This window comes from Triturus cristatus, chromosome 8, assembly GCF_964204655.1.
Source record: "Triturus cristatus chromosome 8, aTriCri1.1, whole genome shotgun sequence".
Lineage (NCBI taxonomy): Eukaryota > Metazoa > Chordata > Amphibia > Caudata > Salamandridae > Triturus > Triturus cristatus.
The window spans coordinates 1,203,598,528-1,203,742,706 of record NC_140591.1 but is presented as its reverse complement, the minus strand read 5'-3'; positions in this window follow the sequence as shown (position 1 = coordinate 1,203,742,706).

Here is a 144,179-nt window from a genome sequence, read left to right as displayed (position 1 = left end):
GTTGAGTGCGTTGAGGGTGGCGGCGTCATACGTCCGGCGGGTGGGCTGGGGTCTGCGGGGGCCAGGGGTCCTGGCGCTGGGCGCGGTCCAGGCGCGGACGGGCGTAGACGGGCTTACCTTTGGCGCACCTTCGGTGCTCAATCGGTGCTCCCGCTGCGCGCGTCCGCTGCGCGGTCGCTCTGGGGACGTCATAAGAACAGGCACAGGAGCGTGGGGGTGACCAGGCCGGAAGGTGCAGTGGTCACTCCCTGGTTCTGGTCAGGCTCCCCTTAAGAAGGGAGCCGGTCGGGAGGGTCTGCGGGGAGGCGGGAGCGCGAGCCAATCGGCTGGCGGGGGGGGCGGGGCCACGGGCTGGGGCGGTGGGAAAGCTGGAGCGGGCTTGGCGGCCCTCGGGTGGCTGGGGCTGCGGGAGGCTGGTGTGGGCTCGGCGGCCCTCGGGTGGCTGGGGCTGCGGGAGCAGGCACAGGCACAGGAGCGTGGGGGTGACCAGGCCGGAAGGCGCAGTGATCATATTGTATGGTTTAAGAAACAACAGACCTAAAGTGCATTGTGTCGGATCGTTTTTACTTCAATAATAGTCTCCTAACCATGCTTAATGAATGGCATAAAAATTACATTACCTGTTGTTTCTCATGGTTCACCTGTTTCCCACACTATTAAAAACTGTCTATTTAGCCTCTAATCAAAATTGGTTCATTAGCATTCAAGAATTGACAAGTTGGCCCATCCCTCAGGAGGTCTAGCAGTTTGAACATGGTCAATTTATAGTGCAGTGCACTGTACTGATTAATTAATGGTTGTATAAACTCTGAAACATCACTTGCAAAATGCCTAAAACACTATAGGTACTAAAATGGCCATTATTACGCAATTTCAACCTAATTCTGCAACCAAACACATGCAAAAATAAATCCACCTACATGGCTTCTGAGCCACCCAATTCCATTGATAATTGAGCAGAATCACCTCCATCAACCCCTTGTGAAACTAGTACATCCACCCTTTTAGTTTCAGTTGTATCTACTATGTACAGTCCCTGATACAATACTGGATCAATGATTTACAGAGCCTGTTATTATTTCATTCCTGGCATACATGGTTCCTCAAAGGTCTATATAGAGTTCAGAGTCTGTGTTAAACCCCATGGGTTTTCAGTACCCATCGATAAGATCCACCTTGATTCTGCCCTTCGCAAATTTAGTTCCCTGTTGCCTATTCTTGGCTTCAAAGTAACTTGTTGGATTCCATAATGAACACATTTTTTAATGTCTCCATTATTTTGTTCACCTGCATTCTAGTGCATATAATACATGAGAACTTTCACAGTATATATGTTCCTTGATCTTTTTCATCCTCCAGTTCACTAATTTGACTACTGTCCTATTTTCAACCCATGGTTTGCATTTGCCACATTTGTGAAAGCCTGGTTGATTAAACAGTTGCCAATTACCCGATTGATCTTTATTAGGCAGAAAACTTTGAACTAAGAGGTCACCTAGTGAGTACATCTTCCGATAAGTCATATTCAGGTGATCCTGTACATGGCCTTTCAGATCCTCATCCTGTTCCAAAATTCTCCAGTTATTCCTCATTATTGTTTTTACTACCTCTTCGGACGTACTGAAGTCCATAATATATCCGATTTTGCCTACCTCCATTTTCTTATTTTTTTCTTTTTGGGCAGTAAGAGATCATTCATATTTTTCTCTTTAGTTCTTTTCAATGCGTCCGTCAGAACTGAAATTGGATATCCACAACTTAAAAATCTGTGTTTTTTCTAATGTCTGTTAATCAAAATATTTTTCTTCAAGGCAATTTCTTTTAACCCTCAGATACTAGCAAAATGGATGCTTCATTTCAAAGCTGCCAAAAGTGCACTATTCACAAGGAGAAGATCATTGCCACTTGTGTGTTTTCTGAAAACATTTTGCAGATCCTCCCTTGGGATGCATATAGTTGGATATCCAAGAACCACAATTCTGTTTTGCTTATTGTGTAAGTGAATTTGAATTTTTGAGGATTGTCATTCAGCGACCTCAAGAAATTTTCCAACTTCAATTGTTCACCCTTGCAGAGTAGAAAAAGATCATCAATAAATCGTAGCCACAAGACCACTTTTTTCAGACTTTCTGAGTTTTTTCGGTTCAAATTGTTTTGGTTTCCCAGAAACCCATGGTCAAATTAGCGTATGTTGGAGCAAAAGAAGTCCCCATTGCTGTCCCCTGTCCTTGTTTGTAATATTTTCCATCAAAGATGAAGATGTTATTCATGAGGCAGAACTTCATTATATCAAGCAGCATCTCCGTATGGTTTAACAGGCTTAATGATCTTGATCTTAAATAATGCTTGCTTGCTGCCAAGACATCCTCATGCCTTATAGATGTATACAGGGAGACAACATCCAATGTTGCCATGATGTAGATTCGTTTCCAAAGGATATAACTTATTATACTTATAAAGTCCTTAGGGTCTCTGATATATGATGGAAGGCTTTACAGATATGGGAAGAGGAATATATCCACGAATCTTGAAGCATTCTCCAACAAGGAGTCACAAGAACTGACAATGGGTTGTCCTGATAGATTCTCAGTGTTTTTTATGGATTTTTGGAAGAAAATAGATAGTTGGAAGTATTGGGTGTTCTTTCTTTAAATAAAAGTATTCATTGTCATCCAGTAGTTCCTGATCATGCAAGTCCTTTAGTTTATTATGAAAACCTTTCATCAATTCCTGCGTTAGATCCCCAGGTAATTTTTCATAATGATCACGATTATTTAGTTGCCTATTTACTTCCAATATTTATTTGTGTCTGTCCATAATCACAATATTCCCACGTTTGTCTGAGGGTTTTAATATTATGTTTTTATTCTCCTGTATTTCCTTCAGGGCTGACCAGTCATCCTTTGTCATATTCTCCCTTTATTTGCTAGGATGTCCTTTGGTGGCTTTTATAGCTATTCTCCTCTACCCATCAGCGACCAACTCTTGGATGAGATCCACTTTATCTACTGTTGGTGGCATTTGGGGGCAGAATTTTGAATCATTCTTGCTGCCGCTGCTCACTGAGCCATCAGTGTCAATATTCAATTCTTGGCACAATTCTCTATCACTTAATCCACTTCCTTCGGTTGTTGATACATTTTCGAAGTCCATGGGGGTTTTCAAGTGTGGTAAATCCTTTTTTGTCAATATGGACAAAATTTGTAAGGTTTCTCCTACAGGTATTTGATATTTTATTTTTTTAAAATATTTTTTTATTGAAGTTCTTGTATCAAGATTACAATCAGCAATAACATAAATTGGCTACCACAAAATAAGGATTCAAAATAGGGAAAATTATTTACGGACTGCAAAAGTCCACCATTATTAAAATAGGAACACCAAATTCTGTTAAACTTCCGAATCCCTCCAATTCGCTGTGCGTATCGCGTTTCACTCTTTCAAACAATCCTAATTTTCAGAAACCAGGCATTAAACGAAGGAGCTTGAATTGACTTCCAGTTCTGGAGCACCAGAGATCTTGCTACTGCCATTGCAATAAATAAGATTTTGGCCATCTGTTCTGTCAGACCGAGATCAGAATCATATCCGTACAATACTAATTTAATATTATAAGTGATCTGGATCCCACAATACTTTTGTAAATATTCGAAAATCTCATTCCAAAAAGGAATAATTTTAACACAGTCAGCTATAATGTGAGACCAGTTAGTGGGAGTATATTGCTGACATCTAAAACAGGTGGCACTAGTATTAACATACATTTTAGCAATGGCGGCTGGAGTGCGATACAGGAGCCACTTACTGAAGAATAACATTCTTCTCCAATTAGATCCTCGAAGAACACTAAAATTCAGCTTATTTATGGTTTTCCAAGTGTTGATAGTAAGTACGTGATTCTCCTGTTCTTGTCATTTTTTAATAGCTTTCTGGCTCAGATCTACCTCAATATGTTTAGCTAAACAACGCTTCCATGCCCCTGGCTTCCTCATCCGAGAGGTCATAAACAAGTCATCCTATAACTGATTAGAAGAACCAATAATTCTTGGCTCCACTTGTTCCAGCATTTTAAAAATCGAAACATAGGAGCCTAGTAACATAAAATTCCCTGAAATTATAAGCTGCATCTCGCCCGGTGACAGCCATGCCCCCTCTCTTAAAAAATCTGCAAGAGAATAGAACCCAACACGTGCCCATTGTAGTACAATATCAACTCCAATTGTCAAACCAATAAACATGAGAGCATTTCTTAAGGGAGTTCTAATATTAAACTGCGGGAGAGAGTATCTTTTAAGAAAAACGTCACGACGCTTGAAAAACCAAAGCATCGTCTTGTATCGACTAAGTTTCGGTGACTTAGGAATGTGTAACGGAAATGGAATCTAGGCCTCGTAACAAATTCTATCAAGAAAAAAATTAATAAGGACATTTGGTCTGTGCATTCCAGATTTAAACCGCTCTAAATATTGGGCGAAATATGCGCTATAATAGTCTCTAACATTAGGTACGGCTAAACCTCCTAATTCGGTTTCAGCATAAAGAGTCCCTACTGCTATCCTGGGACTTTTTTTTGCCCATATAAACGCAGAAAATAATGATTCTACTTTTGAAAAAAAACCACTGGGCAAAAAGCAACGAATGGCAGAGAATAAAAAATTAAAAAGCGGAAGTATAGACATTTTTATAAGTGCCACCCGCCCCAAGATGGAAAATGGTAACGAGTCCCATATGATAAACAAGGATTGGACCTTACGTAGTAGAGGATCAAAATTCAGATTAGCTAATTCGGAAACCAAAGTGGAAAACTTAACCCCCAAATACCTCTTCGGTCTTAAATTGATACAGCCAACTAAGTCAGCGTGTAAATCCACCTCCCCCCCACCACAAACTAATATTTCCGTTTTTTTTATTTATTCAATAGCCGCCCAACTCTTCAAATTCTTCAAAAAGCTGAAGAGCAGCAGTTTGAGATTGAATATCCGTCTTAATCAATAACATGATATCATCGGCATATAATTTCATTTTTGCCATGGAAGGGATCGGAGGAGGAATATTCGCAGATTCACGATTCAATGAAGAAAGCAAAAAGAATAGGGGACAAGGGGCAACCCTGCCTAGTACCTCGTTGAACCGATATTGTGCCGACCATAGCTGAACTAATAATTATATTGGCTTTGGCACCCGTGTACAAATTCTGAATTAAACTAATAATTTGTGGAGGAATTCCAAAGTGCTTTAAAATAGCAAAAAAAGTTGTCCATACCACCAAATCAAAAGCTTTTTCCGCGTCTAATAATAAAATTAAAGCAGAGATTTTGTTTGTCTGAAAATAATCTAAAGCCTCAGTAAGAAAATGTGTATTTGTAACTAATTGCCAACCTGCCACAAAGCCGTTCTGATCCAGATGAATAAGGTCCTTTGCAATATAATTAAAGCGTATTGATAATAATTTAGTGAGGATCTTATAATCAGTGTTGAGTAATGTGATAGGCCAATATGAGTTGGGATCTGTAGGATCTTTTCCTTTTTTCGGGAAGCTAACCACTGTCCCCTCCCCAAAAGAATCTGGAACTTGCCCACCCACTAACATATAATTAACTAATTGTAATAATAAATCGGAAAAGGCACTAAAAAAAACCTTAAAGAATTCGGCGGGGAGTCCATCCGGACCACATGCCTTACCAATTGGTAAGTTCTTAACCACTAATTCTAATTCTGACTGAGAAAATAAGCGCATCATTACTCCACTGTCTGCCTGAGATAGAGAGGGCATATCATATCTAGCTAAAAAATTGGAGAGCCTAAAAAAATCTATCTCCTGATGTTGACTGTATATCTGTTTATAGTGAGAGAACATTATAGTGCCAATAACATCAGACTGTGATGTTTCTATCCGGGTGGCAGGACACTTTAAAATACGAATCAGATTTGCGGCGGCTTGCTCCTTAGCCTGCCATGCAAGGAGTTTACCAGAAAAATTACTCTCCTCATAAATCCTCTGAGATTGTGTAAGAAATTGCTGTTCACCCTGTATAGAAAAAAGCGTACTGAGTTCACGTTTGACCTTGTTTAATTTATTTTGCGCAATACTGGAGGAGTTGGATTGTCGAAGCAGAGTAAGCGTACAAATTTTTTCATAGAGTAAAGTCCTAGTTTGTTTAATAACGCGCCACTCTTCTGCGTCTTTACCGATGATGATACCACGAATACAAGCTTTTAATGAGTCCCAAATGATGTGCAGTGGAGCCGTATCCGAGTTACGAGCAATAAATTCGGCAATCTCCAATTTTAAAAAGAGACCCAGTTGCTATCTTGTAGATACTTTTTATTAAATATCCATCTCTTAGGGGGCCTAATTTCTTCCCCTACTTTAAATTCAATTACCAACATTGCGTGGTCTGAGAAGCCATTATGTAAGAATTTTTGATGAGAAAATTTTAATAAGTGAGAGGCCAAAAAAAAATCGATGCGAGAGGAAGATCTATGTCTTCCTGAACAATCAGTAAATTCTTGTTTTTGTGGGAATTCTAATCGCCATGGATCGCAAAGATCCAGTAAAACTATATTCTTCATAATTGACCTTATTGACTTTGGTTTAGATTGTTTCTTCGAGGCACCAGTGGAATCTAGTTTTATATCCATAAGAATATTAAAATCCCCACCTATAACTATATCCCCCCTGACCGTTAGTAGTGATTGAAATAACTCCTCATAGTTGGGGGCACGATCTTCCACTGGGGCATAAAAACTAACAAAAGTAATTGGCCTATTCCTGTCTTTTATAACACAAGTGGCCCAACACCACCGCCCTGCACACCCATCTTCAAACTGGATAATTTCTACATCTAAGTTACGATTGATGAAAAGTGCGACCCCCCTTTGAGATTCTTTAGCACTAGAAAACCCACGATATAAGGACCAAGTTTTAAACATAGGAAAAGAATTAATTTTATCCACGGAAATATGAGTTTCTTGCAGCATCACAACTGCTGGACACTCTGTTTTAATCCATAACTCGATGGCGCGCATTTTTTTTCTATTATTCAGCCCATTAACATTAAAAGAGATCACTCTAATCCCCCCAATAGGCATATATCTGAATCATTAAAAAATAACTTCTTGCCAGCATATTTACCATCACAGACAACAAGAACTTCCATTTTCCATTTTCGCCCACCACCCACCCCAACCCCCCACCCAAGTGCTCCCCGCCTACACTTAGCCTACACCTAGCCCGGTGACCCTGTACTACACCTTCACCTTCCTCCCACGCTGGCCACATGGCACTAACCCCTCTCTTGAAGGCGCCTTGGTGTTGCGCCCCTGTTCCCATGACCCCCCCAGTTCCTCGCCTGATATTTTCTTGAGGCGAATTCTCCCTCGTAATTTTTTATTCATTAGTCCCTTTGATTTTTCTTTTTCTCTCCTCCTCTGCCACGTTTTCCATTTTCTGTTCTTTTTGATTTGTTTGATTGGTCACTCCTCTACCTCCCCCCTTGTTGTTATTTGGAGGAGGTGCAGTTCCCTGGAAAAATCCAGCTTTGGTAAATTTGCAGACGCTCCCTCATCTCCAGAGCTCACTTCCAAGTTCTCTACACTGGATGGCAGTTCTATTCTTCCTCTCATTTGATCCTTTCTTTGTCTGCTGTATAAAGCGGCGTATCATCTGGCAAATGTATAGAACCTTCCCATTGCATAATCTGATTTGCCTCTATTGAATTTTTCAACTTCTACATTTGAACTTCCTTCTCATGTTTGTCCATTTTTCTTTCTAGTTCCTCATGCGATTTTTTGCCTTCTTCTGTGTCCATATATTTTTTCAGATCTTTTCGCAAACCCTTCACTTTCTCAGACATAATTGACAATTCCCTTTTTGCATGAATGATGAGAATCTTCATGAGTTTCATTGAGCACTCTGTCATATTTGATTGCTGCTTTGTAAGTAGGTCTGGTCCATATCTTTTAAAGTGGGTAATACTAAAATTCGCAAACCTCTGGGGATTCATTGACATACATATATGTACATATATATATATATCCAAAACAAAAGGTAGCCCCAAAGGAAGAAGCCTCGAGGTAAGTAAAATGATCCATACTTTATTGAAGGCAGCTGCATACAGGGAACAGGCAGGTAACTGTCATCAGAATCACGTCAGCCAGACCAGTTTCGGGAATCCTTTCCCTTCTTCAATGGCGTTCTGTTGATAGTAGGCAGATTTCTCTCGTGCACTTTTATTATTGAAGAGCCCGCCCCAGTGGGCGTGGCCGTATTCACAGCCTTCTGGTTCTCGTAGTGTCACGATAATCTTCTCAAGTGAGTCTGTCTATCTCAATCAGCAGAGAAATAAAACGACATAACACCCCTGTGGGTTGATGTTCAGTCCTGCTAGAAACACCTAATGTCTTATTCAGTTGCCTTTGGAGATTACCTCCCGTATGCACATGGCACCATTGTGGCGTCATCACGGGTCCGCGCTCTACTACGGCGGGCTTCCTCCGTGGCTGGGCTCAGCCGCTAATATCCAAAACACAAGGTAGCCCCAAAGGAAGAAGCCTTGAGGTAAGTAAAATGCTCCATACTTTATTGAAGGCAGCTGCATACAGGGAACAGGCAGGTAACTGTCATCAGAATCACGTCAGCCAGACTGGTTTCGGGAATCCTTTCCCTTCTTCAATGGCGCTCTGTTGATAGTAGGCAGATTTCTCTTGTGCACTTTTATTATTGAAGAGCCCGCCCCAGTGGGCGTGGCCGTATTCACAGCCTTCTGGTTCTCGTAGTGTTACGATAATCTTCTCAAGTGAGTCTGTCTAACTCAATCAGCAGAGAAATAAAATGACATAACACCCCTGTGGGTTGATGTTCAGTCCTGCTAGAAACACCTAATGTCTTATTCAGTTGCCTTTGGAGATTACCTCCCGTATGCACATGGCACCATTGTGGCGTCATCACGGGTCCGTGCTCTACTACGGCGGGCTTTGAATATGGCCACGCCCACTGGGGCGGGCTCTTCAATAATAAAAGTGCACGAGAGAAATCTGCCTACTATCAACAGAATGCCATTGAAGAAGGGAAAGGGTTCCCGAAACCGGTCTGGCTGACGTGATTCTGATGACAGTTACCTGCCTGTATGCAGCTGCCTTCAATAAAGTATGGAGCATTTTACTTACCTCGAGGCTTCTTCCTTTGGGGCTAACTTGTGTTTTGGATATATATATATATATATATATATATATATATATATATATATATATATATATATATATATATATATATATATATATATATATATATATATTAGATTTCTATACCTATCGTTGTGCAATACCATTTTTTATGAAATGTCTGATAAATGTAAAATTGCCTGTGAGAAACCACGCTTTTATATATTGATAAATCACAGTCCTATGTCTATACTCATTTGAAAACTTTATTGACAATTTTGTAAGCGGTTCTCTGATTGGGCACCTTATATATAGCCACTGATTGGTCCTGCGCGTCATGTGATCAAGACTGCCGTGGGGCAGTCGAAACGCGTCAGGCTGAGCACTTGCGAATTATTTTGCACTATGCATTTTAATCTGCACACCAAATAAAGAAAATTCAATTTCCGCGCTGTGGTCCGTACCTGCTTTTTGGGTTCTATCTGGAACCGTTTCAGGATACTTGGTTATCGTGTAATTCGGACGAAGTACGGCTGTCTTCGTCATTTCGGACCCTCTCTCCATTTCGTGGCTGGCGGGATTGCAGTCGGCATCACGGAAGTGAATTTGGTATATAACCCGGAACGGGTATTTGCAGACCAGCCCCCTGCACTTTTCAAGCAAACCGGATCTGAACTTGGCTGCCGTGAGGATGTGTACGTAAGGACCCGAGGCGTCGGAGGACACTTAAGGTACCGGACTGTCTAATCCCTACGGTAAGCTGCTCAGAGGTTGACCAGGAAGCATTGCAGGTGGAGGAGATAGTGGAAACAACTGTGTTCACGTAACGAAAAGCAACGTTTTGAACAATTGGTTTTTGCATGCAGATTAGCGAGCTATGTTATCGTCAGCGGATGCGCTGAAGGACCGAGAAACAGCAGCAGACGCTCTGTTTTCAAATGTTTCAAGATTAGAAAATACAAGTACCGTTCAAGACACCAATTTAAGTCATGGCAACGATGTCAAATCTATGTTAAAGAAGCTAGAAAAACTCCATCGTACCGAAATGGCTAAGTGGTGGGAGAGAAAATCACTGGAAAAGTATAAAGAGGTTGGGAGAGTCCCGCGAGGATTAAGAATAATGATTGCACCCTCATTTGAAAATCCCAATCCAATGATGTTGAAGGAGTGGGCAACTAATAACCTTGATGCCTCTATGAATATGGTATTAATTTTGATAAAATACGCGGAAATTGACAGAGAAATAATACTAAAAGAAATAGAGGAAGTCAACGCTTTATTGGAAAAAAATGAGAACAAAGAACAAATAAAGAAAGGTCGTGAAGAAATACAATCTAGATTGAATAAACATGAGGAATCTATAAAAGAAAGAAAAATCTATACATTTGCAAGGGACAAGAAAGATTACGAGACTGGACACGTGTTCACTTTCTCGAAAAAATTCGATAATATAAAACGCCGAGCTTTAACAAATGTTGAAAGTGACATTATTGGAGCATCGATTTCTCCCGTGCAAATGGATGACAACCTTTCCTCAGTAGAATCAAGTAGTGTGGAGAGCAGCATTGGATCAGACGATAATATGGGACGTAAAACAACTCAAATAGCCACTAATTTTGCACCAGGGGAAGAGCTATCTTTTTTAGTGGAAGACCGCCGACAAACCCTGAGACCACGGAACCTAACAATGGGTCAAGAAGCAGAAAGAACAATGGAGGAAACAGAGGCGGAAAATCAAATTACAGAGGAAGAGGCAAGAAAAATTACAGCAACCGGAAATAAATAAGGTAAATGACGATGTTGTTGATAATACTGTGATCAACTTATCAGAAATAACCCTATCAATTGCTGAACAACAACTGTTAGCTTTAGGTTTGTCATTGTGTCCACCTACTCGTTTTAAATATACTCAAACGAGAGTGGATGTATTCAAATTCATCCGCAAATTAAAGCTAAAAAAACATTTTCAACTCAAAAATGCAGCGAATATTGCAGTACAGATTAGACCACCACATGGATCATATCCAAATCTGCAAGCCTCTGATGTAGGCACGATATTAGCAGTGCATTCTTTGGCTAATGAGACTAACCTCACAGGGAATTCAACACAGGAAGACCTCTGTGAAACAGGCATTTTGTGTAATACTCCAGCTAACAGTCCATTCAAACCTCCCTCAACATTTATCCCAATGATGCCACGGGATGCGATCGATGTATTCAGTGATTGCATGATTGAAGATCTCAAGAAATTGAATAGCAATGCTCTCAAACAAAAAAGACGCTACAAGTATTCTGAGTTACAATATACTAAACTCATTCACAAACTTCAGAAACACACAGACGTTATTATCAATAAAGCAGACAAGGGCGGTAATATCGTTATATAGCCCAGCTCTCTCTATCTGGAAGAAGCTTGGCATCACCTCAATGATGCCAGTTGTTACAGGAAAGCTAACTTCCAGGAATTGCGCCAAATCAAAGACAATGTATTTGCCGAGTTATTGCAGTGGAAACGAGTGGGATTATTGACTAAAAATGAATACAACTTTTTAAAGAATGACCATCCTATGACTTCCATTCTATACTTTATCCCTAAAGTACATAAAAACATAACACCAGTTCCAGGCAGACCTATTATATCTGCACGAAAGAGTCTACTAGAAGCTATGTCAAAATACGTAGACTACTTCTTACATGAATTTGTGGAAAATCTGCCTTCTTATATAAAGGACACTGGACACTTTTTAACCAAATTGAAAAATGTTAAATGGGAGGATGACTGCTACTTTATAGTGATGGACATTTGTTCATTGTATACCAGCATTAACCACTGTGATGGTACAAGTGCAGTCCAATTTTATTTGGACAAAAGAAGTATACATATGTACGAACACAACAAAATGATTGTAAAAATGATTACCACTTGTTTGACAAATAACTACTTCTTATTTAATAAGGAAGTTTTCCAGCAGCTTTGCGGCGTGGCGATGGGAGCATGCTTCTCCCCCAGCTACGCATGTTTACACGTGGGCTGGTGGGAGGAGCATGTTCTAAAGGTTGTCCACAGGGTTTTGTTTGAACAACATGTCCTCCACTGGTGGAGATTTATAGATGATGTTTGTTTAATTTGGAAAGGTACCATCGAATCAGCCAAAAACTTTGTGGAAGAAATCAACAAAAATACATTGAATCTTAAATTTACTTCAGACATTAGCAATACTAAAGTGCAATTCCTGGACGTTGAAATTTTCATTAGGGAGGGCACAATACATACCAAATTGCACAGAAAAGTAACAGCTGGGAACTCAGTATTACATGCTAGAAGTTCCCATCCTCGCCACCTTATTCGCAGTATCCCCTTTGGGGAATTTTTAAGAATGAAACGAATCTGTAGTCATGAAGACGATCTCATAACTTGCCAAAAAGAAACGTTTGAAAGATTCCTAAATAGGGGTTATGTGGCTTCTGATCTGAATGCAGCTCGAGAAAAAGCGAACAACACAATTCCAGTTGCCCAGCAACACATTGATCATGAGGCCCAAGATTCATTAAGGCAGAGTACTAATGATACCGATTCCACTATTGTGGAATCTATAAGTAACATCAGGTTAATAACAAACTATAGTACACAAGAGAGACAGATTCATAGAATTTTATATAAAAATTGGCCCATAATTCGGACAGACATCACTATGTCACAAATTCTGACGGAACTCCCTCTGCTGACATTTAGAAGGTAAAAAATAGTCCTGAGGTATTGATTTCAACACATGGTTAACAGCTAGACATGGTTTTTTTAAGTGCAGCTCTTGTCGCGCGTGCAAATTTGGGAAAAATGTTTCTGAATATGTCACAGCTTTTAGTTCTAATCCAGTTAAAATAAAAGGACATTTCACTTGCAGAACAGAGCATGCAATCTATATTTTAGAATGCACCTGCTAGTTATTATATGTCGGCAGCACTAAGTTGCAAGTCTTTAACAGGATATTACAACACCTTAGAGCAGTGGTCAATTCCGATCCCACTTATCCTGTAGCGAGACATTTAAAATTGGTGCACAACAACAACCTCAATGACCTCAGTTATTATGTCATCAGTGCAATACCCAAAAACATCAGAGGGGGTAATAGGGAAAAAAGGCTAAGACAAGTGGAGTCTGAATTTATCATGTTATTAGACACCAAAATGCCAAATGGGCTGAATAACAATGAAGATTTGCACAACTTTTTATAATGAATTAATTCAACTATATATTCATGGGGTTGTTGATGGTGGGTGAAGTCCTGGTTTGCTTTTAGACTGGCGCTTTTATCCCTACGTTTGCCAGGTTTTTATCTAGGTCTCTAGATTTTATCTGGTTTTATGGGGGATTGGGTGTTGTTTTTGGGCTCCTGGATTTGGCTCATTTTAGACATCATTTTATTAAAATTTGTGCAACTGTGTCATTTTGGGGCTGTTATTTATTGGTTTTACTTAGACCTATATGTTATTACTTGTCAGAATAGTAATACAAACTTTTTAAGGTCTAGATTTTATTGTAATCCATTAAAATTGATTTCCTTGTCTCATCAGATGCTTCTTGTGAGAAAGAATCTTGAAGAAGATGACATGTATAACTGCATAAACATCATATTCTCAACTCATTGAAACATGGGAGAACTTGTGTAACGTCTATCATAAGCTGCTATGTATTTTATACTCATTATTTTGTGTATATATAAGTTTACGATGAAGATGCACTTTAACATTAGCACTTTATTTGCACTATTTTGCACTTTTTTGAGAGATACCGCAGAACATGATAAATATTTCAATGGACTTGTGTAATTAACAATATCTTATAATTATAACTATGTAACAGCAATTTTGCAAAGCTACAATATTTCGATATAGATGCACTATGCTGGAATATAGGGGCAATGACACTAGATAGGTGTTTTTTTATTTATGTGATGTCTTGAAGTTGTGAATTATTATTAACGAACACTATGTTCTAATTTAATATTTTGATTTTCACAACCCATTACATATAATAATATATGGTATGACAAATGCTTAATGACATGTTCCAAATATGGGAAAAAAGCGTAAAGGAACACTATGTTCTTATTTTGCATTATTTAGATTTAGATAGTGAGAAACCACGCTTTTATATATTGTTAAATCACAGTCCTATGTCTATACTCATTTGAAAACTTTATTGACAATTTTGTAAGCGGTTCTCTGATTGGGCACCTTATGTATAGCCACTGATTGGTCCTGCGCGTCATGTGATCAAGACTGCCGTGGGGCAGTCGAAACGCGTCAGGCTGAGCACTTGCGAATTATTTTGCACTATGCATTTTAATCTGCACACCAAATAAAGAAAATTCAATTTCCACGCTGTGGTCCGTACCTGCTTTTTGGGTTCTATCTGGAACCGTTTCAGGATACTTGTTTATCATATATATATATATATATATATAAATTCACTGAAAAAACCATAGGTTTCAGGGGTGTTATAGTTAGCTGGACTTTTCACTTGTACAAAACCATTGAAATTCCCCCGTTATAGTTAGTTCAGCTAACTATAACTCGCGCGCCCGCAATGCACTGCTGATGACGTCACATATTACATCACTCATGACATGGTCAGTGACATCACTCATGACATCACTGATGACATCTCAAATGACATCACTGATGACATCACTGATGACATCATCCAGTGAATGTGTGTTTTTCTGAAAATTAAATATGTTTTATATATGTATATCTCAAGGTCGATGGAAGAATAAATGGGTATATAAGTGTCTAAATGGATGATTTGTTTTTGAAAAATTGATTGTGTAACTGACTGATTAAGTGTATCATAGTGAATACATGGCTTAGTGAGTAATGTTTAAATATGTAAATATCTGTATCAGTCTCTCACTTTGTGTATAAGTGGCTGCATGGGTTGGTGAGTAGCTACATGGGTGTCTATATAGGTTATTAGTTGGTTTTTTGAGTATCAGTCTGAGTGTCTGCATGGTTCGGTGGGGGGTATTACGTAGTGCATAGGTGCATGAATGAGTGACTCACTGTTTGTATGTGTTGAACACAGCATGTGTGCAGGACTGTATGGGTGGATGAGTGTGTGTATGGGTGTGTTAGTGAGTGAATGACTGTCTCAATAGTGTCTTTATGAGTAACTACATATGTTTTAAACTAGTATATGTGACTATTGGTGTATATATGTGAGTATATGTGAGAGTGAGAGATTGAAAGAGTTCCTGTATGAATAAGTATGTGTTTCTATAAGTGATTGTTTAAAAGACTAAGCATGTGTAAGTTTCCGTAGAAGTAAGTATGGTGGTGTGTGTATAACTGTATATGCAAGTAAATGTATGTTTGATTCTTTATTAGCATGAGTGACTATGTGTGTGAGTAACTCTATGGATGAGTGGCATTGTGTAACAGGATGTATAGGTGTATGAGTACATATGATGAGTGAGTACATGTATGAGTGACTGTATAGGACTGTTGGTGAATGAGTGGATGTGTATGTGGATCTTACAATTACTGAAGAGGTTGTTGTAACTGGTATTGGTATGTCCATTGTTTTGAAAATTTTAGTCTCTATTTTTGAATGTGTGTATCAAAGGTTATATTAGGGTGAGAGGAGGTCTGCCACTCTATCACAAGGATGATGTCATCAGTGATGTCATCAGTGATGTCATTTGAGATGTCATCAGTGATGTCATGAGTGATGTCACTGACCATGTCATGAGTGATGTAATATGTGACGTCATCAGCAGTGCATTGCGGGCGCGCGAGTTATAGTTAGCTGAACTAACTATAACGGGGGAATTTCAATGGTTTTGTACAAGTGAAAAGTCCAGCTAACTATAACACCCCTGAAACCTATGGTTTTTTCAGTGAATTTCTGAGGTTTTTTAAATGCTAATTCCTAACTATAACGTGCCTGAAACCTATGGTTTTTTCTGTGAATTTCAAAGGTTTTTTAAATGCTAATTTCTAACTATGCCTACAGAGATAGGACATGTGAAGAAAGAAGAAAAAATGCACAGAAAGAAACAAAAGAAGTGCAGAAAGAAGCAACAGAAGTCCTCAAATACGAAGATAAGTGCAGGAAGAGGGATAACGTGCAGAAAGAACAAAAAGAAGAGCAGAAAGAAGCCTTGTTGCAAAATCATCCTGTACCCTCAACTTTTTCAGACGGATACTGGTGGTAACTGAGTCTGACTAACCAGTCCTAGAGCCAGTGCTATGTTAAAAGACACTTAGAATACAGTGAAAACACCTACATACACTAGGGAACATTATGCGTTGGGGTCCCCCTGTGATTAGCATGACCTCCTCTGTAAGCCCCTAGTGTATAATAGGGCATGGGGATTAAAACTACCTCTTAAAACAGGCCACAGGGCGTTTTTGCACACGTTAACTCAGGCCCCGTCCCCTCCCTTCACCACTGTATAAACACGCCCTGTGTCCATTTTTAGTTGGGAGATTAAGTTCATTTGAATCCTGAGGGTCCCTAGGGTCCAACTAGCCCACTAGGTACCTCCAGTAAGTGCCACAGAGCTGCGTTGCAGAGAGGTGTAAAAAGTGGCACGGCCTGGACCACCTCTCTGCAATGCAGCTCAGTGGCGCTTACTGGAAGCACTTGGTGGGCTAGTTAGCCCCCAGGGGCCCTCAGTATTGAAGGGAAATTATATCCCCAATTTAAAACGTGCCATAGTGCGTGTTTGCACACGTCACCTCAGGCCCCGTCCCCTCCCTTCACCACTGTGTAAACGCGCCCTGTGGCTGTTCTAAGTTGAGAGATTAAGTCCCCCTGAATCCTAAGGGTCCCTAGGGTCAAACTAGACCACTATGTACCTCCAGTAAGCGCCACAGAGCTGCGTTGCAGAGAGGTGTAAAAAGGGGCTTGGCCTCAGAACACCTGGCTGCAGCGCAGCTCCCTGGCGCATACTGGAGATGCCTGTTGGGGGCGCGTTTGCAGAGTGCTGCACGGAGGGGGCATGGCCTCCGGCACGATGCCAGTCTTTTATTTATTTTAGTTTTTTAAGAAGGGGGGCTGTTTGGTTCCCCTTCTTATTCTAATTTATTGGCCCTGATGACCCCATCCCCCAGGGCCAGTCTCCTAATTATATTTTTTTGACCCCAATCCCCAGGGCCGGCCACTGTTTTTTATTATTTTTAAAAAATATATATTTATAGACACACCTAGGACATGCTGGACAAACCGTACGTACCTATCACCATGACGATTTGCGTGATATTCATTAAAAGGCGACTATGCATGCAATGAATCCACGTGGAATGTATTTACACCACTAGTGAAGCTCTGACATGTCTGATGCCCTACCGTGCCTAATCCTGGTAGACACCCTTGTCGTTTATTTATACAAACATGGGTAGCTATTGACGGGCACATTTAATACACATGCACACCAAGCCATTCAAAGGGGATTCGACAAAAATTCGACCAAAACTATGCAAGAAACCCCCCTCACGGTTAATAAAACACACATCCACTGCCGGATGTGTAATACTTTTTATTTTACTCTCTGGAAAGGGGACGAACATCACTTGAGAGTCACAGCGTGCTCCTGACAGAGCCCAATGCTGTGTTACACCCACCATTGCCTGCCGAGTGCCACACACCTCTGTGTTGTATTCCACTAGCTAGTGCATATGCTATGACACTCTCTAGCCCATGTGCACTGTAACACCACCCCGTGAATATGTCATGCCACACTTGTCTTCGCACGGGTTATATTGCCCCATCTAACGTGCCTTTCTCGATGCCTATGTTATAACGCACAGTGCTATGCCATACATATTACAATCTGGGATCCATATCTTTGTCACAGTGCATATGCAACGTTACACTCCCCAGCACATATTTTATATTACAACTTTAGAGACTAGTTAGGTTACACAACACTGCCCTGTGCATATTACACTCCAAGGCGCATATCGCATAGCACGCGCTAGTGCCTGTGCTATCTCGCGCTCTCCAATGAATCTGTCATTGCGCACAATGTATTGCATATTATATTTCACGCCCGGTTCATCTTATATCACACTTTTTGGTGCATAGTTTATACCATACACTATATCTAGTTTTCATTTTTAATCGTGCTCTCGGGACTATGTTCTATATAACACTGTGTTCACCTACCCTTTTCACGGGCATTACATTTTGCGATAGGGGGTGGAGGGTCAGGGGGTGTTTCTGCCAAGTGAGCCCGGAGTCACAGTCACAAACGTCCTCTTCTTCCTGAATAAAAGTGAGATTATGCTGCATACTTGTTCATATTTTAAGTAGTTCGCACAGACACAATGTTTTAAAAACAATAAAGTTCCTAATACCCGCCTTCTCTGAACAGTTAGCTTGCTGCCCCATCCCCTTCCTCCCTATCCTCTGTTGTGTGAATCCATGGACTAGCCTCCTCCCTCCTGCCATGCATGGTCTGATGTGCTGCCACTGCCCTCAATTTAGTATAATGTACCAGTCCACTCCTCCTGCCCTCCATTGCCCAATTCTATGCCCCATCATTGACCTCCTGCTTAAACTCTGTGCTTAGCTTGCTGCCCCTATTCTCCTTCCCCCTGCCCTCCGATGTCTTTGTGCATGCCCCTGCTCCATCCTTTTTGCCCACCATGTCCCATGGACCTGCCACTCCTATCTACTCTGAGTGTTCTGTTGAGCTGCCACTCCCCTCCCACCTGCCTAGCATTGTCAGATGACTGTAACCTGTCCCTGCCACCTCCACCCTGCCTGTCCACATGCCATGCCCCTATCCTCTTCCTCCTGTCCTACATGGTCCATTGTACTGCCACACCCTTCTGCCCTCCCTGGTCTGTTGTGCTGCAACTGCTCCTCCTGCCTGCCCGTGTGGTCTGTTGTGAGGTCCCTTCCCCTGAACTTTCTTGTCTGTGCACAGGTCCTGACCCTTCCTTCTATCCTCCATCGTCCTTTGTGCATGCCCCTCCACCCTCCTTCTTGCCCATCATAGCCATTGTGCTGCCACTAACCCTCCCACTTGCCATGCATGGTCTTCTGTGCTGCCATGGCCCCTCCCACCTTCCCTGTGTGGTCAGTTAGCTGCCCCTGACCCCTCCCACCTTCCCTCCATGGTCTGTGTGTATGCCATCACAGTCTCACTGTTGCTCTTCATGGTGTGTCTTGCTTCTAGTGCCCATCCTGCCTGACCTCCATGGCTATCTTGCTGCTCCTGCCCTGCCCCCTTGCCCCCAGCCCTACTCCCTCCCTCCTGGCTTGTCTGTTCCATTGTAATGCCCCTGATCCGTCCCTCCTGCCCTTTATGGTCTGTTATACTGCAGCTTTCTCTCCTGTCTGTCCATTATGGTCAGCTAGCTACCATTGCCTCTTGCCCCTCTGTTCTCTGTTGTCCATGTGCATGGTCCTGTCCCCTCCCTCTTGCTTTCTATGGATTGTTGTGCTGCACTCCCGTCCTGCATGCCCTGTGTGGTGTATTGTGCTGCTGCAAACCCTGATGCCTGCCCTGCAGGGTCAGTTTGGTGCACCTCTCCATGTCCCTCCTGTCCTCTGTTATCCAAGTCCATGTCCCTATCCCATTTCCTTCCATGATCCAATGTACCATACTTGCGAACATTTTGAACTTGGTAAGAGGGAGATTTTGAAAAAAAACTGGGGTATTGATTTTCCCCTTTGAGTTACATTGAAAAAGAGGATATTGTAGACAGGAGACAGATCAAATAAAGCCCATTTGAGCTTAAAAACATTGGACGTTTCCTGGCTGAATCGGGTCTGTTGGCATGTATGGTTGTACTACCATTGCCTCTTCCTTCTGCCCACAATGGTCTATTACATTGCCACAGCCTTGAAGGAGGGTAGATTTTGTATCACAGGGGGCCCCTGGCCCGTTCTGTCCACACCTGAAGTATGAGACCCTTGTCCTTGCCCTGCCAGCTGCATTTGTAGGCCGTATTAAATTGACCAGCGGGTCCTATGTTGCTATATAATTATCCTGAGACATCCTTACCACTCAGCCAGCATAAAACCCCTGTGTAGGCCCTTCTGTTCAATATGTAGGCCTCTTTGTTAAATTGACCATAGCTCTGCAATTTTAGTGTATAGCAGTCTGAAGGCAGGTCTGCGAGGCCTTCTGATCCAAACTAGTAGCCCCCACCCTACCCGAGTGCTCCGTGCTCGGTATCAAAGTTCAACATCCCCCTGAAGCTGTCGACATACAGTAGGCTGCATCCTGGACTGGTACTTGCTTCCTGGGCAGGTTTCCCGCTTTTAAGGAAGTGGCAACCGCAGAGCGTCAAGTTAGGAGAACTGAGGAGATTTTATACATGAATATATTGAATTCCCGTACAATACCCATTATTTTCTGCTTGCTCTATGGAACTTACGATAAGCGATTGGCCTGAGAGACTGACCTTTTCACCCAGTCCATTGTCAGCATTAAGTGGGTAAATGACGAAATGTCTGGTAAAATCTGCAGACGAAGCTTTTGGGTAGCATACGTAGGTAGATGTAGCGTGCAAAGGAGCCCACAAAATGATATAAAAAGGGAGCACCCACAGATATCGACGGACTACCTCGCCGTCTGTATGTAGGTTAACAGGCAGTGCAGGTTTTCCCCAAGAGCTGGGAGCTCTTGTCTTCCTTTGCTTAAAATGTCTTGCTCTGCTTTGCTTGAAGTATCTTATTCTATTTTACCTATATGAAATGTCATGTTATGTTTAACCATTGTTCTCTTTACTTTTGCATTTAAAAGATTTTGTATTGTAATTGCAGGAATGCTTGCTCTAAGAGTAAACGTGAGTGTTCCTAGGTAACATTTTCCTTGGTGTAACTTGTTTCTCATGATGCATTTATAGATGTGTTTTCTCTCTCTCTCTGTCAGTACATTAATTGAGATACAGAGAATATTATGACAGCTGTATGATTATCTGGATTCTGTATTTTGTACTTTATGTCTCTATTCTGCGGTTTCTTTGAAGTTGCATCTTCTCATTAAACTGCCATTGTATTCTGCCTCCAATTCCATGTCTCATATGTCTGTTTTCTTCATTTTTGGAGCGAGCGTTCCTAGGCACCCCGGCTCAAATTAAGGTGCCCCTTTAGTCCCTGACTCACTCTCCTGCTCAGTTCTGTGGTGGCTCCCGGGGATCTGGGGACCGCCCCTAGCTTCCTTGACCCGTAATAGATCTTCCCTCCAACAGCCTCTCTTGCAAGTCCTGTATTGTTGGTTTGTTGCCCCTGCCCCCCTTTCCACTGCCCTCCATAGTCTGTTGTGCTTCCACGGCCCTTCCTGCCTGCTCAGTGTGGTTAAATTGTTGCCTTTGCACCCTCCTACCTGCCTTCAATTTTCAGAGTCCGTGCCCCTGGCCTCTGCCTCTCAACAGTATCCTAATGAACAACTAGATTGCTAACATTCTATATTTATTACAAAAGTGTGGAACGCCTGACATCATCTTGATGTAATCAAAACTGTAATACCTAGAGCATTTCCTTTAGAAATTACATATATGAGAGGGTCTTATTGGCATCAAAATTATGGTTAGTGCTCTAAAAGACTAAAATAAGGACATATTTTCAGAGTTTTCAAATAGCGACAAAGCACTTTTAAATTATTTGTTATCTTTATGTTTTTTCATCCAGTTGACCACTTGATTAAATGTTGCACTTAGGGGAGAGGATGTGGTGTTACTTCCAGAACTGCAGACTTTGCAACTGGGGAACCAGGTTGAAGTTTCTGCTTCAGCTCGACATTCTGTGATTCTGGTCAAATCACTTAGTCTCCCCATGTCTACAACCAAAATGAATTTGTTCTTGTGTGATGTAACCAATGCTCATGTAAAGCACTCCAATACCTGACAAGTCTGCACTATATAACACTGCAAAAACACAAAATAATAAGTGTTTTGCACACTTCTGTCATTGGGCTATATTTGGGCTACATCTGGGTGATTTTGGGCTACATTTGGGCTCTTTTGTCTCCGGTGGCCATCTTGGGAGATTTATTTGTTATGAAGTTTCCTAATTTCCTCATGTACTGCAGTCTCCTCAGTAGGAAATGCTTTCAGTTTTTTACTTTGATTCCATCATGAAGGTATTCAGATATGTCACACATTTGCCATAAATTCTGAATGTTAGCACTCTAGTTGCTCATTAGATCACTGTAGTAAAACTACTGCACCATGGAACTCTGCTCCTGGTATTAAAAGTGCATGTTTCAGTCTGCATGTCAGAATTTTTTAATGAAATAGAAGAGGATTTGAGAAGTCACTCAAAATGTGCCCCCATTTTCTTTCTTCAGCATTAGTCATAATGTCTATGGCAAAATGAACCTCCTCATTGTGTTCCTTTTTAAATTAAATGTTTTAAGTGTTACCAGTTTATTCCAATCAAGATGGCTTCAGGTGTGCCTTACTTTTGTCATAATGAAGACAGTAAGCGCTCTAGTTGTTTTTAAGAACATTCTGGGACATTCTGTCATTGGGCTATACTTGGGCTACATCTGGGTGATATTTGGGCTACATTTGGGCTCTTTTGTCTCTGGTGGCCATCTTGGGAGACTTATTTGTTATGAAATTTCCTAATTTCCTCATTTACTGCAGTCTCCTCAGTAGGAAATACTTTCAGTTTTTTACTTTGATTCCATCAAGAAGGCATTCAGATGTGTCACACATTTGCCATAAATTCAGAATGTTAGCACTCTTTTTGCTCATTAGATCACTGTAGTAAAGCTACTGCTCACCAGGGAAAACTGCTGCTGGTATTGAAAGTGCATGTTTCAGTCTGCATGTCAGAATGTTTTAATGAAATAGAAGAGGATTTGAGAAGTCACTCAAAATGTGCCCTAATTTTTCTTTCTGCAGCACTAATCATACTTTTTATGGAAAAATGAACCCCCTCATTTTGTTCCTTTTTAAATTAAATGTTTTAAGAGTTACCACTTTAATCCAAGCAAGATGGCTTCAGGTGTGCCATACGTTTATCATAAGTAGGACTGTTAGCGCTCTAGCAGTTCTTTGGAACACTCTGGGAAGCTGCAGTAGAACACAAAGGAATCAACTGACAGTCTCTGCCCTTGTTGGATGTACATGTTTTACTGAGAATGTCAGACTTCATTCTCACATGACTGAGAAAGATAATGTGAATTTACAGAAAATAAGCTCTCAGTTTAGCCTATAGATCACCTTCCAAACCTCTGTGGTAAAAGCATGAGAAAATATTTTTCTCTCAATCATGATATCCCAGCAGAAGGCTTTTTCACATGGTGAAATCACCTTAGAACATACCACAATTCCTAAAATGAGTATGGTACCATCAACAAATGATTTATAATGTAACTAAAGTCTTAAAACCTTCTATTAACTGCAATGCTTTTTAATGAGGTGCTATCATGTATATTGGTCCCAAGATGGCTGCCAACACTTCTTGGATGAAGTGCTGACAGCCAATCAGATCTCAGGATGAGATGTGTGGTTAGGCTCCGCCCACATATATATATGCTTTTAAATGCTATTTTCTCAGGAAATACTGAACAGATTTACACCAGACCTACAAAAGGCACTTCCTTGACCTTATGGCTACATCTCTGCCAAATTTCAAGTAATTCTGTTCAGCCGTTCGGGCTGTAGCTGTGTCTAAAGGTCCTATGGAAAAATGCATGGGGAAAACGCGTTTTGGGACCCCCCTTTTTTCTCGGCCCCTGCTTGACGAATCCCCCCGAGACTTTCAGGGTAGGAGCGGAGCGTAGCGCCCCACCTATTTTGAAAATGTCGCGAGGATTCGTCGACCGGCGCCAAAGTTATTCCAAATAGAATGTTGCGGATTTCCTATGGAAACAGGGTCCTAACTATAACTACCTACTGGCGACCGCCAGTAGGTAATATATATATATATATATATATATATATATATATATATATATATATATATATATATATATATATATATATATATATATATATATATATATATATATATCTATATATATATTCCGCTCTCCGTCGGTGCTCGGATTCTCCTCCAAACCACGGTCACGGACTACAGAGTACGTTTTTTTAGTGATTTATTGGGATGTCGCCATAACGCGTTTCAGCTCACAAGGAGCCTTGATCATATGACTTGTTGCGGAGATTTTTTTCTTTTTTAAAGTGACATTGTGTTTATGTGTGCAGAAGTAAAATCCGGTATGACATGGGAAGAAATACTTAAATTGTAGTTTTACATAGTACAATCGTAATATTATGGTTAAAATCCATGACAATTGGATTTGTTGCCTATTCTCAGCATACATCAAACAGTTACATTAAGTTAATACAGTTAAATGTGTAAATACATAAATAAATATATAAATGTGTAAATATTCTATTTGCCGTATTTTTGTTAAAAAGCTGCTGACTTAAAATCATGTTTACCTTATAACAAATATATATATATATATATTTTTTTTCCTCATATTTTGGTTATTGACATCATCATAATAATCTGTTAAACACATTGTTTAAAATACTGAAGTGCAAAATTAGGCAATGTTCAAAATATTTATGTACCATGGAGTTGATGGTTCATCAGATCTATCTTCATCATTGTGATACCAGTTTGAAAGTGCTATTAGTGCTTGTGAGTGTAGGTGCTAAGTGCAGTGCTAATAATTAACAATGGATGACGAGATATTATCTCTCTTACAACACCATCCGCTTATTGATTGTGTCTACTAATGTCGACATGTCATCCTATGATGTTAGTTTGTGTGTCGATGACTTTTAGGTTACCTAACCGGTGGCGCTGCCATATATCTTGGTTTAAATACCGTGAGATCCCTGTGTCAGTATTTCTTGTTACATTAATATCATAAGTTGCATGAATCAAACCTCATAGCTCTGTGTGATTGTTTTTAGCTTGAGAATAGTGTGATATAATATTAGCATCTATTCTGTATCTGCAATGGAGACGACACATATGTTTGAATATTAAATATTGAATAATATACATATAAATACATAAATATATAAATATATCAATATCAGAAAACATCCAATATAACATTTAAAACCCTGTTGTATTCGTGTTAGCCAGTGATATTTTTTACATATGTATATCTAGAGGCAGGTGTGTAAGTTCTCAGTAAGATTGTGCTCCCTTGTATGTTTTTAATCCATTTCCAAGATATGTCTGGTTTCTAACTTGCGTAGCTTTGCTTCCCTGTTGCCCCCTCTTCTACTTGCAGGAACCGAATCTATAAGAAAGTATTTGAATTCCTGACTCTTTGAGTTGTGGTGTTCCTTAAAGTGTCTGGCAACAGGGTATGTATTGTCCTGGTTGTTAATGGCTCTGATATGTTGTAATACTTGCTTGTGAGCTTGGAGTTTCGTGCTCCCTACGGACAGACTAGTACATAAATTACAAATTCAGTTTTGCAATTCAGAAGTTTGGTAATCTTGTATTTTTGGGGGCTGCAAGGGATTGTGTAAGTTGTTGTATTGATCCCCTGTTGGCAGGCTTTGCATACTTTGTATTTGAAAAACCCCATATGTATTTTTAGCCAGCTGCAGCTTTCAATTACCTCTGGGCTTGTTTTTACCAGTTTGTCTCGCATCGAGGGTGCCCTGTTGTAGGTAATCGAGACATTCTTGGGCAAAGTGATTCCGATTACTGGGTCATCTACTATCAATGGCCAATTGCGTGTGAAGATCTTGCGTATTTCCTTATCTTGTTTACTGAATTCCATGATTATCCTAAACTCTTGTTGTTTGGTTATTTTGGAGGTATCATAATGTTCTTGCTCCTTTGTTTCTTTTTTGTATTTATCTTCAATCACATCTAGTCTATTGGGAATCATGGATTTGCTATGGCACCCTCTATGGTCCTGAGTGAGTAGACCCTCTCTCAGAACTTGGCTTTGCTTTCTTCTTGTGCCTGTTTGAGAGTTATTTGATCACTGTTGACTCTTCTAAGTCTTAGCATTTCCCCATAGGGGATGCTATTTATCAAGTGTCTCGGGTGGGCACTGCTGGCATGTAGGGTCGCGTTGCCTGCTGGTTTTTTTTTATAAAGCTTGGTTTCTATCTTATTGTTTTTAATGTACACCTGCATGTCTAGGAAACTGATTGGGTCTGCGCTGATTGTAGCTTTACAGTGTAAGTTCAATGTGTTGTCATTAATTGAATTTAGAAACTCTTGCGCTTCTTGTCGTGTGCCCTTCCATACTACAATGAGGTCGTCGATATAACAAAGCCATACCATGATGTTGATTCGCATGTAGTCTTTGTGTTTGACTTTAAGTACGAGCTCCTCCCACCAGCCCATGTGTAAGAATGCATAGCTTGGGGAGAAGCTGGCACCCATGGCTACACCTCTAGTCTGTTTTATATAGCATGTTATTAAACATAAAGACATTGTTGTCTAGGCAGTATGCAACCATTTCAATTAGCATTTGGCTGTGCTGTATCAAATGCTCTGATCTTTTAGACAAATAATATTTTAGTGCATTTAAGCCGTCACTATGTCTGATACTTGTATATAATGATGTAACATCAAGTGCAATTAAAAGATAGTCTCCTTGCCAGATGCAGTCTTATAATTTGTTTAAAAAGTCACTGGTATCACGAACATATGAAGGTAAAACTTGGACGTATCCTTGTAAAAAATAGTCTACATATTGTGATGTGTTTGTAAGGTTTCTCCTACAGGTCTTTGATATTTTCTTGAGGTGAATTCTCCCTCGTAATTTTTTTTCATTAGTCCCTTTGATTTTTCTTTTTCTCTCCTCCTCTGCCACGTTTTCCTTTTCCTGCTTCTTCTTGTTCTTTTTGATTTGTTTGATTGGTCCCTCCTCTACCTCCCCCTCTTGTTGTCATTTGGAGGAGGCACAGTTCCCCGGAAAAATCCACCTTTGGTAAATTTGCAGGCGCTCCCTCATCTCCAGAGCTCACTTCCAAGCTCTTTACACTGGATGGCAGTTCTATTCTTCCTCTCATTTGATCCTTTCTTTGTCTGATGTGTAAAGCGGCATATCGTCTGGCAAATGTATGGATCCTTCTCATTGCATAATCTGATTTGTCTCTATTGAATTTCTTCAACTTCTACATTTGAACTTCTTTCTCATGTTTGCCCATTTTTATTTCTAGTTCCTCATGCAATCTTTTTTCCTTCTTCTGTGTCCATATATTTTTTCAGATCTTTTCCCTAACCCTTCACTTTCTCAGACATAATTGACAATTCCCTTTCTGCATGAATGATGAGAGTCTTCATGAGTTTCATTGAGCATTCTGGCGTATCTAATTGCCACTTAGTAAGTAGGTCTGGTCCATATCTTTTAAAGTGGGTAATACTAATATCCACAAACCTCTGGGTATTCGTTGACATACATATATGTACATAGATATATATATATATATATATATATATATATATATATATATATATATATATATATATATATATATATTACCTACTGGCGGTCGCCAGTAGGTAGTTATAGTTAGGACCCTGTTTCCATAGGAAATCCGCAACATTCTATTTGGAATAACTTTGGCGCCGGTCGACGAATCCTCGCGAAATTTTCAAAATAGGTGGGGCGCTACGCTCCGCTCCTACCCTGAAAGTCTCGGGGGGATTCGTAAAGCAGGGGCCGAGAAAAAAGGGGGGTCCCAAAACGCGTTTTCCCCATGCATTTTTCCATAGGACCTTTAGACACAGCTACAGCCCGAACGGCTGAACAGAATTACTTGAAATTTGGCAGAGAGGTAGCCATAAGGTCAAGGAAGTGCCTTTTGCAGGTCTGGTGTAAATCTGTTCAGTATTTCCTGAGAAAATAGCATTTAAAAGCATATATATATGTGGGCGGAGCCTAACCACACATCTCATCCTGAGATCTGATTGGCTGTCAGCACTTCATCCAAGAAGTGTTGGCAGCCATCTTGGGACCAATATACATGATAGCACCTCATTAAAAAGCATTGCAGTTAATAGAAGGTTTTAAGACTTTAGTTACATTATAAATCATTTGTTGATGGTACCATACTCATTTTAGGAATTGTGGTATGTTCTAAGGTGATTTCACCATGTGAAAAAGCCTTCTGCTGGGATATCATGATTGAGAGAAAAATATTTTCTCATGCTTTTACCACAGAGGTTTGGAAGGTGATCTATAGGCTAAACTGAGAGCTTATTTTCTGTAAATTCACATTATCTTTCTCAGTCATGTGAGAATGAAGTCTGACATTCTCAGTAAAACATGTACATCCAACAAGGGCAGAGACTGTCAGTTGATTCCTTTGTGTTCTACTGCAGCTTCCCAGAGTGTTCCAAAGAACTACTAGAGCGCTAACAGTCCTACTTATGATAAACGTATGGCACACCTGAAGCCATCTTGCTTGGATTAAAGTGGTAACTCTTAAAACATTTAATTTAAAAAGGAACAAAATGAGGGGGTTCATTTTTCCATAAAAAGTATGATTAGTGCTGCAGAAAGAAAATTAGGGCACATTTTGAGTGACTTCTCAAATCCTCTTCTATTTCATAAAAAAATTCTGACATGCAGACTGAAACATGCACTTTCAATACCAGCAGCAGTTTTCCCTGGTGAGCAGTAGCTTTACTACAGTGATCTAATGAGCAAAAAGAGTGCTAACATTCTGAATTTATGGCAAATGTGTGACACATCTGAATGCCTTCTTGATGGAATCAAAGTAAAAAACTGAAAGTATTTCCTACTGAGGAGACTGCAGTAAATGAGGAAATTAGGAAACTTCATAACAAATAAGTCTCCCAAGATGGCCACCAGAGACAAAAGAGCCCAAATGTAGCCCAAATATCACCCAGATGTAGCCCAAGTATAGCCCAATGACAGAATGTCCCAGAATGTTCTTAAAAACAACTAGAGCGCTTACTGTCTTCATTATGACAAAAGTATGGCACACCTGAAGCCATCTTGATTGGAATAAACTGGTAACACTTAAGACATTTAATTTAAAAAGGAACCCAATGAGGAAGTTCATTTTGCCATAGAAATTATGATTAATGCTGAAGAAAGAAAATGAGGGCACATTTTGAGTGACTTCTCAAATCCTCTTCTATTTCATTAAAAAATTCTGACATGCAGACTGAAACATGCACTTTTAATACCAGGAGCAGACTTCCATGGTGCAGTAGTTTTACTACAGTGATCTAATGAGCAACTAGAGTGCTAACATTCAGAATTTATGGCAAATGTGTGACATATCTGAATACCTTCATGATGGAATCAAAGTAAAAAACTGACAGCATTTCCTACTGAGGAGACTGCAGTACATGAGGAAATTAGGAAACTTCATAACAAATAAATCTCCCAAGATGGCCACCGGAGACAAAAGAGCCCAAATGTAGCCCAAAATCACCCAGATGTAGCCCAAATATAGCCCAATGACAGAAGTGTGCAAAACACTTATTATTTTGTGTTTTTGCAGTGTTATATAGTGCAGACTTGTCAGGTATTGGAGTGCTTTACATGAGCATTGGTTACATCACACAAGAACAAATTCATTTTGGTTGTAGACATGGGGAGACTAAGTGATTTGACCAGAATCACAGAATGTCGAGCTGAAGCAGAAACTTCAACCTGGTTCCCCAGTTGCAAAGTCTGCAGTTCTGGAAGTAACACCACATCCTCTCCCCTAAGTGCAACATTTAATCAAGTGGTCAACTGGATAAAAAAACATAAAGATAACAAATAATTTAAAAGTGCTTTGTCGCTATTTGAAAACTCAGAAAATATGTCCTTATTTTAGTCTTTTAGAGCACTAACCATAATTTTGATGCCAATAAGACCCTCTCATATATGTAATTTCTAAAGGAAATGCTCTAGGTATTACAGTTTTGATTACATCAAGATGATGTCAGGCGTTCCACACTTTTGTAATAAATATAGAATGTTAGCAATCTAGTTGTTCATTAGGATACTGTTGAGAGGCAGAGGCCAGGGGCACGGACTCTGAAAATTGAAGGCAGGTAGGAGGGTGCAAAGGCAACAATTTAACCACACTGAGCAGGCAGGAAGGGCCGTGGAAGCACAACAGACTATGGAGGGCAGTGGAAAGGGGGGCAGGGGCAACAAACCAACAATACAGGACTTGCAAGAGAGGCTGTTGGAGGGAAGATCTATTACGGGTCAAGGAAGCTAGGGGCGGTCCCCAGATCCCCGGGAGCCACCACAGAACTGAGCAGAAGAGTGAGTCAGGGACAAAAGGGGCACCTTAATTTGAGCCGGGGTGCCTAGGAACGCTTGCTCCAAAAATGAAGAAAACAGACATATGAGACATGGAATTGGAGGCAGAATACAATGGCAGTTTAATGAGAAGATGCAACTTCAAAGAAACCGCAGAATAGAGACATAAAGTACAAAATACAGAATCCAGCTGTCATAATATTCTCTGTATCTCAATTAATGTACTGACAGAGAGAGAGAGAAAACACATCTATAAATGCATCATGAGAAACAAGTTACACCAAGGAAAATGTTACCTAGGAACACTCACGTTTACTCTTAGAGCAAGCATTCCTGCAATTACAATACAAAATCTTTTAAATGCAAAAGTAAAGAGAACAATGGTTAAACATAACATGACATTTCATATAGGTAAAATAGAATAAGATACTTCAAGCAAAGCAGAGCAAGACATTTTAAGCAAAGGAAGACAAGAGCTCCCAGCTCTTGGGGAAAACCTGCACTGCCTGTTAACCTACATACAGACGGCGAGGTAGTCCGTCGATATCTGTGGGTGCTCCCTTTTTATATCATTTTGTGGGCTCCTTTGCACGCTACATCTACCTACGTATGCTACCCAAAAGCTTCGTCTGCAGATTTTACCAGACATTTCGTCATTTACCCACTTAATGCTGACAATGGACTGGGTGAAAAGGTCAGTCTCTCAGGCCAATCGCTTATCGTAAGTTCAATAGAGGAAGCAGAAAATAATGGGTATTGTACGGGAATTCAATATATTCATGTATAAAATCTCCTCAGTTCTCCTAACTTGACGCTCTGCGGTTGCCACTTCCTTAAAAGCGGGAAACCTGCCCAGGAAGCAAGTACCAGTCCAGGATGCAGCCTACTGTATGTCGACAGCTTCAGGGGGATGTTGAACTTTGATACCGAGCACGGAGCACTCGGGTAGGGTGGGGGCTACTAGTTTGGATCAGAAGGCCTCGCAGACCTGCCTTCAGACTGCTATACACTAAAATTGCAGAGCTATGGTCAATTTAACAAAGAGGCCTACATATTGAACAGAAGGGCCTACACAGGGGTTTTATGCTGGCTGAGTGGTAAGGATGTCTCAGGATAATTATATAGCAACACAGGACCCGCTGGTCAATTTAATACGGCCTACAAATGCAGCTGGCAGGGCAAGGACAAGGGTCTCATACTTCAGGTGTGGACAGAACGGGTCAGGGCCCCCCTGTGATACAAAATCTACCCTCCTTCAAGGCTGTGGCAATGTAATAGACCATTGTGGGCAGAAGGAAGAGGCAATGGTAGTACAACCATACATGCCAACAGACCCGATTCAGCCAGGAAACGTCCAATGTTTTTAAGCTCAAATGGGCTTTATTTGATCTGTCTCCTGTCTACAATATCCTCTTTTTCAATGTAACTCAAAGGGGAAAATCAATACCCCAGTTTTTTTTCAAAATCTCCCTCTTACCAAGTTCAAAATGTTCGCAAGTATGGTACATTGGATCATGGAAGGAAATGGGATAGGGACATGGACTTGGATAACAGAGGACAGGAGGGACATGGAGAGGTGCACCAAACTGACCCTGCAGGGCAGGCATCAGGGTTTGCAGCAGCACAATACACCACACAGGGCATGCAGGACGGGAGTGCAGCACAACAATCCATAGAAAGCAAGAGGGAGGGGACAGGACCATGCACATGGACAACAGAGAACAGAGGGGCAAGAGGCAATGGTAGCTAGCTGACCATAATAGACAGACAGGAGAGAAAGCTGCAGCATAACAGACCATAAAGGGCAGGAGGGACGGATCAGGGGCATTACAATGGAACAGACAAGCCAGGAGGGAGGGAGTAGGGCTGGGGGCAAGGGGGCAGGGCAGGAGCAGCAAGATAGCCATGGAGGTCAGGCAGGATGGGCACTAGAAGCAAGACACACCATGAAGAGCAACAGTGAGACTGTGATGGCATACACACAGACCATGGAGGGAAGGTGGGAGGGGGTCAGGGGCAGCTAACTGACCACACAGGGAAGGTGGGAGGGGCCATGGCAGCACAGAAGACCATGCATGGCAAGTGGGAGGGTTAGTGGCAGCACAATGGCTATGATGGGCAAGAAGGAGGGTGTAGGGGCATGCACAAAGGACGATGGAGGATAGAAGGGAGGGTCAGGACCTGTGCACAGACAAGAAAGTTCAGGGGAAGGGACCTCACAACAGACCACACGGGGCAGGCAGGAGGAGCAGTTGCAGCACAACAGACCAGGGAGGGCAGAAGGGTGTGGCAGTACAATGGACCATGTAGGACAGGAGGAAGAGGATAGGGGCATGGCATGTGGACAGGCAGGGTGGAGGTGGCAGGGACAGGTTACAGTCATCTGACAATGCTAGGCAGGTGGGAGGGGAGTGGCAGCTCAACAGAACACTCAGAGTAGATAGGAGTGGCAGGTCCATGGGACATGGTGGGCAAAAAGGATGGAGCAGGGGCATGCACAAAGACATCGGAGGGCAGGGGGAAGGAGAATAGGGGCAGCAAGCTAAGCACAGAGTTTAAGCAGGAGGTCAATGATGGGGCATAGAATTGGGCAATGGAGGGCAGGAGGAGTGGACTGGTACATTATACTAAATTGAGGGCAGTGGCAGCACATCAGACCATGCATGGCAGGAGGGAGGAGGCTAGTCCATGGATTCACACAACAGAGGATAGGGAGGAAGGGGATGGGGCAGCAAGCTAACTGTTCAGAGAAGGCGGGTATTAGGAACTTTATTGTTTTTAAAACATTGTGTCTGTGCGAACTACTTAAAATATGAACAAGTATGCAGCATAATCTCACTTTTATTCAGGAAGAAGAGGACGTTTGTGACTGTGACTCAGGGCTCACTTGGCAGAAACACCCCCTGACCCTCCACCCCCTATCGCAAAATGTAATGCCCGTGAAAAGGGTAGGTGAACACAGTGTTATATAGAACATAGTCCTGAGAGCACGATTGAAAATGAAAACTAGATATAGTGTATGGTATAAACTATGCACCAAAAAGTGTGATATAAGATGAACCAGGCGTGAAATATAATATGCAATACATTGTGCGCAATGACAGATTTATTGGAGAGCGCGAGATAGCACAGGCACTAGCGCGTGCTATGCGATATGCGCCTTGGAGTGTAATATGCACAGGGCAGTGTTGTGTAACCTAACTAGTCTCTAAAGTTGTAATATAAAATATGTGCTGGGGAGTGTAACGTTGCATATGCACTGTGACAAAGATATGGATCCCAGATTGTAATATGTATGGCATAGCACTGTGCGTTATAACATAGGCATCGAGAAAGGCACGTTAGATGGGGCAATATAACCCGTGCGAAGACAAGTGTGGCATGACATATTCACGGGGTGGTGTTACAGTGCACATGGGCTAGAGAGTGTCATAGCATATGCACTAGCTAGTGGAATACAACACAGAGGTGTGTGGCACTCTTGCATAGTTTTGGTCGAATTTTTGTCGAATCCCCTTTGAATGGCTTGGTGTGCATGTGTATTATATGTGCCCGTCAATAGCTACCCATGTTTGTATAAATAAACGACAAGGGTGTCTACCAGGATTAGGCACGGTAGGGCATCCGACATGTCAGAGCTTCACTAGTGGTGTAAATACATTCCACGTGGATTCATTGCATGCATAGTCGCCTTTTAATGAATATCACGCAAATCGTCATGGTGATAGGTAAGTACGGTTTGTCCAGCATGTCCTAGGTGTGTCTATAAATATATATTTTTTTAAAATAATAAAAAACAGTGGCCGGCCCTGGGGATTGGGGTCAAAAAAATATAATTAGGAGACTGGCCCTGGGGGATGGGGTCATCAGGGCCAATAAATTAGAATAAGAAGGGGAACCAAACAGCCCCCCTTCTTAAAAAACTAAAATAAATAAAAGACTGGCATCGTGCCGGAGGCCATGCCCCTCCGTGCAGCACTCTGCAAACGCGCCCCCAACAGGCATCTCCAGTATGCGCCAGGGAGCTGCGCTGCAGCCAGGTGTTCTGAGGCCAAGCCCCTTTTTACACCTCTCTGCAACGCAGCTCTGTGGTGCTTACTGGAGGTACCTAGTGGTCTAGTTTGACCCTAGGGACCCTTAGGATTCAGGGGGACTTAATCTCTCAACTTAGAACAGCCACAGGGCGCGTTTACACAGTGGTGAAGGGAGGGGACGGGGCCTGAGGTGACGTGTGCAAACACACACTATGGCACGTTCTAAATTGGGGATATAATTTCCCTTCAATACTGAGGGCCCCTGGGGGCTAACTAGCCCACCAAGTGCTTCCAGTAAGTGCCACTGAGCTGCATTGCAGAGAGGTGGTCCAGGCCGTGCCACTTTTTACACCTCTCTGCAACGCAGCTCTGTGGCACTTACTGGAGGTACCTAGTGGGCTAGTTGGACCCTAGGGACCCTCAGGATTCAAATGAACTTATTCTCCCAACTAAAAATGGACACAGGGCGTGTTTACACAGTGGTGAAGGGAGGGGACGGGGCCTGAGTTAACGTGTGCAAAAACGCCCTGTGGCCTGTTTTAAGAGGTAGTTTTAATCCCCATGCCCTATTATACACTAGGGGCTTACAGAGGAGGTCATGCTAATCACAGGGGGACCCCAACGCATAATGTTCCCTAGTGTATGTAGGTGTTTTCACTGTATTCTAAGTGTCTTTTAACATAGCACTGGCTCTAGGACTGGTTAGTCAGACTCAGTTACCACCAGTATCCGTCTGAAAAAGTTGAGGGTACAGGATGATTTTGCAACAAGGCTTCTTTCTGCTCTTCTTTTTGTTCTTTCTGCACGTTATCCTTCTTCCTGCACTTTTCTTCGTATTTGAGGACTTCTGTTGCTTCTTTCTGCACTTCTTTTGTTTCTTTCTGTGCATTTTTTCTTCTTTCTTCACATGTCCTATCTCTGTAGGCATAGTTAGAAATTATCATTTAAAAAACCTTTGAAATTCACAGAAAAAACCATAGGTTTCAGGCACGTTATAGTTAGGAATTAGCATTTAAAAAACCTCAGAAATTCACTGAAAAAACCATAGGTTTCAGGGGTGTTATAGTTAGCTGGACTTTTCACTTGTACAAAACCATTGAAATTCCCCCGTTATAGTTAGTTCAGCTAACTATAACTCGCGCGCCCGCAATGCACTGCTGATGACGTCACATATTACATCACTCATGACATGGTCAGTGACATCACTCATGACATCACTGATGACATCTCAAATGACATCACTGATGACATCACTGATGACATCATCCAGTGAATGTGTGTTTTTCTGAAAATTAAATATGTTTTATATATGTATATCTCAAGGTCGATGGAAGAATAAATGGGTATATAAGTGTCTAAATGGCTGATTTGTTTTTGAAAAATTGATTGTGTAACTGACTGATTAAGTGTATCATAGTGAATACATGGCTTAGTGAGTAATGTTTAAATATGTAAATATCTGTATCAGTCTCTCACTATAAGTGGCTGCATGGGTTGGTGAGTAGCTACATGGGTGTCTATATAGGTTATTAGTTGGTTTTTTGAGTATCAGTCTGAGTGTCTGCATGGTTCGGTGGGGGGTATTACGTAGTGCATAGGTGCATGAATGAGTGACTCACTGTTTGTATGTGTTGAACACAGCATGTGTGCAGGACTGTATGGGTGGATGAGTGTGTGTATGGGTGTGTTAGTGAGTGAATGACTGTCTCAATAGTGTCTTTATGAGTAACTACATATGTTTTAAACTAGTATATGTGACTATTGGTGTATATATGTGAGTATATGTGAGAGTGAGAGATTGAAAGAGTTCCTGTATGAATAAGTATGTGTTTCTATAAGTGATTGTTTAAAAGACTAAGTATGTGTAAGTTTCCGTAGAAGTAAGTATGGTGGTGTGTGTATAACTGTATATGCAAGTAAATGTATGTTTGATTCTTTATTAGCATGAGTGACTATGTGTGTGAGTAACTCTATGGATGAGTGGCATTGTGTAACAGGATGTATAGGTGTATGAGTACATATGATGAGTGAGTACATGTATGAGTGACTGTATAGGACTGTTGGTGAATGAGTGGATGTGTATGTGGATCTTAGAATTACTGAAGAGGTTGTTGTAACTGGTATTGGTATGTCCATTGTTTTGAAAATTTTAGTCTCTATTTTTGAATGTGTGTATCAAAGGTTATATTAGGGTGAGAGGAGGTCTGCCACTCTATCACAAGGATGATGTCATCAGTGATGTCATCAGTGATGTCATTTGAGATGTCATCAGTGATGTCATGAGTGATGTCACTGACCATGTCATGAGTGATGTAATATGTGACGTCATCAGCAGTGCATTGCGGGCGCGCGAGTTATAGTTAGCTGAACTAACTATAACGGGGGAATTTCAATGGTTTTGTACAAGTGAAAAGTCCAGCTAACTATAACACCCCTGAAACCTATGGTTTTCTCAGTGAATTTCTGAGGTTTTTTAAATGCTAATTCCTAACTATAACGTGCCTGAAACCTATGGTTTTTTCTGTGAATATATATATATATATAAATATATATATATATATATATATATATATATATATTACCTACTGGCAGTCGCCAGTAGGTAGTTATAGTTAGGACCCTGTTTCCATAGGAAATCCGCAACATTCTATTTGGAATAACTTTGGCGCCGGTCGACGAATCCTCGCGAAATTTTCAAAATAGGTGGGGCGCTACGCTCCGCTCCTACCCTGAAAGTCTCGGGGGGATTCGTAAAGCAGGGGCCGAGAAAAAAGGGGGGTCCCAAAACGCGTTTTCCCCATGCATTTTTCCATAGGACCTTTAGACACAGCTACAGCCCGAACGGCTGAACAGAATTACTTGAAATTTGGCAGAGAGGTAGCCATAAGGTCAAGGAAGTGCCTTTTGCAGGTCTGGTGTAAATCTGTTCAGTATTTCCTGAGAAAATAGCATTTAAAAGCATATATATATGTGGGCGGAGCCTAACCACACATCTCATCCTGAGATCTGATTGGCTGTCAGCACTTCATCCAAGAAGTGTTGGCAGCCATCTTGGGACCAATATACATGATAGCACCTCATTAAAAAGCATTGCAGTTAATAGAAGGTTTTAAGACTTTAGTTACATTATAAATCATTTGTTGATGGTACCATACTCATTTTAGGAATTGTGGTATGTTCTAAGGTGATTTCACCATGTGAAAAAGCCTTCTGCTGGGATATCATGATTGAGAGAAAAATATTTTCTCATGCTTTTACCACAGAGGTTTGGAAGGTGATCTATAGGCTAAACTGAGAGCTTATTTTCTGTAAATTCACATTATCTTTCTCAGTCATGTGAGAATGAAGTCTGACATTCTCAGTAAAACATGTACATCCAACAAGGGCAGAGACTGTCAGTTGATTCCTTTGTGTTCTACTGCAGCTTCCCAGAGTGTTCCAAAGAACTACTAGAGCGCTAACAGTCCTACTTATGATAAACGTATGGCACACCTGAAGCCATCTTGCTTGGATTAAAGTGGTAACTCTTAAAACATTTAATTTAAAAAGGAACAAAATGAGGGGGTTCATTTTTCCATAAAAAGTATGATTAGTGCTGCAGAAAGAAAATTAGGGCACATTTTGAGTGACTTCTCAAATCCTCTTCTAGTTCATAAAAAAATTCTGACATGCAGACTGAAACATGCACTTTCAATACCAGCAGCAGTTTTCCCTGGTGAGCAGTAGCTTTACTACAGTGATCTAATGAGCAAAAAGAGTGCTAACATTCTGAATTTATGGCAAATGTGTGACACATCTGAATGCCTTCTTGATGGAATCAAAGTAAAAAACTGAAAGTATTTCCTACTGAGGAGACTGCAGTAAATGAGGAAATTAGGAAACTTCATAACAAATAAGTCTCCCAAGATGGCCACCAGAGACAAAAGAGCCCAAATGTAGCCCAAATATCACCCAGATGTAGCCCAAGTATAGCCCAATGACAGAATGTCCCAGAATGTTCTTAAAAACAACTAGAGCGCTTACTGTCTTCATTATGACAAAAGTATGGCACACCTGAAGCCATCTTGATTGGAATAAACTGGTAACACTTAAGACATTTAATTTAAAAAGGAACCCAATGAGGAAGTTCATTTTGCCATAGAAATTATGATTAATGCTGAAGAAAGAAAATGAGGGCACATTTTGAGTGACTTCTCAAATCCTCTTCTATTTCATTAAAAAATTCTGACATGCAGACTGAAACATGCACTTTTAATACCAGGAGCAGACTTCCATGGTGCAGTAGTTTTACTACAGTGATCTAATGAGCAACTAGAGTGCTAACATTCAGAATTTATGGCAAATGTGTGACATATCTGAATACCTTCATGATGGAATCAAAGTAAAAAACTGACAGCATTTCCTACTGAGGAGACTGCAGTACATGAGGAAATTAGGAAACTTCATAACAAATAAATCTCCCAAGATGGCCACCGGAGACAAAAGAGCCCAAATGTAGCCCAAAATCACCCAGATGTAGCCCAAATATAGCCCAATGACAGAAGTGTGCAAAACACTTATTATTTTGTGTTTTTGCAGTGTTATATAGTGCAGACTTGTCAGGTATTGGAGTGCTTTACATGAGCATTGGTTACATCACACAAGAACAAATTCATTTTGGTTGTAGACATGGGGAGACTAAGTGATTTGACCAGAATCACAGAATGTCGAGCTGAAGCAGAAACTTCAACCTGGTTCCCCAGTTGCAAAGTCTGCAGTTCTGGAAGTAACACCACATCCTCTCCCCTAAGTGCAACATTTAATCAAGTGGTCAACTGGATAAAAAAACATAAAGATAACAAATAATTTAAAAGTGCTTTGTCGCTATTTGAAAACTCAGAAAATATGTCCTTATTTTAGTCTTTTAGAGCACTAACCATAATTTTGATGCCAATAAGACCCTCTCATATATGTAATTTCTAAAGGAAATGCTCTAGGTATTACAGTTTTGATTACATCAAGATGATGTCAGGCGTTCCACACTTTTGTAATAAATATAGAATGTTAGCAATCTAGTTGTTCATTAGGATACTGTTGAGAGGCAGAGGCCAGGGGCACGGACTCTGAAAATTGAAGGCAGGTAGGAGGGTGCAAAGGCAACAATTTAACCACACTGAGCAGGCAGGAAGGGCCGTGGAAGCACAACAGACTATGGAGGGCAGTGGAAAGGGGGGCAGGGGCAACAAACCAACAATACAGGACTTGCAAGAGAGGCTGTTGGAGGGAAGATCTATTACGGGTCAAGGAAGCTAGGGGCGGTCCCCAGATCCCCGGGAGCCACCACAGAACTGAGCAGAAGAGTGAGTCAGGGACAAAAGGGGCACCTTAATTTGAGCCGGGGTGCCTAGGAACGCTTGCTCCAAAAATGAAGAAAACAGACATATGAGACATGGAATTGGAGGCAGAATACAATGGCAGTTTAATGAGAAGATGCAACTTCAAAGAAACCGCAGAATAGAGACATAAAGTACAAAATACAGAATCCAGATAATCATACAGCTGTCATAATATTCTCTGTATCTCAATTAATGTACTGACAGAGAGAGAGAGAAAACACATCTATAAATGCATCATGAGAAACAAGTTACACCAAGGAAAATGTTACCTAGGAACACTCACGTTTACTCTTAGAGCAAGCATTCCTGCAATTACAATACAAAATCTTTTAAATGCAAAAGTAAAGAGAACAATGGTTAAACATAACATGACATTTCATATAGGTAAAATAGAATAAGATACTTCAAGCAAAGCAGAGCAAGACATTTTAAGCAAAGGAAGACAAGAGCTCCCAGCTCTTGGGGAAAACCTGCACTGCCTGTTAACCTACATACAGACGGCGAGGTAGTCCGTCGATATCTGTGGGTGCTCCCTTTTTATATCATTTTGTGGGCTCCTTTGCACGCTACATCTACCTACGTATGCTACCCAAAAGCTTCGTCTGCAGATTTTACCAGACATTTCGTCATTTACCCACTTAATGCTGACAATGGACTGGGTGAAAAGGTCAGTCTCTCAGGCCAATCGCTTATCGTAAGTTCAATAGAGGAAGCAGAAAATAATGGGTATTGTACGGGAATTCAATATATTCATGTATAAAATCTCCTCAGTTCTCCTAACTTGACGCTCTGCGGTTGCCACTTCCTTAAAAGCGGGAAACCTGCCCAGGAAGCAAGTACCAGTCCAGGATGCAGCCTACTGTATGTCGACAGCTTCAGGGGGATGTTGAACTTTGATACCGAGCACGGAGCACTCGGGTAGGGTGGGGGCTACTAGTTTGGATCAGAAGGCCTCGCAGACCTGCCTTCAGACTGCTATACACTAAAATTGCAGAGCTATGGTCAATTTAACAAAGAGGCCTACATATTGAACAGAAGGGCCTACACAGGGGTTTTATGCTGGCTGAGTGGTAAGGATGTCTCAGGATAATTATATAGCAACACAGGACCCGCTGGTCAATTTAATACGGCCTACAAATGCAGCTGGCAGGGCAAGGACAAGGGTCTCATACTTCAGGTGTGGACAGAACGGGTCAGGGCCCCCCTGTGATACAAAATCTACCCTCCTTCAAGGCTGTGGCAATGTAATAGACCATTGTGGGCAGAAGGAAGAGGCAATGGTAGTACAACCATACATGCCAACAGACCCGATTCAGCCAGGAAACGTCCAATGTTTTTAAGCTCAAATGGGCTTTATTTGATCTGTCTCCTGTCTACAATATCCTCTTTTTCAATGTAACTCAAAGGGGAAAATCAATACCCCAGTTTTTTTTCAAAATCTCCCTCTTACCAAGTTCAAAATGTTCGCAAGTATGGTACATTGGATCATGGAAGGAAATGGGATAGGGACATGGACTTGGATAACAGAGGACAGGAGGGACATGGAGAGGTGCACCAAACTGACCCTGCAGGGCAGGCATCAGGGTTTGCAGCAGCACAATACACCACACAGGGCATGCAGGACGGGAGTGCAGCACAACAATCCATAGAAAGCAAGAGGGAGGGGACAGGACCATGCACATGGACAACAGAGAACAGAGGGGCAAGAGGCAATGGTAGCTAGCTGACCATAATAGACAGACAGGAGAGAAAGCTGCAGCATAACAGACCATAAAGGGCAGGAGGGACGGATCAGGGGCATTACAATGGAACAGACAAGCCAGGAGGGAGGGAGTAGGGCTGGGGGCAAGGGGGCAGGGCAGGAGCAGCAAGATAGCCATGGAGGTCAGGCAGGATGGGCACTAGAAGCAAGACACACCATGAAGAGCAACAGTGAGACTGTGATGGCATACACACAGACCATGGAGGGAAGGTGGGAGGGGGTCAGGGGCAGCTAACTGACCACACAGGGAAGGTGGGAGGGGCCATGGCAGCACAGAAGACCATGCATGGCAAGTGGGAGGGTTAGTGGCAGCACAATGGCTATGATGGGCAAGAAGGAGGGTGTAGGGGCATGCACAAAGGACGATGGAGGATAGAAGGGAGGGTCAGGACCTGTGCACAGACAAGAAAGTTCAGGGGAAGGGACCTCACAACAGACCACACGGGGCAGGCAGGAGGAGCAGTTGCAGCACAACAGACCAGGGAGGGCAGAAGGGTGTGGCAGTACAATGGACCATGTAGGACAGGAGGAAGAGGATAGGGGCATGGCATGTGGACAGGCAGGGTGGAGGTGGCAGGGACAGGTTACAGTCATCTGACAATGCTAGGCAGGTGGGAGGGGAGTGGCAGCTCAACAGAACACTCAGAGTAGATAGGAGTGGCAGGTCCATGGGACATGGTGGGCAAAAAGGATGGAGCAGGGGCATGCACAAAGACATCGGAGGGCAGGGGGAAGGAGAATAGGGGCAGCAAGCTAAGCACAGAGTTTAAGCAGGAGGTCAATGATGGGGCATAGAATTGGGCAATGGAGGGCAGGAGGAGTGGACTGGTACATTATACTAAATTGAGGGCAGTGGCAGCACATCAGACCATGCATGGCAGGAGGGAGGAGGCTAGTCCATGGATTCACACAACAGAGGATAGGGAGGAAGGGGATGGGGCAGCAAGCTAACTGTTCAGAGAAGGCGGGTATTAGGAACTTTATTGTTTTTAAAACATTGTGTCTGTGCGAACTACTTAAAATATGAACAAGTATGCAGCATAATCTCACTTTTATTCAGGAAGAAGAGGACGTTTGTGACTGTGACTCAGGGCTCACTTGGCAGAAACACCCCCTGACCCTCCACCCCCTATCGCAAAATGTAATGCCCGTGAAAAGGGTAGGTGAACACAGTGTTATATAGAACATAGTCCTGAGAGCACGATTGAAAATGAAAACTAGATATAGTGTATGGTATAAACTATGCACCAAAAAGTGTGATATAAGATGAACCAGGCGTGAAATATAATATGCAATACATTGTGCGCAATGACAGATTTATTGGAGAGCGCGAGATAGCACAGGCACTAGCGCGTGCTATGCGATATGCGCCTTGGAGTGTAATATGCACAGGGCAGTGTTGTGTAACCTAACTAGTCTCTAAAGTTGTAATATAAAATATGTGCTGGGGAGTGTAACGTTGCATATGCACTGTGACAAAGATATGGATCCCAGATTGTAATATGTATGGCATAGCACTGTGCGTTATAACATAGGCATCGAGAAAGGCACGTTAGATGGGGCAATATAACCCGTGCGAAGACAAGTGTGGCATGACATATTCACGGGGTGGTGTTACAGTGCACATGGGCTAGAGAGTGTCATAGCATATGCACTAGCTAGTGGAATACAACACAGAGGTGTGTGGCACTCTTGCATAGTTTTGGTCGAATTTTTGTCGAATCCCCTTTGAATGGCTTGGTGTGCATGTGTATTATATGTGCCCGTCAATAGCTACCCATGTTTGTATAAATAAACGACAAGGGTGTCTACCAGGATTAGGCACGGTAGGGCATCCGACATGTCAGAGCTTCACTAGTGGTGTAAATACATTCCACGTGGATTCATTGCATGCATAGTCGCCTTTTAATGAATATCACGCAAATCGTCATGGTGATAGGTAAGTACGGTTTGTCCAGCATGTCCTAGGTGTGTCTATAAATATATATTTTTTAAAAATAATAAAAAACAGTGGCCGGCCCTGGGGATTGGGGTCAAAAAAATATAATTAGGAGACTGGCCCTGGGGGATGGGGTCATCAGGGCCAATAAATTAGAATAAGAAGGGGAACCAAACAGCCCCCCTTCTTAAAAAACTAAAATAAATAAAAGACTGGCATCGTGCCGGAGGCCATGCCCCTCCGTGCAGCACTCTGCAAACGCGCCCCCAACAGGCATCTCCAGTATGCGCCAGGGAGCTGCGCTGCAGCCAGGTGTTCTGAGGCCAAGCCCCTTTTTACACCTCTCTGCAACGCAGCTCTGTGGTGCTTACTGGAGGTACCTAGTGGTCTAGTTTGACCCTAGGGACCCTTAGGATTCAGGGGGACTTAATCTCTCAACTTAGAACAGCCACACGGCGCGTTTACACAGTGGTGAAGGGAGGGGACGGGGCCTGAGGTGACGTGTGCAAACACACACTATGGCACGTTTTAAATTGGGGATATAATTTCCCTTCAATACTGAGGGCCCCTGGGGGCTAACTAGCCCACCAAGTGCTTCCAGTAAGTGCCACTGAGCTGCATTGCAGAGAGGTGGTCCAGGCCGTGCCACTTTTTACACCTCTCTGCAACGCAGCTCTGTGGCACTTACTGGAGGTACCTAGTGGGCTAGTTGGACCCTAGGGACCCTCAGGATTCAAATGAACTTATTCTCCCAACTAAAAATGGACACAGGGCGTGTTTACACAGTGGTGAAGGGAGGGGACGGGGCCTGAGTTAACGTGTGCAAAAACGCCCTGTGGCCTGTTTTAAGAGGTAGTTTTAATCCCCATGCCCTATTATACACTAGGGGCTTACAGAGGAGGTCATGCTAATCACAGGGGGACCCCAACGCATAATGTTCCCTAGTGTATGTAGGTGTTTTCACTGTATTCTAAGTGTCTTTTAACATAGCACTGGCTCTAGGACTGGTTAGTCAGACTCAGTTACCACCAGTATCCGTCTGAAAAAGTTGAGGGTACAGGATGATTTTGCAACAAGGCTTCTTTCTGCTCTTCTTTTTGTTCTTTCTGCACGTTATCCTTCTTCCTGCACTTTTCTTCGTATTTGAGGACTTCTGTTGCTTCTTTCTGCACTTCTTTTGTTTCTTTCTGTGCATTTTTTCTTCTTTCTTCACATGTCCTATCTCTGTAGGCATAGTTAGAAATTATCATTTAAAAAACCTTTGAAATTCACAGAAAAAACCATAGGTTTCAGGCACGTTATAGTTAGGAATTAGCATTTAAAAAACCTCAGAAATTCACTGAAAAAACCATAGGTTTCAGGGGTGTTATAGTTAGCTGGACTTTTCACTTGTACAAAACCATTGAAATTCCCCCGTTATAGTTAGTTCAGCTAACTATAACTCGCGCGCCCGCAATGCACTGCTGATGACGTCACATATTACATCACTCATGACATGGTCAGTGACATCACTCATGACATCACTGATGACATCTCAAATGACATCACTGATGACATCACTGATGACATCATCCAGTGAATGTGTGTTTTTCTGAAAATTAAATATGTTTTATATATGTATATCTCAAGGTCGATGGAAGAATAAATGGGTATATAAGTGTCTAAATGGCTGATTTGTTTTTGAAAAATTGATTGTGTAACTGACTGATTAAGTGTATCATAGTGAATACATGGCTTAGTGAGTAATGTTTAAATATGTAAATATCTGTATCAGTCTCTCACTATAAGTGGCTGCATGGGTTGGTGAGTAGCTACATGGGTGTCTATATAGGTTATTAGTTGGTTTTTTGAGTATCAGTCTGAGTGTCTGCATGGTTCGGTGGGGGGTATTACGTAGTGCATAGGTGCATGAATGAGTGACTCACTGTTTGTATGTGTTGAACACAGCATGTGTGCAGGACTGTATGGGTGGATGAGTGTGTGTATGGGTGTGTTAGTGAGTGAATGACTGTCTCAATAGTGTCTTTATGAGTAACTACATATGTTTTAAACTAGTATATGTGACTATTGGTGTATATATGTGAGTATATGTGAGAGTGAGAGATTGAAAGAGTTCCTGTATGAATAAGTATGTGTTTCTATAAGTGATTGTTTAAAAGACTAAGTATGTGTAAGTTTCCGTAGAAGTAAGTATGGTGGTGTGTGTATAACTGTATATGCAAGTAAATGTATGTTTGATTCTTTATTAGCATGAGTGACTATGTGTGTGAGTAACTCTATGGATGAGTGGCATTGTGTAACAGGATGTATAGGTGTATGAGTACATATGATGAGTGAGTACATGTATGAGTGACTGTATAGGACTGTTGGTGAATGAGTGGATGTGTATGTGGATCTTAGAATTACTGAAGAGGTTGTTGTAACTGGTATTGGTATGTCCATTGTTTTGAAAATTTTAGTCTCTATTTTTGAATGTGTGTATCAAAGGTTATATTAGGGTGAGAGGAGGTCTGCCACTCTATCACAAGGATGATGTCATCAGTGATGTCATCAGTGATGTCATTTGAGATGTCATCAGTGATGTCATGAGTGATGTCACTGACCATGTCATGAGTGATGTAATATGTGACGTCATCAGCAGTGCATTGCGGGCGCGCGAGTTATAGTTAGCTGAACTAACTATAACGGGGGAATTTCAATGGTTTTGTACAAGTGAAAAGTCCAGCTAACTATAACACCCCTGAAACCTATGGTTTTTTCAGTGAATATATACATACTATATATATATATATATATATATACACGCTCACTCCCTTCTCCCTTCCAGTGTAAGGAAAGCACTCGCAGGGTTTTTCTCTTTTTAGAGTTTATTTTTAATTCATCCGCTTATCTGTTAACATGACGCGTTTCGGCTGACGCCTTAGTCTAATGTTTACAAATTGCGCGCCGAAAAGCGGCAGACATTTAAAAATACGTAAACGGTCACATGATGCATTTCTCATTGGAAATTGAAGAAGGACCACTTAAATTTCATGTTCAGGCACCATATTGGGGTGTATAACCTTCCAATCAGTCCCGATAACCAACAACAATAAATATAAACATTGCTAAATTGTTTACAACAAAGAGTATGTAACTTTACCAAAAAACGTGTTGATCACATTATTTGAAAACAAAATTCAAATTCATTACATGCAATTGTCAATTTTTGTCGGGATCAAACTAATCACGCCGTATATCGGCTGCGGATCCTGAAGTGTTGTCTCTCACATTATGCCGTGTATCGGCTTAGACAATACATTTCCCAGATTGAATCCAGTAAAAGTCGTTGGTGTCGGTATCCTTTCTTTTGTGGAAGATAGGACTTGGTGGTTGATTTGGAGCTGCTCGTGACTGGAAAGCAGCAACGCCGACACACCCTCGATCGGGTGTTTTCGTGGAGTTCCCAGTCTTGTTTGGTTGTGATGCTGAAAGCATAACAGGAAGCCCCCCCGGAGCATTTAGAGAAGCTGCCGATTTGTATCCACGGTACAGCAGGATCCTGTGCGGTGACGGAGTTTCGGAGGACGCTTCTGTCAACACGCATCGGCTTGCTTAGTGGAACGGTAACGTATTTACAAGACACCGGGGAGAGGGAGACAGGGCAGGCTTGCCCGAACAAGCGACTTTTTACTGCACAGAACGTAATTTAATGTTTCACCCATCGTGAAAGCCTTTTGAAACGCCTGGGTGAATTTACGAACATAATGGATCAAGTACTTAAGGAGAGAGAGAATGCTGCCGGACAAATGTTTTGTGAAGGGCCGCTTTCAATTAACTTGCAGAGTAATGAAAAGCCGACGGAGAGTTCGACTGCAGCTGAGCTTATGAAGAAACTAGAAAAGTTGAAACGTACAGAAGTCTCAAAGTGGTGGGAGATAAAATCACTCACACAATATTTAGATGTGAAACGAGTCCCACGAGGACTCAGAATTTTGACTGCACCAACGTACGAGAATCCCGACCCGGAAATGCTACGGGAGTGGGATGCAAACAACGCTCAATCATCAGCTAACATGATAAAAATATTGGTGAAGTATGCGACCTCGGATCGGGAAAAGATACTAATTGAGATTTGTGAGTTGGAGGAAAAGTTGAGAGCAGCGTGTGACTCGGCGGCAATTTCAAGCTTTGAGGCTGACCTTCAAACCCGTTTAATCAAACACGAGAAAGGGATACGAGAACGCAAGGCAACCAAATTCCAACGTGACATGCTGGATTATGCGAGAGGTCAGATTTATACATTTGCCAAAAGATTTGATAGCATACGTAAACAGAGGCTTTCCAAAGCATCGGCGGCACAACCGAATAGGAAAACAATGATTAATGAGCAAGATGGATTAATGGACATGAGCTCTGAAGCAAGCTCGGTTGTCAGTTCAGAAAGTGAATCAGGAGCTGAGGCCACCAATCACAACCAGGATGTAGCACCGACAATTGTGGAAGAGTTTGGTTTTTTATTAGTGGACAGGACAAAAAGTGTAAGACCGAAATATCAAAAGGGACTGAGAAACAAAGACCAGCGAGAAAACGGAAAAACAGGCGCCATGGCAATGGAACTGAGGTCTGGAACACGGAAGAAAGATTCCTTTCAACGCAAATAGGTATGGAACCACTAACTGTCATTAATTTAACTAATTTAATCCTAACTGGAGAAGAAATCAGGATTCTAGCTTTAGGCTTGACATTTTGCATAAGAACTAATTTTAATTATACTGAAAGTAGGATAGATCTTTTTAGATTTATCAGAAAATTAAAATTAAAAAAGTTCTTTGCGCACAAGAAAACATCATCACAACTATCAGAGATTGATGAATCTGAAAATCTTCAAATTAGAGATCTAGAAACTCTTTGTATTTTACATCAATTACATAATGAAGAGGCAGGAGCGTGTAATGATTCAAATGATGGTTTCAATATGGGTGAATTAACGGGTTTAAACTTGTTTGATACAGCAGAGACTGATTTTAGGCCCAAATCAACATTCATCCCCAACACTCCAAGAGATGCCATTGATCTCTTTTCTGACCATGTGATCAAAGATTTTAAAGATATTTCCTTGAAATCTAGTACCAATTTCCCCAAAAATTGTAGTAATTTTGAAAGGAAATATCACATGATTATGACTAAAATCAAAGGAAGATCTGATGTGGTAATTCGTCAGGCTGACAAGGGTGGGAACTTGGTACTCTGGTCATTAGAGGCATACAACAAGGAGGCAAAATCACAATTAAGAGATACCAACAGCTATCTCAAGGTTCCTGCCAGCAATCTGGATGAGGTGAAAGTAAAATATCACAAAGACCTCTTCAGATGGCGTGGAATGGGCCTTATATCTCAAAAAGAATTTTTATTTTTGAAGGTTGACAATCCAGTCAGTCCTGTACTATACCTAATCCCCAAGGTCCACAAAAATCAAGAAAGCCCGCCTGGGAGACCGATTATTTCCGCAATTGGTAGCTTATTTGAATCTACTTCAAAGTATCTAGATTCGTTTCTGCAACCAGTTGTCAAATCACTTCCTGCGTATATTCAGGACACAGGACACTTCTTGAGGAAGATTGCAGATATTGAGTGGAAGGAAACTTACATCCTGGCAACAATGGATGTGGTGAGTCTGTACACCAGTATCGCTCACACAGATGGCCTGAAAGCCACTGGGCACTTTTTGAAAACTAGACCAATACAATTCTATCAACATTCTATGATGCTTTTAGAAATGTGCAGATTGTGTCTTACAAATAATTTTTTCCTTTTTGGAGCCGACATGAACAAGCAACAACAGGGCACGGCGATGGGCACCTGCTTCGCCCCCAGCTATGCAAATTTGCATATGGGCTGGTGGGAGGAGCAGGTGCTCAAAGTCATGTACAAAACGACCTGGGATAATAACATCATCTTCTGGGTCAGATTTATTGATGATTTGTTTCTGGTGTGGGATGGGACCATTGCTGAAGTAAAAGAATTCATTGATTGTATCAACAGCAATGATCTGAACCTTAAATTTACAGAAACCATAAGTAAATCATCGGTAACCTTCTTAGACCTGGAAATTTACATTACGAATGGAAGCATACATACGAGAACGTATAGGAAAACCACTGCAGGAAACTCGATTCTTCATGCAGGGAGTTTCCATCCCCAGTGTTTAAAAAAAAGCATCCCTTACGGAGAACACATCAGAATCAAAAGGAACTGCAGTGAGGGTACTGAATTGTTGAAAGCACAAACTGAACTTAATTCAAGATTTACACAAAGGGGCTTCGAGACCACGACCTTAAATCAGGTTTTAAAAAAAGTTGAAGTCTTGCGTAGGGATCAACTCCTCACTACACCCAGTCAACAAACTGCTAAGATCAAACAAGATAAGGGCAATGCAACAAGATTGATAACTGGGTTTTCAGCATATCAATCAGATGTTAGACATAGCCTTACTAGGCATTGGCATCTACTAAAAGGAGACCCTATTTTAAATGACCTCATTCCCAATAGACCACTGGTGACGTTCAGAAAGGCTAAATCGATGAGAGACGAACTGGTGGTAACAAGCCCAGAATTAAAATGTAAACAAACTTGGCTCAAGCCCAGCCCAGGTTTTCATCGGTGTTTTAAATGCAAAGCCTGTAAATTTGGGAAGAATGAAACACAGGTCATATCGACTTTGATAAAAAATCCATGGAAGATCAGGCAATCACTTAACTGCAGAAGTGAGTTTGTGGTCTACGTTCTAAAATGTACGTGTCCTAAGCTATATGTTGGTAGCACAATCCATATGGTGCATATTCGAATCTTGCAACATTTAAGGGCCATTAACAATAAAGATCCGAATTATGCAGTTGCCCGACATATACATGAAATTCATAATGGTAATGTAAATGAGTTGTGTTACTTTGCCATTGATCAGGCTCCAAAGTCCCGGAGGGGAGGAAATAGGGAGCGTAAATTGAGGCAATTGGAATCAAAATATATTATGTTGTTCAACACCAAAATGCCAAATGGTCTTAACTCAGAGGAAGATCTATATGTCCATCTATAATCCGTCTTCTTTTAACCAGATCCTGACATTGTTTGTTTTTTTAAACTGTATTTTGTAAACAAATAATATCTCTTAAGGTCAATACTTTAGTACACAAATGTTGCCAATCTAGTAGAGGATCAGAAAAATTTGGGGGCTTGGACATTCAGTAACAAATCACCGGCAAATTATTTTAGCCGTGAAGAACCAACACCACAGAAATTAGATTTTGTATATAGAAGCACTTGCACTTTATGTATATAGTAAATTATTTAATCCAGAAATTTTTGTGGTAACTCAATGCCATGACGTAATAGAGAAGATAAACTCAATTGAGTTTGGAAAACGCTAATATCTGTATACGCAAAAGTAATAGGTCTTGTTTATATTAACAGATAGTTGTCATGTTGCTTTGCTTTATTCTAATCCTACAAATTGGTTTACTTTCTAGATATTATTCACAATAAGAAAACATTAAGAGAGAAATTATAATAATGAAGAACAGTCTGAAAAGCGAAGTCAACAATATGACAAACATCAATAAAGTTTTCTACTAAGGATCTTAATTGAAAAGGCCATGCTGACGCTAATAGAAATTGATTAAATTAGTGGTTACTCTCTGAAATTCTGAAATTCTGTATGTCCATAAAGGGCAATAGCAAAAAATGATGTAACTTATTAAGTGGCAAGACACTTTTCTGAGAAACATGAAGGCAACAGGGAGCTGTTGCGATATTATGGGCTAGACCAGATCCTTATGAACATAAGGGGAGGGGACAGGATTAAGCAGTTGCGCAGACTAGAATCAAGATACATCATTGATCTGGGAACTAAGATACCTCAAGGAATGAATGTAGGGGAAGAATTAGCAGTTCATCTAGGTGATTAAATTCATTTGGAATAAATAGCTCTATGATTGCCCAATATAATTATGAAGTCAGAATTATGTACCTTTTATGGCCTTTTGTATGGTATGGTCCACAGTGCAATCTGGGAAATGTATTGTCTAATCCGATTCACGGCATAATGTGAGAGACTACACTTCAGGATCCGCAGCCGATATACGGCGTGATTAGTTTGATCCCGACAAAAATTGACAATTGCATGTAATGGATTTCAATTTTGTTTTCAAATAATGTGATCAACACGTTTTTTCGTAAAGTTACATACTCTTTGTTGTAAACAATTTAGCAATGTTTACATTTATTGCTTTTGGTTATCGGGACTGATTGGAAGGTTATACACCCCAATATGGCGCCTGAACTTGAAATTTAAGTGGTCCTTCTTCAATTTCCAATGAGAAATGCATCATGTGACCGTTTACGTATTTTTAAATGTCTGCCGCTTTTCGGCGTGCAATTTGTAAACATTAGACTAAGGCGTCAGCCGAAACACATCATGTTAACAGATAAGCGGATGAATTAAAAAGAAACTCTAAAAAGAGAAAAACCCTGCGAGTGCTTTCCTTACACCGGAAGGGAGAAGGGAGTGAGCGCGTATATTTAAACGCGGATGCACCTCCGCGTTACGAAGCACCCGTCCGAGAGTGCGCTGGTCTGAGGTGCAGTTGGAGCCATTATATATATATATATAAACACACACACACACACACATATAAACATATATATGAACAGAGTCACAAGAAAAAGGTTACAAATGAAGAAATTGGGGCAGGGTAGAAACACACTGACCCCTAGGTATGCTCAGGGGGTCCCACAGGGACCCCAGGGCCAAAAAAAGCATCTTTGTAAATATAGTTTGGTGGGATTTGCGAACCCAGAGTTAATCCTGCCAAAAATGTTTTTAAAAATGAAGCACGGGCTCCTGTGCTTTGTTTTCTTTAAGCCCCCGGGTGGGCCAAACCCCGGGGGCAATGCACAATTATTGTGCGGGGGCCCGCAGCCCAGGGGACCACCACCTCCCTTGGGGTGATCCTTTTTTATGGGCGGGGTGGCCTCGCGGGCCCCCCCAAGCCCCAAGGAATGCCACCTGCCCGGGGCTTCAATTTAAATGAAGAAGTGTGAGGTGGCTCCTGCCCCTACCTACACTGCCCTGGGGACTACCACCACCCCGTGGCACACTGAAATTATGGGCCCCCCAAGCCCTGGGGACTGCCTCCTCCCCGGGTTTCAATTTAATTAAAGAAGTGTGGGGGGGCTCCTGACCCTCCACACACTGCCCTGGGGACCACCACCTCCCCAGGGCACACTGTATGCAAATACGGGGTCCGTTGGGGACCACCACCTCCCCAAGGCTATGTGTACGTAGGGAGGGGGGCACGTGGCCCCCCTCCTGGAGCCCTCCATGGCCCTGGGGACCACCACCCCCCAGGGCTGACTCCAGCAATGTCCCTGGGTCCCCAGCCCCAGGACATTGCAGTTTGCAATGACAGGGCGGGAGCACTGCTCCCGCCTTGTCATTGAAAACTCTGCTTTTCTTCGTGGAAGTGAGAGCAGAAAACCTGCTCTTGCATCCATGAAGCAAAGTAAATTGCTTTTGGACAAGGGGAGCTGCATGTTAGCAATACCGGCTCCCGCAGGAGGCAGGGAGCCGGTAGGGACCGCGGGAACATTGGAGCTCCCACCGTGGTCCCCAACGTGAGGCCAGGCCCTTTGGGATGGAGTGCACGGGGCCATAAGGTGGCATCAGGAGGGGGGCCTTATTTAAAAATAAAAGAAAGGCTGGCCAGGCCTCGGGGGATGTGGTCCCTGAAGCCATAATTGGTGGCCCAGGGAAGGGCCGTAAACTTAAAAAACAAAGAGGCAAAGTCCCGGGGGATGGGGTCACCAAGGCCAATAAAGGCCTCAGGAGGGGTCTGCGTGGCCCCCCTCATTTAAATGTAGATTTGTTTTTGCCAAGTAGCGCACCAGGTACCTCCAGTAAACCCCACACAATGGGATTGCTGAGAAGTGGTTCGAGGCCACTTCCCTTTTTACACCACTCTGCAAACGTGCCTTTTGGTGCACTGCTGGTGGGGCGATGAGGTACCCTTCTGTTCTGAGGACCTCAGGAATGAAGTGGACTTTATCCCTCGAGCAGCAGTGCACCAGGCAGCACGTTTGCAGAGTGGTGAAAAAGGAGGCGTTGTCTCTGACCTCTCTCAGCAATCTAGCTGTTTGGGGCTTACTAAAGATAACAGGAGGACTAGTTGGCTCCCAGGGACCCTCAGGATGCAAGGGGACTTCATCCCCCAACCAAGAGCATGCCAGGAGGCACATTTGCAGAGTGGTGGACAAAGGGGGCGTGGCATGTGCCCATCTCTCAGCAATCCCACTGTGTGGGGTGAAGTGTCATGAATAGTAAGTAAAACTAACGAAATTGTTAGACTTGAATTAATATATTTATTTCCTAAATATAAGACCCGCCACAGCTGGAGGAAGAACGGAACCCACAGGAACCCCGTCACCGGCAGAATGTCGGAGTCAGTGGGTGACGTAGATTAAGTAACCAACCAACATTCGAAATGACGTGAGTCGGTAACAACCAATAGGATAACAGTAAAGCCCCCGGTGCACGAGGAAGAAACTTATTACAATATACAACATCTCCCTTTTTTCAGAAAACAAACTCAATACATAATGAAGTCTCTAAATCTGTTGGGAATGCTAGTTACTCTACCAGAACTGGTACAAGACCCTTCTACGAGATTAGAAGCATACACTTCATTGTTCTCACTACGGGTTACATTTTTTGCTGCTTCCCTTGGCTCTTGCTTCTCTTGATCAGCTGATGTACCCATAGTTACACTGTGTTGAATTGTTTCTTTTCCAACCATCTCTTGCATAGGTAAACCTGAAGTCTCTTTTGAAATAAAGTTATCACTGGTAGATTCTCTTACGACTGATGGAGAATTGTCTTTTTCGTTTATATTAAAGTCAAACCAATTATCACATTGATCCGAATCTACACCCTCATTAAAGGGACATGACATGAGTTCTTTCTGTCCATCCTTGAGCTTGATGACATCACTTTTGTTTCTCCATCCAAATTTATGGAGTCGAACAGAACCACTAGAGACATCAATAACTTCACTAGGTTCATAATACTTGGACTCTCCCTTATGCCTGACAAAAGGTTTCTTGACAATGACCCAATCACCCTTGCAAATCTCTTTTACAACAGCTCTATGAATCTTGTCATGGTATTCTTTAGATTTAATCTGTTGCTTTACAATCTTGTCTCTCACTTGGAGGCTGGAGTCATCTAACCTTGTCACTTCCTGCATACGATCTTGAATAATAGCAAACTTAGGTGAAATAGCAGAGTTGCCCTGCCGTCCTCTCATTAGGAAAAAAGGCGAATAACCTGTTACACTATTAATAGTATTGTTGTACATATAAACTCTTTCACGAGTGAATTCAACTACTGGAAATCCAGCCGAAATTGCCATCTGAATACCATCTTTAAGAAAACGATTGACTCTCTCCACTTGACCATTGGATTTAGGCGAGTAACAAGGAGTCTTTTCTTGACATATACCGTTTCTCTTCAAAAATGTGACCATTAACTCCAAGGTAAGCTGTTTTCCATTGTCTGAGACCAAAACCTGCGGAAAACCTTCCAAAGAAAAACATGACTCCAAGAATTCTATTACACATTTGGAGTCTATAGTTGATACAAATTTGACATATATCCATTTGCTATAATAATCACACAATACGATTACAAATCTAGAACTTTGCTCTAGTACACTGAAAGGACCTGCAAAATCAATAGCAAGCTTAACCCACGATGAACAAGGAATATCGACTAATTGCATTTCTTGAACTCTAGGCTTCCAATGCTTATCTGACCTCAAACAAATGGAACATTTTTCCACAAATTCATTTACATCAGAGTCCAATCCAGGCCACCAATAATATTGCTTCAAAAATTTTTTTGTCATGGTTGAGCCTAAATGGGAGTTATGAGCTAACTCAATTAGATGTTTTCTTAGTTTTGTGGGTGGAATCAATAAATCTCCCCGCAACACAAAACCTCTCTCAATGCTCAACTCTTCAGCTACTTGTACATACGTTTTTAATGCATCATGTACATTTCTGATAGGCGGCCATTTGCTTAATATATACTCCTTTACCTTGTTTAACACTGGATCTTCATCCATGAGACTTAACCATTCCGATTCTTTACATATCTGTTCCGATTTGTTAAAACTGTGAACAAATGACACTACACATTCAGTTTCTTCTTCCATTTTGGACTCTACGTTGTTCAATGGAAGACGTGAAAGGAAGTCTGCACTTACATTTTTCTTACCTGCAATATGTTTAATAGTAAAATTGTATTCCTGAAGTTTAGATAACAACCTTACTAACCTTGCGGAAACTTTACCATTTCCCCTACCGCAACCATCCATTAAGAAAGTCAAAGTTTTGTGATCTGTGATCAACTCAAAACGTTTACCCCATAAGTACATTTTGAGTTTATCAACGGCCCAAACACAAGCAAGGGCTTCTCTCTCTATGGTACTGTAGTTACACTCTGCATCCAATAAACGTCTTGAAATGAATGCGATGGTATGCACATTACCTGCAACTTTTTGGGAATAAACAGCACCTACGCCAATTGAACTCGCATCTACAGTGATGATATTGATACCATCGGGATCATAGGGTTTCAACGTTGGGGCTTTAACAATAGCTTTTTTGATTTCTGTGAAAGCAAACTCTTGACTCTCAGACCAGATATACCTCTCTCCTTTTCGAAGCAACATTCTCAAAGGCTCAACTAAACCTGAGTAGTTTTCGACAAAAAGTGAGTAATACTCACTGAGCCCTAAAAAGGATTTAAGGGTATCTTTATCCGTAGGTTTTGGAGCATCTGATATAGCTTTGACTAAATCTAGTTTAGGTTTAATACCATTTCCACTCAATATATGGCCCAAATATTCAATTTCAGTTTGAAGAAATTTACATTTGTCTTTAGCAACTGTCATGCCTCTCTCATTTAACTTGTTAAGGACCGTATCTAAAATTTCATTATGTTTCTCAATAGTATCAGCATGAATAAGTATGTCGTCCTGAAATTTCTGAACACCCAACACTCCTTCCAATATACATTCCATTAATTTTTGAAAGACACTGGCTGATGAAGCTAAACCAAAAGGGAGTCTAACGAACCTATAAGCACCCAATGGAGTAATGAAAGTAGTTAGATCCTTTGATTCCTCCGATAATTGTACCTGGTGATATGCTGATTTGAGATCTATCAAGGAAAAATAATTGGAACCTTTAGTAGCTGCGAGAATCTCCTGGATTTTGGGTAAAGGGAAACAATCCACCAAAATATTTTTGTTTAATGATCTCAAATCAGCACATAAACGAACTTGGCCATTCTTTTTTTTAATCAGAACTATGGCAGAAACCCATTCAGCTGAATTAGTTTGTTCGATCACCCCTTCATCAACTAATTTGTGGAGAAGTTTTTGTAAATCAGACTTTACAGATAAAGGAATTGGTCTTACCTTATGCTTTACTGGTATAGCATTTTTCTTCAACTTTATGGTATGGTCAAACCCCTTGACACAACCAATGCGGTCTTCAAAAAGAGCCTCATATTTACTCAGAATTGATTCAACTTTGTCTATAGACGGCAATGAATCAGAAAAAGAGACTGCATGAACAAAATTTTCATCCAACACAATAGGATCATCGGCACCTGGTTTAAGAAAAATTCCCAGTCGCGCCAGATCCTTCCATCCTACTATGTCTCTACCCTGCTCCGCAACATATACCTTAGTAGAAATGATTCTTCCTTTGATATTCAGGTTATCTTGGAAATAACCCAACATATTTATGTCAAAATCCCCAAAAGCTTTGGGATTTACATCAGAGGCTAACAAATCAGTATTAGGCCAAAATTTTCCATACTTAATGTCAGAAATTATGGTAATTGGCGAACCTGAATCCGCCATGATATTAATTTCCACATTACCTATGTGTGCAACTCCAAGAGGACCTTTTATGGTATCACCAGGATCATCAACTGTCAAAACAATATTAGAGCACATATCTTCATCAAAATCATCAACAGAACTAACTTTAACTTTTTGAAACTTCTGAGCTCTAAAATTGTTGCACACCCCAGCAAAATGTCCTACCTTAAAACATTTGGTGCATTTTCTTCCCTGCGCAGGACACCCTTGAAAATCCGCCTTATGATTCTTTGAACCACATCTAAAACAAACAAAAGCATTACAATTTGGACTTTTGCTAGTTTTCCCTTTTCTGTCGTAGCTAGGTACATGTTTTTTATGCTCTTGAACATAATATACATCATTTTTTACATTCTTATCGGAAGAAAGTTCTTTTGTGCTTTCCAGCGAACGCTCTATACCCTTAGCAATGTCAATTGTTTCCTGTAAAGAAGGATTTCTACAAGCTAACAACCTTTCCTGAATTTTTTTTTCATAACAATAAAAAACAAATTGGTCTCTATTATGTTCATCAACCATGTCGTTAAATTCACATTTTGTCGCCAAAACACGTAAACAAGCAATGTACTCTTCAATAGTCTCATTTTCTAATTGTTTCCGCGTTGCAAAACGATGTTTGCCAACCATAATGTTGGGTTCTTCTCCAAATTGTTTCTCTAAACGTTTTACCGCTTCTTGGTATTCATTCATAGGAATAAACTGACCAGGAGGTACTTCAAATTCCGGCAGACTATCAAAAATTTCTTGGCCTGCTGCACCCAACAACCCAAATAATATGGCTTTTTTCCTCTCTGGCTCATACTTCTTTCCATCTATCGCAATTAAATAATTCTCAAATGCCCTCAACCAGTTTTTCCATTTCATAACTGGTTTACCTGGATCAGATAAGAAAGGTGCTGGTGCACTGATATTTGAATTTTCTGACATATTAGTTTTAGAACAAGTTTCCTCTTTTTTAAATTCACTAGCAATTTTGAAAACAATTTCTAGAAAGTATTCAAATAAAAATATGAATTGCCAAAATTTAGTGGAAAGCGATGAAAATCCTACTTGTGTAAAGCTATCCCGCAAATTCTCTTCGTTTTTCTATATATTTTATAAAAAAACAACGAAGAAAATACTTGCAGACAAGATCTCCTCACATTAAAATGCCAGGAAACGCACCTTCTTTTGGAAAATTACTCCTAAAATGGAGTCACGCAACGTGAATACGTATGTGTGGGCGTAGACACTACGTCACAATAACTGTCAGTTACCTCAGGACGTTGAGAGGAAACCGTTACAGCTGTGCGCAAACATGCGTGCGAACGTGTGCAAATACGTCACCTTCGATGACAGTTACAGCTGAACGTTGAAGAAAAACCGTTACAGCTGAGCAGAATGGCCGTTACTGTAATAGCGATCGATGAAACACTTCAGCAACTACAGTACGACAGGAAAATATGCACATACACGGCGATTAGTAAATAATTAAACTTCCATGCCGTGACAATAACGTAGAAACTTGCCTTAAGAATCAGTTTGAAGCGGACATCACCCGACAAAACTTCTAAGCGTCTGTTGGCTCCATAAAATAAAACTACAGCATAAAACCAAGAAATACGAATCCAATTACTAAAGGATCAAGTAGAATAAAGCAGTAAACAGCAATAACTTGCCTTTCAGAATACTGCAGAAGTCCTCGAACACTGTGGACGCCAAAAAGCACTTCAGCATGACGGGTCTTCACTCGACACTCGCATCCCGTACCTCGTCGCCAAATTGATGTGTCATGAATAGTAAGTAAAACTAACGAAATTGTTAGACTTGAATTAATATATTTATTTCCTAAATATAAGACCCGCCACAGCTGGAGGAAGAACGGAACCCACAGGAACCCCGTCACCGGCAGAATGTCGGAGTCAGTGGGTGACGTAGATTAAGTAACCAACCAACATTCGAAATGACGTGAGTCGGTAACAACCAATAGGATAACAGTAAAGCCCCCGGTGCACGAGGAAGAAACTTATTACAATATACAACATGGGGCTTACTGGAGGTAGCAGACAGCTAGTTGGTACCTAACGACCCCCAGCAGCAGAGGGGACTTAAATACCCACCGAAGACTGCAACATGGAGCTTGTTTTCAGACTGGTGGGCAAAGGGGCCGTGGCCTGCTATGAGAACTTACCAATGCTGCTGTGTGGGACTTACTGGAGGTAATGGGAGGAGTAGTTGGCCCCCAAGGTTGTCCTTGAGGACCAACTACCCCTCCTGTTATCGCCAGTAAGTCCTACACAGTGGGATTGCTAAAAGGTCTTCAGAGGTCATGTCCCCCTTTCTCTACCACTCTGCAAACATGCCTCCTGGCATACTACGGGTTGGGGGATAAAGTTCATTTTCTACTGAGTGGCTTTGGGGGCCAAGAAGCCCTCCTGGTACCTCCTGTAAGTCCTACCCAGCGGAATTCCTGAGGGCTGGTCGGAGGCCCAGCCTCCTTTCTCCACCTCTCTGCAAACGCGAATACTATTTAAAGAAGCATTTGCAATGTAATAGGTTTCACATTTGTGAGAGTTAGAGCTATTGGCATTGTAAATGTAAAAGTGTTTTACTAATGTTTATTGGAGTGGAGTGGATATATGTTGTGTGTAGTGGAATTATGTGGTATGATGTGCAGTGAAATTATGTGGATAGAAATTATGTGGTATTTAGTGTATAAGAATTATGTAGAGTGGGATTATGTGTTATGGAGAGTAATTATGTGGTATGGTAGTCTGTGTTGTGGAGTGGTAACCTCAGGGTAAGTCTTCCTCATTTCCATAAAAGCTAAACTATAAACTCAATGAGACAAAAAAAAAGGAACCACTGAGGAGCACTTCTGGACCTAGTTAAAGATATGAGCAGGGCCACTGGAATTATGTGACTGTTTGGCTGCACAACTTTCACACAGTTATACATTTACTGCATTTGCCACATAATCCATCATCTGCTGCTTAATCTGCATATTTGAGCAAAAAATAACCTTGTTTCTTGCTCAAATGGCTCAAACGTTACCAAAAATGCAAGTGTTACAGCGCGTGGAAGGCCCTTAGCAAACCTAGAATGGTGACCTGTTACTTACTGCTAAATGTGGGTATTAAATTGGTACTAATGATGTGCAAACCACTCTTACCTCATGTCTGTTGCGTTTTTCTGCACCTTTCTTTCTTTTTTTGCACTTCTTTTGCCTCTTTCTTCTACTTTCTGCACCTCTCTTGCCTCTTTCTGCACCTCTGTTGCCTCTTTCTGTACCTCACTTGCATCTTTCTGTATCCCTCTTGCCTCTTTCTGCACCCTTCTTCCCGCTTTCTGCACCTCTTGTGCCTCTTTCTTCACCCCTGTTCCTTCTTTCTGCACCTCTCTTGCCTGTTTCTGCACCTCTCTTGCCTTTTTCTATACTTCTCTTGCCTCTTTCTGCACCTCTGTTGCTTCTTTCTGCACTTCTCTTGCTTCTTTCTGCATCCCTGTTGCTTCTTTATGTACCCCTCTTGCCTCTTTCTGTACTCTTCTTCCCTCTTTGTACAACCTTTTTGCCTCTTTCTACACCTCTCTTCCCTCTTTTTGCACCCCTCTTGCCTCTTTGTGCACCTCTGTTCCTTCTTTCTGCACTTCTCTTGCCTCTTTCTGCACCCCTTTTGCCTCTTTCTGCACCTCTGTTGCTTCTTTCTGCACCTGTCTTGCTTCTTTCTGCACCCCTGTTGTCTCTTTCTCCACTCGTCTTCCCTCTTTCTGTATCTCTCTTGCCTCTTTCTGCATCTCACTTGCCTCTTTCTGCACTCTTCTTGCTTCTTTCTACACATCTGTTGCGTCTTTTAGCAATACTTTTGCCTCTTTCTGTACATCTCTTGCCTGTTTCTGCACCTCTCTTGCTTCTTTCTGCATCCCTCTTGTCTCTTTCTGAGCCCTGTTCCCTCTTTCTGCACCTTTCCTGACTGTTTCTGCACCTCTCTTGCCTCTTTCTGTGCCTCTGCTGCTTCTTTCTGCACTTATCTTCCTTATTTCTGTACCCATGACTCCTCTTTCTGTATCCCTCTTGCCTCTTTGTGCACCTCTCCTACCCCTTTCTGCACCCCTCTTGCCTCTTTTGGAACCTCTGTTGGTTCATTCTGCACTGCCTTTGCTTATATATGCACCTCTTTTATAAATTTCTGCATCAACCTTGCCTCTTTCTACACCCCTCTTCCCTCTTTCTCTACCTCTCTTGCTTCTTTCTGCACCTCTCTTGCTTCTTTATGTACTGCTATTGTTTCTTTCTTCACTTCTCTTGAACATTTATTTATCCATCTTGCCTCTGGATGCAACCCTGTTCCCTCTTTCTGCACTGTTGGAAATGGCCCGTTTTGCTGGGTTATCCCCAAACTTTTTGCTTTTTCCTCCTATTTTTCCCTGACCTGTTTGTGTTGGTTTTAGGACTCTGGGCACTTTACCACTGCTAATCAGTGCTAAACTGCATATGCTCTCTGTGCAAATTGTGCTATGGATTGGTGTTTCCATGATTGGATATTTGATTTACAGTTTAGCCCCTAGTGAAGTGCACTGCATGTGCCAGGGCCGGTAAATCGACTGCTGCTCGGGAGCCTGCAGCACTGGTTGTGCCACCCCCGTGAGAAGCCCTGAAAACTGTAACTCAGACCTGCCATTATAGAGTCTGCGCGCAGTTTGTAACTGCCATATCGACTTGGCCAGTGCACATACTGGCCGGTCTCTAACCTTCCCTTTTCTTTCATGTCAAACACCCCTCAGGTAGGCCCAAGGTACCCCTGTGGGCAGGGTACAGTGTATGTGAAAGGTGGGACATGCCCTGGTGTGTGTGACATGTCCTGATAATAAATTACAGCCAATTTTGTTTTTCACTATTGCAAGGCTAACAGTTCATCATAGGATAGAATGGGAGGTTTGTTTATAACATCTTAAAAACATAACTGGCCCAGGGAATTCGGTAAGAAAATAGAATTTAGTATCAATCAATCAATCAACGCATTTATATAGCGCGCTACTCACCCGGAGGGTCTCAAGGCGCTGGGGGGGGTCCGCTACTGCTCGAACAGCCAGGTCTTGAGTTGCTTCCTGAAGGTGAGGTGGTCCTGGGTCAGGCGGAGGTGGGTGGGGAGGGAGTTCCATGTCTTGGCGGCGAGGTAGGAGAAGGACCGTCCCCCTGTGGTGGCTCTTCGGATGCGGGGGACGGCGGCGAGGGCGTGGCTGGTCGATCGAAGCTGGCGTTTGGGAGCGTAGAAGTTGAGGCGGCTGTTGAGGTATCCTGGGCCTTGGTTGTGTAGGGCTTTGTGTGCGTGGGTAAGGAGACGGAAGGTGATTCTACTGCTGACCGGGAGCCAGTGCAGGTCTCTCAGGTGTCCGGAGATGTGGCTGCGACGGGGGATGTCCAGGATGAGTCGTGCTGAGGCGTTCTGGATCCGCTGGAGTCTCTTTTGGAGTTTGGCGGTGGTTCCGGCGTAGAGGGAGTTGCCGTAGTCCAGATGGCTGGTGACGAGGGCCTGGGTGACCGTCTTCCTGGTCTCGGTGGGGATCCACCGGAAGATCTTACGTAGCATGTGCAGTATGTTGAAGCACAACGAGGAGACGGCGTTGACTTGTCTGGTCATGGAGAGGGAGGAGTCCAGGATGAAGCCCAGGTTGCGTGCGTGGTCTGTTGGTTTGGGTGCGCTGCCTAGGGCGGGGGGCCACCAGGAGTCGTCCCACGCGGCGGGTGAGGATCCCAGGATGAGGACTTCCGTCTTGTCTGAGTTCAGTTTCAGGCGGCTGTTCTTCATCCATTCGGCTACCTCTTTCATCCCTTCGTGAAGGTTGGCTCTGGCGGTGGCGGGGTCGTTGGTGAGGGAGAGGATCAGCTGGGTGTCGTCGGCGTAGGAGATGATGTTGAGGTTGTGCTGGCGTGCGATGTCTGCGAGGGGGCTCATGTAGACGTTGAAGAGGGTTGGACTGAGCGAGGAGCCTTGAGGGACGCCGCAGATGACTTCGGTGGCTTCAGATCTGAACGGAGGGAGACGGACTCTCTGTGTCCTTCCGGCGAGGAAGGAGATGATCCACTCCAGTGCCTTCTCCTGGACTTCGATGTTGCTGAGGCGTTGTACTAGGGTACGGTGGCAGACAGTGTCGAAGGCCGCAGAGAGGTCGAGGAGGATGAGGGCCGCTGTTTCTCCGTTGTCGAGTAGCGCTCGGATGTCATCGGTGGCTGCGATCAGGGCGGTCTTGGTGCTGTGGTTGGCTCGGAAGCCAGACTGCGAGGGGTCGAGGGATCCGTTCGTTTCGAGGAAGGCGGCCAGTTGCTTGTTGACGGTCTTCTCAATGACTTTTTCTGGAAACGGGAGCAGCGAGATGGGGCGGTAGTTCTTGAGGTCGGTCGGGTCGGCCGATGGCTTCTTGAGTAGGGCGCTGAGTTCGGCGTGCTTCCAGCTCTCCGGGAAGGTGGCGGTGTCGAAGGAGGTGTTGATGATGTCCCGCAGGTGGGGTGCGATGACAGCGTCGGCCTTGTTGAAGACGTGGTGAGGGCAGGGGTCGGTCGGAGATCCGGAGTGGATGGAGTTCATCGTGCGGACGGTGTCTTCGGTGCTGATCTGAGTCCAGGCGCGGAGGGTGGTGGTGGGGGGCGGTGGTTCGGTCGTGGCGTTCGTCGGTAGAGAGCTGAAGCTGTTGTGTATGTCCGCGATCTTGTTGTGGAAGTAGGAGGCGAGGGAGTTGCAGAGGTCTTGCGAAGGGGTGATGTCGTTGTTTCCGGCGTTGGGGTTGGAGAGCTCTTTGACGATGTTGAAGAGTTCCTTGCTGTTGTGTGCGTTGTTGTCCAGTCGTTCCTTGAATGCAGTTTTCTTGGTGGCGTGGATGAGTTGGTGGTGTTTTCGGGTGGCGAGCTTGAGGGCAGTCATGTTGTCCGGTGTTGGGTCTCTGCACCAGGTTCTCTCGAGGGCTCGGCAGTTCTTCTTGGAGCTCTTGAGTTCGTCGGTGAACCATGGGGCTTTCTTGCTACCGGGTCTGCTGGGCGGGGTCCTCAGGGGGGCGAGCTCATCTGCGCAGTCGCTGATCCACTTCGTGAGGTTGGTGGCCGCCTGGCTAGGGTTCGTTGTGCTGGTGGGAGGGTTCATGTTCAGGGAGGTCGTGAGCTGGTCGGCTGTGATCTTGTTCCAGCTCCTGCGTGCAACCTGTTGCTGGTGGTGGTGGATCGTGGTCCTACCGAAGCTGAAGTGGACGCAGCTGTGGTCCGTCCAGTGGAGTCCGGTGGCGTGGCTGAAGGCGATGTCCTTGCTGGATGAGAAGACGGGGTCAAGTGTGTGTCCGGCGTAGTGGGTGGGGGTGGTCACCAGTTGCTTGAGTCCCAGGTTGGCGAGGTTGTCCAGCAGGGTGGTGGTGTTGCGGTCATTGTTGTTCTCCAGGTGGAAGTTGAGGTCCCCTAAGAGGATGTAGTCGGCGGAGCAGAGGGCGTGCGGGCTGATGAAGTCGGCGATGTCTTCGCAGAATTGTGTGTGGGGTCCCGGGGGTCCGTAGATGAGGGTGCCTCTGAGGGTGGTCTTGGGGTTGATGTGGACCTGGAAGTGAAGGTGTTCGGCGGTTGTCAGGGCGTCGTCGGTGTTGGTCGTGATGCGGATGGTGTTCCTGTGGACAATGGCGATGCCTCCTCCGGTGTGGTTGATGCAGTCCTTTCGGATGATCTTGTAGCCGTCTGGGATGGCGATGGCGATGTCGGGCGCTGAAGAGGCGTTCATCCAGGTTTCAGTGAGGAAGGCGACGTCTGGGGCTGTGGTGTCGAACAGGTTCCAGAGCTCGACGGCGTGTCTGTGGACGGAGCGGGTGTTGAGCAGGATGCACTTCAGGTGGCTGCTGCTGTTGCTCGTCTTGGTCTTGGTTGGTGCAGGTGTAGTGCAGGTGAACTTGCAGGAGTTGCAGCATAAGGGTCTGTGGGTGCGTCTCGGGGTGGCTCGGTAGCAACCCGGGATTCTTCCGGCGTTGAGTGCGTAGAGTTTGGTGGCGTCGTAAGTCCGGCGGGTGGGCTGGGGTCTGCGGGGGCCAGGGGTCCTGGCACTCGGCGCGGTCCAGGCGCGGACGGGCGCAGACGGGCTTACCTTTGGCGCACCTTCAACGCTCAGTCGGTGCTCCCGCTGCGCGCGTCCGCTGCGCGGTCGCTGAGGGGGCGACATAAGAAGGGAGCCGGGAGGGCGGGTCAGCTGGGAGGCGGGGTCGCGTCCACCAATGGACTGGCGAGGGGGCGGGGCCGCAGGAAGGAAGCGGCGGGAAAACGGGATCGGGTTGAGCAGGCGGCCCTGCGGCGGCTGGGGCGCCGCTCTCGGCGTCGGTGAAGAACTAGCACAGCAAGGGGCCCTGGAGCAGGAACGCGGAGGAGCGAGGGGGCAACCAGGCCAGAGGCGCAGTGGTCGCTATCCAAGTGCGTGCGGGGTCCCCTTAAGAGGGGAGCCGGGAGGGCGGGTCAGCTGGGAGGCGGGGTCGCGTCCACCAATGGACTGGCGAGGGGGCGGGGCCGCAAGCAGGAAGCGGCGGGAAAACGGGATCGGGTTGAGCGGGCGGCCCTGCGGCGGCTGGGGCGCCGCTCTCGGCGTCGGTGAAGAACTAGCACAGCAAGGGGCCCTGGAGCAGGAACGCGGAGGAGCGAGGGGGCAACCAGGCCAGAGGCGCAGTGGTCGCTATCCAGGTATGCCTGAACTCAGAATCTAAAGATGCATCTTTTAGTGAAGGTGATTTTCACATTTTGTGTTTGAAAATACCACTAGAAAGTAGATATTTTCTTGCTCAGTCATCCCGTGTGCCTCTGCTAGAATGTGGATTGCCTGTCTGGGTTTTGGGTGACAGAAGGCTGGGGGGCCAGAGGGGCACCAGATAGTCTAGGGAGGTCAGGAAAGGGCTGAATAGACCTGGGCTGCGATGGGGGAAGGGGGAGGAGATTTCCTTGCACCTCAAAGGGCCTGGTCTGCCTCTGACAATGCCGTCTCCACCTCCTGCCAGGAATTCTCACCAGAGAAGGCAGAATTGGTTCTGGCCTGGCACAGACACCCTCTGCATGAAGGATCAAAGGGTTTTTGGATACAAATACTGGGGCCCAGACCCCTGAACTTTAGAACTCATCTGGATCAAGAAGACTGTACCGAGGAAGAATAGCCGGAGAAGCTGCTAAAAGGAAGAACTGCTTTGCTGAGTGCTTTGCTGGGCTGACCTGCGGTGGGTGCTTCTGTCTTGGGCAGTGAAAGGCCTGGACTGGACTTTCTACAACCTAACTTGTGAGTCTCTCCAAGGGCTTGAGGTATAGCTTGCCCCCTGTTTATGAAGTCTCAGGAACAGCAAAGACTTCAAGTTCTTCGACCTGCAGCACTGGGGATGGTGTGTTTTGTGCTGCAACCCGAAGAACACCAACTAGATGACGTCTACAACGCCACTGCTGACTCTGTGTCCTGAAGGCCCCGCAGAAGGCACCGCCGCACCGCAACCCTGGTCTCACTGATGATGCCTGTTGGCGCTGCCACCGAGCCGCTGCTTGCACTGCGATCTGTGGGCACCACACTCCACACCACCTCGCTTTGGCACCGCAGAGGGCACAGCCGCAACACCGCACCGCGACCCTGGTCTCACCGACAACGCCTGTTGATGCTGCCACTGAGCCGCTGCTCGCACCGCAACCTGTGGGCACTGCCTTGCTTCACAAGGACACCCTGGCCGGCCTGACACCGCCTCTTCCCATCGTAATCGACGCCGCTGCTTGAACCGTGGTTCGAGGCCACCGCTCGTAAGTCACACGATGCAACGCCCTCATCCCGCACCGGAGGATTGGCCTTCCAATGCCGGTGCCATCGACTCCAGTTCGTCAGCCGACGACAGCGCTCCAGCAACGACAATGACGCTGCTTGCACCGTGACCAGCTAGCACCGTGACAAGCACCGTCTTCATCTCGCACCGCGACCCTGGTGTCACCGACGACGCCATCTGACGCCACCACCGTGCACTGCAACCTGAGGGCACTGCACGCCGCACCGCTGCACTTCGCACAGCAGCACACGATGCCTGCCGACGCCAGCGCTCTTGATTCCAAGAGAATGTAGCTTGAACTGCAACGCGTGTGACTTCAAGGGCATCGACGCCTTCCATTTTTAACAGGTACTGGTTTGCGGGTCTTCCCGACTCCGTAGCTGGCCCACGACCAGCCGGAACTGTTGGATACCCCGACACCGGGGTAGCCAGGATGGAGCTATCCACACAAGGAACTCTTTTTAATCAGCGTATTTTTGAACTGTGAACTTTTAAGTAGAGTATTGTGGATTTTTATTGTTTTTGGTCTTGTTTTAATTATATAAAAATATTGGATATTTTTCTAAACTGGTGTGGTGTCCTTTTGTAGTGCGCACACTGTATTACTGTCGGTTATTTTCAAATGCTTTACACACTGCCTCTACGATAAGCCTGGCTGCTCTTGCCAAGCTACCAAGGGGGTGAGCAGGGGTTATTTTAGATGTGTAACTCCCTTATCCTGACTAGAGTGGTGGTTTTTGCCTGGCTTTGACCCACGCCCTAGCCTGCCAAAAATCCCATTTCTAACATTCACCTTTCTTGCCTGCTTCTGTACCTCTCTCGCCTTTTTCTGCACCTCTGTTGCTTCTTTATGCACTTCTCTTGCCTCTTTATGTACCTCTCTTGCCTTTTCTGGCACCTCTGTTGCTTCGTTCTGCACTTCTCTTGCATCTTTCTGTACCCCTCTTGCCTCTTTCTGTACCCCTCTTGCCTCTTTGAGCACCTCTCCTGCCTCTTTGTGCACCCCTCTTGCCAGTTTCTGAAGTTCTCTTGCCTCTTTCTGCACCTCTTTTGCTTCTTTATGCACTTCAGTTGCCTCTTTCTGTACCCCTCTTGCCTCTTTCTGCACCTCTGTTGGTTCTTTCTGCACTGCTCTTGCTTCTTTCTGCACCTCTGTTGCAAATGTCTGCATCCCTCTTGCTTCTTTCTGCACCCCTCTTTCCTCTTTCTGCACCTTTCTTGCCTCAGTCTGCACCTCTGGTTGCTCTTTCTGCACCCCTTTTGCCTCTTTCTGTACTTCTTTTGCTTCTTTCTGCAGTTCTCTTGCCTCCTTCTGCACCCCCTTGCTGCTTTCTTTACTTCTTTTGCTACTTTCTGCACCTCTCTTGCTTCTTTCCATACCCTTCTTCCCTTTTACTGCACATCTCTTACCTCTTTCTGCACCTCTCTTGCCTTTTTCTGCACATCTCTTGGTTCTTTCAGCACTTCTCTTGCCTCTTTCTGCATTTCTGTTGCTTCTTTCTGCACCTTTCTTTCTTTTTCTGCACTTTTTTTATCTTTCTGCTTATCTCTTCCACTTTCTGCACCTCTGTTGCCTCTGTCTGCACCTCTGTTGCCTCTTTCTCCACCTCACTTGCTTCTTTCTGTATCCCTTTTGCCTCTTTCTGCACCCTTCTTCCCTCTTTCTGTACCTCTCTTGCCTCTGTGTTCACCCCTGTCCCCTCTCTCTGAACCTCTTTTGCTTGTTTCTGCAATGCTCTTGCCTCTTTCTGCAGTTCTCTTGCCTCCTTCTGTACCTCTGTTTCTTCTTTCTGTACCTGTCTTGCCTCATTCTGCACTTCTCTTGCTTCTTTCTGTACCTCTCTTGCTTCTCTCTGCACCCATCTTGCCTCTTTCTGTACCCTCCTTCTGTACCTCTCTTGCCTCTTTTTGTACCTCTCTTGCCTCTTTCTACACTTATCTTGTGTCTTTTTGCACCCTCTTCCCTCTTTCTGTACCTCTATTGCTTCTTTCTGCACTTCTGTTGCCTCTTTCTGCACCCCTCTTGCTTCTTCCTGCACCCCTTCTGGTCGTTTATGCACTGCTCTTGCTTCTTTCTGCACTTCTCTTCCATCTTTCTGCACCTCTCTTGCCTCTGTCTGTACCCCTGTTCTCTTTCTTTACCTCTTTTTCCTGTTTCTGCAACTCTCTTGCCTCTTTCTGCAGTTCTCTTGCCTCTTTCTGCACCCCTCTTGCCTCTTTCTGTACCTCCGTTGGTTCTTTGTGCAGTTCTCTTGCTTTTTTCTGCATCTCTCTTGCTTGTTTCTGCATCCCTCTTGCCACTTTCTGCACTTCTGTTGCTTCTTTCTGCACTTCTCTTGCTTCTACCTACTTGAAGACCAGTATGCTGTTTGAAACAATGGTATTCAAGTATCTGGATGTTTATTTTTATGTAGCAGAGACACACGCATGCATACCTTCACAAACTTGGTCAGACTTACAGCAGTGATAGGCTTAGGATTACTGTTTTATATTTGGTAGGCCTAACATTCTGAGCAGTCAATTAATAGTGAACCTAAAAGAGAAAAGTGACGTTTAAGACATCTTGGGAGAAGGATTAGTGATTAGGCTACTTTGTATGAGTCTATTGTAGGGTACAGTCAAAGTAGGCGTCTTTCTGCACCTCTATTGGTTCTTTTTGCACTTCTCTTGCTTCTTTCTCTACCTTTCTTCCTCTTTCTGCACCTCTCTTCCCTCTTTCTGCACCTCTCTTGCCTCTGTCTGTACCCCTGTTCTCTTTCTTTACCTCTTTTTCCTGTTTCTGCAACTCTCTTGCCTCTTTCTGTACCTCCGTTGGTTCTTTGTGCAGTTCTCTTGCTTTTTTCTGCATCTCTCTTGCTTGTTTCTGCATCCCTCTTGCCACTTTCTGCACTTCTGTTGATCCTTTCTGCACTTCTCTTGCTTCTACCTACTTGAAGACCAATATGCTGTTTGAAACAATGGTATTCAAGTATTTGGACGTTTATTTTTATGTAGCAGAGACACACGCATGCATACCTTCACAAACTTGGTCAGACTTACAGCAGTGATAGGCTTAGGATTACTGTTTTATATTTGGTAGGCCTAACATTCTGAGCAGTCAATTAATAGTGAACCTAAAAGAGAAAAGTGACGTTTAAGACATCTTGGGAGAAGGATTAGTGATTAGGCTACTTTGTATGAGTCTATTGTAAGGTACAGTCAAAGTAGGCGTCTTTCTGCACCTCTGTTGGTTCTTTCTGCACTTCTCTTGCTTCTTTCTCTACCTTTCTTCCTCTTTCTGCACCTCTCTTCCCTCTTTCTGCACCTCTCTTGCCTCTGTCTGTACCCCTGTTCTTTTTCTTTACCTCTTTTTCCTGTTTCTGCAACTCTCTTGCCTCTTTCTGCAGTTCTCTTGCCTCTTTCTGCACCCCTCTTGCCTCTTTCTGTACCTCCGTTGGTTCTTTGTGCAGTTCTCTTGCTTTTTTCTGCATCTCTCTTGCTTGTTTCTGCATCCCTCTTGCCACTTTCTGCACTTCTGTTGATCCTTTCTGCACTTCTCTTGCTTCTACCTACTTGAAGACCAGTATGCTGTTTGAAACAATGGTATTCAAGTATTTGGATGTTTATTTTTATGTAGCAGAGACACACGCATGCATACCTTCACAAACTTGGTCAGACTTACAGCAGTGATAGGCTTAGGATTACTGTTTTATATTTGGTAGGCCTAACATTCTGAGCAGTCAATTAATAGTGAACCTAAAAGAGAAAAGTGAGGTTTAAGACATCTTGGGAGAAGGATTAGTGATTAGGCTACTTTGTATGAGTCTATTGTAAGGTACAGTCAAAGTAGGCGTCTTTCTGCACCTCTGTTGGTTCTTTCTGCACTTCTCTTGCTTCTTTCTCTACCTTTCTTCCTCTTTCTGCACCTCTCTTCCCTCTTTCTGCACCTCTCTTGCCTCTGTCTGTACCCCTGTTCTCTTTCTTTACCTCTTTTTCCTGTTTCTGCAACTCTCTTGCCTCTTTCTGCAGTTCTCTTGCCTCTTTCTGCACCCCTCTTGCCTCTTTCTGTACCTCCGTTGGTTCTTTGTGCAGTTCTCTTGCTTTTTTCTGCATCTCTCTTGCTTGTTTCTGCATCCCTCTTGCCACTTTCTGCACTTCTGTTGCTTCTTTCTGCACTTCTCTTGCTTCTACCTACTTGAAGACCAGTATGCTGTTTGAAACAATGGTATTCAAGTATTTGGATGTTTATTTTTATGTAGCAGAGACACACGCATGCATACCTTCACAAACTTGGTCAGACTTACAGCAGTGATATGCTTAGGATTACTGTTTTATATTTGGTAGGCCTAACATTCTGAGCAGTCAATTAATAGTGAACCTAAAAGAGAAAAGTGAGGTTTAAGACATCTTGGGAGAAGGATTAGTGATTAGGCTACTTTGTATGAGTCTATTGTAAGGTACAGTCAAAGTAGGCGTCTTTCTGCACCTCTGTTGGTTCTTTCTGCACTTCTCTTGCTTCTTTCTCTACCTTTCTTCCTCTTTCTGCACCTCTCTTCCCTCTTTCTGCACTTCTCTTGCTTCTTTCTGCGCCTTTCTTCTTCTTTCTGCACATGTCCTACCTATGTAGGCTTAGTTAGAAATTAGCACTTAAAAAACCTTAGAAATTCACTGAAAAAACATAGGTTTCAGGGACATTATAGTTAGTAAGTAGCATTTTAAAAACCTTTGAAATTCACTGAAAAAAACATAGGTTTCAGGGACGTTATAGATAGGAATTAGCATTTAAAAAACCTTAGAAATTCACTGAAAAAAACACAGGTTTCAGGGACGTTATAGTTAGTTCGACATTTCACTCGTTCAAAACCAGAGAAATTCGGCCGTTATAGTTAGCTGAGCTAACTATAACTCTCGCCACTGCAATGCACTGCTGATGACGTGACATATTACATCACTCGTGACATGGTCAGTGACATCACTGATGACATCTCAAATGACATCACTGATGACATCACACATGACATCATCCAGTGACGGAGTGTTTCTAAATAGTTTAAGAATGTTATGTAGATATATATGCCAAGGTGTATTGAGGAATTTCTCCACCACTCTGCAACTTTGCCTCTCAGAGCACTGCTGGTTGGGGGTGAGGTCTTCTTGCTTCCTGAGAGCCTCAGGACTAAAGTGGACTTCATCCTGCAAGCAGCACTGCGCCAGGATGCACGTTTGCAGAGTGGTGGAGAAAGGGGCATGGCCTCTGACCACCTTTCAGTAATCCAGCTGTGTGGGTCTTACTGGATATAACAGGAGGGCTAGTTGGCCCCTAAGGACCCTCAAGAGCAAAGGGGACTTAATCCCCCAACTAGTGTACCAGGAGGCCTGTTTGCAGAGTGGTGGAGAAAAGAGGTATGGCCACCAAAAACCTCTCAGCAAACCCACTGTGTGGGACTTGCTGGAGGTAACAGGAATGGTAGTTGGCCCCCAAGGACCCTCAATAGCCAAAGGGACCTCATCCTCCTTCTAGTAGTGCATCAGGAGTGCAGAAATCCTGCTGTGTGGGACTTAATGGAGGAAACAGGAGTGGTGGTTGGCCTCCAAGAATGTCTTTGGGGGCCAACTACCCCACCTGTTATCTCCAATAAGTCCCACATCGTGGTATTGCTAAGAGGTCTTCTGAGGCCACGCCCCTTTCTCCACCACTCTGCAAACGCTGCTCGTGGTGCACTACTGGTTGGGAGATGAAGTCCACGTTACTCCTGAGGGACCCTGTGGGCCAAGAAGCCCTGCTTGTACCTCCTGTAAGTCCTACACAGTGGGATTTCTGCGAGCTGGTCAGATGCCCAGCCCACTTTCTCCACCACCCCACAAACACGAATACTAGTTAAAAAAACATTGAAATTCATTGAAAAAATTAAAGGTTACACAGACATTATAGTTAGGAATTAGAATTTAAAAAACCTTATAAATTCACTGAAAAAATTAAGTTTTCAGGGATGTTATAGTTAGTAAATGGAATAAAAGAAAACTTAGAAATTCACTGAAAAAAACAAATGGTTACACCCACTGATATACTTATATATACGCCATTAATCATGGTGTACATGTTCTTCATTAACTTCATTATATGTCTATCATGGCGGCTGTAACAGTCCAAAATGGGTCATGACTGAAGTGTTCTGGTTGTTCAGTGTCATGACAGAAGGACTGTTTTTAAATCACTTGAGTGGGTGGATCAGGGTTGCCTTTAAATACATGCTAAAAATCATACCCCATTTGTCCCTTCCATTTACTCCCATCTCTATCATGCCACTCATATTACATATCAACTACAGTCCCCAGTCTGGGAGTATCGTACACCTCCCACATCGTCAGAGTCCGTTCTTCCTTCTCCTTCCGATGTGGCTAGTGTGGCCCGCGACACTGAGTGAAAATAAAGGGATGGATACCTTAGAGCATCCTGCTTCTCATGACAGGTTTGTTTGAACCTTATATGCTGACATTGGAGAGAGTGAATCATTTTTTGACCGGCCCCTAGAGAGCTGCTTTATGGAAGACTTGGTGACAAGTAAGGTATTTAAGTTTTTGAGCATTTGGATAAATATCAAACTCCTTCCAGTGTGCAGAAAACTGCTCCTGGTGCGGAAACTCCGCTGTCTTAAAAATGCTACTTGTAACTTACCTTTGTGAATGCCGAAAAGTAGTAAATTTAGACTTTTGGTCTAACTTTACCTTTGTGAATTGGGCCCTCCATGAGGAAAGTGACTGAGTAAGAGTATATTTTTGGACCCGGGATGGAGCTGGATAAATAGTGGGCGACCGCTGAAATTCACTGAAAAAAACAAATGGTTACACCCACTGATATACATATATATACGCCATTAATCATGGTGTACATGTTCTTCATTAACTTCATTATATGTCTATCATGGCGGCTGTAACAGTCCAAAATGGGTCATGACTGAAGTGTTCTGGTTGTTCAGTGTCATGACAGAAGGACTGTTTTTAAATCACTTGAGTGGGTGGATCAGGGTTGCCCAGTTGAAGGTCCAAGCCAAATGTGTTGGCGTCCTGTAGTCTGGTGCACAGCTTCATTTAAGAAGTATAATGAAAACTTAAATATCCGGCCTTGCCGCTGTTGTTAGTAGCAACTCCGTCGCAATGGTGTGGCTTGCTCGATAATGGGAGAGACCAGTTCACCAGTAGGTAGTTATAGTCAGTACCTAGTTTTCTTAGACAAAGTGTTTTTTTGTTTTGCTAATAACTTTGGTGCCACATTTGATGAATAATCTCAAAGTTTTCAAAGCAAATACGCCTATCACTTCAGCTTCTTCTGCAGTCTGGAATGTTTTGGTGTGATTCCTCAAGAGGAGACTAAGAAAAAGGGGGGGTCCCATGCAATTTCCCATAGGGATTTTGAACACGACTACAGCCCAAACCGCTAAATTGAATTACACCAATTGTTACTAGGTTTATAATTCACTACAACTGTATTTACATATTATCACGTAAAACATAGACATTGCAATGATTGGCACAAATCATACAACATTTATCACAAAAAATCTTTCTCCATTTGTTCAACAAAACCTTTAATACATGCTAAAAATCATACCCCATTTGTCCCTTCCATTTACTCCCATCTCTATCATGCCACTCATATTACATATCAACTACAGTCCCCAATCTGGGAGTATCGTACACCCCCCACATCGTCAGAGTCCGTTCTTCCTTCTCCTTCCGATGTGGCTAGTGTGGCCCGCGACACTGAGTGAAAATAAAGGGATGGATACCTTAGAGCATCCTGCTTCTCATGACAGGTTTGTTTGAACCTTATATGCTGACATTGGAGAGAGTGAATCATTTTTTGACCGGCCCCTAGAGAGCTGCTTTATGGAAGACTTGGTGACAAGTAAGGTATTTAAGTTTTTGAGCATTTGGATAAATATCAAACTCCTTCCAGTGTGCAGAAAACTGCTCCTGGTGCGGAAAGTCCGCTGTCTTAAAAATGCTACTTGTAACTTACCTTTGTGAATGCCGAAAAGTAGTACATTTAGACTTTTGGTCTAACTTTACCTTTGTGAATTGGGCCCTCCGTGAGGAAAGTGACTGAGTAAGAGTATATTTTTGGACCCGGGATGGAGCTGGATAAATTGTGGGCGACCGCTGTTTCTACCATGCTTCAAAAACTGTATAATTCTATTGTACAGCTGCAGTACGTCCCTGCTTCACCTGTTTGCCATGCAATGCACTTGTGTGACCACCATTTTGTATGTTTTGAGAGTTCGTTAATTCTTGATATAGACGTCGGGAGCTTCCAGGACCACATTGTTGGGCGCCATTTTACTATTATCTAGGTATCTGCGATGAACTAAAAATCTAGCTCTATAGTCTACAGAAAGTATTGTTGGAATATTTTGGAGAGAAATTTTGGCAGACATTTTGAACTAATTCAGGAATAGCTGTGGGAGCTCTTATTCACAGTGGAATCCCGCCATTTTATTTTATGCTGTGATTTGACTCATGGTGGGCAACATCTAATGGTTTATTAATTATATATTTCATTGTGATATTTACACAGGAGAATACTAATAACTGAAGTGTAAATCAAAGTCCTATCATCAAGTGCTAGGGGATTATTTTGACATTATTCTTTAAGTGCTTGTCCAAATCTTTAAACCATGTAGAACCTGACATGACCATCATTTTTCCGAAATAGCGCTAGGGAACCCACTACAAAGGAGGCTAAGTGGAATAAGGTGTTCTATAAGTATGCCAGAGTATGTGGCACTAGATTGCGCACGGAATGTGAACTAGCACTTTTGTTGCATACTTTAGGATAAGAAGATCAGGATGTTTTGGAAAGTCTACCTGAACTCAGTGAAGAAGAAGCACATGGTCTGAATGAGTTTGAAGTAGTTATTAAGAAATTGGATAACCATTACTTGCCACTCACAAGCACTATTTTAAAAATGATAATATTTTGGCAAATGATTGCAGAAATATGATGAGACTGTAGAGCAGTTTGTAACTGACTTAAGAAAACTAGCATGGACGTGCAAGTTTGGAGCGCTGGTGGAAGAATTTTTCAGTGGCCAATTTCATCTATGCTGTAAGAGTGACAGGATTAGAGAATATTTATGACTGAAAGACAATACACCATTGTGGGGGATGTACTAGCCACTGCCAAGAGAATGGAACACATGCTGAAATGCTTTGATGAATTACGTAAAGGTGACACTGTGGAAGAAGTTGTGAAGTCTGTGGAAACACAATCTATTATTAGACAAATGGGTCACATGACCGAGAGCTGTGGGTGTCTAGCTTTAAAAACTGTTTGCCATAAGTGTGGCGGTAGAGGTAATTTTATGAAGTGTTGCCAAGCCGATAAATATGGAAATACAAAGGAGAAAAAATAAGAGCTGTGTAATATAAGAGATTGGGGAGGAGATGGTGTTACATAATAAAGTGGAAGGATTGAATGTGAAAGCACCTGATAACCCTGCCGACAAAGTTAAGATGGTTGACGTGGAAATTTTATGCTGTTTGACCCCTCTCATGGCTCATGATTATTGATGATTTGGTCTTTGGAAAATCTTTCCTTTCACAACTCTCTGTTGTATGGATATCAAGCAAGGGGTTGTGAAGTTCAAGAAATTAGGATGCAAGGTTATCCTATAAGCGCTGTGGAGTTCAAAGGGCGTATAATTCCTGCTAAATTATATGTGACTTACAAATAGGCGATATGCTTTGTGGCCTCATCCAAAGATTTGGGAATTCATCTTGATCCAAATGCGCAGCCACAAGTAGGAGTTGGACAAATTGAAAAATGATGTGCTGAATTTGCAAGTAAATCCCAAGAGGTGTTTACTAATAAACTGGTATGTGTCTGGTATTACCTTCATTGCATAAAACTTAAACCAGGGGCTTTACTGGTCGTGTCCAATGTCAGGAACATTCAGCTAAGTGTGCAGCAGGAAGATGTGTGAGGAGCTAGTAAGAGATAGAGATAGAAAATATTATAATTCAAGTGGAGGCTACAGAACGGTTAGCACCCTTAGTGGCCACAAAGAAACCTTTGGGGGCTATTTGTTTATGTGTAGATCTGAGGGGGTTGACCAAGAAGGATGTGGTACATACATTTCCACTACCAAACATTTCTGAAATGATGCCTACCATATGTTCTGTAAGATTTTTTTACCACCCTTGATCTCGCATCTTCGACCGGAAAACAAGGATGAGGTAGTATCCTTCTTGGGCATGGTTACATTTTATAGCAAATTCATAAGCAATCTTTCCAGTAAAATAAGAGAGATGTGAAGTTTGTGCTGAAAGGGTACAGAGTTTAAATTTATTGGTGAGTGTCAGAAAGAGTTTAATGAAATTAAATGTAAGTTAAAACTACTGATGCTAGTAACAAAGGGCTGGGTGCGGTTCTGCTGCAGTTCAATTCTGTGCATGTGTGTCATATGCACTAAGAGGAGCTGAACAAAATTACTCAGTAATTGAAAAAGAAGCTCTTGCAGTTTGCTAGGTGATCAAGAAATATAAGTATTTTGTATGCAGCAGAACCTTCACCATTGGGACAGATCATAAACCCTTAAGGGAGATTTTTATGAAGAAAGGTTTGGGTAATGTTTCAAACAGGTTACGTAAATAGGTTGAGTAACTACAGTAATACTCTTTTTGCTGTTGAATATGTTCTGGAGTACAGAATTGTACTGCACACTGCTTATCTGGTTGGTTATAGACCAAAATGCTGATTGTGGCAGTTTTCATAATACTATATGGGCTGATGAAAGTATGTGTGTTGTGTTGGATGGTGCCTTTGGTGAGAAGGAGTGGAGAGGATATCTGAGCTGAAGAAGGATGAGCCTTTGATGTCTATTATTCCATTCACTTTGAATAGATGGCCTGCCCAAAATTCTGCGTTCCGCATCTTCGTGGAATTTTTTGCTTGTTTGCGTTCTCAAAATACGTGTTTGCAAGATATTTCCCTCCAAGCACACAAACAGCGTTCATGAACAGGAACAAAGGAACAGGAACAAAGCATGGCAAACAAGCAATTCCACGTGTTAACGGAATTTGTGCATGCTCACGGATATTTGTTACCGTTTTGCGGACTTTGCGTAGCGTGACTACACAAATTCCACCCACCCCTAGTTGAGATATCGAAAGAGAGAGGAAGATTTGTGAATGTCAGGAGTGGAAAGATACATAAGACTAGATGTGTGCCCATGGTTTGCAGAGAACTTACAAGAGGACCCTGGCAGGATATTGATTTGGTGGGTCCATTGAAGGGAAGAGGGGTATACACCCATTCTGGTTGTTGTTGTGATCTTTTCTCAAGATGGCCTGAAGTTGTCTGTGTGTCTGACATAACATCAGGAGCTGCTATTTGTTTTTTAGAAGGGCTTTTCAGAAGAGAGGATGTTCCAAGTAGTATACTGACTGACAATGTGGTACAATTTTGCTCAAAATAATCTGAGGATTTCTTACTGTCATTAGGTGTAAAACACAGGAAATCAGCTTTATATCTTCCAGAATCTAATAGAATGTTAGAAATATTAAACCAGACACTAAAAGAGGAATACCAGTTAGCTAAATTCAGTGGGCTGGAGTGGAAAGAAGAGTTACAGAATCACTTGGTTTCTTATCGTTTTTCCCATGACATGACAACTGGAAAGTCCCTGTTTTAAATTTTCAGAAGGAGAAAACCTAATTCAAATTGGTGCTAGGATGTATGGATTGAAGTAGAGGTTGGGTGAATATCTCTATAGATGACTGTTGGGAAGTTAAAGAACATAAAAAGATGGTTAAATGGAAACAAGAATTTGATTCTAATCATGTTGTGAGAGAATATAACGTAAAGGTGGGTGACTGGGTAAAAATTAGAACTCTAGTGGGATCTCAACCTGGATGAAAATGTACTGCATAAAGGAAAGATATTAAACTTTTCAGCAAATGCCATCAAAACTGAGAATTCCAGAATATGGAACTATTAGATCTGTCATCCTTAGGGTGGTCTTCCCACAAATAATTTGATTCTTGCCTCCACATTTTACTGAATCTTTTTGTTGGCCTTAGGACTCTGAGCACTTTATTACTACTGACCAGTGCTAAAGTGCATGTGCTTCTTCTCTAAATGTGTGCAATTGGTTTATACCTGATTGGCATATTTAAATTACCCGTACGCCCCTTGCAAAGTGGAATACTATATACCCAGGGCCTAGAAGTTGAATGCTACTAGTGGGCCTGCAATACTGATTTTGTCTCCCACACAAATAGGCCCACAAACCTGTCTCAGGCCTATAATTGCAGGGCCTGTGTGTGTAGTTTATTGCCACTTCGATTTGGCATTTAAAACGACTTGCCAAGCCTTAAAACTCCCCTTCTACTACAAGAAAGTCACTACTAAAGTAGGCCCTAGGTAGCCCTAAGGGCAGGGTGCTATGTAACTAAAAGGTAGGACATGTACTTTGATGTTTTGCATGTCCTGGTAGTGACAAACAACTACATTTGCTTTTTACTAATGTGAGTCCTGCTCTTCTCATAGTTTAACATTGGGAATTCCCTTATATAGGTTTAAGTGTTAATTCCTGATGAGTTAGTAGTACCTACTTCATATTTTATGTCTTCTGAATGGTAATGATATATCCTCCTTACTGGTGAAGTTGAATTTGATATTGCTGTTTTAGAAATGCCACTTTTAGAAAGTGGACATTTCTCTGCACTTAATGCCTTGCAGCCTGTCTCCAATACACATCTGGGGGTGACAGCTACACTTTGTGCTTTCCCTCTAGACAGTCACAAATCCAGGAAGGATATCTGTGTCTGAGTACCCATCTACATATATCTGCATTCTGATGGCCCTGCCTGGGAAAGATGGAAGGGAGAGATGAACACTTCACTGTCCCCTCAAAAGGGACTGATTTACCCCCATAGATAGCCTGGCAGAGAGGTCTGGATTGAAAGGAGGACCTGTGCACTTCAAGGAACTGCTTTGAAGTAACCCCAACATTAAAGACAATTTTGGGTATATGTACTGGTTCTTTGAACCCCTAAAATCAGACAGTACTGGACTTGTAATTGAATTTCTGCCAGATGAACTGCTGTACTGCTTAAAGGACTCAACTGGACTGCTGATCTGGAAGGCCTTCCAGGAAAGGTACTTCATTCACAGGGGTATCCATGGGTCCTGTAGCCGGCTGATGCTCCATCACAGTCGGCACAAACTTTGACTTTGGGCTGGTCCAGCTTGAACTCAAGTAACCACTAATTCGCTATTTGCTTCTAAGTGCTATTTTTTGCTTACTCTTTTGAAATTTAATATCTCAACTTCTATACATTGGATTTTGGTTATGTAGGTCTTGATTTGTTCAGAATATAATAATCTATACTTCTAAACTGGTGTGGAGTCTCTTTGTGGTGTATTCATTGTGTGTTGCTGTGTGCGTGTTGCACAAAATACTTTACACATTGCCTCTTTTGATAAACACAGGCTATCTTTTACTGTGCGATTAGTGGTTTCTGCCTGGCCTTAGTTAATACCTCAGCCAACCAAGAATACCAGTTCTAACAGGAACCTTAGTAGAGTAGTTATTTTAAAAGAACAGGAGGCTGACTATGTTGTCCCAATCACTAATTCTAAAGGATGTGACAAATTCCCTTAAAACGTTTGTAGTTCATCCAATCAAAATGACTGTAGTTCTTCATGTGGAAGAACTGTAATGTCTGAGAACATTGAGCAAAAAAGATTTTTAAAAATGTCCAACTATCTCCATGACTATATAAGAACATGAATGTGCTGTTAGGGTATTTATCTTAGTGTTCTTGTAAAATGTTTAATATTGTGATTTCATAACAGTAGCATTGCTCTCTATACAATATTTGTATTTTTGCATTAGAGGGGAGAGGTGTGTGGTATTTATCTCAGGTGTCTCTCTTGCTTTGAGTATGGCATTGTAACTGTGCTCTGTGTTCTATGGTTCTGGAACTCTGAGAGAATTTGAGTGTGGTGTGACCGTGCGACAGCTAGCCTGGAGCTGTGGATGGGGCAGAAATAAAACCACTGAGCTCTTGTCTTACCTTATGACTCCGTCAAGAATACTATATTTCACCCTGCTAGTTGTGGTATGGAGCAAACAGGCTTAACTTAAATATGTATGTAGCATTTAGAAGAACCGAAACATTAAAAAGGTCAACAACACAACACAATTAAAATTCCTCTCCATTTTATAAAAATAATGTAAGATGTAATTAACAAAATGACACCAAAATGAAAAAAATTATTTAAGGGGAACTGGCAGTATGACTTTTTAGAGATTTAATTGAAAACACCACCAAAAATCGCAAAATACCAATGGTAGTTAATGGTCATGGTAGAACATGAGCTAGAGGCAATTTGGGATCGACTGCAATGTAAAATAGGTTGGATATATGAATTAGAGTGTCCCTGCAAAGGTCTGCACTTAGGACATGTCAAAAATGTTTCCCAGTCCCAATCTGAAGAGGAACTTTGTCATTTTTCTGAAGAAAAACACTTCTCCGCTAGAGAGGAACTTGAAATTCAATCCAATGCTGTGGAACTGCCAGTTGGATACTTTCGAGGTTGATCTCCTTGGAGCTCTGGACCAAGTTCTCCAACTTCTTTTTGTGTCCCAATGATGACAGAAATAATCGTCTAAGGATCCTGAACCTCAGGGAGAGCACTTAGAGTCTCTCAGACTGAAAGCCAGAAGGTAACAGCAAAGTAGAGTCCAGTTCCAGTTGCCACTTGTCAGCTGAGATTTATCACAAGAATGTCCTTTCAGCTTTTTCATCTGTGTTGGAAGGCGGACCCCGAGGAGTCGGCGAGACCACCAAGGGGGGCCCTCACACTGTACGAAGTAGCCGAGCGCTGCCGAGAAGTCTCCTGAGAGATCCTTCTCCTATCACGTACTAGCACAGTAACACCACCACACCGGACTCAAGGAGGTTGTCTCAAGACAAGCAATTCTTTATCAGCAAAAAAGGTTACGAGGTCAATATTTACACGAAGGGATCGAGGGATCCACCAAAAGTCTCAGTGTCTCTTTGGAAGGGTAGGGGTAGCTGGACAGTCTTTGGCAGGAGTGCGATACGAGGGTACCTGGGGCCCAGTTCTTATCCTCAAGCTGGAGGACCTCCGGATCTCGGAGGGGTCGAGCCGCAACGGCGTCAGCAGGGCTCTGGCGTACAGTTCGTGGAGAGCCGCGATCCAATCAGCAGGGCTCTCAAGATGGTTTCTGCTCAGCTCGAGCCGCGACGTCGTCAGCAGGGCTCCGAGGGAGGTTTCAGCGAGGTTGGGCCGCGACAGCGTCAGCAGGGCTCCGATGTTCCAGGTGGCTTCAAAGTGTTCACAAGAAGGAGCCGCGACGCAGTCAGCAGGGCTCGTGATGGTTCCGACAAGAGTTCTTCTCCGTAGGGTCAGCCGCGATTCAATCAGCAGGGCTCTCGACTCCGGGATGCAACTGCCGATCTGTGGCGGGGTTGCCCCAGATATAGGTCTGGAGCCCTTTGATGTCCGGACCCAGGCGCCCGGTGGGGGCGGAGAGGCCGGGTGGAGGTGGCCAGACGCCCAGCAGGAGAGGCGCCAGGCCCAAGGGAGTTGCAGGGCGATCACACCTCGAGAGGGGAGGACAGTTGGGGGTCCCATTGATACTGTCCTCCGCCGGGGGCGATGAATGGTTCCTGCGGCACCCCCTGGCCAGTTCGTGGTGCCTCGATGTCGGGGCTTCGCTGGGGTCGAGGCCGGGTTGAGCGGGGTTGCGCTGGCTGGTGCACAGAGTCACGTGGGTGCCAACAAGATGGCAGAGCCACGAGGGGTATGCGACCTCGTGCAGCTCAGGATGAAGGGCCTCGGTGCAGTTCAGAAGGGTGGCCCGTGAAGGCCGGGGCGGGGAACGGGCACAATCCACGGGGGTAAGGACCATGCCACGAGGCCGGGTCCAACAGGCGTCCCCCCCAGCCGAAGGCATGGAGAGTCACCCATCTCCTTGGGGATTCTCCTCGTCAAGGCGGAAGAAGCAGGACAGGCCATCGGCGTTGGCGTGGTCATTGCCGGGCCGGTGTCGCAACGTCAAAGTCCATCCCTTGTAGCAAGATGGACCACCGCAGCAGCTTGGGGTTCTCGCCCCGCATTTGCATTAACCACCGCAGGGGCCGGTGGTCGGTCTGGACCCGGAAGTGGGTACCGAAGTGGTAGGGCCGGAGTTTCTTAAGGGCCCACACCACAGCGAAGGCCTCACGCTCGATGGTGCTCCATCGTTGCTCCCGGGGCAGTAGCCGTCGGCTGATGAAGGCCACTGGTCGGTCGAGCCCCTTTTCATCGGCCTGGGACAGGACGGCCCCGATCCCATACTCGGAGGCGTCCGTCTGCACCACGAACTCCTTATTGTAGTCAGGGGCCTGTAGCACCGGGGCAGTACACATTGCGGTCTTTAGGGTGTCGAAGGCTGCTTGGCAGCGGGGTGTCCAGTGCACCTTCTTGGGCTGCTTTTTGGACGTTAGCTCTGTGAGGGGGCCAACAATGCTCCCATAGTCCCGGATAAACCGCCGGTAGTATCCGGTGAGACCCAGGAAGGCCCGGACAGCGGTCTGGGTAGTGGGGGGTTCCCAGGCCTGGATGGCATCTATTTTCGGTTGGAGAGGGGCCACCTGCCCGCTCCCCACTTGATGGCCCAGGTAGGTCACGGATCCGTGGCCGATCTGGCATTTGCTGGCCTTGATTGCTGGAGGGCGGCCAGGACGGCTTTAATGTGAAGGAGGTGCTCTGCCCAGTGGTTGCTGTACACGGCAATGTCATCTAGGTAGGCCGCGCTGAAGGCCTCAAGCCCGGCCAAAACCTTGTTCACCAGTCTTTGAAAAGTGGCCGGGGCGTTCTTCATTCCGAAGGGCATCACCCGAAAGTGGTAATGCCCATCCGGGGTCGAAAAGGCGGATCTTTCTTGGGCGCCGGGGATGAGCTGGATCTGCCAGTACCCGGCGGTGAGGTCCAGCGTGCTCAAGTAGCGAGCGGCCCCTAAGCGGTCGATAAGTTCATCGGCCCTGGGTATAGGGTGGGCGTCCGTCTTGGTCACTGCATTCAGGGCACGGTAGTCCACGCAGAATCGCAACTCCGGGGGGTGGCTGGGAGCTGCGGCCTTTGGCACCAGGACGACAGGGCTGGCCCACGGGCTGTCGGAGGGTTCGATGACCCCCAGGGCCAGCATCTTTGTTACTTTGGCCTGGATGCATGCCCGGCCAGGCTCTGTGTCGCACGGGGGGGCTCTCCCCGGTGTCGACGTCGTGGACGCACCAGTGGGTCACCCCCGGGGTGAGGGAGAAGAGGGCTGCGTAGTCCTGCAGCAGTTGCTGGCAGTCGTTGCGCTGTTCCGGAGTCAGGGAAGAGGCGAGTTGGACACCCTCGATTGTTCCATCATGGACGTTGGACTGCAAGAGGTCGGGCAGGGGCTCGGAGTCGTCCTCGCCCCCCTCGTCGGTCGCCAGTAGCAGGCTCAGTTCGGCCCGGGCAAAGTGGGGTTTTAGCCTGTTAGCATGTAGGACCCGGAGGGGGTTCCGGGGGGACTCCAGGTCGACCAGGTAGGTGACGGGACTTTTCTTCTCCACTACCTTGAAGGGCCCGGTCCACTTGTCCTGGAGGGCGCCGGGTTCAACCGGGGCCATGACCCATACCTTCTGACCTGGCTCGAATTCTATGGTAGAGGAGTTCCGATCGTACCACCGCTTCATGTCCTCCTGGCTGGCCTCGAGGTTGGCTTCGGCCATGGCTCGGAACTTGCGGGTCTGGTTTCGGAGGGTCAGGAGGTATCGGTAGACGTCAGGAGGGGCGCCTTGGGGCTTCGTCTCCCAGCTCTCTTTGACCAGGCTGAGCGGTCCGCGGACCGGGTGTCCGTACAATAGTTCAAACGGGCTGAACCCCAGGGACTTCTGCGGGACCTCCCGATAGGCAAACAGGAGGCACATCAGCAGGACATCCCATCTCCGCCTGAGGGGCTCTTCTAGGCCCTGGATCATTCCCTTTAATGTTCTGTTGAACCGCTCAACCAGTCCGTTCCCCTGAGGGTGATAGGGGGTCGTGAACTTGTATGTGACCCCGCACTGCTGCCACAGGGACCGCATGTATCTGGAAATAAAGTTCGTGCCTCTGTCGCTCACCACTTCGCGGGGAAATCCCACTCGGGAGAAGATCCCCATTAAGGCCCGGCCTACCACGGGGGCCGTTATAGTTCTTAGCGGGACCGCCTCCGGGTACCTGGTGGCGTTGTCCACGAGGACCAGGATGAAGCGGTGGCCCAGGGCGGTCTGGGGGTCCAGGGGCCCCACGATATCGATTCCGACCCGTTCGAACGGGGTGCTGACGGCTGGAAAGGGTTGGAGGGGGGCCTTGACCCGACCCCCCGTCTTCCCGCTGGCTTGGCAGGTCTGGCAGGACCGGCAGTGGTTGTCCACGTCTCTCCGCATCCGGGGCCAGTAGAAGTGGGTCACCAGACGGCTGTACGTTTTGTCTTGCCCCAAGTGTCCGGCGAGGGGCACATCATGTGCCAGGTTGAGCAGGAACTCCCGGAAGCGGAGGGGGACCACCAACACTCGGCTAGCCCCGAGTTCTGCCACTTTCTGCTCACTGTATAGCAGGCCCTCGGCCCAGTAGACCCAGTGGGTGCCGGTCTGGTCCCCGTTGGTTTGGGCGGACGCTTGTTGGCGGACCCCTTCGAGAGTGGGGCAGGACTGCTGCTCTTGTTGGAACTGCTCCCGGGTGGGGCCCCCTTCGTGTCGCCATTGTGTCAGCTCTGGTAGGGCGCACGGGGAAGCCATCTCTTCGGGGGAGGATTCACTAGGTCCAGGGTCGGTGGCCGCCTCCCCCTCGCTGCTGGCGGGAGGTGGTGCGAGCCCCTCGGGCTGGGCGGCCCCGGAGGCCGAGGATGAGCGGGCGGCCCGGGCGGTCATGGACCGGGTGATGGCACAGGCCCAGTCAGATAGTCCCAGCATTCGGAGGTGCTCTCGTCGCTCTACTTGAGCCCAGGGGGAACTCTCCAAGTCGTTCCCCAGGAGGCAGTCGACGGAGGCGTCGTCGCGTACCGTCACCTTCAGCAGGCCCGTCACCCCTCCCCACTCGAAGGGGACCAGGGCCATCTGGCACAGGCTTTCGCTGTTGTCGGCCGTCCGGACGGGACACAGCACATTCGGTAGGATCTGTTCGGGAGTCACCAGGTGGCAGCGGACACCAGTGACACTGGCGCCGGTGTCACGAAGGGCTTCGGCCCGTTGTCCATTGACCGTGACCTGCTGCCGGTACTTCTGGGTGTTGCTTGGGATGGGGGTGCAGGGTACCATTTCTCGGCTACCCAGGCAGACCAGGGACATGCCTGCCGGCTCCCATTCAGTGGTCCCTCGGTCGAGGGTCTCCTCTTCCTCTTCTCCTTCTCCCAGGGCGGCGGCCGCCAGCTGTCGGGGCGGGGGCCCGCCGGCCCCGTTTCTTCGGTTCAGGGGGCAGACCGGATCGCTGGCATAGTGTCCGGTTTGTTGGCATCCGTAGCACGTTACTGGTGGCCGTGGTCCGGGTCTGGCTGGGGGCGCCCCCCTTCGGGCTAGGCTCGGGGAGAGTTGTTGCTGCGGTGGCCCTCGAGGGGGGCTCCTGGCGGCCCCGGCAGGAGGGTCTCGGTTCCTGTTCGGCCCTCCCTCTCCACCGCGTTGGCGGGGGGGTCCGGTGGGGTTCCTCTGGTACTCCCCCATTGAGTTCCGGGGGACCCGGGAGTTGACCCATCGATCGGCCTCGACGGCGAGTTTTCACGGGTCGGTCATTTTGCTGTCGAGGAGGTGCTGTCTCAGTTCCACGAAGCAATTGTTGGAGAGATGTTCCCACACGATGAGGTCGACCAGCTGCCCGTAGGTGGTTACTTTGCTACCTCTGATCCACCCTTCTAGAGCCCGACTGAAAAAGTCCACATATTCCACCCAGGTGGTGCCCAGGATTTTCTTGCAGTCTCTGAACCGCTGGCGGTACATTTCTTCATGTGATCGTAGGAGGTCATCACCTCCTCCGGCAGCTGGAGCAGTGTGTCTCGACCCTCACTCAGGAACCGCCCCCACAGGCCCGCGCCCCAGTCTTTTCGGGGCACCCGATGAGAGGTCATGGCCACCTCGTAGGCCTTGAACCATTGTTGGATGTCGTCATTCTTGTAGTACTCCTTGACAACCTCTTTCGGGATATGTACCTTGGTCTCGGCAGGCGGTAGAGTGTCTCTAGTACTGGGGGCGTTGGTCCATCCGTTCTTGGCCTTGATTTCGAGCTCCTTGAGACTGCGCTCGTGCTCAAGGGTCAGTTTCTTTTCCTCCAACTCCCGGTGTCGCCTCTTCTCCTCTATCTCCTCTTAAAGCCGTAGCTGCTCTAGGGCCAGTTTCTTTTCCGCCAGCTGGAGTTCGCCGTCCAGCCGCAGTCGTGCGAGCTCTAGCTCGTGGTTCCGGACCTTCTCCCGCTCTCGTATTTCTTCTTCGGAGAGGCCGGTTTCTAGGCTCTTTCTTCCTCCGGTTGCCGGAGTCAGTGCGGTTGATGTGGTCTCAGTCAGGGGCAAGGGACCTTCTTCCTGGGAGGGGCCTGCCCCGGCCTCCAGCCATGTCCTCAGAGCTTTCTGCATGTCCTCTTTGGTACCTAGGCCGGTGGTTGCAATGCCTTTGTCTTTGCAGAACTGTTTTAACTCTTTGTGCGTATATTCTTCCAGCCGTTCGGGCTGGAACTCCATTGTCGCGTTGTTTTCCTGGCTGCTCATGATTACTGTACGTTTGGATGGGTAGCTAGTGGGTACTGGCTGGTACGTACTGCGTTCGGCTCGGATCCCGTCGCTGGCCACCAAATGTTGGAAGGCGGACCCGAGGAGTCGGCGAGACCACCAAGGGGGGCCCTCACACTGTACGAAGTAGCCGAGCGCTGCCGAGAAGTCTCCTGAGAGATCCTTCTCCTATCACGTACTAGCACAGTAACACCACCACACCGGACTCAAGGAGGTTGTCTCAAGACAAGCAATTCTTTATCAGCAAAAAAGGTTACGAGGTCAATATTTACACGAAGGAATCGAGGGATCCACCAAAAGTCTCAGTGTCTCTTTGGAAGAGTAGGGGTAGCGGGACAGTCTTTGGCAGGAGTCTGCATGCAGCCAGTGGAAGGGGGTCCAACTTCCTTAAGACAGGTTCCAGAGGCCAAGTGCAGCAGGCTCAGGCTGCCTGGTATCCTATTGAAAGTACAGCAGTGGTCTGAGGAAGACTGAGTGATGGTGCAGCTTTGTAGGGTTCACCACACTGTGGTGAAGACTCTCTAAGACACTCCTAGATCCTCTCCGACATATGGAGTAAAGGTTCCCTGGCGTCTACCTATGTACTTTTTCAGTAGTCCCTGTTTGTTTTACTGCAAATAGGAACACAATGCTATGTGTCAGGGCAAACCTAAGGTGTTAAAGTATTTAGCCACTCTAAACTTGGGCTCTGAGGCTGGTGGTGGGAGTGGGTAGTGTACTGTGCTAATAATACTGTCCACCCACATCTTACACCAAAATCAAGTTTGAAGCAGGCACTGTCCCCAAGACAAATCCAGACAAAGAAGTCTGGTAGGATTAAAGCAGGGTCTTTCAGCAACCAGACACACAATACATATGAATTGTCCTGGCATTGTGTCTGCTGCCTTTGAAAGTTGAACATATTTTATACATGCTTTAAACAGAACTGTAATATAGGATTTTAAGATGTGGTGGCAACAGGAGGGACACAGCCCCTAACGGGCATATTCTATTGCTCTCAGAGGAGAAGTTGAGGCTCATTCAGGCCAGTCTACAGTTTGCTCTTGGGAGGAATTTCACACCTCTTTCTCACCTCCTCCTGGCCTGACCACAGGTGCAGAATTAAGCTCAAGAGATAATGCAAATTAGCCTTCAGGAACTTCAGACAGGAAAAAGGTAACTTATAAAAGTCACTTTTCCTTAAATTTGAATTATAAAATCCAACTTCACAATTGAATTGGATTTTTTATAAATGTTAAACATGGTTGTTTAAGTATTTTTCTAGTTGGTCCCATTGCCAATATGCAGTATTAGCATTTTAATTTGCACTCCTATTTTCTAAATAGGACATGTAGGTCTGCCACAGTGAAAATTGCTTTTTGGGACATGTCCCACTTTTAAATACTATGAACCCTACCTGGTGGGCTATAAGGTTTACATAGGGGTGATTTACTAATATTTAACACTCAGGTACTTACCTGGCATAATCTGTTAATTTAACATGTATTTCACCTGTCAGTCTTATGGTGGTCTTCCCTCAAACTTTTAGCCTCCTTGCACCCAATATTCTGATCTTGCTTTTGTTGGCCTTAGGGGTCTGGGCACAGTATGACTGCTAACCAGTGCTAAAGTGTAGGTGCTCTCTCCCTAAATATGGGTTGTTTGACGTATCCAAAACTGGTAAATTAAATTTACTTACAGGTCCCTTGTAAAGTGCATTACATGTGCCCAGAACCTGTAAACTGAAGGCTACTAGTGGGTCTGCAGCACTGATTGTGCCACTCACTTAATTAGCCCTTTAAAGGATAGCTCAGGCCTCCAATTGCAGAGCTTGTGTCAATTTGGCATTTATAACCCCTTGCCAAACCTTAAAGCCCACTTTTACTACATATGTCACCCATACATTAGGCCCTGTGTAGGTCACACAGTGTTGTGTAATTAAATAAGTAGGACGTGTTCTTTTAGGTTTTGCTGGTCCTCGTAGTAAAAACTCCCAAATGTGTTTTTCAGCACTGTGAGGACTACACTTCCCATAGGTTAACACTGGGGATTTCTTGTTTTATCTAATAAGATGTAGTTCCCAATTGGAAGGAGGTAGAACAGTCATGTTTAGAACCTATGGAATAGTAATGATATATCTTCTTAAATGCTAAAGTCAAATTTATCATAACAAGTTTAAAAATGCTGCTTTTAAAAAGATGGCAAAAGACAAACAATTGATGGATGGAATGCAGAGCAAATCAAAACATTCATCCCCAGTCAAGAGATCTGGATTAAATCCATCATTCTTTTGCTCACCATGCCACCCCAGTTTAGACCTTGCCATATGCAAATCAGTAGTGACCCTGTGCCTCATAGGAACTGTCCAGCCCGAACTGCCAAGCCAGGTCCTCCCTGGACCGTAAAAAAGCATCCTAGGACAGGTTTCGGGGTTTCACCACTCTTCAGCCAGAATAGCTTGATTCCAGTGGCACAGTGAGCCCAGGACCCACGTCTGGGCATACCTGGCGCACTTTGGGCTAGAAAGCAAAAGACACACAATTGATGGACGGAATGCAGAACAAATCAAAACATTCACCCCAGTCAAGAGATCTGGGTTAAATCCATCATTCTTTTGCTCACCATGCCACCCCAGTTTAGACCTTGCCATATGCAAATCAGTCTTGACCCTGTGCCTCATGGGAACAATCCAGCCTGAACTGCCAAGCCAGGTCCTCCGTGGACCGTAAACAAGCATCCTAGGACCGGTTTCGGGGTTTCACCCCTCTTCAGCCAGGATAGCTTGATTCCAGTGGCACAGTGAGCCCAGGACCCACATCTGGGCATACCTGGTGCTCTTAGGGCGAGAAAGCAAAAGACACACAATTGATGGACGGGATGTAGAACAAATCAAAACATTCACCCCCAGTCAAAAGATCTGGGTTAAATCCATCATTCTTTTGCTCACAATGCCACCACAATTTAGACCTTGCCATATGCAAATCAGTCTTGACCCTGTACCTCATGGGAACAGTCCAGCCTGAACTGCCAAGCCAGATCATCTCTGGACCGGAAACAAGCATCCTAGGACCGGTTTCGGGGTTTCACCCCTCTTCAGCCAGGATAGCTTGATTCCAGTGGCACAGTGAGCCCAGGACCTACGTCTGGGCATACCTGGCACACTTAGGGCGAGAAAGCAAAAGACACACAATTGATGGACGGAATGCAGAACAAATCAAAACATTCACCCCCAGTCAAGAGATCTGGGTTAAATCCATCATTCTATTGCTCACCATGGCACCCCAGTTTAGACCTTGCCATATGCAAATCAGTCTTGACCCTGTGCCTCATGGGAGCAGTCCAGCCGAACTGCAAAGCCAGGTCCTCCCTGGACCGGAAACAAGCATCCTAGGAACGGTTTTGGGGTTTCACCTCTACAGCCAGGATAGCTTGATTCCAGTGGCACAGTGAGCCCAGGACCCACGTCTGGGCATACCTGGCGCACTTAGGGCAAGAAAGCAAAAGACACACAATTGATGAACGGAATGCAGAACAAATCAAAACATTCACCCTCAGTCAAGAGGTCTGGGTTAAATCCATCATTCTTTTGCTCACCCTGCCACCCCAGTTTAGACCTTGCCATATGCAAATCAGTCTTGACCCTGTGCCTCATGGGAACAGTCCAGCCCAAACTGCCAAGCCAGGTCCTCCCTGGACCAGAAACAAGCATCCTAGGACCCGTTTCGGGGCTTCACCCCTCTTCAGCCAGGATAGCTTGATTCCAGTGGCACAGTGAGCCCAGGACCCACTTCTGGGCATACCTGGCGCACTTAGGGCAAGAAAGCAAAAGACACACAATTGATGGACGGAATGCAGAACAAATCAAAACTTTAACCTCCAGTCAAGAGATTTGGGTTAAATTCATAATTCTTTTGCTCACCATGCCACCCCAGTTTAGACCTTGCCATATGCAAATCAGTATTGACCCTGTGCCTCATGGGAACAGTCCAGTCCGAACTGCCAAGCCAGGTCCTCCCTGGACCGGAAACAAGCATTCTAGGACCGGTTTCGGGGTTTCACCCCTCTTCAGCCAGGATAGCTTGATTCCAGTGGCACAGTGAGCTCAGGACCCACGTCGTTCCTAGGATGCTTGTTTCCAGTCCAGGGAAGACCTGGCTTGGAAGTTCGGGCTGGACTGTTCCCATGAGGCACAGGGTCAAGACTGATTTGCATATGGCTGGGTTCAAACTGGAACAGCATGGTGAGCAAAAAAAACATGGATTTATGCCCAGATCTCTGTACTGGGGTGAATGTATGACATTGTTCTGCATTCTGTCCATCAACTGTTGTTTTTGCATTTCTCACCCCGAGTGGGAAGGGTATGCCCAGACGTGGGTCCTGTGCTCTCCATGCCACTGGAATCAAGCTATCCTGGCTGAAGAGGGGTGAAACCCCGAAACCGGTCTTAGGATGCTTGTTTTCAGTCCAGGGAGCACCTGGCTTGGCAGTTCGGGCTGGACTGTTCCCATGAGGCAGAAGGTCAAGACTGATTTGCATATGGCTGTTTCCAAACTGGAATGGCATGGTGAGCAAAAAAACGATGGGTTTAGGCCCAGATCTCTGTACTGGGGTGAATGTATGACATGGTTCTGCATTCTGTCCATCAACTGTTGTTTTTGCTTTTAAATAGGTGGCATTGTTCTACTCTTAGACACTATGTGCCTGCAGCATGTCTCCAATGCATGTCTAGGGTGGGTGACTGCTGGACTTTGTACATTCCCTCTAGACAGCCACACAGAAAGGGAGCTTAGTTGTGGCTGATGGGCCATCCATATTCTGATGGGCCATCTTGAGAAGGATGGGAGGGAGGAGCTATTCACAGCCTCAAATTTACATTACAGCAGAATAGGCTGTGTCCTGTCCCCACACAGAGGACTGCTTAACCCCCTGTAGTGAGTCGGTAGCCAGGGCAGAAAGGGAGGACCTCTGTGCACTTCAAAGCCCCTCTTTGAATTCTCCTCCACTTCAAAGGTACCACTGGGCATAAGAACTGGACTTTTGATCCTATCTTTTCAGCACATTTATGGAACTGTGGAAACTCTGCCATTAAGAATGACTACAGTGCTGCTGAAGGACTACCACTCTTCAAGAGTACTGCTTCAAAAGAACTGCTTTGTGTTGTGTTGACCTGCTGCCTGCTGCCCGCTGCCCTTCTTTCCTGGGTGAAAAGGATGTGGCCCATATCACTTGAACCCAGACCCAGAGTGACTCCAAGGGCTTGCTAGCTTGCCTCCGGTTCTGAAGTCCCAGGGGCATCAAAGACTTCCAAATCATCTGCCTCAGCACTAGGACTCTGACATCTGTGTGCCTGCCCTGCCAAGTCATGCCAATCCAGTCATGGGCCTTTGGAAAGGGTTAAAGTGCTACTCCAGCAGAATCCATGCATCGCCAGCGATGCAGCAGCTCGGAACCAGCACATTTCTACTACTGCAGACTCATCGATGATGCTGCGAGAATCCAGTCCAATGCATCAGCGACTGCATCGCGCAACAACTCCAGTCCAATGCATCGTTGACTTTGCACGGCTTGGAGCCGACGCATCGCCTTCATCCTGTTAATCGACGACGATCCATCACCTCTTTGTTTCTCACATCTCGGCACCATTGATGATGCAACTAAGGTATTTGGCAGCAGGCCATGCCTGGTCCCTGTAGCTGATCCTTGCTCCATCATGGTCGGCCTGAGCTTTCAGATTTGACCTTGTCTAGCCGACCAGATATCCCCGGTTGGCACTTGATGCTTTTAAGTGCTACATTTCAGTTTATTCTGTAAAAATTCATCACTCAAGTTCTACTTATTGCATTTTTGTCATTTTGGTCATTTTTTGTTCATTAAATTAAGCTCTATTTCTCTAACCGGTTGTTGTATCTTTTTTGTGGAGTTTATACTGTTTTACTGCTTGAAGTGTTGCACAAATCATTTACACATTGCCTCTTAAATTAAATCTGACCAACTGCTCTGTGCCAAGTTAGCCGGGGGGTGAGCCACAGGTTAATTTAGATTGTGTTTGTGACTTACCCTGACTAGGATTGTGGTTCCTTGGACTGGGTGCATACGTCTGCCAACCAGAAACCCGATTTCAAACAATATGGCACTGCAGGTTTAAACTGCAGCAGCCAGGCTACAAAGGTAGGCCCGAAGGCATGTTTTTGTTGTGATACTAGTAGATGGAACGACAAGTGTTGCAGTCCACAGGTGACATTTAACTTTCCATATCATGGGTGCAGGTTCTAAACTATATACTATGGCCTTATAGAAGAGTTAAATATGCCAATGAGAAATTAGCAAATGTCTACGTTTTAGAAGTCAGAGCACATACATGTGGCATTGGACAGCAGTGTCAAAATGTGCAGAGTCTAATCACCAGCAATAACATTCAGCAAGCAAATCGGGGTGACCACAAAAAAAGAGTCATTTTCTCACAGTGGGAGGATGAGGAAGAGAGTTACATGGTTCTGAAAGTTGTGAAAGAGGAACAGTAAATGTTTAGATGATGCACTATTCTCAGACAAGGATGGCAAAACTTAGGAGACACAATTTTGGCTTTATGTTCCATAGGTAGCATAGCAAGCTGGCTCTAGGGATGGCTCCATATTGTGAATGGCCAGAGCAGGGAGGGCGCTGGGCATGTGCAGTGTGGGCGGTTGTCCAGCGCCCTGCACCTGCTCAAAAACACAGGGCCCTGCACTAGTGCACCACCTTTTAAAAGTCTCCAGTGATCTGAGGCCAATGGGTAGGGGCGGTGCAGCAATGTGAGCCCCAAGGTAGGAAGCCCAGCTCACTGGGCCCCACAGCCATGGCCTAAAATGGCAGTAACAGTACTATTGCAGCATTGCAAGCACCCCTGGAAAGCAAAAAAGTGTTTCAAGCAGATTAGTTTGAACTTGTCTACAACATTAACCAAGAATACATTTCAATTATGGAGTTAGCTTTGAGGAAACAGCTTGAACATTCAACCTTTAAGACTTTCATAACAAATTGTGAAAGACTTCCTTTGGCAATGGTATGTTTTCTGAAAACTTGGTGAGAGACATTCTACAAGATTAAATGCCAGTGGAGTGATACAATTGCATCTACAATGAGACAAACCTAGCCAAGAGTAGGGATAACTTAAGACTCAGCTTTCTGATTTCTTTTTTCGATTTCTCGCAGAAGAAGTTTATATTCACGAGGAAGTTAATTCAGGGGGCTTCTTTTATGACATATTGGCTTCAGAAGTAATAAGGTATTACATTCTAGGAGGCAAAGAGCACCCTTGAGTTAAGAAATGTAAGATGCATGTTGCTTGGATATTGTATGAGCAAGAAGTTAATTGTGTATATTTACACTCCAGACACACATCCCCGCCGAAGTCCTGTAAGAGACCACTGAAAGGGCCGGGCCCATAAGTTCTAGGCTGTTCTAGATTCAAACTCTGAAGGTTCCTTTTAGCAGCATGAAAGTGTAGATGGGAGGAAAACCATTAGAGAAGCAATCAATTAGCCAGTGACTCTCTTGGGTACATAGTAACCCATTGACGACTACTCAAAGGTTAGTTAATTTATTACAAATCCAAGAACAACTGAACATAAAGACACCTCAACACAAGAGTATAGAAGTACATAAGAATCAACATAAAGCCAAATCTGCCCATCCAGTTTAGACAATGCAACATGAACAATACAATTAATTCAAGAAGTAGAATACAGAAAATCAGGAAGCATGAGTTCAAATTTCCCTGCATCGAGGGTTGGTGAGTGGAATGCATACATCTAACCCTAATCTAGCACTAAAGTGGCATCACTGAATAGGCATATTCAGAAAGAAGGGTAAAAGGTGTCAGCACCAGGAGTCTCCCTAAGAAGTCTCTCCACGATAAATGGGTAAAGTAGCATGAAGCTACAGAAGACAGAGGGACATATTATTAAGCACGGCGTTAAAATTATCGCCGCTTTAGCGGCAGAAAACTGCCGCTAAAGCAGCGATAATGGGCTTGATACTATGTCGCAGAGAATTCCAATAGAAGCCCATGTTGACACCAGAACATGGACATCTATGGGAATTCTCACGGGCATATTATCAAGCCCATTATCGCCGCTTTAGTGGCAGTTTTCTGCCGCTAAAGTGGCGATTATTTTAACGTTGTTTATTGATAATATGCCCCAGAGTTTGTTCTAAGATGCTCTCTCTCTGATGGCAAGAAAAGAGTGGCGCACTATCCCCAACTCCAACAACCAGTTTTTCAGGGGTAAACTTCCAATGCTGCAGTCTGGTCACGCCATCCATTCTGGGTACACTTCTGAAAGTAATTTTCTACGATATCGACGATGTACCTTCCTTGATATAATTTGTCCTTGGTTCCCATGCCTCCTCCTGTGTGAAACACAACGTCCTTCCTTTATGGACCCTTACCACACAATTGTAACTTCTTCTCTTCTTGCCTACCTTACTAAAACAAATACTTTATATTCCCTAAATAATGTATTCTTCACCTGCAATGGTAAAATGAGAAAACAGAATCTGCAAAGCGCATGAAATTCAACTATAAATGGTTAAAGGGAGGATTTCCAGGGACTTGCATTTCAGGCCTAGGACTTCAGCTAACATAAGGCATGTCTCTATCCATCAGTACGATTTACTTAACCATTATTATCATTTAATAATACATTTACCTACATTTGAAAAAACATAATTAATAAGCACATTCAATATACGTATAATTGTCAATTGCACAATACGAGTTTTTTGTGTTTTTTTTTTTTTCTTTTTTTTTTTCTTTTTTTTTTGTTTTTTTTTGTTTTTTTTTGTCCTCATCTCACCTATAAACTGCTAGCAGGACATAACCGGTCAGTTTTAATAATGGGGGCGCCCTCCGACCGCCTGCCATTGTTTAGGTTATCCAACCAATCCCCTTTTGTCGTCCGGGATTTAGGTGTTAATCATAGGACCATGGTATTTATCGACCATTAGCAACTGCAGAATGGAATCAACAGAGTCTCAATTCCTGGCCCAGACGAACAAAGGGTGCCCAAAGTGAAGGAAGGCTAGGGCTGGAACTCATAACATCTACCCGGGCCATAGCCAGTGCTGATTTTAACCAGTCTTCTACTTTCGGGGGGAGGGGGTCTTTCCACCTGAAACATATCTCCCTTCGGGCCAACAAAATCAAACATAATAACAGCCCTCTGAGTGGTTGAGCCAAACCGGCAGTGGACACCTGGTCGTTGGCAAAAAAGATCAGAGAGCCGTTCAACACGATATCTATTCCGAAGGTCATACATAAATATCTGCACACCCCTTCCCAGTATTTTCCCAATTCAGCGCATTCAAAAAAGATGTGTACGTCGTTGGCTTTAGGGAGTGAGCACCTGGGGCATCTCGGCTCCGGATCTGGGGCAAATTTCGAGATCTTCTCCGGAGTATAGTAAATTCGATTATAAACAAAAAAGTGATTTCTCTTCAGACTGGCAGATTTTGTGTATTTATAAAGCAGGGTCATGGAGGGTTCCAGGAGGCTCCCAATATCTGGTTCAAAAAGAGAGTCATTCCAAGCTGAAACCTGATGTGGAATACCAACGTCATCTGCGTTGATCAGGAGCCTGTACCAGATAGAGATTTCCTTCTTAAGATGTTGAATGTTCTTGAGAGCATCTTCCACCTCACCATTCCCCCTTAGATTCTCCTTCTCCGTTTCAAACCATGATTTTAGTTGAATAAACTTGAACCTCGAGAACCCCGAGCCTATTCTTGCTTTCAATACCTCCCAAGGATGTATGCCATTTTCATCCCCCAACTCAGACCAAGTCGCGACCCCGGCTCTTTTAATTGGGAGTGCCATACTATCCTGGAGGCAGGGGGGGGTCCCCGGAGAGTCCCAGATCGGTGCCTGATCGGAGTAGTAACCTATCCCACATTTGGAGCGGATGAAATACCAGACCTCCAAGGCATTTTTGATCACCTTCAGCCTTACTCGTTTGAAGAATTTCGGGGAGCCAAACTTGTAAAGAAACCCTGCTTTATTCCCCCCGCCTTCAGTACTGACCGACTCCCCCAGCAACTTACCCCAGGCACATGCAGTTGGTACCCCTAAAAGCATCCTGATAGCCTTAAATTGAAAGGCAACCAGATAGCAGCGGATATCTGGAAGGGCCAATCCCCCTTTAGCTAGGCGGCGCCTCAATTTTTTCCAAGATAGCCTAACGCCCTTCTCACCCCAGATGAAACTCCCGATTTTACTTTGCGCCTTTGAGATAGAGTGTTTAGGGAAACCTAGAGGAACCGCGTTGAACAAGTACGTTAATTTCGGGAGGATAGTCATTTTAACTAAATTCACCTTCCCGAAGATGGTCAATGGGAGGTTCCTCCACCTTGCAAACAGCTGGTCAATTTCATTTATTATTTTCCCTATATTAATAGATGGAATTTTCCCCAGATCTTTCACTATAACTATACCAAGATATTTAAATGTATTGCTGGTAGCCCCACTCCACTGATCTATGTTCCAACACATAACCTCCGTCTTCGTGGGGTTAGCCAGATATCCTGAAATTGCTCCAAAATCTTCCAACAGAGCCCCGACCTTTGGCAGTGTTATCTCGGGGTCATCTGTGTAGATGATTATGTCATCCGCATATAAAGCGATTTTAGAGCGATATTGCTGTGTCTTAAACGGAGGTATGGTCTCATCTAGCCTTATAGCCTGGGCAAGAGGTTCAATATAGAGGTCGAACAGCAAAGGGGAAATAGGGCAACCCTGCCTGGTCCCTCTTTGGATAGTAAAACTGGGAGTAAGTGCACCGTTGATAAGGATCTTAGCTGAAGCATCCTGATAGCACCCTCTCAGAGTGTGAATAAAGATTGGGCCCAATCCCATCTCCTCCAACACCTCCCAGAGGTAGACCCAGCACACCCTGTCAAAGGCCTTGGCGGCGTCTAGCGCGACCACTGCCAGGGGTTCGAGTCTAGAGATCGCCAAATCGATGTTCCCAATAAGTAGCTGTGTTTGTTCTTGGATATGTCTCTCAGAAATGAACCCTTTTTGGTCTGTATTATCCAATCCAGGGGCTAGCTTGCCCAATCTCCCTGCCAAAATACCCATGAAGATTTTATAGTCTGCATTTAGCAGGGAGATTGGGCGGTAGGAATCCGCTTTAGCTGGGTCTTTTCCTGGCTTCAGGACCAGAACAATGATTGCCTCCCTCCACGAATTGGGAACTTGACCTGTTGGGCTATAGATTGACTGAAAAAGGGATCCCAAAACGGGGATGACTTCCTCAGAGAGAGATTTGTACACCTCGTTTGGGAGGGCATCAATACCAGAGGCTTTGCCGTTTTTAGACTGCTTTATTTGAGTTCTTATCTCCTGCAGCGTAATTGGGGAATCAAGGAAGTCTTTATTGGCCTGTGTCAGCGTGGAGAGGGATTTTGAGCTCAACCACCCGCGTATTTGTTGTTTAGAAGGAGATAAGTTCTCCCTGTATAGATCCGCAAATAGGGTGAGTATAGTATTTTGGATGTCGCCTATATCTGTGGATCTATCCCCTTGGTTATTTATCACCAACTCAGCTATATCATTCTTCGAGCGTTCCGATCTCGCTTTCCACGCCAAAAGGGCCCCGGCCCTCTCGCCATATTCATAGTTCTCCATCCTATTCCTATCCCATTGCTTCTTGCACTTCTCTTCTAAGATGCCTCTATAGCGTTGTCTTGCCTGTTCAAGATCAAGTTCTACCCGCGACTTCCTTTGTCCATCTGGGGAGTTTGAAAGCCTCAGAAACTCGGCTTCCAGCAATCTGATCTTTTCTTCACCCAATTTCAATGCACTTCCCTCGGAACGATTTTTAAAACAAATGAGACTATGCAGTCGGCCTCTTAGATTAGCCTTAAAGGCATCCCACACGACCTCAATTGCAGCTGAACCAATGTTGGTGTCAAAAAACTCCGAAGATGATATTTTGACTGCCTGAATCAAATCTGGATCGTCTAACCTTCCCCTGCTAAGTGTCCATCTTGATTGAGATTTTAAAGAAACATTTTTGATGGAACAGAAAACGGGGGAATGGTCCGAGAGATGGCTCGGGAGAATGGATATGTCGGAGTCCTTGCCAAGTAGGAGCTTACTGGCTAAGAGGTAGTCAATCCTGGAGGAGTGATGGAATCTCTTGCTATAAAATGTATATCCAGCCCTATCACCTTTCAAAAACCTCCACACGTCTACCAGGCCAAGGTCATGCATCATATTCTTCATTGCCCGTCTAACAAGAGGATTCGGAATTGAACGAGCCTGATTTGACCTATCTAAATTGGGATCTAATAAGGCGTTGAAATCTCCTCCAACAATTATTGGAGGAGCTAACAACATTAGCTTAGATTGCAGCTTAACAATGTAAGAAGGGTCGTCAATGTTAGGACCATAAAATGAAGCACACGTTAAGACAGTGCCCCCAAAGTCCAACTGCGCTATCACCCATCTCCCTGATTTATCAGTCTGGATGGATTTAATTGTACAAGTTATCCCCCGTTTAACTAGAACAGCAACCCCACGGCTATTCATACCTTGGTCCGAGACGCCATATGCTTTTATCCATGGGACTCCTGAAAACAATTTATCCGACTCCCCAGTGGTCAGATGGGTTTCCTGTAAGAGACAGACCCGGGCTTTCGCGAGTTCGAGATATTTCATAATCAGCCTTTGCCTCCTAATACATCGTAACCCATTTACGTTCCATGCAAGAAGGCCCAAACCGGTCTGGTCTATAGTTACATCAGCCATCATATACAACACCCCTCCACCTTGGTGTTGTTCCAAAGATTAAATCGCTAAAGTAAGATGAGGTTATTTTAGTTTTTTCATTTTTATTTATATTTTTATATTCTCCCCTTGCCCACCCCAGGTGACCCCCCCCCAAAGATCCACCCCCCTCCCACATCCCCGTGCCTACCCCTAAACCCATGAGGAACCCTCCCTTGAAGATGGGTGAACCCATTCGGTCACACTCACCTCGGGTTCAGCTAAAACATATACTAGGGGAAAAGAGAAGAGGAGGGAGTAGGAGGAAAGAAGTGTAACAAGAGATATATAATGCCCAATAAGATACCCCTCACTAACCACTTGATGATCCTCACTTTCCCTGCTCTGCCCTCCTTAATCCTGCCATAAAAAGATCTACCTCTTCAACTGTATGTAGTAGGTGCATTTGATTATTATGCATGGCCCTCAGCTTAGCCGGAAATTTCAGTTGCACCTTTGCACCCAGGGACCTCAATTCCTCCAGTCTATTGCCCATTTCCCACTGCCTTGTAGCCGTTATGTGAGAAATGTCCGATCTTATTTGAAAGGTAAATGGGTCCAAACCATTGGGGGAAAAGGTCAAGGAGCCCTCCTTAAGACCGAGTGACAAAACTAGCTCTTTTACTGAGTAAGAGAGGAAATTGACCAGAATCTTCCGGGGTTTCTGTTTCTGTTTTTTCGGGTTTATTCTGTAGGGATCTCGGTGAATTCTTTGGATCTCGGACATTAAATTAATGTCAGGCTGATCCTTCAAAACAGACCCCTTTAATATAGAAATAACAAACCCCTTTAAGTCCGAACCTTCCAAGTTCTCGGGAATATTAAGGAATCTTAGATTGTTCTTCCTCGAGTGGTTTTCCAGCCTTTCGATATCGTCCTTCAGAGCCTTTTGTTGTAAGGTTAGCTTCCCTACTTCCTTAGTGGCCTCGCTTGTGGTGTCTTTAATGCCAGGTATTTCTGCTTCAAGAAGTTTTTTGTGTTAACATTTTCTGCTAGTTACATTTATTTCCTATGTCAATTCTCCATGACATTTATCCATAAACTAAAGCATCACAATTCTAACATCTCATGTTAACAGTAATTGCATGAATATATGTGGATGAGTTCTATATGTGATTATAATGCACCCCTACAATTTAAATGACATTTCCTGCTACATCACCACGCATGAACCAGACACTTGACTATAGCACCCATTACTCATTCCATCCACCTGCAGGCTCCTGCCTTAGTGCCAGACCCAAGCAACAGAAGACATCTCTCTCTCTCTCTCCCCCCCCCCACCTCTCCCTCTTCTCTTTGAGACAACTCCTCAACCTTGGTGAACACTATCATCAGGTTGGGATTAGCTACCGGGGGCATAGGCAGATAGCCTTTTCTTCTGCAGAGTCCTGAGTATTTAGGTGAGTAGAACTGAACCTGTCAATGGTCACCTCACCTGTAGGAAGAAACTGTTAGGTTAAGCCAAAAAGGCAGGCAGGAGTATAGGATGCCTGCATCTGATTTACCACAAAAGGAGAAAGGATTCTGGTCCAAGGCCCATAGCCCAAACAAGGTAAGTGACACAGAAAGATGTCCCTAGCCATTTGCCTTCAGCCAGATACCCCGGAAGGGGGCTGAAGCGGTTAGTATAGCCAAGCAGACGTGGGGTGAAAGAGGGTGGGGGGGCTCAGGATGCGACCCTACTCAAGCATGGCTGGAGGAAACGGTGGGAGTAGGAAACAGGGAAAAGCCCTACCTTTTCCAAGGGGTGAGCTGTGTAGGGAGAAAAAGTCAAAACTGAAAATGTGTAAAGTGATATCAATATCAGACAGATCTAAATACTGTTTCTCTAAAGACGTTTGCATACCCAACAGTTTGTCAATGTCGGTCGGACCTTGAGCCCCGCGCTCCGTAGTCAGCCCTGCTCTGGTCGCTGCGCCACACCTCTCCACGAGTGACACCGGAAGTACCTTAATCACGCCACTGCCAGTGAATTTGTGTTACTCAGAAGAAGGGGCTTTATCTCATTAAGCAGCGGGTTTGTCTGTGGAAAGGAAGCGTTTTGCAGCTAGTTCCATCTACCAGCAGGCCCCATAGCCAAACATGCTATAAGTTTTATGCAGAGAATGTCAGAGGTCAAAAGTGACACCGTTGGATTATTTAAAGGTATTATCTTGCTTTGAGACTAATTAGCTTTTGAGAAGAAGTCCGACAAATAAACTACAGTGCTAGAACTCACATGGGATGTAATCCATAACTCATTGGAAAGATATAACATACCATAACCTTCATTTGTAGCGCACGTTCACCGCGACGGGTATCTTGGCGCTGAAAACAGGTGTTCATTGTTACCCAACTGCACTCATTTTATCGACCTCAGAAGAATGAAAGGCTGAGAGTACCCGCCGGGACTTGAACCTGTGCCCATGAGATCATGCAAAGGCCCCTACAGTGAACGGATTAATTAGTACACTAAGCCACGAGACTCGACGTATCAAGTCAAGAAAAACTTTATTTCGGAGAATCTCCATAAAAGTACATAAAATGAATATAAAAACATTTAAGAACAATAGATAAAAATGGTTACAAGTTGTTGGTACAGCCGCAAGGCTAGATTCCTGGCAATTACATGTAATCATGTGCCTTTATAACAGAGTACAAAACAAATCATGGTGACATATTTAAGTACCGCTTCCGTTTGTGCCATAAAGCCCCCAGAAATTTTGCCACAGCAAACACAATGTGTGCAGCCATTTCGCTTTTGAGAATTCTAAAGGCTTCGTGGCATCTGGTAAAACCCAGATTCCTACAAACGGGAATGATCCATTTTCTGCGCGCCTCAGTATAGCCCGGACAGAAGAATATTAGATGCAGCTCGGTTTCGTCGCTTGCACTGCATGCCGGGCAAATACTGGATGTCGGCGCGGACCAACGGCTAGTAAGAGCACGAATTGGCAAGGATCCATGCCTCCATTGCAAAAAAAGCTTCCTGATTATTGCAGGGTAAACATTGTCAAGGGCTAATTCAAAACTATATGTGGTCTTCATGAAAAGGAATTGATGTGTTAACGACCCTAAAGATTTTGAAGGTCGAAGTAAGGGAGCCTTGGAATCATAGTACAGTTTGGTAAGAGCTTTTTTAGGAAGCTTAGAGCAGGCATTCTCAGGGTCGTTCCAAAGTGCATCTAGACCCAGGCTCACCAAACTATTCCTTACAAACTTAAGCCAGACAATGTTCCCCGCATTTGGGAGGCCAAGAACTTCCTGTAGACCCTGTCTATAGTGAATCAGTTCAGGCACCGTCCATAATCTACGCCAATAGATCACGGGACGAAGCGCCAACTCTTCCTCCAGGGGTCTAATGCCCAGGTCAAGTCTTAGAGGCACTAGGGGTGTACTCCGAGGAAGAGCTACTAAACGCCTAAGAAATCTGTTCTCCTCCTTTCCCAAGCTGTCCAGGACTTTGTGACCCCATAGTTCACTGCCATATGTGACTGCTCCTCTGGCTTGTACTCTATAAATATGAAGGGGTGGGCCTATAGGTTTGAGGGTCGACCTATTCCTCCCTATCATCCTTAATATTCCACTGGTATGTTGCACTAATTTCATCCTGGCTTTCTCCTGGTGTGGACCCCACCCCAGTTCCTCGTTAAGGGTAACACCAAGATATTCAAAGGTGTTTACATGTTCAAGTATGTTATTCCCTATACGTGGGATGCGGCAAAGCCTGGGTGGCGGATTGAAGGCCATAAATTTAGTCTTTAAGGTATTGATCTCCAGTCCATGCTCCCTACAGAATTCCCCGAATCCATCCAACACACGCTGGATTCCCATCGGTGACTTGGAGAGAAGGAGGGTGTCGTCCGCAAACATAATTGCCGGAACCCTCCTTCCCGCCAGCTTCGGGACATCTGAATTGGGGACCCCGTTGAGGTGATCAATGACACCGTTGACAAAGAGGCAGAACAGGGTTGGTGCGAGTACGCACCCCTGTCTTACCCCTCTGTCAACTGGAAACTTATTTGACAATGCTCCATGTCTACCACACCTCACACGAGCATAGGTGTTTGTGTGGAGGCGGATGATCATGGTCAGGAGATCAGCTGGCACCCCGACATTCGCCAGCACTTCCCAGAGCTTACCGCGTGGGACCAGGTCAAAGGCTGCCCTTAGGTCCACAAATACAGTATAGAGACTGCCACCCTCCAGCTGTATTGTTTTCCAGTGTATAAGGGACAGCCTAAAGACCTGGTCTATGGTGGAGGTCTTCTGGCGAAACCCAGCCTGAAAGGGACTTAGAATGTCCCTTTCTTCGATCCAGTCCAATAGTCGATCCAACAGAAGCCTCGCGAAAAGCTTCTGTGGAACGTCTATCAGACTGATCGGTCTGTAATTGGCAGGGAGCAGAGGTGAACCCCTTTTAAAATTGGGCACAATCTCCGCCCCGAGCCAAGTTGGAGGGACCGCCATCCCATGGATGATAGCATTAAACAATACCAGGAGGTATGGTGCCCAAATTTTTACCTCATGCTTTAAGAGGTCACCTGGGAGCTTGTCAAGGCCTGGCGCTTTTCCTGAGGAAAGGTGAGTAATTGCCGTTTCCAATTCCTCCAAGTTAAAATCTTCAATCTCAGAGGAATTATCCATGATTGTGGCGACTAGGGTCCCGGCCTGATTTCCTATTTTGTCTATCTCGGTCCTGCAATAGAGCGATGTAAAGTGTTCCTCCCAAACTTCAGGCGCAATGTTGCCCTCTATAGCCATGACAGGTTCCGCTGAGCCATGTTTGACTATATGCCAAAATTTCCTTGCGTCTCTGGTTTTAAGTGTAGTTGTAATTTCTGCCCGATTCTCCCAGTCCCAGTCGATTTTTGCGTTTTCAAGGAGAAGCTTGTAAGCCACCCTCTTTTCCCTAATTACCGAGGGGGCCTCCTTGTTTTTAAACGCTCGGAGGAGGTCTTTCTTAGCTCCCCTACAGGTGGCATTGAACCATGAGGCTCTTTCTCTCCTCACTTTCCTGTCCAGAACCACAGGGTTCAATACCTCGGCTAGATTATCACAGAGGGTCTGGTGAATGTCCTCAAGGGGGCAACAACCGTCTTGCGAGGGCAATTGGGAGAGGAAATTTTCCACTTTTTCAAGGGCTAATGCCACTTGCTCATATATGCTCCTTAAGCAAGTTGGTTTCTCTAGCAGTTTGTCCCACCTTATTCTTCGCCTATTACTGGATAAGGTGAGACTGGGGGCAGATAGTCTGTTTCCTAAAACAGCACCCTTTAGAAAACCGTCAGCGGCTAATGAAAGGATTAAGGGATTGTGGTCGCTGTCTGACCTAGGGACTATTTTAAAGTCTAGAACCAATTTCCAATCCTTGAGTTTGAACATTATATAATCTATCCGAGACTCCTGGCCTGGTCTATTAAAAGTTGGTTGCGGCGGGATGTCCCCTTGGAACCTACCATTGCAAGCTCTAAGTGAGTTTGCCAGAGACAGTGTTAGAACTTGCAGTAGGAGAGGTGATGATGACCTAACTGGCGGTCCCACAATGCTTGGGATTTCCCAGAGGTCATCCTCTTCACTGCTAATCCCATCCAGGTGAATCGGGAGTGGTTCGAACTGGATATTAAAATCCCCTCCAACCAGTAATGTTTCTGAACCAATAAGGGAATCGAGAAAAATCATTAAGTCCTCCATTGTCCTTGAGGTTGCCGCGATTCCAATCGGTCTAGAATATATATTTACCAAGGTCAGGCCCGTCCCAGTGGGCCAACGCAGTGCCACACACAGGATGTCGGATGAGTTGGTTTCTACCATCTCAGCCATACAGCCTAGATGGCTTGCGATCCATATTGATAAGCCTCCAGACGGGCGTCCCTTCCCACCCCATCTGGCTGGGACATTGAAAGTTGCGAACCCAGGGTAGCAATGGTTTTCTCTGGCCCACGTCTCTTGAAACATGCATATGTCATATTCTTTGATAAAGGTTTCCCAATCACTGTTATCCAACTTATTAGGTAGCCCTGCCACGTTCCATGATAGTATTTCCAATGACCTCGCAGCCCTACGTACGGTCGTTGGGGTCTCATACAAAGTACTTTCTGCCGGCCGTGAAAAGGCACAATCCCCCACATCATCCCGTACCTTGGACGAGGAACCCTGTGTCAGAACAATCTGTCCTGCCGGACAACCATCCTTCGCCTTTACTGTTGTTTCATCTGCGAATACTCGAGCATGTTCATGGGGCGCTATATGGAACTCAAGTAGGGGGAGCCCAGAAGTGGTAAAGTGTTGTGGGCAAATAATCTGCGGCCTGGAAATCAGATCCATGTCCCCGGCCTGGAATACCAGGGTGCTAAGCCCGTGATGGAGAAAACTCCTATGTCAGTCGCAATCATCAACTCCTGATAAGACCCCGAATCTGTTTGCGACTTCAAGGGGAGTAAATGGTGGGCCTTGGTTCACCTTCCATGGGCCATGTCTGTGACTCCCAGGGCGCATCGTAGCCCAGTCTGATGCGTTCCCATGTGTCGCAATTGTGGATGCGTAGGTATTGCAATGTTTAACAGGGGGAACAGAGGTTACAGAAAAAGTGTGGGGGTGTGTCATCATTCGTACTGGGGCCCTGGGATACACATTATAGGAGACTACAGGTCTTGGGTAAAAGTAAGACAATTCACGGGATTTATGGACCCACAGATATTACCCAAAGGGTAGTCTAAGATGTAGTTGACTGCTCTGGGGTCTCTGAAATTGATAATAATTACATCCCCTGCAAGATCCTTGGTTCTACGCCCTAACCAAGTGAGTCTCCGGACATGTAGTATCTCCCCATTGATGTTAGGAGGGAGAGGTCTATTTGACCTAAGCCAATGCATGGTCTTGTTTTTTAATTCATAGAAGCCTTCAGTTTTGCCCTTTTCCAGGGGCGGGACTTCTGTGAGCACTACCACATATGGAACCGCCTCTGGGGGTAGATCAACTAGGTGGCCAGGTTGGTCTCTTGCCCTAGCTAGTTGCTGATTCCCACCCCTCTCATTTGGAATCGTTTCTATGGTGGAATTTGTTACTTCCTTTATTTGTTCGCCCACATTGCTTTGACCATGGTGTTGATGAGCTGCGATGTTAGGGGACTTGGCCCTATGCTGACAATTAGAGCTACCCATGTCGTTTTTCCTGACGTAAGTAAGAGATGGAACTAATACTGCAGGAGGGGGCAAGACTGGGTGTACAAGATCTTTACATGGCCCCGGGTGTTTTATAATTAAAGATTCTAGGTCCCCTAGGCGATGCTCTATATTTTTTAATCGTTCGATGATGGGTAGAACAAATGACCTTATCAGTTGCTCCATGCCCTCGAGGTATGGAAACATCGGACCTGCATTGGGCATGGGCAACGGAGAACAGGTCAAATCAGAAGGGGGGGGTTCCAGAGTGGTAGAAGGTGTTGTGGCCTTGGCATGTGTTAATGGTGACGTGATTGTAACCTTTGTCCGAGATATTATGCCTGGATTGTGGATGGGACCTTTGCCAAAGTCAGTGTGTTTAATCTTGTCTCTTGGTTTATCACCTAGCCTCTTTCTTCTTTTGGAGGGAGGTGGCCTTGGAGCTTTAGGCGTCAGCACCCTCCCGACCTTCTTGCTAGAGGCCTTAGCCTTGGGTTGGGATGAAATAGTGACAATGTCCGTTTCCTTAGTAGAAGTACTAGAACTGGAAAGGTGTAGATCAGTTGTGCGAAGCGAACAGATAAGATTGTCGGATGTACGATCAATGGTTCTGAGCAGCACAGGGACATTGTCAATGGCTAATGCCTCCTGCGTAAGAGTAGGAGAACTTAGCATAATGTGAGTCGGATTTGTAGGAGACATATTATCCAAAGGTATCCTATTTTTGATACACTCTATGGAGCGACGTCACTCAGCCCTGCGTTCGGCGAGCGTAGTCTCCTTAACCGAAGCCACAACAACCTTTTTAAAATAATCGTCCAGTGTTCCTTTAGTTGGGGTACCAATTATAATGGGTGCATTAGTAGGCACAGTCTCGGCCATGGTAATACTCAGAATAATGAACACACAACTCACAGTTGCTGGTAACTCCAGGGGATTCCCTCGGTCCGGTCTCCTCGTGTCTCTGAGGGCCTCAGAGGGCCCGCTCTTTGCCCGGTCTTCGCCCGAGCTGCGACCGCGCGCGTACCGCTAGCGCGTGTGGGCGGGGACCTTAATATAGATGAGGGGGCGTGTAGGAGGCGGTGCAGGGAAGAGGTTCCAGGTGTGCTGTACAAGGTTGGAGGCGTGCACCCTGGACCTCGCAGTCCCGTAAGCTCAGCCTCCTCGCCGTTCTTCCCGCGATGTTCAGGGTAACCTGGCTTGATCCAAGCGCAGAGAATCGATAACAGTCCCAGCTCACTCGTCCAAAGGCAGCAATTAAATAGTCAGCGCCTTCGAGCGGCTCCCGCGAAGCGGGGGCCGCGAGGCGCGGGATTGGTGGAGGCGGTGCAGGGAAGAGGTTCCAGGTGTGCTGTACAAGGTTGGAGGCGTGCACCCTGGACCTCGCAGTCCCGTAAGCTCAGCCTCCTCGCCGTTCTTCCCGCGATGTTCAGGGTAACCTGGCTTGATCCAAGGGCAGAGAATCGATAACAGTCCCAGCTCACTCGTCCAAAGGCAGCAATTAAATAGTCAGCGCCTTCAAACGGCTCCCGCGAAGCGGGGGCCGCGAGGCGCGGGATTGGTGGAGGCGGTGCAGGGAAGAGGTTCCAGGTGTGCTGTACAAGGTTGGAGGCGTGCACCCTGGACCTCGCAGTCCCGTAAGCTCAGCCTCCTCGCCGTTCTTCCCGCGATGTTCAGGGTAACCTGGCTTGATCCAAGGGCAGAGAATCGATAACAGTCCCTCGACGTATCATTTTTGCAAATACTTGAAAAAATACACAAGAAGGAAACCACTGCTTTTTAATCACAAACGCGGTAAACATACACAAACGCACTGGTATCTAAATATTTTCACAAATGTAAATCTTTATTTCTTAAACTGAACAGCAGAAAACTCCCTCAATTTAGCAGCTTAACGAAAAAGACGTTTACATTATGCACAGTTACACTTAATCAGAATTCTTCACATACAAACCACTCAACCACATGCTCTTTTCTGTCGTTCTGCCATCAAACAGCATTTCTCCCTCTACTCACCGCTTCTTGCAACCAACACGGTGTATTAACAAGGCAATGTTATATCTGCATTAAGGCACCATCGGTGTTGGCTTCTGTCATGACTACAGTTCAATTGACAGTACATCAGAGGTAACACTGTGGCCTGATAGTAAACTCAAATTCAGACACATGCCTCAAGAATGACAGCATTATGAAAAGCGTAAACAACATCTGCCAAGCAGAGGACAAGATCGGGCATGCCTAGAGCTCAGAGCAGCAGGACACCAATAGAAATACCGCCATGGGGCTCAGACATAGCTCCTTAATCCAACTGAAAAGAAAAACACAAGTCTCGGCTCCTAGTAGGAAGCAGCGCCCACAAATAACGGGTCCCCGTAAAACTTTCTTCTTTTTACTTTTTACCTCGTACTATCCAAAGAGGAGCAACGCCATCTTCTTAAAAGGCTCCCTACCATTTTACCAAAAATTGACCCAGGCAAGCGCCTTTTTATTTCACATCCTAATGATTTATTTTTTTAATTAAAGGTGTATTACAAATGAATCATACGGAACATTAAAACTCACGGCATACACATCTGCCAGATAGAAAATAATGATAAATGCTGATGCAGACATTTCAGAAAATAAAATTGTAAAGCTCATTAAATGAGTCCGGACAGCTTAAATATCGAGAACGCCCAGGAAATATGTCTATATCAAAGCCACATGATATCAATGTTCACCTTATACTATTCCTAACTCAAAGCATCGACACTACTTTCGAATCAGAATTCTTTGCTTTAATAATTTGCTAAATAAAATCCTTTTCAAAGGGAGAGGAAGCAGCACACTCTAGGGCCCAGTGAATCAAGATGGACAGTGTTCAGGATGTAAGCGTCTTATTTAACCTCGAGGAACAACTGCATAATCAAAAACATAATCAATGCAGCAAAATTACATTTCTAGGTCACTGATTTTATGGTTGAGTTAATGAAAAAATCCCATCAGGACTACAATGACATGAAATCATTGCTGACAGACTAGTTATATACACTTAGCAGTGAGGCAAAAGAGGAGCAGAGGTTAAGTAGAGTTACCTGGACTTCATCTCGCCACATTCTGTGAGATTGTGCATTTATAGTCCCTGTAGTAATCTGATTATGCACTATTATTTGCTGCTCTGTAACGAAAAGAATCAAGCAAACAAGCCTTGTCTCATTCTTATTCAGAATTTGGGGGCATACTGTCAAGGACAGCGTTAAAATGATCACCGCTTTAGCGGCAGGAAACTGCCGCTAAAGCGGCGATAATGGGCTTGATAATATGCCGCAGAGAATTCCAATGGAAGCCCAGGTTCACACCAGAACATAATTTTAACGCCGTCCTCAATAATATGCCCCTAAGAACTTAACTTTGGAGAATGCAATTTTTCTCCACTTCAATGACAAAGAGGCAAGCACATCACGACGAGGACTTAGATAAGTGCCTTTTTTTTGTTTGCCAAGTGTTGAACGTAACACGAATCCTGAGCCGAATAAGAGTTTTGTTAGTCCATTTGGAAAATAAAAATCGTAGCATAGCCCATACAGCTTACCAAGGAAAGATACAATCCGTTTACTCTGCTCGCCTATTGTGTTATAGACAGCAATGTGGAACACACTATACAAACAAGAGATGCAGTCCTGATAATAGCTTAAGACAGAAGGTCGTATCCATCAGGGTCGCATTCATGCTATAATTCATTCTTTGAGGTTTCAGCAATTTTTTCAAATAAATAAAACATATAAAAAGCAAAAAAGTACAAACATAAAAAACAAAAAGTCTAATTTAAAATAAAATTACCATAGATATAGGTCAAGCAAATGTAAATTTAAGAAAAATCCAAATTTTCCATGCAATTTTCTTTTGTCTTTTAAAATGAAGTTTGACAGCATCCGTTTGGCTAATTTTTAACATGTTAACCTATGTGCTCTATTTGGTATTTTGGCTCGATCTGTCCCAATTAATTAGGGTAATTTCAGTCTATGTAATGAACCTAGGGGTATATTTACAATAGAATGGTGGAGCGCGCCGTTAAACTAAAATTGCTAATCCCGAGCTACGCCATTCTGAAAACGCAGGGATGTGCCAAATTTGCAATGATACAGCCAACCCCTGCGTTTTTCCTAGCACTGGTGCTAAATTCAGCTGCCTAGTGCCACTGCAGGCACCCATGCACCACCAATGCCTGCGTTGAGGGAATGATTGTTTATGTGCAGCAATTTGTTCGTTCCTGTACATAAACAATCACTAATGGTGATTTGTAACTCTCATGTGTGCTGCATTGGGCAGCACCCATAGAAGTTGCAAATCATCATTTTTTTAATGATTGTTTATGTGCAGGAAAGGACACCTTCCTGCATATAAACAATCATTCAAGGCGATTTGTTGTTTCTATGTATGCTGCAAAATGCAGCACACACATTGAAACAGCAAAAATGAGGAGAAATTAATAATTTCTCTTCGCTTCTCCATGTTAAGACCAGGTTCTTTTTGGTCTTAATTTTGGTGCTATCTCATATTTACGCCACCCTTGTAAATGGGGGGGGCAGTGTCAAAATCAATGGGTGTTGCAGCAGAACGCCCACCGCAACACCCATTGCCCTCTTCTTTCACTCCAAGTGTAGCGTGAAAGGGTGCCTTATTTACAAGGCAGCGTTAAGTCAAGTTAATTGGCTTAATGCTGCCTTGTAAATAAAGTGAAGGGTTTAATTTTCATGTATGGGTATGTGCGCGTGTGTGTGTTCTTCTAGTTTACTGCTCAGGCATTTAAAATGTTCTGATGACAGACCATTAGGAACCTGAGTTTTTCCACTTAATTTCTTTATTGCCTCTGTAATTTCGTCAACTTCTATCTTGTAGCGCAACCACTCAAGGTTTTCAAAGGCTACGGGGAAGGATGAAATGTCAGCTATAAAGTCACCCATGTCCGCCAGAGAGTGTTCCACTCTGGGTTGGTGCAACTGCTCAAGATAACTTGCAAACTCTTGTGGTATTACATCAGCGGAACTCACTACTTCTGCTGTGTAGGAAATTACCATCTCTTGCATACTGTACCCAGATTTTTGCCCAATCTGTTTTTGCTGGCTGTAGAACTCTGTGCACTTTACCCCTGCTAAGCAGTATCAATGTGCCTGCACTCATTCTTTTAATACGGTTGAATGGGCCTAACCCTAATTGGCGTATTTAACTTGCTCATAAGTCCCTAGTATGGAGTACATGCTGTGCCCAGGGCATGTAAGTTAACTGCTACCAGTAGACTGCAACACCTAATGTGCCATCCACTGCTGTCACGATGTAAACCTGGCTTCAGGCCTACTATTGTATCCTGACTGAAGCAGTATTTATACTGGAATTCCACCTACCAAAATAAACCCTTTTGACTCTAAACATTCCTTTAACATATCAATAGGTCACCCCAAAAAAGGCCTTAAAACCCGAAAAGTAGGTCGGATGATACTTAAAAGTATGATATGTAGAAAGTTAATGTTAAACGTCTTTACAGTGACTAGCACATTAAAGTGTGCAAGGCTGGCTGTTACACAGAGAATCACCGGAATGCAATATTCAATTGAATAATGCTACCTTAGGCTAGGGCACAAATAGAAATGTAATTATTGGATGCCTTGTAATATTTAGGAAACGTTCACTTTACTGGTGAAGTTGGATGTTTAATAAATAAATAATAAATAATTAAAAGGTGGCGTACTGTCAGTGTGCCTCCTGGCAGCAGCCCTCTGCAGGGGGTAATGGGGGTCCCATGCACCCCCCAGACATCCCCTTGCTGGTAAGTGCAGTCACTGACTGCACCCGCCTGTGAGGGAATCTCTATTCCCCTCTAAAAGTGCAGACGGGTGCCGCCCGCACTGTGAAATCGCCGAGCGGCTGCTCCTTGTTTTCACATAAATTTGCTGCCCCCAGGGCAGCGTGAGTTCAAGGCTGCCCTGGGGGCAGCGCATACAATATAATAGGGCGCATTGTGATTGTTTTCGCCCAGCGCACCTTTTAAAAGGTGCACCAGGCGCAAACAATCACAATGCATAATACGGCCCCAGGTGTATATAGAGTGCATGCTTGAACTGCCTGGCCTGGTGCAAGCTGTGCAGGTGTCCCATCCGCAGTTTTATGACGCAAAGTAATGAATCTCCGAACTTCGGGTTTGCTCCGCCATGCATGTGTGTTAGATTGACTCCAGAGTTTGCTTCTTTAACCCCTTTGTCGTTTAATTGCTGGGCATGAAATGCTTTCCACGGTTTAAAGTGAATTCTGTCAGATGTAAGCCAGCTGCCAGCAGCAGAACTGTGGCCTTGGTTCAAAAAGCCAAAGCCATAGAGCAGACACCACGCCCCCTTTCCACCTTGGCTGTGAAAGCACCGCAGAGGCAAAGCAAATCTGCAGAAGACAGCAGGGTAGGCTATGAAGAGAGCCATGGCTGTCCTGCACTGCTCGACACGAAAGTGTGAAGCCATATGGTAAACTCAATAGTTTCGACACGAGCCACAAGATCTAACACGCCAAAATGTGTACATACTCCAGTGTCTCCAATATCGTTCACATTCATGAGGCGCTACAAAGAGCAGATATGCCTGCTGCCGCTCACAGGTAAGGTTCAGTTGACAACGCCGTTCTGAACTGCTGCCTGCTTGTAAAGTGTGCTAGTGTTTTAGTTACTTACTGCCTCTAGATTGCTAAAACGGCACTGTTAGACTTGGGGGTCTCTAGTTGGCACAGGTATGCATTTATGACAAATAGGGACCTCCTCCTCCAGTCAGGGTAAGGGGGTACACTCCTAAAATAACCCCTGCTCACCCCCTTGGTATCTTGGCACGAGCAGACAGGCTTATCTCAAAGGCAGTGTGTAAAGCATTTGTGAACACATACAGTAACCAAGTGACAACACTACAAATGGACACCACACAGGCTTTATATAAAAAATAAGTATTCTTTATATAGATTTACCACAAGACCATTAAACGACAAAAACACACAATACTGTTACTTTAGATAGTAGAATTTTGCTTAGTTCTCTTAAGTTCGGAAATGCGACAATTTAAGTCAATGTACCTTTTAGATGCGACACGCAGGGCAACGAAAGTGTTGCAACGATGTTGATGCAATGAAGTTTTTGGTGCAAAGAAATAAAGACGTGAAGATCTTCCAGATGCGGCACGCTTCTCCGATGTTGCGAGAAGACCTGACTCGATGCTTCAGCTGCAGCGACGTCATCCTTTACGCGATGCGACGACAGCGGCCTTGGCAGCGACACTCTTCTCCGACGTTTGCGAGACGCTTCCACTCGATGCGATGTTGCAGCGGCGACACTCCTTTACATGATGTGACGACAGCAGCTCCGACGGCGGTACGCTTCTCCATGGATGCGAGGTGCTTTTCTTGATGCGGTGCAATACGACAACTACGATGGCTGCGATGGCGACACGCTTCTTCCTCGATGCAAGACTCTTCTCTTGATGCGGTGCAATGCGTCAGCTACGATGGCTGCGATGGCGACACGCTTCTTCGGCATTGCGAGACACTTCCTGGATGATGCGAGACGCTTCCACTCGATGCGATCCTGCAGGGGCGACACACTTTACGAGATGCGACGACAACAGCTCAGACGGCGGCACGCTTCTCCTTCTTGTGTCGCGCTTCCAGATCCTTGCGACACGCAGTCCCTCAGAAGGCCCAACAACAGCAGCAGGCACTTCCAAAGAACTCTGGGGAGCTGGGGGGTGAAGTCTGTTGTTCCTGAGACTTCAGCAAGAGGCAAGCTCTTTTCCAAGCCCTTGGAGATCCTTCACAAGTTGAGCAAAAGTACATACAAAGTTCCTTTCTCCTCTCTTTGGCAGTAAGGCAACCACTGCAGGCAATCCCCCAGTTTCAGGGATAGATTCCTCCTCAGCTTCTTCTGGTTCCTCCCTCAGCAGAGGTTCTTCTTGTTTTCCCAAAGTGATCTAAATTCTTGGGATCAGGGTCCCAATATTTATACCCAGAAATCCTTTGTCCTCTGAAGGCAGAGGGGCCTTTGCCCAGTCCAAACCAGTTCCTGAGCACTCTGTTTACCAGACTTCTCCTTTCCTTTCACAGTGCAGGGCAGAAACATTAGATGCCCCACAGGAGGTGGAGTCAGCATTGTGGAAGGCAAGTACAGCCCTGGAGCACTTTGTTGACAGGATTCCTTCTCTTCATTCGCTGTGCAGGACAGAGACATCAGCCGCTCCCCAGGGGGTGGAGCCAGCATTGTGGAAGGCAGGCACAGCCCTATTCAGGTCCCAGGTGCAACTCCTCCCACCCATCTAGATGCAGATCTCTCTATACACCACTGGGGCACCTCACTCTGTCTCCTGGAATTCACCAGCCCTGTCACTCAAACTCCAGACAAAGGAATACACACAGCCTAGCAGAGGCAGGTTTGAATGTTTAGACAAGAAAATGCCTACTTTTTAAAGTGGCATTTTCAAACACAGAATGTTAAAACCAACATCACTAAAAGTTGTATTTTATAATCCTGAGTTCAGGCATACTAAATTAGAATTTCTACCATGTTCTCTGAGTCAGTTAGGATTATAGGATGTAATAACCAAACTGCCCATTCTGGCCTATGGAGAACAGGTAGCCTTGCAATAGTGAAAAATGAACATGGCTTTAATTCACTATTAGAACATGCCACACACACATATGCACTTTAGCACTGATCAACAGTGGTAAAGTGCCCAGAATCATAAAACAGCCAACGACAGGTCAAATAAATATAGGAGGAAGGCAAAAAGTTCAGGGATGACCCTGCAAAAAGGGCCAAGTCCAACAGGCATGTGCACTGAAAGAGAGCTGATAAAAAGTGTGCAATGTTTTGTTCAGCTCATTGATATTTGCAATTTTAAAAGGCTGACGCCCTGCTACCAAACACATTGTACTAAATTACAATTTAAACTAAGTCAAATGGAAAACACAGTGCCACGCATGGAACCCTTAATAACAACAAAGTTAAAAAGGAGCATTCTTAAATATTTGTTTTACCTTTGAATTATTCTTGTATCACTACTTCTTCAAAATCAAATTTATGGAAACAATCATAAACACAGAAAAATGGTCATTAAATATTCTGGCAACCTTTTCTTATCAATGTAAACAAAGCAACAATCACTTGACGTGAAAAATGTTTTAATTGGACGTTGATTATATTTTGTTTAATTATTCTAAAGTGAAACATTCAAAATACAAACTTGTGGCTGGAGAGAGCAGATCCAAAGACACTTTGCAAATTGCTTGCTATATTGTTGTTGTTGTGTTGACACGAGCTCTGATCGGCACCCGCTAAAGCTATCAGTAGCTCGACCTCAGACATCCCACGAACTTTGGAAACCGCCCGCCATTGCTTCAGTCAAATGAACACTTCGAAGGCTGAATGGCCTCCCCCAGAAAGGCGCAGATACAATGTCTTGTAAGAATAAAATTGAATCTGTTTGAAAGGAAAGCCGTGTACCTGCCCAGTTCCACGAGATCCTCAAATAAACACAGCCTTCACATCAGCCAGCAGGTCACATGATCGGCAGAGCCACTTCTGAAAAAATAAGCAAAGCACGTCGTGCCTGCAGTAGGAGAAACTCAATAAAGTAAATAGTGCTTACAGACTAAATAACAGATCCCGTGTAACAACCAAAGTAAAGGGGCCAGTAACCATGGGAGGTTACAAATGAAGACACGGCCGTACTAAGGAGGGACTAACAAGCCTATTGACAAATCCGAAGGCTGCATTTACAAAAGACAATGACACAAGCCAATGAAAAATATGTGAGGAAAGTGGGTGCGGCTTCTCTCCCGTACTCTACTACAGCAGTCTTGCAGGACGAGCAGCACATGCACGCTGCTGCTAAGCTTGACCTAAAAATCACCTTTACTAAAAGGTGTGTTAATAAATTCTGAGTTCAGAGAGCCTAAAATCAATTTCTCTATCTTGTCCCAATCGAAAATTACACTTGTAAGATGTTCCATGGCAGCTCCCATGTTAACCACTGGGACAGACAGCCTTTCAATAGTGAAAAACAAAATGCACAGTATTACAGGACATGTAAAACACACCAGTACACGTCCTATCTTTCACATACACTGTACCCTGCCCACAGGGCTACTTTGAGCCTCCTTTAGGAGTGTCTTCATTCAAGAAAAGGGATGGTTAGGGCCTGGCAAGTGGGTGCACTTGCCAGGTCGACATGGTGCAGACACTGCAGTGGCAGGCCTCAGACAACTTTAAAGGGCTACTCGTGTGGGTGGCACAAACAGTGCTGCAAGCCCACTAGTAGTATTTGATTTACAGGACCTGGCACACTCAGTCCACTTTACTAGGGACTTACCAGTACATCAAATATGCCAGTCATGGATAGTCAATCATAATCACAATTTACACAGATAGCCTATGCACTTTAGTACTGATCAGCAGTGGTAAAGTGCCCAGAGTCCTAACAACAGCAAAAACAATTCAGAAAAATAGGAGGCAAAAGGCAAAAATGTGGGGATAAACCTGCAATAGTTCCATTTGCAGGATGACTACTTGGGCAGTGCCCATGAACCTCATTAACTTCAAAGGGACCTTCCCTGTCACAGGCAGGTTTTAGATGACATTTTTACATGCCCTTTTTTGTTACCTCAGTCTGCCAGGCTACAATCACAGTGTGGTGGGAGATGCCCCAGAACAGGTTTGTAGTGATCACAGAGGAGTGGTGGCTCATTTGGCCTCTGGGTAGGCACATAGGCTCCAGACAAGGTGAGAAGGATTTAATCATCTTAGTTTTATGCAGAGAGGGGTACTTTGGGATTATAAAGATATATAAATACTTTATTTTGTGATTATTTAAATCATTACAATCTGAATTAAAAACTCAAACCATCGTTGAGACATTTTTCCGTAAGGTGCTCCCATCACACTCAGTAGAAGTAAGGTAATAAAATGATTAGATAGAAGTTCTCTTCTAGAGCAAGGTAACCTTCATTTGTGTGCAAGCATGAGGTGGCATTGAATTAATAAAATGATTTAATAAAAGTAAAGGTCCCTTCCAAAAACGAGGTAGCCACCAAACTGTGTGACATAGCGCAAAAGGGAGTACATGTTTGTGGGCCAGTGAAAAGTTAGAGAGTGTTAAGCAGCTGGGGAGCTTAGGACTGTGTTATCCAACAATTCGATCATGGGTTGATACATGGATTCTGTAAATCGGATTTAGCTTAATCTGTGTTATGCTGCCCCAGTTTTAATGTAAAATTCAAAGGTATAGTGGTCAATAGCAAAACGTTGATGTTACATCTTTTCCTCAGCCACACAACTTAAAGTTTCATAGTCCCTTTGGGAAGGCTCTGCTGTTATTGAGGGAGCAAACACTTTTAATATAAAGCATGGATTCAAAGTTGCACGTTAAGTAAAACTAGATCCGGTGGAGTATCAGGTGGAGCCCAAAATTGTATTGTTAAGTTATGAAGTTATTCAATTTTGTGAAGCTGAGACAAGAGTCACCAGGTTACTGGATCAAAGAACTAAAATACAGCAAAGGCTACTTAAAAAATGTGCCATTTTTACGTCCACCAGTGACTGTTTCCTCATTTTGGTGCAGAACCTGAGTTTTCTGGGTGACCAATAGCTGCTTGAACTTACGATAATCAAGAAGGACAAAAATTGTGAAGCTGATGTTTAGGGCCGTGTTTTCCGGATTCACTGCCGCAATGATGCTCTGCCTACAGGACCGGACTCCCAGTCTGTTGCACTCAGGCCTCAGTTTTGATCTACACAGGGTCATCAGTGCTGGGCAGACACATACAACGTGCTCCAAAGACTCGAACGATTCCTCGCAACCCCTGCACACAAGCTCGCTGGATGGGTGCCGCCAAAGGGGTAGATGTTTCAGAAGATGCCGTTCACCCAGTCTGAGTGCCAAAAATCTCTGTTTTGTAGGATTGTTTGCAGTAGGACACATGGGAAATGCTGCAAAACTGGGTAGGGTAACCCTAGGAAACATTTTCCCTACTGGTTAAGGAGTAGGCAGGAGTAAAAGTTAGGCATTCCCGCAACCCTCCTCAGAAGATCAGAAATGGCTGAATCTGCTGTCTTAAACTGGAAAAGAGCCCTGAAGGACTTGACTTGCTCACTCTTTGTACACAGATCAAACAAGAGGACTCCAAGGGTCATAAGGCTGACCTCAATTTCAAGCCAGAAGGGCGCAACAAGCTACAAGTGTTATTTCCTGAAGATTTGCAGGTGACCAGCTCCAACTGGTCCTGCCCTGGACCCTGCTGGTGACCTCTGCTGAATGGAATCCTGAAACCTAATTGCTGTTCTTGTGGTTCTTTCACCCTTGCCTGGGTGGACCTCTCCTGAAAAATATAGGTTTTTCCCGCTTGGAGATTTTCCACAGCAGTAAATCCAATTAAATCTGATTTTGCGACAATATTAGCTGGCCGTGAGGAATCCTCTTCAACTATGGCCTGCAGCCGTGCCCCACTGGAGGACTCTGTGCATGCAAAAAGTGACTAAGTGCACATGAAGAACTTTTCACAGGGCAAAGACGTCAAAAATATCCGACCAGCAAAGAGGGTGTAAAATTTAAATTTCTCTCAATCTGAGCTTTCTGGCCTGTGGCTTCACTGAGAGCTCATCTGATGGAGATCTGACAAGGTGGAGCCCTCCTTGGCTACAGCCTGCTGCCTTGGCCCATTGAAGATTTTGGACTTCCAATTTTGAGACTAATTCCTAAGGAAAAACTTCCAACTGGGTTGAATCTGGTTTCTGTTTTCAACTCGCACACCATCTCGTTCAGTTCACCATGATGAGTTGACTGAGGTTGGCACTCAACACCTTTTGGTGCTATTTGTATTCATAACTTTAAAAAATCATGCCTGTGGTCCCCCTTATTGGCTTTTTTGTCATTTTTTTGGTGTCATTTTATTTAGTAAAGTTTACCTGTTTTTCTAAATTGGTTTGGGATTTTTCTTGTGTTGTTGTTTGACTTTACTACTGTTTTGTGAATGCATAAATACTTTACATATTACCTCTAAGCAAGTCTGTCTGCTCTTCGCCATTGCTACTAGGGCCTTCATCCAGTGACTTTAGTGGCCCACCCAGACAATGATTGCGTTTGTTGCTTTAGGTTAATCATCCCCCTCAACTAACAACCCAATTTTTTACATCCTGTGTCTGTTTTTATCTCCCTAATCCATCTCTGGCCTTCCTCTCATTTGCAAACCAAGCTAGCCACTTCCCTGCTTTATTGCCCACTTAATACAACCTGTGTATTTTTGCCCTAAATACCTCCTTTGCCTCTCCCGCCACCAATCTCCTGGGGGCCTCTTTGGCTAAAGCTATTTGGTAGACAAAATGCATCTCCTGTTCCTGTACCAACTCAGTTTCCAGCAAAGCCATCTTTTGTTTCAGCTCACTCACTTATTTTTATTCTCCCTCTATTGGCCTACCACAGTGGATATGAGCTGCTCTCTGATCGCTGTTTTAGTAGGTACCCTCATCACCACACTTGAACTTGCCTATCCCTCATTCTACCAATGTTAGAGCTCTGCCTGTTACATCAAATGTTTTCTGGTCTTCCAGTTTTATAGAACTCTGCTGCTTGGATGTGTTAACAATACCTAGACAGCTCTGCATTCCAAAGTTGAGATCTCTTCCCATGATCAAGAGGATCTCTGGGAGTTGGACTACCAAACTGTCTGGTGTTTCTAGTATCACCAACTGCAACCCTTGGAAAAAGTACATCAAGATCATCATATTTTTTTCAATATGCATGCTTGGGCTGTGGTGTTCCTATTGAAGGATATTTCTCTTCCTGAAATGCAGTGCAAACTAAGTAGCACTGCAGTTGCAGATGGGGTGATGTCTGTTAGCAGGTAGGGGACGGCAGCATGGGGAGAGCCAAGGTCTTTTATTTTACTTGCAATAGGAATGCATGTAGGAGCATGAGATCCGGATCATTCTTCTTCAAGAATGCTATCACTACCCCCATCTGTGGGGCCTCATTTATAAAAGAAAATGATACAGCACCATTTTGCTGCACTGAGCTGCCCCACTTTAAAAGCACAGGGATGCATCGTATTAACAACAATAAGACGAATCCGTGTACCTTCTCCTGCACTGGCACACTATTGGCCAGCTCAGGCACCCTTGCATCATGTTGCAAGGCTGCCTGCTGTGTGGTGATGATTGTGTTTGTGCGGAAAGGGACACCTTCCTGCAAAAAAACAATATTTCATGACATTTTCCTCCTTCTATGTGTGCTGCAGAATGCAGCACACATAGAAAGAGGAATGAACAAGGAGAAATAAAAGTATTTATCCTCGTTGTGCAACTCATAGGGAAGGCACAGGGTTCTGAGGCATTCTGATGCATTCCCAGCTTTACAAAACTTTGTAAATCTGGGAATGTGTCAGGTTCCATGAATGTTGCGGGGAAACGCCCTTTCACGCAGAGTAATACATGAAAGGGACTAATATTTACAAGGCCATGAAAAGTCACGCAGGGTGACTTTACATAGCCTTGTAAATATGGTCAGGCACACTGCATTGCCGGTGCGTAAAAGAAAGTGACGCTAGGGTTGCGCAATTGCCTTGTAAATGAGGCCCTTAGTTTATAGCTTCTCCCATTCACTTTCCATGAAATTATTATAAGACTTCGTCTTTGGGTCACCACCCTTGTCAATATGGCCATTCTGTGTGAAGTATTCTGTTCAGTTGGAGTCTAGTTTGAACTTGTCTACCTACATTTACCACCCTCCATTCTACTGATCCTGCTGTGGGACTAGAACAGCCTGCTTCCCTTATTGCTTGGGGCATCTGTCATCTCCCATGTTGGACTGCAAACCTTTGTGTGCCTACAGTGGAAATGTCTACAACCTTCTTGTCTCCTCTCATGGCTGGTGGAAAAGGCTCCCCATCGTTGGGCATAGCAAGGCACCTTCCTCTGGCTTCCAATCCTCCCCAGCATAACCCTTACAGCATACATGTGTACTTTTGTTTTTGTGTACTTTAGTCTCAGCCTAGATCTTCTCCCACTGGAACGTCAATGTCAGTTGGAATCCAGACATGTCCTTAGTCTTTATTTCATTCTGGGCTACAGCCATTGCAGCTGTTCTGACATATATTGGTTCTTGTTTCTCAATGTCTGCAAGCCTTCTAGCCATTTCAGTTGTCTTCCAGTGATGTGAATAACCAGGATTTCCCCTCTGCCAGGACTCGCAGATTTTTATGTTGCACCAGTGAAGTTCTCCTTTCCCCTTATTGAAAGACATACTTTTAGTTTGCTCTTCTTTGGTGTAGCCTGGGAAACTCATGACGATCATTCTTTCAAACTGCTGGGCCACCTTCAGAATCATGATGCAGAGAACTCCTGTGACAAAGGGCCTCACTCCCAGATTCGATGGCCTCCCTGGTAAAAGATGGGCCAGGTGGATAGGTCTTCTGGCCTCACTGGGTTTTGGATAAGGGCATAGTCAAAATCAAAGTCAAAGATTTGCTTTATTTCAGCCAAACATCACCATAAAATCACATAAACTATCAATAAGCAATCATCAAATGAAGGCTAAAATAAAATAGAACAATGTCTCTAAAATTATGACATAGAATGCATAATATTGAGTTTTAAAAGGTAAAAACACACAAACAACCGATAAAAGAGATAAAATATGGCCAGACTTATCTAAAGTGCATACAACAATATTAAAATGCATAATACTTGTTTAAGAAAATAATAGTCAAATACAAAAATAGGTGTAAAACATATTGCATGAGTGTTTGGAGACTCAAAAAAAGTTTAATGGGACCAGTTGGGAGTTCTTAATGTTTCTCTGGACTATTGGTGCTTGATTGTCATCTTATGCTGCCGTACTGTTTATAGTAAAAAGTTTAAAAATAAAGGTTAAAAAAACATATTGCATCCAATTGAATCACCTCAAGTCCCAGGTTTCATAGCAGCTACACGGAGAGTCTATACCCATTTTAAGTGTCTGGACAGTGAAAATAGGATCACTTCACTTGTGTCCTCTTTTAATAAGCATACAGCTACTAAACATTGATTAATTCCCATATTCTGACAAGGAGGGTGAATCCATCTTGCTCTTGGAGCTTTATACTTTTGACAGAACAGTAAGACATGAGCCTCAGTTTCAACACTATTGAGACAAAAAGGACAATTCTCTGGTCTTATCCTTTAAGCTTTCCACCTCACGGTAAAATACCTTAATGGCAGTGTGCCAATTCGGAACTGAATATACCAAGACTTAGCCTCTGGTTGAACAATCCTTTCAAGGAAGGGTTCAAACTATGGAGAGCATTTGTGACTAACGAATGTATCCATATATGTAATCAACAGGAGAGAGAGGGAGAAGTATATGGTGCCACTCTTGATCCCCCTACTGGTAGCATTAAATAAACAATAAAAGAGTGCGGCCAAAAGAAAAAGAGAGAAACGGCAAAAGAAGTCCTGAGGTCCCCGCGGAAGGGAGTATGCATGTTCCATACGGGCGCTGAGCTTTAGCATAAGTGTTACTACAAGCCAACGCCCCCCACTAGGACCCATGGTGTAAGGTCACCGGATATTTCAAATACACATGGCTTTCATTAATGCTGAAGGCACTACTTAAACCGTAAGTTATACCGGTTCTTTCTACACCACAGGTTAGGGTGCGCCTTAGGGAGCGCATATCGCGTTGGTGTCTCGGTCCTGACGAAAACCTCGCAAACAGCGAATGGAGGCAGAAACATGTTGAGCACACCCTTTTCTTTTCTATATTATGGATGTATCTGGTCAATTTAGCCAGTTTCTGTAACATCCATCACACTGCTTTTAAGTAGTGCTTGGTTCACCATGAATAAAGTTTGTTTATGGTTGAACTAAGCACTTTTTAAACCACTTTTCACTTATTCACACTTGCATCACAGAAAAACCCGCTCCGCTGTAATCAGGCGTCGTAGCACACCAAGGAGGCACTCGGCCTCTCTGGTGGGAACCCAATGATGAAGCATGTCACCAACAAGGTTTGTGAGTGAGGGTTCTTTTAATAAACAAGAATGACTTCTTTTGCTGCTTCTCTCTTTTTCTTTTGGCTGCACTCTTTTATTGTTTATTTAACAAATGTAACCACCAGCCCCTTCAGACCATGTTTCACTCAATATTCTTTGAAGGGCAGATTGCCAAAAGGCTCCCTTTATCTGACTGGATGAGTTTTTATCCATCACGCTTGAATCTTCCAAGACACTCATTAAATGTAGTTGTTTACAAAGAGATTTCACAGCTGTCAGCCATGATGTAATGCAATTCTTATCTAGAAGGATTAGCTCCAGTAGTGCAGATTTGTACGGGACCAGCTCCTTGGTTGTCCATATTCTGACCCCATAGGTGAGAACTTCAAGGCTGGCAACCTGGTCAATCCTTTTAAGGTTTCAATCCCACTTTAAAGGTATCAGGGAGGTACTGGCTGGGACATTCACCAATGACCATATAAACCTATTTTCTACAATACTAAGTCTAGAGGTGTCATCAAAGCCCCATATTTCTGTCCCATATAACACTCCACCCATAGCCACTGACTTGTATACCTCAACCGCTGGTGAGACTACCCTACTAATTGTTGTTCTGTGCTTCTTGGTGATCACTGCTGCCCTATAGGACAAGAGGGTATTACTTTTTTGTAACTGTAAGTCCCGAGTTAGTTTCTCCAAGAACCTAACCGCCAAAGAGTCAAAGCTCTTCACTTGGTCGATAGGTGATCCATCGACAATTAGTTTATTTTTGAATGAGGGTTTAATATCATCAATTTGGATTTCCCTGCATTTATCTCAAGACCCCAATGTTTGCTGAATACCACAAACTGGTTACGAAGGTGTTTCAGACCATTGGTGTATGTGAAATTAACAGGGTGACATCTGCAAAAAGCAGTACAGGGGCACGAGCACTGGCTATCTTTGGGGCATCATGCTGGCAGTTAGTCAAATACTCCACCACTCCATTCATTAACAAAGAAAAGAGAGTGGGGGCCAGCACACACCCCTGCCGTACACAATACAAAATGGGGATCAGAGGAGATAATCTACCCAAACCGTTACTCCTCACCTGGGCATATGTATCAGTATGTAGCCTAACTAAAAAATGTGAAAGATCATGGGGCAGTCCCATCCAATCGAATACCTCCCAAAGCGTGTGTCATGGATCTAGATCGAATGCTGCCCTCAAGTCCATTAAGGCCACATTGAGATGCTCTTTCTTGATAGTTATATACTTCCAACAGATGATCATGAAACAAAATATTTGATCTACTGTTCTATATGCTCTTGAAACTCCACCTGAAAGTTTGATAACATCTTACTGTCATCCATCCGCTCCTGCGGGTGAGTTAGGACTTGTCCACAAAAGATCTACTGGGTGCTATCTATTAGACTTATCGGACTAGTATTTGCAGCAATATCTTAAGCTCCCTTTTTATGAATGGGCATAATTACTGCACCTCGCCAAGAGTCTGGAATTTCCCTCCCATAACAAATGTCATTGGTTAGTGTGTTCAAGTAGGGGACCTAAATGTCAGGCTCTGAGTGGAATACATTCACCGGGATGCTGTAAGGGCACGACACGTTATCTTTTTCATGTGAAGGAGGGTGATTTTAGTTTCCTTCAAAGTACATACTAAAGGATGTTCCTCAGTAGGAGTAGAGTGTCATGGAGTCAAGGGAGAAAACAATGTGGGAGTCTTGTTTAGGTGGTAGGCTAGGCAAGTATTTCCTCTCTTACTATATAAGATTTTAAAGTGTTTGACCCAGGAGTTAGCTGAGAGAAACACTGAGACAATCACTTCCGGGACAAGGCTTCCAAGCTCATTACCCATGCCACAATCTTCCAGAAGATTCTATAGTCATGTTTCCCTAGCACTTCTAGCATCAGTGCCCACTGGGACCCCTCCCAATTTCTTTTAGCTGTGAGCAGGAAGGCTTTTTACGCCCGCCTTGCAGGTATTATATCTCTTTTGTGCCCTTCCTTAATAGCTTTTATTAAATTCCTCTTGGCGAGCTTGCAGTTTGGAGGGAACCAAGAGCAACTTGCAGGTTTAATCTGTATCTTTCTAACCTGTTTTGTAAATAAAGACTTAAGAATGTCAAATATTTCCACACGCTAGGAGATAAAACTAGGTATGCTCTCCGTTAATAGTGAGACAAGCACAAGGGATTGAAACTTATCTGCTAAAGTTCAATGAATATCCATCTTGGTGCATTCATCTTCGCTGATAATGACCCATTTTATATTTCTACGATGGTTCCAGTAGGTTCCAGTTGGTATACAGCCCCCGTTTAAAAGTGGGATGGAGTAAATGGTCAGACTAATTGCAGCCATTTGCGGCTCTTAAAGTGTAATCCAAATAAAGATGAAATAGTTGTAAGGCCACATTTGGCCCTTTCGTGATTTGTTTAGATGTAAGTACAGGTAGGCCCCACTATGCATCTTCTTCAGCCATTAAGAGTGAAAGAGAATTGAGCAGTTCGAATTTAGTATTGCAATCTCCCTCTACAATTATAGGCCAGGTTTGGCGTAACTTGTTCCCAATCAAGTGGTGTAATGTGTGCATTGTCAGTTATTCTACAGCATCATGAACAGAACGTACATAAATGTTCAACACCACCATATGTGTAATCAGACCAGGTCCCTTATTGGATACCTAAGATATCCTTTTTGGCCATTTCTAGTATTGTTACCCTGAAAAAGTATACGTTTTTAACAAGATTAATAGGCCTCCTGAAGCTCGACCAGATTTGGCTTGGGTAGCATTGATATTAATGGTGAGATACCCAGGCCTATAGATTGGATCTAACACCTTAGGCAAATCATTTTGCTGACAGACCCTCTTTCTTTCTGGTACTATCACCAAGCATATATTTTTACTTCTGGACCACCCCTCTGCATCTTCAGCCCTGATGTGCAAGTGTTTGGCAGCATCTCGTAGCTAGTTGCCTTAAGCTCCTTGATAGATTCTGAGTCATCTTGTAGTGTGTGTTCGATGGTTGTCACGCACTCCATGGCTTTTTTAATGTTTGTTCAAATGAAATTGACATCCAGAGTTAGAGCACCCATCTTCTGTTCCAGTGCTTTTCTGGACTCTTTGACAATGTTCAGCTGTTCGAAATTGGGTTGTTGGTTCATAGGGGTGTGAGCCCTGGTCACGCAACAGCCAGAATCCCCTGCTGGACAAACCACAAAAAGTCATTAAATTAACCTGTGTTTAACCCTGGGTATCTTGGCACAAATACCAGTCAGGCTTAACTTAGAGGCAATGTGTAAAGTATACTTGCAGCACACAAATAATAAAGTGAAAACACAGCACAAGAAAATTCCCAAGCCAATTTAGAAAACTAAAGTACATTTTAATACCTTATTTTACACAAAAATGACAAACAGCCAATCAGTAGAACCAGAGTAATTATTTTTTTTAATGTTTATACAAAAACAGCACCTAAAATATCGAAGTGCAAACTCTGGGCATCTCAGTCATGCAAGACTGGTTCAAAGTTAAAAACAAATGTCCGACAGTGATGCATCCCAGTTTGGATACAAGAACTGCATTGGGTCCAGTCAGCACTTTACTTTGGACTTCTTGAGAAAAATGTTCTGAAACGGTAAACCTCAGGGGGACAAGGCTGCAGGAGGTGTTTTATGAGGGAGCATCATCGCTGCATAGCCTTGGGTCGAAGCCGCGGTGAAGATACCTACGTTTGAACTTACTCTCTGAAATAGAAGTCGAAAATCTCTAGTGGGACAAGGGAGAGGGCTGTAGCAGAAAACAGTTCCATGAGGTCAGATACCCCTTTGACAAAGGACTGCTGAAATGGATTTTCTTCTGTGGAGAGGAATGTAGTAGGAGACGCCGCAAAGTCTATCAGACAGGCGATGCACCTTGGGCAGAATGGCAAGCAGGTTGGTCCAGGTTTCCTCCTGGTTCTCAGAGCAGTCTTTAGTCAAACAATGATTGTCCCCACTTTTAGATTTAGGCTATCTGTGCACTTTTAGCACCACTTCCAAGGGTCCCAGACTGGAGAGGCACGACTTAGAGGGTCAGGTCTCACTCAGGCTGGCTGCAGGTGTGGTTTCAATATGGAGCAAACCTTATGTGTCCCTGTGGCTCTGAATAGGAGGCCAGCAAAATAGCCCTTGTGAGCAGAAGGCAAATATGGCAGCAATCCAGGCAGTTTAGCAGTCTTCTAGAGCAGAAGTTCAGTAGAGCGGCGGTCCTTCCAGGAGCACAACAGCCCTTCTTTCTATCAGAGTATCCACAGTTCAAGAGGTGTATTGATGAGTGGGTCTGAAGGTCCTATTTTTATACGATGGTACCCTCCCCTGGAAGGTGGGAAAGCTTCTAGAAAGGTTCTTTTTAGTGTATGGAATTTCCTGGCTCCAAGGTTGCTATAGTTACAATGCAAGGTTGTTAGACCTTTTCTGTGGAGGCAGTGGAAAGACATTTCAGTTGTAAGTGGGGCTGTGCTCACTTCCACCACCCTATCCTGCCAGCAGATGGTCCATTGAAGCACACATAATCCCTTTATTGTGTGACTGTCTGGGAGGAATTCACAAAGTGTAAGTGTCAGCTACACCCAGCCATGTGACCCAAGGCAGACTGCAGGCACAAAGGGTTAAGCGCAGGAAAATCCCAACTTTCTAAAAGTGGCATTTTCAAAATTGTATTGAAAAATCTGACTTTACCATTAAGGAGGGTGTATCATTACAATTTCATAGGTACCAAAAATGGCTTAAAACCTGCTCCCAATGAGGAAGTACAGCTTACTAAATGTAATAAGGAAATCCCAATGCTATTCTATAGGACGTATGGGCCTCACAGTAGTGAAAAATGAATTTAGGAGTGTTGACTACCAGGACATGTAAAACTTAAAAGCACATGTTCAACCTTTTAATTACACAGAACCCTGTACTCTGTGCTACCTAGGGCCTACCTATGTAATAAAAGGATAGTTTAAGGCTTGGCAACAGGGTTTAAATGACAAGTTGACAGTTAAAACTGCATTCAGGCTGCAATGGCAGGCCTGGGACATGTGTTGCAATGCTACTTAAGTAGATGGGACAATAAGTGCTGCATGCCCTGGCAGGGTATGCTCAGACGTGAGTCCCTTGCTCACTTTGCCACTGGATTCAAGCAAGCCTGGCTGAAGACGGCTGAAATGCCAGAAACCGGTCCTAGGAAGCTTGTTTCCGGTCCAGGGAAGACATGGCTTGGCAGTTCGGGCTGGACTGTTCCCATGAGGCACAGGGTCAGACTGATTTGCATATGGCCATGTCTGAACTGGGGTGGCAGAGTGGGCTAAAGAACGGTGATGGATTAAACCCAGATCAGTTGACTGGGGGTGAGTGCTTGCAATGTTCAACACTCCGTCCATCATTCCCTTTGGTTTTGCTTTGTTCGCCATAATTTGGCAGGGTATGCTCAGACGTGAGTCCCTTGCTCACTTTGCCACTGGATTCAAGCAAGCCTGGCTGAAGACGGCTGAAATGCCAGAAACCGGTCCTAGGAAGCTTGTTTCCGGTCCAGGGAAGACATGGCTTGGCAGTTTGGGCTGGACTGTTCCCATGAGGCACAGGGTCAGACTGATTTGCATATGGCCATGTCTGAACTGGGGTGGCAGAGTGGGCTAAAGAACGGTGTTGGATTAAAACCAGATCAGTTGACTGGGGGTGAGTGCTTGCAATGTTCAACACTCCGTCCATCATTCCCTTTGGTTTTGCATGCCCACTGGTAGCATTTAATTTATAGGTCCTGTGTATATGATATACCGCTGTACAAGGGACTTGAAAGTAAATTAAATATGCCAATTGGTTATAAGTCAATTTAAACATGCTTTAGGGAGAGAGCACAAACACTTTAGCAATGGGTGGCAGTGGTAAAGTGCACATAGTCATAGGGCCAACAAAAGCTAATTCAGCAAATAGTGAATGTAAAAGGAAAACTGTTTGGGGGTGACTCTGCAGAGAGGGCCAGGTCCAACAACAGCACATTCCTCAATGATGGCTCCTGATCAACTTGCTCTTGCCCTCATCTATGCTTGTGTTCTGTAAGTGAGTTTGTGTTATCTTTTGGCAACCCCCCCCGTTTGAAGAAGTACTTTTTCAATTTATGTGACAAATGAGAACACCATTTTACCTCCCTTCTCCCAGACCATCATCAGCAACCTCAGTGTGTTGGTGTTCTTGTATTGTCCTTTCAGTCCCCACCCTTGGGGGTCTTCCTCCACAGCTAAGCTCTTAAAGAGACCAGCCACTATTCCTCCAGAGCTACTATTCCTCCACAGTGACCACAGCTACTGCAGTAGGACCATGGAGTTGGGAAGAAACAACATCCGTCCTGCCCATCCCTTTCACGCTTCCGCCCATTTGTGCACTCTAGGGACACACGGGTGACCCCAATCTCAGGGAGGAATATTCCAGAGTCAAGAGCCATAGCCCATCTGGCCCAAAGCAGCCCCACCATTAACCCCCTGGTCTCAAGTCTTTGCTCACTTTAGCTACTGTTTGAGCACTCCCACATTTTGTAGGCTCCTGCTACAGGTCCAAGATAGTGACTGCTGTCCCCACCATTGAAAAGAAATAAACAAACAAAATGGAAAGTCAGGAAAGGGAAGTTGGAAAGAGTAGGCAGAGTTGGATGAAAAGAATGATAGAGTGTGTGGTGACAAGAAAATAGATAATGGACATGAAAGTAGGACAGTGTTTAATTTGACCACTTTAACACCTCAAACCAAGCTTCTGTTGGGATAGCCTCTGATTGATCAATGTAGTGTGATCTTAGGCAATTCACTTTGGCCTCTGACTGATCAATGTTGTGTGATCCTAGGCAATTCACTTTATCTCATTATGTTAGATTTGTTTTATCCACATAATGTGAAAAGAACTAAAGCCAGATTGAATACAGATGTTGTCAGAACCCTGATCATTCCCTCAGCAGGGGAGCCCCAGCCATATTGCAGTTACTAATGATACGCCAGTACAGGTCTACTCAGTTGATTGGTGGAAAGAAGGAAATACAGATGAACACGTTGTCATCAAGTTGTAAATAGGGCGCAACGTGGCACAAGGTTTACGCCGCCGCTGCGTCACAGTAGTGATGCAACGGCGGCGCAAATGAGGCGCAAGGGACTTGTAAATCTACCCCCCAGAATGTATGTTGCTGTTTGTGGTATTGGAGTGAACTTTACTGCAAGTGAGCTAATTTGTTTCCTGCTAAGTCCACTGTGAAGTTGAAAAAAATGTAATCTTCTTTCCAAAGAAAATGAAGCATGCACTCATAGATGATCCCATTCTCGTCGCCAGCCGGAAGTTGCAGCGCGTAGGGTAATACCTGTAAGGGGGGTGTCACCACATGTATTTCCACCTGCCATCATATGTATGTTCGCAAATGAAGGCCTAGTATTGAGCAGTGCGCGCTCAATAAACCACTCTTCCTTTTTGTAAGTAAGAGCACTGACTGGACAATGCTTTATAGGGTTTTTTTGTCACAGAATGGACACTGATGGACATAAATTCCAACCTTTGAAATAAGCCACATTTCTAATCGAACAAAGATCAAGGACAGAACATTTTACGTGCTATTCGAATAGCCCTTCAATATCTTTTTTAATGGCACTATTCTGTCTTCTGTCCCAAGTTCAGATGGGAGAAGGATGGGAAGAAGCGTCGTTTCCATCCTCGACAAACACACTTTGCCGCGCATCAATCTCCCAGACATCCGCTGCTCGATAACAGCTTCTCTTGTGTGAAAGCGAATTTGGTCCATCGCCAGGGAGGTCCACTTGTTGACAGGTATATTTTTCTCTAAGTGCAACCTGTGCTTACAGACAGAAAGAGGCATTCGGAACTTTCAGCAATCCCAATACAGTTAATGTGGCTATTGAAGTGATTACTCTCTTATTACATCTATTGTCATGTTGATTGTAAGGATATGGCCAGTGTGAACCAGCGGGAGGTCAGTTGGATTAACAGAGCGCACAATATCAGTGTTGAGACCAAACAATTGAGAGAATGTCTAAAGTGGATTGCGCACACATTGTACATATTGTATATTCTGTTAAAGTTCGTTTGATCTATTCTGAAATAATTTAAGAGGTATATCGTTGTAACGTATCAAGACAAGCAAGCTGTTAGTATTTCTAATAAGAGAAAAATAAAGGGGAGTGCCTGATCACCTCCACTGGTTGCAGAATGGAATACTGAATCAGGCCTAGTGTGCAAGAAAAACAGGGGTGCTGCTTTGGGCAAGTGGGAAACCATTTTGCAAGACTCATGTTCTGATGATGTTCACGCTAAAAAAATGTTTTCAAGATGATGCTGGGGGTATATTTACAAGGAGTTATAGCCACCAGAACGTCACTTTTTTGGTAACCACTTTGTCTTATTTTCAAGGCGATGCCAAGCTACTTACGGGCATATTATAAAGGGCAACATCGCCGCTTTAGCGCCACTTTTTTCCGATAAAGCGGCGATAATTTTATCGCCCTATTAGCAAGCCTGCGCTAACATGCGTTAGCGCAAGCTTTCCGACGTTAGCTGCCGTTTTTTTCATCGCCTTGCATGCCAGCGATATGTATCGCTAATGACATGCAAGGTAGGCGTTACCTAAATTCCACGGTAGAAATCGCGAACAGCACTTATTATCAAAGATGACCTGCGATACAATAATTTGCGCTAACCCCGATGTACGCAGGTTTTTAACACCTGCTAAAAACCTGACTAAAGCCAGATCCCAATCAGAAGATCCACAGACATCAAAGAGGTAGGGGAATATTAGCAAGTAAGGGCGATAATAATCGCCCGTGCCAAGTATCTCTTTGATGTCTGTGCGCCGATCGCTGCCGATGGCAAGGTATCGCCTGAAAACCTATCGCCTCTTAGCGGGAGTTATCGCCGCTTTACCTGACACTATCGCCTCTCACAGACGTGTTGATAATACGTCGGTAAGAAGCCGAAAATTATTAGGGAAAGGAGGCGATAACAAAACTTCCGATACTTGGCACGGGCGATAATTATCGCCCTTACTTGCTAATATGCCCCTTAATGTGGCTTAACGCCGACTTGAAAATAATGTCCCTAGTCACACAGCACTTAGCGTGAAAGGAGCAAGCAATAGGTGTTGCAGTGGATGTTCCTGCCACAACATCCTTTCCTTTTTAACATTGCGCCCTATTTACAAGGCTGGTGTAAATATGGGGCAGCGCCAAAAATAAGATCAGGGAAAACCTGGTCTTAAACTGGCGCCACGAGGAGAAATTATTAGTTTTCTACTTCTTTTTACTATTTCAATGTGTGCTGCATTTTGTAGCACACATAGAAAGATCAAATCGCCATTAGTGATTGTTTATGTGCAGGAAGGTCTCCCTTCCTGCACAAAAACCATCATTAAATAATGATGAGTTGCAACTTCTATATGTGCAGCATTCTAAAAGGGATACCTTCTTGCACATGAACCATCATTCCCTGCAATGCTGGCACCCTTGCACTATGGTGCAAAGGAGCCGGCGTTGCGCTAGGCAGATAAATCTAGCGCCAGCCCTAGGGGAAATGCAGCGGTGCACTGTAATATTGAAAATATGGCGCATCCCTGCATTTTTAGAATGTCGGAGCGCAGTGTTACCAATTGTGGCCTAACACCGTGCTCTGCCATTCTTTTGTGAATTAGCCCCTAGGTGTTTTGTAACCGTGCAATAAAGACCATACAGTGCCATGCATAAGATTTCTACTAGAGATAAAACCTCCAGTATAAATTTCAATGCTTGCAAAACCACCTAAGTGTAAGATATGTAATTTGATGCAATTACACCTTTTATGTGTAGAGATATAATGCAATATTCTGCATGACTCTTGTTTGTGTCTGGTTTCTTTTGTCAAAATGATTTAATTCAAACCAGGCTTAGTTGACTACATTTGGGTGAAAAACTATGTTTTTTTGTGCTGTTTCCACCATGTGATACTTACATTGCATAAATTTCACCAGGGGTGGTCCTCCGCAGTGCTCCTAACATAGGTGTCTTCTAAAGTACCAGCAAGAACTGTGTATTGAGTAAGGAGCTGTGCCAGTTCATCAGTGATATTTCATTCCTACCTTAAGTAAATGCTTTTGTTAAATCAAATACCTATAGCCTACAATATCGTGGATAAATCCTGCCTCTACTCCAACTTTCAAAATAAATTATCAGTAGTCCTTAACCAGTCGTCCTGTCCTGTCTGGAATACTTTAATGGTATCCACAAAGGGTTTTCCAATAAATCCCTCGCGAAACTACAGAGAGTTCAGTATCATACTGCTCCTCTGATATTCAGACTGACACTGCAAAAAAACCCTCTCATCTGCACTGAAGTGCCATTTACTGGCTGCTGGTGGAGGAAAGATCCCAATTCATAAATCTATGTATTCGTTTACAGTGCTCTGCGTGGTCTTTGCCCAAGTTATCTCATCAAGCTCTTTACTCCTCAAGAGCCAGCAAGAGCCCCAAGATCTGTATACAGCACGTTACACAACATTTTAAAGTAAATAAATAAAATGAGCAAATTAGCAAATTTACATACAATATTTTTGTTATTTGCTTTAAATCATACCTATAGTATAGTATTTAAGCTAAATAGTGTGGATACCTATTCATTGTCAGTACCTAACAGCCTAACAGCACCACTAAGGTTAAGGTTCCAGTGGCAAACTGTGATGATGCTTCAATATAAAACTTAATTTTCTTTCTGGGTGTCTTAGAACAGTCTTCCCAGGATGCATTTCAATGATGAAACCCAACTGAGCTAAAACTGGTGTTGGGTAGCATGTGTCCCCATTCAGAAGGGGCACAGCCCCATAGCCCAGCCTACTGGAGTAAGCCGAAGGCTGGCTAGAAAATGGTTGGGCCATATTTGTGGGGACATAGTGAGCAACTGGTATACAGCTCAGAGTAATTACATGTTGCTCAGATTAAATAAAGCACTCAATGCATCTCTTTTTTCTCAGTGATAAACTCTAATTACAGGAAGAATTTCCAGACAATGAACATGTGTCTCATTCTGCCTAAGACTCAAGCTGCACCTCACTGATGAGCCACAGATGCACTCCTCATTAATCTACTGCTGCTCTTTTCAACCAGAGGATGACCCTCTATGGTAGTGTCCTTTACTATAGAATAGGCCTGCTGGCCACAGACTGCAGTGCCATCATTAGCTATTGCTAGAGGATGGCCCAAGCATAGCACGATACTATAGTAGACCACTAGAGCCACTGCCACCTGGAGCTACCACAAATATGACATCAATTTAGGAACATGTCAATTTCAGCAACAGGTGAAAAATGAGTTCTAGTCCATTGGCAACATGGTTAAAAAACTAATACTAGGGTCCCTGAGGTACTCCTGCAGTGCGGGATTATACGTCTCCTAATTCTGGTCTTGGTTATGCTGTTAACTGAAAGCACAATGCAAAGAGTCAACTATTCAGTGGCAGAACAGCAACATAGACGCTGAACTTAATAAGAAAAATAGTCAAACAAAGCTGGCATTTGTGATTATTTCAACATATTGAAAGTATATTTAGGATATATTCAATGAAAAGCAATAATTATTTACAAATACTTAATGAAAAATATGCTCAGACCACACACATATGCACATGAACACCAAGCTCCTAACCTATCATCATACTTCATTCTTCTATTTTGTGAAGATTTATTTAATTCTTATGAACTATAGACATTTCAATTTTTGTAGAAATCAAAAGAGAATCAGGCAAGGAGGCGGAGTGTCATACATGTAATGTTTGGCTATTTTGGGTGCTCAGTAAAGAGATACCACATTTGAAGTCAACATATATCACATAAGACAAATGTTGTAGTGCAGATAAAATGTGCGGGGTGCAAGCCAGTGTGTGGATCCTGCTTGTGTGGGGTGAATGCAATATGTGTTAAGTAGCAGCAGGCATCTTCTGACATATAGCCTGATGTCTAGGCACTAACAAGTTAGAAATACTATAGAGCTTGCAGTGAACAAGACAGGTTTCAGAAGCAGTAGGAATTCCAATTTATTAGAGAAGATAACTGAGTCCTGCCTCACCTTACATCCAAAAGGTCCGTACCCTGAAAAGTAAAAACGTAATGTCATCTGAGGTAGACATGCAGTCCCTACAAGGAAGACGTTCACCATGCAATCTTGCCCTAAGTAAAGTGGCACCAGGACAGGATGTGCAAGGAAAATGAAGCTGAGCCCCATCTTAATAAAGGATGGCCTGTGATTGTTGGCATGCATAGGGACAGAGATCTATTACCTAATGTTTCCCAAAAGCAGGAGCAGTCAACTGAATTGTATAGACGATAGTTGCAGGTAGAGGGGATAAATTAATGCGCAGTTGACACAGCCTTAACAGTGGTGCATGAAAGAGTTACTTTAAGGATGAGTGAGTGTTCCTGTCCGGCTCAGAGGATGAGATGTCATAAGGTTGATCAAGTGCTGATTGAGAAACAGACACTAACAAAAAAAGAGATAACAGACAGATGGATGTGAGGTGCTTGATCGCAGAAGGAGTATTAATACAGGGAAATTCACAGGAGCAGTCAAGGGAACATTGCTCCAAACCATGCAGTAGCATAGCTGGCAGCAATAGCACTGGTAGTATAATGTATTTATAGTTTGGTCTCTTTGTCACCCATGAGCTAACACCCAGATAAGCCTGTATGGTTTGTGAGCTTTACACAATACACCATGAACATTTTAACACCATCACTGGGATCACTCACGTCAGGCCCCTGGCACTTGCAGCACCACACTATGAGTGGTGGGTGGCTAACTGTACTTTGACCACTCCAAACAACCCACTGGAGCTCTCACCATGAAGAAATTAACAACATTTATTTCCCCACCCATCACACACTTACTTTTATCAAACGGCTCTCTGTAATTCTTTTGTAGCACCATTTCCTTCTCTGTCCACTCATCCACCCAGTGGTATCTCATACCCTTCTTCAACCACATCCAACTTGGACACACCTTCTAAACCTATAAACCATTCAGAAGAGGCGTTCCAGTTCAGTTATGTGGATAAGGGATATAAAGATAGGCAGGGCTAGGCGCATAGTCACATGCTCAGTGCCAGAATACCCTCATGGGAAGGTAGTGCACTTTACAAATACACAAAACATAACATACAAATTAGACATTTCTATAACTCTCCTTTCCAATCCATACTGTTCACTCTAGCCAACTGTATCCTCTCTTTCAGTGTGTTGGGGTGAAGAAGAGAGGTGCACTTATTAATGATACTGCACTTTTTTAAAGTATTCTTCCATCACTTTTGAACAGAACTGAATCTTATTATAAGACAAAAAAAACTTGGCATAGCCCTCCTTCCTAAAACACCTTCTAAAAACCTGACTACACCATTAGAAGGAAACTCCCTCACACATGACAATTCCACCCATCTTAAATACAAATCAAGTAGCACTAATATGTAGGAGGTGCCATGCTCCTCATGCAATGACCCTTCCTTGTCTATCATAGCCTCTTCTTAAGACTACTTCAGCAATTCTTTGTAAACATAAGCATTGTCCTAGTTCTAACAATACCATCGATATTATTGTACTCACACACTCACAGCATTCAGGACACCACAAATCTATACAAATCATTTTCATAGTTTTTAAAATCCCTAAACAGCACATATAGGCAAGTTCTACAATTCTCTTTCTCATACCCTTTGGTGACGCCAATATTATCCCCTCAACAAAATTCTATCTACTGCGGTCAATTCATCCTTAACTTGCTACAAAGCTTTGGCTTCCTCCATTAGTTCTTTCTTTGTTTGAAGATGTTTATGCAATAGCCAATGACCTTCATTAATGTCTCATCCATCCTTAACTCTTGCTTCTTTCTGTCTTCTGTTATGGCATCTTGGTTTACAGAACACTCACCCACAGCCTCATCCATAGACTCTTCTTCCTCATCTAGCACATAATCACTCTCTAGCCCTGATAAATAATTGCAGCATTCTTTTCATATTTGACCTTTTACATTTGCACTTTTCTGCTTTCAGCATTAACCCAGATTCCTGTAACCTTTCTAAACACCATTCTAACTCTGTCATTGAGCTTGTAGCAAAGTAGGATCTACTTCTTATGGTTACCCCCACTTTTCGCTAAATGTAATTCTGTTTTTGTCTAGTCTGACAGGGATCCTGCTAATCAGGACCCCAGTCTATCTGCTTTCTCCCTAAAATGTTGTGTTATGTACTTAGGTACACTCCAGATTGCATACTCGGGTACCCTTGTCAGTCCCTAGTATATGGTGCACATGTACCCAGGGCATAGGTACCCCAGATGCCTCCCATGGGCTGAAGCTTGTATTATGCCACCCATGAGAGGCCATGCGAAATGGAACTACAATACTGCCATTGCAGCCTGTGTAAGTTGATGCATGCACCACTTACTTAATATATAGGTGTACTATATCTAAGGGTCATTGCACTTAAAACCTATAAGTCACCCCTCTAGCAGGCCTTTACAATCCTGAAGGTAGGGTGCTTGGTTCTAAGTGACAGGGTGGCCCTGCATGAGCAGGAAACCCCATCAGCCTACGGAGTCCATTCTCCTGGGTTGTCAGTGAATCAGCCATATACTACATATAGAGGGGCATTACGCAACCGCTTGATGACCAACTCTAAAATGGCTGAAACAAACTGTATTGTGTTTGGTGTCAAACATGTTGGAATCATACCTCCCACACCGGTAACAGGTGCGGGAGGTATGATTCCACCCCTCAGAAGCGAGCTTCGTTTGTTCCCTGGTTTTCCCAGTACCAGCCTTCTTACTCCGGACAGCACAAAATGGTTGCTGCCAAACAGAGACACATTTCTGCCCCCCTGCTGCTGAGTCAAGCTCGAGCAGGGGAAGTCAGAACAATAGACATCCTGTCACAGGAAGGTGTAACCAACCTCCAGACAGTATTTAGTTTATTAGGGCTGGGTGGGTGCATTTGACAGCGACTGAAAGTCTGCTTTAGGGGCACATTTGGTGTCCCTGTGCATAGTCCAGTTCAAACCAGTCCTGGGAGCCATTGGCTCCCGATCTGGCGCGATACTGGACAAAGAACATGGAAGTAACCTCCCCCTGTTCGGACCCTTTCCTGGGAGGGTCCCCTGAATCTTTCCAACCATCTCCCATGGGTACTTAAGGGCTTACCTGGCTGTAGGAACTTAGACTCATCATGGACAAGATTCTAACCTGAAACCAGTCCACTTCGACCGTCTGGGCACTCTGGACTTCACTGGAATTCATTTGGGCCTGACTTTGTCTACCTCTCAGTCTGCTGCATTGTCTGTGCCTGTGCACCAGACAGGATCCATGCAGGACCTGTGGCATATCAAAGACAACTGAAGATAATCTCCCTTGGAGAAAAGGAGTCATTCCCCTGCATTCACAGGCACCGCAACACTGATGACAGGTCTGCTTGTCCTGAGCTCCTATGGACTCCAAAAGGTCCAGCAACACAGGAGGTGGGTTTCTACATCTCAAAAGGTCTGAGATGCCCTCTCACCAAGTTTGAGGTCAGAATCCCTCATGGGGGTTGCAATACCCGAACCCCTGTGCACCGCATACTTTTGAAAGTGAATGTGCTTTTTGGCAATTCTTTAACAAGTGCATTGGGCTTCGAGTAGCCCCAACCTCTGGCACCACTTCCTACAAAGATCTTTAACCACCTCGCACCGTGTGCTCCGTGACCTGTTGTTTTGTGAAACTGCTTGAGGTCCTCTTGCGACTCATGTGCCTCCGGCCTGTGGGTCCACTTTGCTTTTCTTGAGCTCCCCTGGTTCCTCCAGGCTTGCCCTGACTCTCCTGTGTGTGGTGAGTCTTCTGGACCTTGCTGCTCTGAACCGTACACTCCCTTGTCCTTCTCTGTGGGTTGCTGTTGCCAAGGCTTGTTGGTGCTCCCTCCGGACACCGACCCCTCAGCACTCAACATCTTTTGTGGGACAGCTCTTATCCATCTCCTGGTCATCCTCAACATCAACTTGTCCCAGCAGGTGCAGAGTCAAGGCCCCCATCAACTATCCAGAAGCACCCGACATCAGTGCGCATTCGTCTACCGAGCCCCTGGTCACCCCGAAGTGACCCAGACTCAGTCTCCTCTGCTTTAAGGTAGTCTTCTACAAGAATCCATGTTTGGATTCCAACGGACATTCTTCTCCTTTCCAGCAGCGGCTCTTCTTCGAAGTCATCCATTGGGTTCGACTGCAGTTTCCAACGACACTTCACACTTATGCACCCGGCTTTCCTGGGGTAGGTAACTTGGTTACCTCAGTATCTACGGGTGGGGTGACTCTCCAACCTTCTGTCTTCCACAGGGTTTCTTCGTAGTCCACTGGGAAGGGTCCTTAATCCCTAAAACTCCAACCGCAACTTTTACTTAGAGTTGTACGGAGCACGCAGTTGTGTTCTCACACTGCACCCGTCCTCCGTGAGGCCCCCATCTACTCACCTAGGGTGGTTCCTTGGGGTCCTAGTGATTCTACATCCTCTCAACATCGTCCTGACTCGAGTCTTGGTTCTTATACTACTTTCTTAGTATATGGTTTGGTTCCCCCCCCTGGGGCCCACTGTATATTAGTGCTCTTCACTGTTGTTTCTGTGCTGAAGTATTGTGTGCTTTGTGTCTATCTCCGTGTAGGAGATACTGTAACGTACTAGATTGTGTGATATAATAAATACATATTTTTTATAACTATTGTGTGGCTCTCTTTTCAATTTAATATATACTAAAAGATTGCATTCTGGCAAAACAAGCTGCTTTAAATACCTTCAAGACTTAGCCTGGAGGCTGCTCTCCACAGCTACCACTTAGATAGCTTTCTAAGGTTGTCTGAGACCTCTTAAATCACCATGAGGGGTGCTTGGACTGGTGCAGGGTGCCCACTTTAAATAGTGGACTGCATATACCAGACCAGCCTATCTTAGTGCTCATTTACTATACTCCTGTATAGCAATATATTGTCATGAGAATACTTTACTTTGATAACATTACTCAAAATAGGTATGATAGCTCTATGAAAACAGGTGCAATCGAAATCAGACCAAACTGTTTCCTGACAAACTTAAATGTTCCCATGGGTATGATGAATGCTAACTCCTGTGAAAATGAATCTAAATGTATTTGTTGACATGCAAAAGCCAAGTCTAATGACGCAAAATACTTGGCCCATGTCACCATCCAAACAATGTCCTCTTCAGAAGACAATGTTTACCTCTTGTTGAGTGCCCTAGGGATGACACAGAGACATTTCTCACCACTGGCCTTCCCAAATGTTGGAGACAGCCACATGGTGTAGGAAGATGTCTCTGTATATACTATACCAAAGTGAGATATAGTGTGCACAGAGTCCAGTGGATCTCTAAAGGTAGGCAGTGGTTAAAGTAGACCATACCTTACTCTCTATTTGTGGTAGTGTGTGTAGGAGAGTAGGATCTGCTTCACATGTTTACCCCCACTTTTTGCTGGTGTTTCACTGTTCTTCGACTTTAGTCTGGTGGGGACCCTGCTAATCAGGGCCCCAGCCTAGCTGCTTCCTACCTAAATTGATTGCATGTACTTTAGGTACACTCCAGATTGGATTTTGGGGTACCCTTGTGAGTCCCTAGTATATGGTATACTATGTACCCAGGGCATAGGTACCCCGGAGGCCTACCAGGGGTTGAAGCATGTATTATGCCACCCCTGGAAAGCCACCCAAAATGACACCACAGGTCTGCTACTGCAACCTGGGTAAGGTGGTGCATGCACCCCTTACTGAGGTATAGGTTCACTATATCTCACTTATTACTGCACATACAAACCTATCAGCCACTCCTATGGCAGGCCTAAACAATCCTGAAGGCAGAGTGCTTGGTTATATGTGAGAGGGTGCCCAGGCATAAGCTGAGCGCCTCTGCAGCCTTCGGAATCTCTTCGCCGGGGTAGTCAGTGGTGCAGCCTGACCATATACTCTTAAGTGCGTTATATCATAAACGGTTAATGCTAACTTTGGACTGGCTGCACGGAAACATGTGGCACCTTGGAATCATACCCCCACATCAGTTCTTGATGTGAGGATATGATCGCACCCTTCTAGAGGGAGAGACATGGCAGTACTGGTATATCCGGTAGAAATCTAACAGAGCCCTGGCATCACAAAATGGATGCTGTAGCCACAGACACAGGTCTGGCCTCCTGCTGCTGACTGAAACTCCGGCAGGGGAGCTTGTGTGTTTTGGGGCTGGGTGGGAGCACTCTCTGAGTGCTTTGAAGTCCTGCACTGGGGCACATTTGGTGTCCCTGTGCATACTACAGCTCAAATCGGTTCAGGGGCTTCCAGCCCCTGTTCTGGCATGCAAATGGACAAAGGAAATGGTTGTAGCCACCCCTCTTTCCAAACCCTCCCATAGGTGGGTCCCCAGAGCTAGTCCAACCCCTTCCTTAGGTATAAGTAAGGAACCTCTGTAACGAGAACTTTAGATATCCCTGGACAAAACTCTGAAGCTGAGTCCTGGAACTTTGATGCTCTACTAACAACTAGAGGACTGAAGAAATCTCCCTTGGGTTCAAGGAGTGACTCCCATGCTTGGCAGGCACCAATGAAGCATTTTGCCAGTCTGCATCTCTGAAGCTCCAGCCGGACTCTGAAGTAATTGCAGCCCAGGAAGAGGATTTCTAGACATCTCAGAGGCCGACCCGAGTCCCCAGCAAAGCTGAGGCCCGCAGCCCTTGTGAGTAACATGGAACCGGAACTCCTGGTCAATGTGCACTTTTGGAAGTGCATTGAGTTCTCGACGTCTCTTGAAGTCGTGCTTGAGGTTACTTGTAGCCCCTACCTCGAGCAGAAGATCCACTGAAGATTGTTGGCCTAGTCACCCAGAGTGACCCGTGGGCCACCATTTTGTGTTTCCTCTTAAGGTCCCATCGCGATCCCCGGTCTGTCGACTGGTGGGTCCCTGAGGGGGGTAACTTTGACTTTTCTTGGGCTTCCCTGGTAGCTCCAGATGTGCCCTGATGCCCAACCAAGTGGTGAGTCCCTCAGACCTTGCTGGTGTGCACCGAAGCATCTTTCTCCTTTCTGTGTGGATTGCTGTTGCCAAGGCTTGTTTTATCCAATCCGGGCACCGACACTGCAGTACTTGACACTCTTTGTGGGTCAGCTCG